The sequence below is a fragment of the Hevea brasiliensis genome, chromosome 1, assembly GCF_030052815.1.
Source record: "Hevea brasiliensis isolate MT/VB/25A 57/8 chromosome 1, ASM3005281v1, whole genome shotgun sequence".
Taxonomy (NCBI): domain Eukaryota; kingdom Viridiplantae; phylum Streptophyta; class Magnoliopsida; order Malpighiales; family Euphorbiaceae; genus Hevea; species Hevea brasiliensis.
Genome location: NC_079493.1, coordinates 123,342,537 through 123,464,432, shown reverse-complemented (window position 1 = coordinate 123,464,432; position 121,896 = coordinate 123,342,537). Strand labels below are relative to the sequence as shown.

Below are 121,896 nucleotides of genomic sequence, written 5' to 3'. Positions count from 1 at the left end.
AGTTTTTTTGGGCTTTATGGGAAGTAAATATGTAGTTGTAGTTGATTTGAATTTGATTGGAGATTAGTTGATTGCTGATTTCATTAACTAACAAGTCAACATGTTTGATAAACTTCAAACATTAGTGACTGATATAATTACAATTGAAATTTTCTTAAATATTTAAATCAAATTATCCTTTTTATAATTTTCTAATTAAAAGCATATATTTTATAAGTATACATACAATTATTTATTAATTAGTATTAATTAAAATAATTATTAATTAAATAAATTAATTATCAAAATTTATGACATCCGATGTATCTCAAGGGAAAATTGGTCAGATATTGAATAATGACCCGTCATCTTTATTATAGACTCGCATACACTGGATTATTATCCTTCGTTTCGTGGTCTATTCAAATTCATTGCCCTTTATTATTCACTCCTTTTTCTTCTCAAAAAATCTGCAAAACGTCTCCCTCCTTCCGTTTTCGCTCTCTCTCTCTCGATCACATCGAATCCTCATTCTTCCTCCCTCTCTTTCTTTCTTTCCTCGTGATCCTTGCTCTTGATCCTTCTCGCTTTCCAGCCCTAAAACGAAAACCTCTACCCCTAACCCTAACGTACCGACCCTAATCCCTCTCCCTCTGTTCTCAAGCCGTAGGCGGTTTATACCAAATTACAGATTAGTTAGCCATATTTAAGGTAAGGATCGTGCCCTTGATTTTTTCTTCATGTTTAATTTTTTTACTTTTTGGTTTCTTATTTTAGGTGTTTTCGAATTTTGGAAAGGCAATTGTGTTAACGGTTCTGAATGTGGGATTGATAAGTTGTAATTGTTTATTCTATGACATTAGTTGCATTTTATCTACCCAAATTGGAAAAATTGATGTCAATGCACGTAGTTTAGTGTTTTCCAGTTCAAACGCTTTCTTTAATGGTTTATTGCTAATGGGTTTTCTTAGTTATTTATGTTTGTTTTGTTATTAATCTTGAACTTTCTGTATGCCTATGATCTTTGTACTCTTAGACACATATGTATGCATTGTCTATTGCTGAGGCCATGATTTTTTGGTTAGGGAGACGTAATCCATTTGTTATGGATTATGCTGTTCATTATTGTTTTTTCTTTGGTTGTAGGTTCTGTAAGTTTCTTCTTGCTTACTCAGTTGTTGATGGTTTGAGCGATAGAGGCATTGCATATACTTGTACTGCAACAGACTTTACTTTGATGTGTATATGTAAGTGGACGTTTGTAGTTATATAATTTATGAATATGCCTTTTTTGTATGTATCTGTTATTGAATCTAAACTTGCATCATGTTCAGTCCATTTTAAGTGATGGAGTTGGGATGTCTCTTGGCATATATATTTATTATGATAACCACAAGCCATTAGCTAGTTGATCTCATAGAAATTGGTTTCTTCTGGTTTCCATTCCTGAGATTTGTTTCTTTTCTAGATGTTAAAACATGTGGCCACATTCTGTATACTGTAGATGTTTAAACACAACTGAATTCGACGAAGCTTTAATTCTAATCCAATTGGCGCCAGCCATCTTAATTCTTTTTGGTCCAGGGAAACATCCATAAAAAGGCTTGGTTCAATGAATTCCTTGTATCAATTATTTTATGATAAAGCATGTTATTAATTTTTTTGGTTGTCAGTCAGCATAATATATTTTTCCATTCAGAATGTATTTTTAGTGTGTTAGGTTAGGATGCAGTCAGTGGTCACTTAGGCTTTTGTGTTTTGGGGAGATGCTTTAAAGATATGTTGAAATTTAGGTTTTAGATTTAAGGGGAAAAAAGCAGAAAATCGAGGCCTGATTGTGAATAGTTGGAGAACACAGCACTGCAGAGAATCTACAGCAACGCAGAAGGAATTATACTGGATGGGGACAAGAAGACAGGATGAAGAATTCCATAGATTAAAAAGTTCCTTGATACTCTTTGTTCTGTTTGGTTTATGAATTAGGATTGACTTGTTAGTTTATGTGGTTGGATGTTCTGGTTAGTGCTAAGCGCTGGAGGTGCATGTGAGCACTGATATGATAATAAACCATTTTACAGAGGTAGCAAAATACATTGATGATGGCTACTGGCATAGTTATTAAAGGCGCGCCTCAGGCTCTAGGCTCACCAGGCTCCAGTCCTAGCGCCTCTACAGGAGAAAGGCGGGCAATATTTACCAGGCCCTCGCCTTATGCGCCTAGGCGTGCGCCTTGTTCTAGGCGCAAGGCTAGAAAGGCGCATCTTTTTTATTTCTAAATTCAGTGAGTACTTCCATTGACAAAAAAAACTACCACCTAACTCAAAATTTGTTAATTTAGAAGTTTTCAAAATTAGTATCGTTGGTGATAACTAGTCACTAAAATCTCATCAAACTAACATACTCAGGATTACAAACCTCTCATATTTTCATTTTCAACACTAATACTCCTTTAGTTCTTAAAGTTGAGGGAAATGATGAAGATATTGATTTTGAAGATGAATATTAAGAGGATGAAGGTGCAGAAAAAATGAAGAAGATATAGTTACTTTATAATTTCTTAGATATAGTTACTTTATAATTTCTTAACTTTAGTTATGAAAGATTAAAAGACTATTAAAGTTTTAATAATTTAGTACTTGAATGTTTATTTGTTATTATTATTTTTAGTTTTATGTTATTTGAAGTTTGATGGAATATTCATATTTATTTTACTTTTATTTTTATTTTTATTTTTTTTGCGCCTCATCTCGCTCAGGCGTGCGCCTTCGCCTTGCGCCTAGACTCCAGGACCCCTTGGCGCCTTAGTGTGCCTTGAGCCTTTAATAACTATGGCTACTAGTGTATCCATGTTAGCGAGACATGTATTTGGCCTTGTACAATTGGTAAATCATGAGTCTTACTCTTATAAAATTTGTGTGATTATGTTTAACATAAAATTCAGATAAAGCAAATATAAACTGGCAATTGCTGGCAATTAATTGTTCTATTTCTTTCTAGCATCTTCTGCACTAGTACATCTCATAATTTGAGCTGAGTACTTTTAGGTTAAAGGGTGCTGCTGCTGTTGAGATGAGTTTACAACAGGGTTCACAGCCCAAATTTTACGCCAATGGAGTTGGTCGTAGAAGAGCTGAAAGAGAAGGGGGGGCAAGATTGGACAATAAGCTGCAATCTGGAAAATCAAATTCGAATAGATCAAGTAATTCAGATCATCTTCTGTACAAATTGTGATAAACTCTACATTAAATTCTTCCTTCCTAACATTTTTGTTTTAGGTGCAGTGGTTGGTGCAAAAGTTGGAGTTTATGAGAGTCCCTCTCGTGATCGACTTGTATATTTGTTAACGTGTCTTATTGGGCATCCTGTTGAAGTCCACCTGAAAAATGGATGCATATGTTCTGGCACATATTATACAACAAATGTTGAAAAGGAATTTGGTATGTTAATATTTTGTTTTTGTTGTTTAAAATAAGGTACTTTGTTTTTTTAATTCTAAACACCCTTTGTAGAGGGTGTGTATTTCTTTCTTTTGTCAGTTTCCTTCGTAACATCTTTGCTTGCCTTTCAGCAATTGTTCTGAAAATGGCTCGCATGACAAAGGATGTTTCTTTTCGAGGGCAGAAGGCAGAAACCCTTAGCAAGGCTCCTTCAAAGTCTTTAATTATACCTGGCAAAGAAGTTGTACAAGTGATAGCAAAGGTTCAGCTACATTTTTTTCTTTTTGCAATTCTCTAGTAACATATTTGGTCTATTCCGGTTCAAGCTGATTCCAAGTTGTAGATTTGGATTTAGACAGGGATTTTTTTTTTTTTGTTTGTGGGGGTGGGGGTGATTATACCATACACTATCTCTTGCTTTTTGATTGTTGGTGATTTAATCAATGGTGCCAGGATGTGTCTGTAACCATGGATGGGATAAATCATGAGCTTCAGTGTGAAAAGCAGCAGGAACTTATGATAGACTCCTTTATATCACAATCCCGCCATGTTGAAGTGGAGAGAGAGCTGGAACCTTGGGTCCCTGATGAAGATGACCGTCAATGCCCTGAATTAGAGAATATATTTGATGGCCCTTGGAATAGGTACCTATAGCAATTTTTTTATATCCCCATATCTATTGGCAATTGTTTTACTGTTTTGAATACATCTCTTCTTGAGATTGATTGCAACTGAAATACTTTTTGCCATTGCTTTCTGGCTGCCTGTAGGTTTGTGATCATGTTCTTCTCTTCATTCCCTATTTGCCATTAACCTGAATTAGAGTACTTATCTGGAATCATTTAATGAGAAATTATACAAATATAGTCTTGGAAGGATGACTAACAATTAAAAACTTTCCTTAAAGGATATCTGCTGCTTAACTGGGTAAGATTCGCAGGGTTTAGTAATTTTTAGCTTGTGTTGCATCTAATTGATTGTCAAATATATATTTGAATGCTTTCATGCTATGTGGTGAAACCAAAGTCATGGGCATTGAGTGTTGGCACACTGACCAGAAGCATGAGTTTTATCTTTGTAATTCGAGTGCAAGAAGCTATAAGGAAGTGGTTTAAGGTATAAGGAGAAGCTGTAACCATATGTATTAGTAAGTGTTTTAAATTGAAGCTTTTGCGAGCTAGAAACAACCTTCCTCCTTTCCTAACCAATCTGTTAAGCAAAATAAATTTGTATATATATGTTTTGTATTCCTTTTTTGTTTTTTCTTTAAAATACTAATTTCTTTACACCATGCTGTATTTTACTGATTTGATAGTTATGGATTATTTCTTTAAGTAGGGGCTGGGATCAATTCGAGACAAATGAAATGCTATTTGGAGTAAAAAGCACCTTTGATGAAGAACTTTATACTACAAAGCTGAAGAGGGGTCCTGATATGAGAGAGTTGGAGAAGGAAGCTACCAGAATAGCAAGAGAAATTGAGGGTGAGGATACACAAGACCTTCATTTAGCTGAGGTGAGCTTATCTCTATGTCCTTTTCATAATCTTTTATGGTATATTGGTTTGTGGAATTTTACTATGTCTTTGTATCAATTTGTTCAATAGGAAAGAGGCATCCACCTTCATGAAAATTTGGATATCGATGAAGAGACCAGATTCTCTTCTGTATATAGAGGTATAGGGATTGATGATAGTGGATATGATGAAACGGAGGATATAATGTTGGATTCCCACAATAATGAAACCTTTGGAGCTACATCTGTTTCTTACACTATCGAGCCTGAAGATTTGACCCATGGGAAAAGTAATGAAGGAGCTCGTGTTTTATCAAGTTCTTCCTTGGTAGGTCCTCTCCCTTATTGTCTATTTGTTGAATTCGAGTGGGAGTTTTTAGCTGCAGAAATTTGTGTTTGTTTCTGATCAATCATGCTTATTGTTAATAATCATGACTCTCGAAGTTCTATTCATGATCTTTATTACCATTCTTTTAGCTTGCACCTTAGTTTCAAATCAAATTCGCTATGTAACTTTTATTATATGCATTGTATATTTATAAGTTCTTTTGAAGATGCCAAGATGGTTCATAGGGTACGGAAAGTACTTTGATCACCTAACTTAGAAGAGGTGAATGGAGTTTCTAGTATCACTACCTCATCCTTCTTGACCTGGAAGTTCTTTAAACTATAGTTAGTGGTTTAAGTCATTTATTTATATTTACGTTTCTCTTTCTTTTATTTTATCTTCCCTCTATTTACAAATCCAAAGCAAACAGGAGGGTAAGCGCTTTGCCATCCCTCCCCTTTGCCAAGCACTTAATTTTGTGTACGTTTCCCTTGCTTTTGCATTCCATAGTTCCCTTTTCCTTCATCCTTTCCAAGATGTTAATAGCTTATCCTGATCTCTGTGTCAATTGTTGTTATTTGGCAATCATAATTATTTTTCTCGGGAAGCTAATGACAGTTGGTATCCAAATGAGCATATAAGAGGAATCTGTGGTAAATGAAGTTAGGAGTGTTCTGCTAGTATCTTGTAGTTGATAATAGTGTACTGAAAAAAGATTCAAATGGAAATGTGGTAGTTGTAGGCTTATTGCTTCTTTAGCACCGTCGTATTACTTCTTTAGCACCGTCGTATTACTTCTTTAGCATCATACTTTTTTAACTATTTAATCATTTGCAGATGAAACCATTATTTGGAAACTGACCTGAGAACTTGTTGCTAGACAGCCAGAAAAAGGCCATTGATACATATTTTTACATCTATTGCATTCTGATAGCTATATCATAGTGGGTCTGTATGACCTGAGTACTGTAGTTTATTTATTCCTTTCCAAGTGACTTTGAGTTATATTGGCACTTGAGCAATAATTTTGTGATTCTTTGCTCGCAGGATGAGGCACAGTGTTCTCAGTCATGTACTGGTGCAGATTGTGATACAGGTTCTTGTGAGTATGCTAGACAGCTGGCATCTGAGATTCCTTTGAAAAGTTTGTCCACCTCAGGGTGTGAAAGCAGGTGCATTTGATATTTGTTTCATTGCTGGATTAATTATTTCTGTACATAATGATAGCATCAGTTGCTTTTTATTCTGTGAGAATGGGTTCTAGGAATATACATTTATTTGTTAATTGTTTTGTAAAATTCCTAAATTTCTTATTTGGTAACTATAGGATCCAAGAGAACCTTCATGGTGAACATGAAGGAAATGACAGCGTGAAGGAGTTTGTAGAAGAGCGAACTGTAAGTCAAGATTCTAATACCTAGGAACATTTTTTTTTTTTTTGGGATGAATCTTGATGGTGCCTGTATCACTATTGTTTGTGTTGTTAACATCAATACCTTTTCAATTTGTTATCGTTTCAAATACAACAGGTTGAGGAGGCTCAATTGCTAACTCGTGAGGGTGAGTGAATTATTCTGTTATGCTTTTATTTTGATTGCCACCATCATGATACATTAAAGTTGGCAATAATTATCTAATGTTTTATGTAATTATTTCCATAGATTCTCAGTCATTGAATGGGAAGAAGGATGGCTCTGATAAAGGGGCACTATCCCCAAATGCAACTGCTTATGCTCCATCTAATGCTTCTTCCAAAAGTTATGAAAAGACAAGCTCTTGTGCTGAACTGTCAGAAGGTTCTCTATCTGTCAAAGGAGCTCGAGAAGTGCAACCTTTAAACTCTCGTGGACGACCTGGCAGTTCTACATCATCAAATTCTGATTGTGTAGGTGCTGTCTCAGTTTCCAATGGTCCTGGGTTATCACCAAGCTCATCAGTGGGTTCGTTATCTTCGGAGAAGTCGACACTAAATCCCCATGCTAAGGTGTGAGAAATTTGAGGTTTAATTTTTTTTTTCTTTTTGTAGTGGTAGCATAAACACAGTTCTTAGACGTAATTTATTACATATAAGACTACACAATACTCTTAGATTAGAATATGAGCTGCTATATTAGGCATCTTTCTCATGGAAGCTAATATATCTGGTTTTTCTTTGTTTGTCTCTACTCTTTTCAAATATGGCTACAGGAATTCAAACTAAATCCCAATGCCAAGAGTTTCACCCCTTCTCAAACTCCTGTTAGGCCTCCGTCGCCAGATGGTTCCTTCTATTTTCAACCTAATGTTCCTTCTCTACCACATATGCATGGCATGCCAATGGGAATTGGAGTAAGCACTAAAATACAACCTTATTACTTGTTTGTTTCCCACTTTGTGTTTTAAGAAATAAAACTATTGAAAGTTGTGGTGATCCTTGCAATTTCTTTTATTTTCCACTTACCTGGTGGTAAATCTTTGGGGTCAACATTACATTATGCTTTGTGTGTGCTCCTTACCAGTGGAATTAACTCTAAGGATACTTCCTTCTATTTGGCATGTCTGTTCTTATGATCACAAATTTCATTACCTTTTACTTAGATGAATGTAGGCATACGATAAATGTTGAGCATTAATCTTTTGTGAAGTTGAATATGATCCTTTCCTGTGAGAATTCTTTCTTGTTGCTTTTATGATCTAATAGTTTGATTAAAGATATCAATTATTTGATCTCCTCTCATCCTAGGCATATTTTAAACTTATCTTCCTCATTTTATTCTGAGGGATAGTGAACCATATAACCTGGCTGTTTGGACTTGGGAGTGCTGATTTAGAAATCTTTCATGGGATTTGATAATCATAGTAGGTGAATGATTCCTATGACACATAAATTTTCATTATTAATTGTGATGTTTGATACTATGTAAAAACCATTTTTTGAATCTGCAGAAGTTCTTTAAGTGGTATTCTTCTTTTGTAACCATCTGCACATAAAGATTCAAACATCTAACTGGGGCATGCTTGGTTAGTTGGACGGATAAAAACACTAGTATTTTCAGTAGGAAGTTTAGTAATGATGTTGTGTACTATTATTTGGGCCCTTGTTTCAGTCCCATTTGTTGCGCACATACCATAAACAATGAAGTTTAGTATGCTAGTTTCAGACAGTTATGTCGATCCATTTTTCCCTCCAAGAACTCATAGTCTTCCAACTTGGATTGAGAAGGGATGATGAGAGTCCTGGCCAGACTACTACATATGCCAGACTACTCCATATGAACTCAAGCATTATTGTCCATTTCATCATGGCAGAATTTCGTTTATTTTTACTTGTGGTTCTGTGGTGTTGTAAATTCTAATAACTTTGTAAGGTATTTTTATTCACTGGTTACTTCTATTTTGCATTTTTCTTTTGGAAGCATTTATGTGCATTTAGTAGATGTGAGAATGTCTTTTTGTTCAAATTGGCTTTTTACAACTGTGACTAACTTGGAGGATTTTGCAGATTGGACCATCATTTACTGGCCATCAGCCAGTTATATTTAATCCACAGGTTGCGGCATTGCAAACACCACAAGCATATTTTCATCCTGGTGGACCCCAGGTATGATATTACTTGAAACTTAAATTGGAGGCCAAAGTTGTAAATATACTAATTTTTTACTTTCATCTGAATGCAGTATGGACAAAATATGCTTCTCGGTCACCCTAGGCAGGTCTTGTACATGCCAAGCTACCAACCTGTGAGTGATTCTGATCTCTCTCGTTTAAATTCAAACCACAAATATTTTTTTGTACATTCTACCTCAAAATTTCAAAATTTGTGAGTACAATAATAAGCTTGATTCATTAACATGATATGATTTTGTGGTTGTGCATCTGAGAAATATTTTTCATAATTATACTCATCATCACATTTTGTTTAGTGCCCAAGGATACCCACCTCAGATTAGTGAAGGATTAATATATTGTAGTAGGTCATATGATGGGGTGGATAATATTTTTATTTTCTTAAACTGTATGGTCTCTATGTGGATTTGAAGAATCAGGATTAAAATTATGTAATTTCATATGGTTTATTTTGTTTTGAAGCAGGAAATGCCATATAAGGGACGAGAGTTTTAGTCATCTGACAACATTCTTGGCAGTTCCACTCTGCTTGCAAGGAATAAACTTCTGAGAGGGTGCTTGGAATAAATTTTCCGGGGATCCAAGCCTGGCAGTACATGAAAGATCTATAGTTCTGGACCCCTATTTGTGCCATGGAGAAGTTGACCAAATCTGGGATATAAATTTTTTTTTTTTTTTCTTCTTCCCTGTATGCTTCATTTATACCATGACTGGCTTGGCTTTCTCAACTTTCTTTCAACTAGTCTTTTTAACAGTGACTATTATATTTTGATAAAGTAGTTTTTGGATCAAATTAAGGTGCAGATGTTTGCTTACTCGCCGCCTCAAGTTTTGACATGACATGGAATATCTGTATTTCGTATTGAAATTAAAAAGAAAAAGTAAAAAAAAAAAAAATCGATTTCTGCATTTGGGTGAAGGCTAATACAAAGGGTGTTTCTTAAATATTTGATCCACGTAAAATTAAATTTATATTAAACGTACCGTATACTAAAACCCACTAAATAAAAGTCGATTGAAGTCGGCGCTATCTGAATTGGAAAGTCATTGTTCATTAATGTTTTGTCCATGGAATCATAGCATGGCAAGCTTCTGTTTCGGCTGTCCTCTTCTCGATGTTTCGTCTTGAAAAGCAATGGAAAGCTGCCGATTATTCTCATATTATTATACATCAAGTGTGTGTGAGGTTCTCTGGCTTAAGTGAGTTTAAATCATTGAAGAAACTATATTGTTAGCAATGTTTCTTAAGTCGATCAGATTCGTTTGTTTTTTTTTTTATTTATTTTTTTTTTAATTTTTTTATTGTGACTAACAACCCATAATATATAATTGATTAAATAAATAAAATATCCAGCTTGACATGACATACCATTGGCCGTCCAATATTGTTTCTTTATCATAATTGCACAATTTAGTGTTCATTAATTAAATATGTTTATCCGTGAAGTTTTTAAAATATTAATATAAATTTAATACCAACGTGATTAGTTGTAGTATATTTTTAAAATTATGCTATTATTTTTTTTTTCAATAATAGAGATTCTTATCATAAATGATGTTATAAAGTAATTAAAATTAAATTGGATTGGCTATATTCTAAATTAAATTTGAGAAAGGTTTATAGCTCATTTTGAAGATTCAGGATAATAATAGATGGGTTATATAAAAGGGAAATAATAGTTTTTTTTAAATAATTCTCAATATAAAATGAATAATATCATAATTTATAATTAATAAAAGTTGAATTTGAAATTTCTACACCTATAAAATTAAAGAAAAATAAATCATGAAACCTTCTAGTCGATAATTTTATAATGCATTTGATTATTAAAGCAATAAAAAAAATTTAATTCTAAATTCAAATAGAAATTAAATTAAAAAAAAACTCACGAATAAAAAAAATACAAGAAAGCAAACACAAATTTTTAATAATAAAAGACAAAGAAGATCAAACGGTCGCCTTAAAAAGAAAAAAAAAAAAAAAAAGAGACTTGACTTGTAGAGTCACACCTTCATTTATGAATCCCATAAATTTTCCATTTAAGACCAATTACCCAAATTGAATTAATTTGTTGAGTTTTTCTTTTTTATATTAAATATATAAATTTTATATATCAAATATAATAAATTAAATTTAAACAAAAATTTTTCTTAATTTATTTTAAAATATCTTGAGATGTTGGTTATCATGCTTTGTCCATTTCGGACACTATACCACATAAAACAAAAATGATAACTTTAAAATTGGTATTTTAGTCAACCAAAAGTAGAAGACTTCTTTCCTTTTAATTTATATATATATATATATATATATATATATATATTAAACTCATGTCTACGTTCAACAAATAAAATACTAATATAATATAAATTTAAATAATACTTAAAAAAAACATAATTTAATTCTAATTTCAAAATTAAGAAAATTAAAATCGTAAGATTTTATCTCTCCACGATTGACTGTCTCAACATGTGGAAATTAATTCTTTCTTGCGCGTCTTCTTAAAAAAAATCTTTTTAATTTTAATTTTAATTTTTTCTCTTTTTAATATAACTTAATTTATATATTAAATAATAAGATATTATTAGCACAGAATAAATATAAAAGTCGTACTTAAAAAATAGAACTATAGGCTTCATTTTAGTCTGTCGATAGATAGATAGATAGATAGATAGGTGGATGGAGAAAGCATGTTTCTTTGAACTTCTAAAATGTTAAGGAAGGTTGTAGGGAAGTAGTGCTGCAGACTGCAGCGTTCTCTCTCTCTCTCTCTCAATGACCTTTGCTTGACTTTCAGCAGATCCTCCGATTTTCCAATCCCATTTCTTCTGTTTTCTTTCTTTCTTAAAAAAGTCAAAATATCCACCTTCTAATTTACCCACCACTCTCTTTCTTTCTTCCCAATCGTATGCCCACCATTCAAGTGCCCTCTTAAATCATCATTTTAATGAATAATTTTCCTAAAAAAAAAATCTCAAATAAATTAATATATTTTCACTCGAGATTAAATAAATTTAAATATTGAATAATAATTTATTTAACTCTTCATTTGATAATAATATCTTTTTAATTTATTTTTATAATTTTAAAACATTAGCATTTCTGTGCAATTTAAAAAAAAAAATCGTACGGTGTAAAAATTTAGGGATTTTTTTTTATAAAAATAAAAAGTATTTTTCTATGAAGAAATAAATAGAAAGAGAAAAGGTGGAGGTGTTTGATTGAGTGTGACATTTCAATGTAAAAAACAAACAACATGGAGCTAAAAGCATTAGAAAAATGAAAAAAAAGGGTATTTATTAAAGATAAAAACAAATAAAATATTAAAAAAAGATAGTGGAATTATGGATAATGCTCCCTTATTATTATAATGATAATGATATTGTTCATGAGGAGAAAAAGCGCTGGATACAGCAGAGGTCATAAGTGAAAATAGATGGGCGGCTAAGGGTATTTAAGAGAAACCAAAAAGTATCTGAAATTTCCACTCCAAATTTAATACAAATATTCATTACTAAACGACAAAAAAACCAAACTGGTTAATTGCTGTATGTATATATATGTGTGTGTGGAGAAGAAAAGATTGTAGCAGGAGAAGGTGGTAGTGGTACTGGTACACCTGAGGGTGAAAAGGAAAGAGAGACAGATTCTCAGGTGCAACCAGAAGCAGGGTTGAGTTTTGGTACCTATAAATGAGCTAGAACAAGGTAGCGAGTGTTTTCTTTTAAGAGAGAGAGAGTGTGAGAGAGAGTGTGAGAGAGAGAGCAGAAGGAGATAATCACAAAACCAAGGCAACATTAATTCCCACTTATTGTTTCTCGGCAACATTAATTCCCACTTATTGTTTCTCTGCACTTTACCAAATCCCAAAAGGTCTCTCTCTCTCTCTCTCTCTCTCTCTCTGCGTGCTTTTCTTGGACTTTGTACTCTTCTCCTTCTGGGTTTTTTATTTTGTTTGATTTTCTATTTTTTTATTCGCTGTATGAGTATAGCTTGTTGGGTACTTCTGTATGGTATTGAGGGTTTGATATCTTGTAGCATTTGAGCCATAAGATGGTGAAGAAGTTGAAAATTGTGGGTTTTGGCAAGAAAAGTCTGTTTTTTAGATAAGCAAGAAAAGTTTGTTATGGGTTATTGGTTTACTTTTATATCACTATTGTTTTGTATTTTTTTTCCAACTTTATTTTTGTTGTCTGTTTTATATTTTACTTTTGGGTTTTGCATGCGTGATATGGGTTCATATTTTAGATGGGAAATTTTGTGTTCGGGTAGCTTTCCTCTGTGGAAGATTGCATTCAACTGTTTGCTCTTTGGTTTGGAGTCTTATGCTTGTGAATGATCAGATTCTTTGTTCATTGTGATATCAAATTATTTCCAAAGAACACTCGATTATCTTCTATAGAGCTTAGTGAACCCTTCATGTTTTTCCCCCAGTTTTTGGGATTTGGGCTTTGCATGACAGGGCTTACTGGCTCAATTTGTGTACTTTCCCCTTTGATTGCGTCAGCGAGTTAGATTTATATGAAATAATTCTCTATCGTGATTGTAACAGTTCAAGTTCTCATTCATGCTCTTCATTTTTAGTTTCCAGTTCTTTGATTTTGTGTGTTGACGGTTCTTTTGCCATTAAATGGAGTCTGGATTTCTGTAATGATTTGGAGCCTAACGAAACATATCAAAAACATGTAAAAATAAGCTATTTTATCTACTTTAATTTGAATAGTGAAACTAGTTGTCTGGGGATGTGCTCAAACATTGCCCATTCTGTGGCTTGCATATTTCTAATGTAAGTAAGCTCATAAGTAGTTACTTAGTGATTCTAAATTATGGCATGGTTATCTGCAGCCTGCGTGCAAATGTAGAGAGGAGTATGTTTTATGGATATATACTAAAAATAGAATGATGGTAGTTAAGGTCACCATCTGGAGGAAAAAAAAGCTAATATTTAATTTCTCATAGAAAAGCATCTGCTCAAAAGAAAAATGCTGTTAGTTATGGTGGTATAAATTCTGTTGCCTGCTCATAAGGAAGCTTCTATAACCACAGATTTACTTGGTTGGGGCAGGGAAACTGGGGATGGGAGAGTGCTAGCATAAAAGTGGTGTATTCTGTTTGAATCTTCGCAGTTACCTTTTTAGGTTACTCTCAAATTTCATCAAATATTCTTGACTGGTCTTTCCTTCCTATCATCTTGACTTCTTTATTTCAATGCTGCAATTTCTTACTGGTGCTTTTTAGAAAGAAAAGTGTTACTGGTTTTCTAACATCATATTATATCAAAATCTTTAATTGGCAGCTTTTACTTGGATTCTTGGTGATCAATAAAGGAAGATAGATTCAACCTCAGGGTCATCGTTCAACATCTGGTGAGTTTATAATTGGAATCTAAGAGTTTGAATTTCAAAAATGCAGTAGCGTAAGAAAGATTCTGGTATCAATTCTGCCCATTTAACATCTCCACACATTATTGGTTGCGAACCATTAGGGATTTCTGCTTTATCAACAGTCCAACAGTCATCTTTATCTGAAGGTTTATGCTTGAAGATGGGGGTTCCACAACAGAATTTTCATGGTACCAAGAAATCAACTTTTCAATTTCAAGACCAGGATTCTTCTTCAACTCAGTCTACTGGTCAATCTTACCCTGAAGTAGCTCGCATGGGAGAAGGTAATGCATGCAAACAAAGCATATTTTCAGCACAATTAGCTTCTTATGTTAGTCTCCTATATTCTTTATTTTGAGAGTTCATGAAGGTTGGCTGCAGTGTGTGGGCTGAACTAAATAAAATTTTCCTCTTTGGTATTGTAAGTTCTTTATTTGGTAGTGCTGAAGGCTCACTGTAATTATTGAGTAAGGTCTCTTCTGGATGTCTGATTCTCGGTAAGTGCATGTTTCTATGGGGTTGGACATTCCAAATAAATGAGATAGATTTTGAAATATGTGTGTTGATTGTTAGTGGTACCACAGCTCTTTGGTTAAGTTTTAAGTTTGTTTTTGCATTATCCCTTTTCCATTTGATTGGTGGAGAAACCCTGTAACTTCTTCACCGTTAGTTTTGGTTTTTAAACTCTATAGCTCTTCTTGTGTAGCTTGGTAATACAGTATGGGAAGATATAATTTAGGAATTTCATTGTAAAATTAGGAAATTTAAGAGTTTTATCATTTAGGAATTTTTATCTTGTTAGGTCTCTTATTTAAGAATTTTATTATTTCATAGTTTATTTTGGTTTAATTTAGAATTTCTTAATTAAGATTGAATTAGGGTTCTAAAATCTTAATGTGATTGTGATTCCTAATTCTATAAATAAGACCTAAGTTTTTCATTATTAGATAAGTTTTGTTATGACAATTTCTATAAGTTTAATAATATCTTGAGAATTTAGTTCTCTTTTCTTCAAGGATTGGTCCTTGATTTTTCTTTGTTTTTGATTCTTTCCCATTGTTTTACATCAATTTTGGTATCGAGCCCAACTTCAATCTAAAGCTTCCGCAAACATTCAAGCCTTCTACCGTCACCTTCTTCACCTCGAAATCCCTTAATTACTGTTTAAAAAAAAATTTACAAAACTAGAAACAAAGTCTCTAAAAGAAACCAAGCAGTACCGATCAGCCTTCTTCTTTACCGGCAACTGGCCGGCAACTAGAACATCCCCACACCACTGCCAGAATACTTGTCGGCCTGTGAGAAGTCCACAGTTGCCCTTCCGGTCGCTAGAAATTGGCCGGAACTCCATATCTGGTCAGAGGTTGGATTTCGGCCTGAATATCAACCTGCTCAAATTTCAGATTTTCTCGGCTATCTGATCCTCCCCAGCCCTTCTCCAGTGGCTAATCTGCCTATCTTTATTGTTAGAACTACTGTTTGACTTCCCAGCTACAAAAATCCATTGGGTCAGATCAAGGAATTTGTTGGATTCTATTTTTTGGATGAAAATTATTCCTAAATTGCTGAAATTTCAGTTTTCTTCAATAAGTTATGCTTCTTTAAATTGAAATCATAATGAGGTTTGATAATGGACAATCGAATGACTTTAATGATTCATGAGTATAGCTAGATGAGTTATGGGATACAATTCAAGGAATACAAACTGAGATTGATGGATATTATGAACAGCTTGATGAAATATCTTATTTGATAGATTAATATGGTAGTCCTAATTATGCTCCTTGTGGTGTATTTGATGAGTATCAAGATATTCAAATAATCTTACAATATAGGGAGAAAGCACTTGAAGAATGTAAGAATGAATATCATGTTCGAAAAACTCATCAACAAGTTAAAAGAACTTGAAGAGTTTGACGCATGAAAAGAAGCGCATATGTTTCAATTGAGAGAGCAGTTGGATACAAGAAAAAGTATTGAAAATATAAAATCACGAAGTCTTGAAAATGCAAGGAAACTACAAAAAGAGCAAGAAAAACAACTTGAAATTGAAGAACAAAAAGAGCAAGTTGAAGATGAAGTTGAAGAAGAGCAACTTCAAATTGAAGAAGAGCAACTTGAAATTGAAGATGATCAAGCTGCAAAGTGGATAATGAAAATTGAAGAATCTAAAGTTTTGGTTGTTGAGCCTTCACCTGTTGAAGAGTCTATTTTAATGCAAAAAGTTAATCAAGTCTCAATTGTTGTTTTAATTGATTTTATTTGCCTAGTTGTTTCCAGGAATATTAAAGAGAGCGCAAACTTCTTCAAATTATTCTTGTTGCTACCATCCACGAAGATCATGTTGTGTGTTCTCCTTGCTTGGTTCTTGATCCTTCAACACTTCAGAACTTGGGGACAAGTTTTTTCTAAACAAGGGAGAATAATGCAGTATGGGAAGATAGAATTTAGAAATTATTTTCATTGTAAAATTAGGAAATTTAAGAGTTTTATTATTTAGGAATTTTTATCTTATTAGGTCTGTTATTTAGTAATTTTATTATTTTCTAGTTTATTTTAGTTTAATTTAGAATTCCTTAATTAGGATTCCTAATTCTATAAATAAGACTTAGGTTTTTCATTACTAGATAAGTTTTGTTATGACAATTTCTATAAGCTTAATAAAATCTTGAGAATTAGTTCTCTTTTCTTGAAGGATTGGTCCTTAATTTTCTGGATTGGTCCTTAATTTTATTTGTTTTTGATTCTTTCCCTTTGTTCTACATCACTTGGACGAATAATTATCTAATTTAGTTGCTCTTGTGATTGTTTAGGATTTAATGGAACTTGTGGAAAGGCTGAGGGAGGTCACACTAAATTAGCACCATCAATGGGAACTCAGGATTTTATCTTCCCTTCACAAGTTGACTACAGCCGGTCCATTGTAAGTTGATGCTTGATTGTGCTTTGTGGTTTGTGAGGATTGGTGGATTCTTATATTATTCTCCCATTTCAGGCTGGCGTTCCCGTCCATTTTGTAGAACCATATTTTGGGGGCTTACTAGCTGCATATGGACAACAGGCAATGGTAAGTGCGTGCACTGTATATTCTGTTGCTTCTCAATACTCTTTCTCAAACCTTATTAATTTTATTTATATATGCTACCTCAATTGGAGTTAAAAACCAAAAAAGAGATTGATCTGAGTGGAAAATCATTCCTATCTTTATGATTCTTCATTGGCCGGATATATGTTTTATAACTGTGCAGTTATGTTATATTTTAACATCCAGGAGCAATTCTATATTTAAGTAGTGCAAAAATTAAGTAAAGGCTAACCCTATACTTATATAAAATTTCAGAAAAGTGAAATTTTGTGGGAGATACTAGAGTAATTATTTCCCATGGTTCTACAAAATGTTACCATAGTTGGAACTCTCACAACCAATTAAATAATCAAATATTTTCTGTTATCAAATATGATCTTGATCCTATTGATAACTGTAAAGGAAATCTATATTCAGGAATGAGGAATATTATGTTAATGTGATGGAAACTTCAAAATCATCTTTCTGTCCCTGTCCGAGTGCACCATTTTTGCTGGAAATGTTTTCTGTCCAAAAAGAGTCCACTTCAACCTTGCACCACCATTTGATTCCCGAGACTCTAGACCATTTTTTTATTTCTGTAGTAGTTTCTCTTGGCATCCATGATTATTTGGCACGTTAAAGCTTTGTGCAAAGAAGCAACGCCGGCCTTAGATATTCTTCTATTCAAAAAAGAGGTCTATGGAGTTTGATGTCATTATATATAACTTATTCATTTTACTTAGCATCTCCTTTAATCTTATTCTATTCTGCTTTTCTTATTTTATTGATCCTTTTAAGTTCGGAAAAGTTTCTTTACTCTCAGCAATCACTTTAAGAAGTTAGATTTTTCAAGGCATTTATGCATAATGATTATACAATACAAGAATAACTGCCTTTTCATTCAGATGATCCAAGTGTGTGATTGATAACTATTAAATTTTACGTGCTTTCAAACTTGTGGATTCTACAATCCCAATCATGGTGTCAGGGATTCTGATTTCCCCACTGAACAATAATGACCTGCAAATTTATTTAAAGCACTCCACTATCATTTTTTACTACTGTGTATTCTTGTTACCTTCTGATGGGATTTCTTTCGATGAAATGGCCTCAGATTCATCATCCTCAGATGTATGGAATGGCTTCTTCTCGGTTGCCACTACCTCTTGAACTTACAAAAGATGAACCCATTTTTGTCAATGCAAAACAGTACAATGCAATTCTCAGGAGGAGACAGTACCGTGCCAAGCTTGAGGCTCAAAACAAACTCGTCAAAATTCGGAAGGTATGTGTTCTGTGATTTTGTCTATCCTGTTAAACTTCTATATTTCTCCCTTGCCATGCCATGGATGGGCACTGTCGTTGTTTGACTGATTAAGCATTATTATTTTGGTGTCACTCTAAAATTTCTGCAGCCATATCTTCATGAATCTCGGCACCTTCATGCACTGAAGAGAGCTAGGGGCTGTGGTGGACGCTTTCTCAATGTGAAAAAGCATGACAAGTCCGATGATGCCACAGGCTCTGCTGAAATTCATTTGGCTGGAAATATGTCAGAATCTGAAGTTCATCTTTATGCATTGAAGAGAGGTAGGAGTTGTGGTGGACATTTTCGCAATGTGAAAAAGCATGACGACTCTGATGATGCCACAGGCTCTGCTGAAATTCATTTGGCTGGAAATATGTCAGAATCTGAAGTTCATCAGCCAGAAAATCACAGAGATGGTGCTTCTGCCACTTCTTGCTCAGACATCACAAGTGCCTCCAACAGTGGCAACATCTTCCAGCAGCCAGAATTCAAGTTCTCTGGATACCCTTCTCACGTTGTTGGGACCATGCAAGGGCGCTGAGTTGGTATGCATGGTGGTGGAAGCCAGCACCGTGCATCTGCCCTCTTGTGCGAGAAGAGGCATACAACCAATCTCGGCAATCCGTGTTCGCCACCAATTAGAAGACAGTTGCTAATATTTCCTTGGGAAGTCATCCTTGGCTCAGTTAATCTGCATTTTGTTTGTTTCGTTGCATGCATGCGTATTCTCCAAAACTGATGATTTGACTCGATGTGTCTACGTTCATGTACTTGTGAATTGAGAAGGTATGCTGGTTGATGACAAATTTAACACATCTAGCACTTGTACTAATTTCTGGGTGAAGCTCTGCATGTTTATCCATTTCATCTTTAGTTCTACAAGTTCTCTACTTGAGGCCTAAAATTTTTTGCCTTTCAGCATGAGAATTAAAAAAAAAAATTAATTAAATTGAAATTTCGGAGAATTCTAATTTCTAAATAGGATTATAAAAGGAGGGTTGAAATTAATATCTTGGTTATAATTTTTTTTCTTTAAATAAATATAATAAGGTCTCTCCTTCAGTTGTTTAATGACTTCATGCCTAACATACTAAATTATTTGTAAGGTTTAATTTTGTTAATAGATTAGTTAGTATAGTTAAATTTTTTAAATATTATTGTATTAATAAAATCGTACTTATATTTAAATTTTAAGTTTAAATAGTTATTTAGTTTATATTTAATAATTATATTCCTTATTAAGTAATAATTTTTTTGAGTGGTAAAAAAATTAATAATCTATAATTTTGTACAAAATTATTTAATTTATAGTAGTATTTTTAATAAATAAATTTAAAAATAGTAATTATTTAATAAATTTAAAAATAATAATTACTTAAACATAAAATTAAAATTTAATGATTATTTTCTAATAAAATAAAATTTTAAAATTAAATTATTTTAAATTAAAAAAATAAACAAAATTAGCAAAGTTAATAAATTGACGATCAATATAAATAATAGTAATTCATCTGCTAACTAAATTAATCTCATAAATTAAATTATTTTTCATATGTATTATAAAAATTAACTTATAATTTATCATATTTATATAAAATTTTTTTTAATCGTTTCATACAAAATTTAACTTGTTATAATATTTTTATACTTAAATAAACATAATTAAGAAATAATTTTAAAAATTTTCATTAAATTATTTAAAAAATTAATTTGAATATTACTAGAGGTAAACTTCCATTTCCAAAATCCATCAAATCTAGGAAATTTTAAATTTGTATTATATTCCCGAGAAATGGGTATTGGATCATCCAGCCAGTTAACCCGACTGACAAACCCATGTTCAAACCCTAACTGAAATTTAAATTCCCAAAATACCCATAAGAAATCCACAAATCCCTTATCATCCTTCATTTGTTCCATCTACAATTGAATTGTATTTCTATAAATCCTTTCACAATCAAAATTGAAATTCTTTTCTTTGTAAAAAAAGTTGTTGACTTTGGTTTTACAGAAATAAAAACAGGAAAAAAAAAAACTGAGCTTTGAAATTTCAATACACAGAGAGAAAAGGGAATGGAGGGAGCAGCAGCAGGAGCTCAGTACAACCCACGAACAGTTGAAGAGGTTTTCAAGGATTTCAAAGGCCGCAGAAGTGGCTTAATTAAAGCCCTTACTACTGGTAAATGCTAGTTCAATTTTCTCTATCTTTTCCTTTTGAACTTGGTGCTTTTCGTTTTACTGGAATTGCACAGTTTTGAAACTCTTCTTCTTCTTCCCTTTTTTTTTTTTTGTTTTTTTTTCTTCTTTTTGGCAATTTTGCTGGGGTTTTCCTTTTTTGAGGCGGGTAGTTTGTTTTCTCGGTTGGTTTTCGTGTTAATTGGCTTAACTGGCGTAATGAATCTGTCTCTCTTACCATGATAATTTTTGTTTAAAAATCGCATTTACTGGTCATAATTTTACTTTGTTTTCAATTTTTCTGGAGAAAATGGAGGATTTTTTTTCTCTGGGTTTTGACGGGAAAATTACGATACAACACAGGAGTCAGAATGGTTGGTTGCTGAGAAAATCTGAGGAATTGGAAATTGGAGAAAAGTGTAAATTTCGTCTAGTTCTTTATGTTGTGTTTTCTGGGAAGTGAAAAACCGCTCTATTAGTGTAGTAATACTGGAGTGAGATTGGTCGCTTGTGGAGGATTCATATTTTTCCCGCTTAAATAAAATCTTCTATTAATTTGAGCTGCATTTCCTTACCAACAAATTATGAAACAAAGTTTCAATATTCCACTTCTAATGAGTCACTGGAGCAAGTGGGCATTTTGTTCATTGAAATTAGGAAATGCATGTTTGTTTTTAGTGTGATATGGTTTTCGATTTTGTTATTGCAGATGTTGAAGTGTTCCATTGGCAATGTGACCCGGGTGAGATAAGATTTTCTTCTTACTTAGAATTATTTAATGTCTTAATCCTAGATAAAATAAAATGATAGAGTAAAGATCATACTGGATTATGTCAAAGCTTAAAGTTGGTTCAAATAAGGAACATTTAATAACTATGCTTATGGTCTTTGTAATTGATCTATGTATGTTGTACATTCAGAGAAGGAAAATCTGTGCTTGTATGGCTTTCCCAATGAGCAATGGGAAGTCAGTTTACCTGCTGAAGAAGTGCCTCCAGAACTTCCTGAGCCTGCACTTGGTATTAACTTTGCAAGAGATGGCATGCAAGAAAAGGACTGGTTATCCTTAGTAGCTGTCCATAGTGATGCATGGCTGCTTTCTGTGGCCTTCTATTTTGGTGCCAGATTTACATTTGATAAAGCTGACAGGTATATTTACTAGTTGAATGATTGTAGATGTGCTGATTTCATGGCTATCAACAATGATAAACTGATTTATTACTTTAGTCTAATTGTGGTTGCTTTTCTGGAAAACCATCTATATCTTCAGTGTGGATAAAACATAAAAAATAAACCAGCTGCCTCATTTTAATGTTTAGTTAAGTTCTATAATGTAGCAGCACGAGACCTTTACATAAGTCATTACAAATCTTCTTGATTGTGATGCAGGAAGCGACTTTTTGATATGATAAATGATGTTCCGACAATATATGAAGTTGTGACTGGTGGTGAAAAGAAACAAGTGAAGGAGAAGTCATCTGTCACCAATCACAGTAGCAACAAATCCAAGTCAAACTCCAAAGTGGTAAAAAAGGCACTCTTCAAAAGATATTCTAATTCTTTGGTTTTATTCCCAAGTGTGTTAAAGTAGCAATTTTTGTGACTAAAGGCCCATCATGCAATTCTGTTTTTCAATTGTAGATTCTTTGATCCACAAATAGCAGCATGGAACAATATTTTGGTTCATTCCTGCGGTCAGGACAAATGCAGTTGAACTGTTTAGCCCTAAAAGGAGCCTTTAACTAGTTAGTATTTTAGTTAAGTAGACAAATAGCTTTAGTCTATGTTTGATGAAATGCTGAAACATGCTTGTTCATTGATTTAGAGTCTTAGACGAATGGTAATTCTTTGACTAGTTCTTGTCAAGCCTCTGTGACAGAGGTCAAGTACTAAACATGATACTTTGGATTTGGAATTTTTGATGATAGCTGTTTTTTATGTGCTTGGATCTTAAGCATCATTGATTTGCTTGCATAACAATTGAATATGAATTTTATAATGGTGGATGTTAATGTCAATTTAAGTATCACTGGCTACTTCATGCTATTGTGCATGTGGTTGGAGATATTGTGGGTCATGATATCTTCCTGAATTGCTTCACCGGGGGAATTTACATTCATTTTAATTGATATTTGTCTCTTAACTGTGCAGAAGTGTGCATTTCTTTTTTCCTATCATTTTCTTTTGTGGGTACCAATCATTGACCTCGGGGTTTTCTTTTCCTAATGATCTCAAAATTAGGCAACTGTTGACATTTGTTCAATGCCTTGGGTTATTCTTATGCTAGATGTCTTAAATAAAGAGAATAAACTGATATTGATTGTTTTCTTTTTTGCTTTCATATGCTTGTGTGGCAAGCAGCGAGAATCTCAGGGAAAGTTTTCAGAAGCATCACAGCCAAAGGATGAAGATGAGGTCTTGGATGAGGAAGATACTGACGAGCATGGGGAGACATTATGTGGTGCATGCGGTGAGAACTATGCAGCTGATGAATTCTGGATTTGCTGCGACATCTGCGAGAGGTGGTTCCATGGCAAGTGTGTGAAGATCACCCCTGCTAGAGCTGAGCATATTAAGCAGTACAAGTGCCCATCCTGCAGTAACAAGAGAGCTCGCCCTTGATATATGGGTGAGGACACTGGTTTTGCCTTTGCAGTCTCTGTTGCTGGAGTCAGCTAATTGGCTTCTTAACCAGTATGTTTCTTGGATCTATTTTATGTGCAGTGTGTTAGCGGCTTAGCGCGGGTAGTACGTGTTTCTATATGAAATTTAACTTTCATTGTAGAAATCGTTTAATGTTCTCGTGCTTTGATGTAAGTGCATCATAGAAATTGTTACGTGTGAATATCTCAAATCAGTGAAAATCCCAAAACACAAAGAGAAGTTACATTGGAAGTTCAAGCCTTTAATATGCCATAGACATCAAAACAAAGCACAGTTTACAAATAGGCAATTCTGTATCTGCCAATGTTCAACATTAACATTTAACATGCGTGCAATTTCTTCTTAAGACATATGACCTCGCATCATGTTGCAGATTGACTAATTTTAATTAAATAAGACCTATTAAATAAGCGATGTAACGAGTCTTAACAAGCTGAAAGAAAGAGAGATATCCTTCTGCGGGACAGGAGACAATGGACCTATTCAACAAACACTCTTGCTAATAGAACAAAGTGCCCTCTTTGTCAGCTGATTGGAAGTGGATTGAGCTTCTGGTTTTGGATTTATTGAGTTTGTGGACCACATTAGTATTACATTTGAACATGCTTTTGATAGATTATTGCAGACAGCAAATTATTTGAAGAGACAACATTGGGTGTTTTCTCACTTCCTATGACAAAACTACAAAGTTAAAGAATCATAGCAAAACCAACTTGAGATTATATAAAACAATAGATGAACATAGTAATAAAAATCTAGCTTAGGTTCAAATCACTTATTAAATAATCAAAAGTTTAGATTCAACCATATTGGAGTGCTTATCAAAGTTTTAATCTTAGAGATTTAAAATCATTAATTATTAATTTATTACCCACCTAATAGTGTTTATCCAAATGCTACCTCCTTTCTCAAATCACAAGTTACTATTTATTAACTTATTTTTAGCCACTAACCTTACCACTTAGAATGCATACAACCTTGATAAGGAGAAAAATAAAATACACTAAAAGAAAGAAGAAGAATTTAAGCACTAGGCACAAGAAAACATGACTAGCATCCAAAAACATCAAAGTTAAAAAAGAAGTATATGCATCTTCATTGGTGGAAGTTTTTTGTTTAGAGATATGTAATGGCATGAAAGTGATTCAGATTATGTCCATACAACCTATGAGTTCACCTAGATTTAATGATGACAAAACAGTACCAATCATCTACAATTAATTTACCTTTAAAGTAAACTGATAATACAGGTTTTATATTATCGATTCTCTTAGAATTGAAGGACAATTAGAATTGTCTTTCTCAACTATCTATTATTTTATTTATATACTTTATACAGAACAAAAATTAAGGATAATATAAAAAATATATATATGTCTTTTCATTTTATAAAGAGGTTTATCTAGCTGAGCGAGACTAATCATTTCCTAGTCTCTGGGAATAGCTTGAAAACCCTAACAGATAGAAAAAGAAACGTATATCTCTATATTAAACTGTGTATAGTGGATGCCCCCAAGCTCGAAATTGGGATGTTACCATGCCGGAGCTTCATTTTTATAAATGTGATGATAACTTACGAGTTAATAAGCTATGATTAATGTAGGTTTAATTCATATGAGAGTTAGATGGTTGAAATTTGAAATTTAAAAAAAAAAATTCTCAATTTCATGCTAGTGAAGGATGAAAGTAACCATGGAGAGAGATCTTGCACAAGAACTGGCTCTGAGGAGGGGAGCTACTCAAAACAGTGTCTGAAAATTAATAACCAAACATTTTAAACTGTGTTTGAACTCTGAAGATTTAAAGGCGTGCAAAAGTGGTGGACCAAGTAATGCAAAAATCCCACTTCCATCATTGAAGTCACCCACCAAAAAAAAAAAGAAAAAGGAGTTTGTCTTCTCCTAACACTCAACAGTAAGAGCCCCTTTAATGGGTGGCTCAGACTAACTCAGAAACAAATTGATATTATGTGTAGACTACCTTAAAGTCTGTGACCATACTAAATTTCCCAGGTTCATTTCGTCCCAAGTCAATAATGTCACTAAATGACCTCCATATGACACTATAACCGGACTAGATCCCCAAGAATTCATTGAAACCTAAAAAAATTTTGATGACTATTGAACTTAGTACAATATCAACTTGCAAAGTATGCTCTGAGAAAACATTGAGACCAGTTCAAACTTCAAAATTTAATTGCTAAACACGGCCTATCTACAGAATAGCTAGTAGATAGCATACATCAGGGACATATTTTAATAGGCTACGATCATGTTATAGCACAATAGGAGGTTAGCTGCATATAGCAACCAAATGCCCAATCGCAATATAATCTTCTGGATTTTAATCAGTTTCGGATTTTTGGTTGGACGCCAACATAAAAGATGTGGACATAGTGGGATGACTAAAAGACTTGATACTGCAAATCTCTATTTGGAAAACTGGCACATTTGAACACGAAATTCTGTTTTCTAATTTTCTTAGAAAATTTTTCTAGAAAACTACTCTGATTTTTAACAAGTAAACAAACCCTATGTAACCCCACCATTAACTAATAACTACAGTTATCCCCAGCAAAACACAATAACCTCCACTGAAAAGCTCACTAACAGCAAGAAGAAATAAAAATGTGATATGGACGCCTAAATTGATATCTCTGATTTGCCTAGAAAACATAATTAGAACTAAAGCATGCAGAGCACTCATGAATTCTACAACTATCTCAGATTCACGAGGTTTCATCCACCGTTGAGACCAAACGCTGTTCTCTTTTCAATCCAAGGAATCTTGAACATTCTGAATTATTCATAATAGCAGCAGAAAATAAAAATTGTTTGGACATATCAACTCTTAGTTATATTGTTGAAATTCATGCCGTAAACAAACCAGAAATTGTTGATGATCAGACTTTGTAACATCAATAAGAAGCAGAGGAAGAACTGTTGATGTAATGAGATTTTTCCTAGATACTTAGAAAAGCTATTTTGGTTTATGTTTATGTCCTCACAGCTGTGTATTTTGTACTGATGTAACAGCTCTTTTGGTTATGTATGGTTGGGCTTAATTTGCTGCCTAATTTGCTGAGAGTTGTTATTTAATTACTGCTGTAGTTGTTAGAGCAGTAGGTGGTGTGTATTGACTGATGTAACTCTCTTTTTGCATATATATAACCTGTAAAATGAACTCTCCATATGAGAGAAGTATTATCTTCAAAAAAACTGGTTCTTTGCAATTTTTTATCTGCTTACTCTGCTCTGTTTTCACTTCCAGAATTGTAACAAGAACAAAATTTTTATGTACAGTGAAAACCTGCATGCACATTCATTGATCATCTTTCTTAGGCAGGGTGGGTAACAAAAAGAAAGATAAGGGAAAAGGGGAGAAACATGGCAAGTTGAGAGCAAGTGGGCAGCATCCGTTTAGACAGATAAAAGAATAAAAACTTCCATTTCTCTTATTTTTTTTTCTTATTATTTTTTCTGCATTCTTTATCATTGCAAAATCTCGTGGTTCTTTGCTGAGAGCCGTTTCAGAAACTCAAAGGTAGTGATCATGGTTGTGGCAGACAGAGACATGGAAGCCCAGCGCGGCCCCAATCCCCTGTAACAAGCCGTCCAACCACCTTCCCTAAGAAGATTTCTAATAGTCTGCCCAATAGTTGGTCCACGCCTCCCATTCTCCTCCCTATCCAAAACTTGCAATCTGGTCTTAATTGTATCAAGTGGCATTGTAATTAAAGCTGAAACACCACCCGCCATGGCTGCACAGACTCCCTGAACTGCCATTACGGTTTTCGAATCCGGTCTCAATGCATTGATCCCACTTTCATTCCCATCTTCATCTTTCTTGTAAAAGCAACACCGCATACCACCCCAAACCGTCCTCTGCACACAGAGTAGGAAGCCCACCAAACCGCGTTTGATGGTGCATATGTCAAAATGGATATCCCAAACCCTCTATACAAGCCCCTGGGTCCATCCGGGCGAACGATTTTCCTAAACGCATCAATCCCATTTGAATATTTACATGTTGACGCATTAGAAACCCAATTCAAACCACCCCCTTGAACCATAAGCCTTTGGCTCACAACATCAATAGGGGTCCAAACAAGTTGAGCTGCCATGGCTGCACTCAACCCAGCAGCGGCATTGGCAATTGCTCCTGCGGTCCCCTCTGGAAACCCTAATCGGATCGTGGCAGTCCCCACGTTACTCTTGGTAAGCTCAAGCACTGCCATGTAGAGTGCTCTAGCCGGAATTGTACCCATCAAGGAAGTCCCAAATCCTCGATACAAAGCTCTAAAACCCTCATGCCTAACGATCCCAAAAGCGGTCTTCACGCACGGAACCTGAGATTGGGCAACTTGTTGCCTGGTTTTTAACACAACCACAGGATAAAGAGTAGCCGATACACCTGAAAAGAGCGCAGCACCAAGGAAGAAGAATTTCCATTTATCGAGCATTTCCCAACCAATATCAGCAGGGATATGAATTTCTTGCTCTGATTCATCTTCAGCCGCGCACAGATTCATCTTTGCCGCTTCCCCAATGTTCACACAAAGTCCTAATCTGTACAAAAAATTTAAAAAAAAAAAACTATACAAAAACAAGAGCTTCCAGTATATGATACAAAACTCCAACGATTACTAACATACAAAATGAAACGAAATTTCTCGAAGTTACTAGGGAAAAGCACAACTTATTCCGAAGAGGAAATCCACCCACACCAAAGCTATGACGCTCAGAGATGCAAAAAAAGCAATACCGTTGAAAGTTGAGTAATAAATGTATGCCTCTGGGTAGGCATAGGCTAGAACAGCAGTTCCAGCTTCACATATATTTGTGTCGCTGCATTTAGGACCACCAGAGTTATTTGCAAAATTTTGCTGCCACACACCACCAGGTGGGTTCATTGCTGCTTGGAAAGTCACGGTTGCAATTACTGTAGCCACTACCATTAATGCACCTCTTGATTCTTCTACATCGTATTGCAAGTGTTTCATGCATTTCCCAAACCATGATTTTGCTTCTGATCTTTTGGTAGAATTTACAGCAGTTTCTGGTGCAATAGATATAATTGCACTAGTTGGTTGCGGTGAAAGATTGCTGTTTAGATTTACTGCTCTTTCAGCACCGGCTTCCATTAAAACACCTCGAATTTCTAGACTTTTGAAGTCCCTTGGACACTGCTCTAACAAATCCAGGGCTGTCAAACCCATTCCATTTAAGTTATTCAGTCTTTCTTTCACTTCAGGTAATGAAAGGAGGTACCTTATAGTCTGCTCAAGGGAAATATATACATAAATCTCTATTACTACTTTAAATTTGAGTGTGTAAAAGAAATTGTTTGTTTATTGATAATAAAAAGCTTAAATTACCTCCAATTGGTTTAGCATGGCGGCTAAATGCAAGATGGTATTGCCATCTTGATTTCTCAAGTTGATAAAATCATCATTAAGCATGGGGACCAATAACTTCAGAGCATCCAAATGGTTATATTTTACACACAGATGCAAGACTCTGTCTCCATCGAGAAGCACTGAAATGGACTCAGAACTTGCACAAACCAATTCTTGAATTGCTTCAACTCTGCCTCTCATGGCAGCTAAGTGGAGAGGAGTTCTACCATCTTGATCACGAGCCAAGCAAACGTCTTTGTCTTGAATTAGCAAAGCTTTGACAATCTGAGTATGGCCCTCAGCAGATGCCAAGTGAAGAGGAAACCTTCTTAACGAGTCACATTCTGAGGCCATTTTAGGACATCTTTCAAGAATAGCTATGGTGAAATCAAGATGGCCAAGCAAAGCTGAAATGTGCAAAGGTGTTTCAGTGAAGTGGGTAAGTGAAACTGCGCAAGGTTGTGATGCAGCCCCTCATTGCTGCTTCATACAACATTGTTGAATCTTCTGTGTACGGCCTAACCTCCATGGTTGTTCTCTCTTCTCTCTCTCCTTGTAAGAAGAAAAAGATTGTTTACACGCAGAAGAAATTGATAAATCTTTACAAATAATTTAAGCCCATCTAATTCTTTAACAATAACTAGCAATAAATTTTCTGTCGCTTTAGTTTCCTGTAAAATGATTAACCATCCAAATCATCTTGGTGAAGTTTTTATTAATCAAGAATACTTAGGAAAATAATTTGTTTTCTTAGTATAACAAATTAAAAGATTAAAAAGAAAGTAAATAATGTCACAAATTATAATTTTTTAATTTAAATAAATTATAATTTTTTAATTCTCATTATTGAATTTTTGAAATGAAAAAAAGGTACACAGAATATCATAATAAACAGTAAATCGTATAGGAACTAACATAAAAAGAAAACATATAAAATTATAATAGCAATTATCAATAAATTTCAACCCTAACCTTTCACCAAGAAATAAGAGAAGAATCCTGCGTACCAAAGAACCAAGAGTGGAGATTTCAGATGTACAGAGTTCTTATTTCTATATTAATGACAAAAAAAAAAAAAAAAAAAAATCTTTGTAAGGCAATTCTGTTTATTATTGTAATGCCAATTGACATGTTTCCTAATAAAGGATCTTCTTATTCCTTTCTTGCACTATGCTGCCATGGGTTTTACTCAAATTATTTCTTTCTTGCACCATGCTGCTATGCTTTATGCCCAAGTTAACTGATTCCTTATATGCTCTCAAATTATAACACTGCCAATCTCCATATCAAAGCTTTTAAATAAATAAATAAATTTAATAAGAAACAAATTAGGAAAGAATTTCCTCAACTTCTCGTATAAATTTAATAAGAAACAAAGTATGAAAGATCAATGAATAAATAGAAGCAAATTGCAAACACTAAAGAAGCCGTATATAACACAGCAAACTCCAAAATGCATTGTTGTGGCTTGAAGTGCAAAAGCATGGCACAAGAATCTTTTAAGTTGGGTACAAAAGCATGGTGTAAGAAAATGCTAAAAAGGGGACAAATGCCATGCTTGGCATAAAAAGAAATTCGCATAGAAAGGCACAATGCAAGATAAAAGAGTGCTAACCTAGAGACAAAAAAAAAAAAAAAGGTGCAAGAAAGTCTACTTGATCCATACAAATGCATGGATAGTGGAAGGAGCCAAACTGACTTATAGCCAACATGGAAGGGAAGAGCCCTATGAATGCATAGACAGTTTTCCAATATCTGCTTCTTGTAAAATATTGGAAAGCACATGCAAACGAAAAGAGTGGACAAAGAAATAAGCATGGAAACGGCAGGTGAAGGGACTGAATGACATCGTTTTGAATGAATGGCGTGGATAAAAGGAGTTGAACAAGGTGGATGTGTGCTGGCAGAGATTTTATTTTTTATTTTTTAGCTGTGGGACACAGAAGGAGGAAGAACACAAGCGTCAAAACAAAAACTTAAGAACATAAAATGGGAACAACAATTTTGCAGTAACATGGTATAAAACAAAGTGAGAATCAGATTTTTCTAACTAAAGAACATAATAAAGTACTGTAAATATTAACATAACAAAATAAAAGTTAAAGATGTAGGGAGAACACAAATATCATTGCAGAAAATAGGGAAAATACAAAAATCAAACATTTTTTTTTTCTTTTCTTCCTATTTTCTTGTGGCTGTGGTGGGCAAGGAAATGCGATTTGGATATTGGATCCATATTACATTTTTATTATTAAAATATAAAGATTGTTTTCATACCATACCTTCTCACAGGTAGTTGAGAATTTCAGTTAATGGGAATCTACCCCCTTGTTTAGAAATTCAAGATTTATTTTTTTAATCAATTTTTATATTTAAATTAAAAGAATTTATTTTTTAATTTAACAAATTATTTAAAAAAATTAAATTAAATTCTTATTTTACAAATAATTTATTCTAAATATCTTGAATGAAGCAATTTTGTTCTCCTAGATTCATTAATTGTTATTTTTGTTTAAAAATTATAAATAAATTAATATTTAATTTAACTTACAAAATTAAAAAAAAAAAACTAATGACTCCATTTATTTATTTTAAAATTTTTATCTGACCAAACAAAAAGCTATACCATCCAAATAATTTTTAAAATATAACAACCACAACACTTAATTATATACCATTCTTTTTCTATCATTTTAAAAAATTAAATTACTAAACATCTTTTATACTTAATTTTAAATAAATTTACTAAATAATCAACTATTTATTTTTAACTTATAAATTAAAAAATTCATTTCAAGTGAAATTAAAAATATATCAATATATATTTGGTTCCTCGTCTACTTCGAGCACAAAATGATGATACTTCTCATTTATGACAAGAACTTTACAGCATCCTCCACCCTTTACACATCAATACACTTAACTTAATCCATAAAACCCACCTCTTTTTCCCAAATAAATACAAAAGATCATGTAATTTTGGTTCCTTGCCCAGCACAATACTCGTCTTCCTAAGAATCTTTTTCTTTCCAGGAATTGTACTGAATGTGCATACTCTAAAATGTAGGCTCTAGCAAGTAACAGGAAAATTGCTGGCCGCAACAAGCTCTTCAATTAAACACAATTTAATCTCTTGAATACTGCATAAGTTCAAACCACTGCAAAAACAAATAAAAAAGATCAAATTTACATTAGTTCAAAACTCCAGCACTCCCTAGTTGTTCTACAAAACAAATTTGTAAAGCAGGAAATTACTAGTCTTTTCTCCTTTCCCTCCGAGTTGCATGTTCTCCTTAGCAAGTGGAGAAAGGGGAAAAGAAAAGCAAAACCTAACCACCTTGAGTGACAATGCCAACTTCAGAAGGGTTAGCGACAACTTGTATTCAAGGGAGTGTTCACTGTTCACATCTTTCAATGTGGTACTTGCAGCTCAAGGCCATTTTGTCATTTTTTTTTCCTGGTCAAAGTACACTACACTTTTTAAGGGAGCAAACAGAATTACCTGTCTCAATAAATCAGCAAGGGTCCTCGGAAATGCCTCAATATTCTTCAATACAATATAATATGGGAAGGGAAAAGAGTCCAGATATTTAGTGAATTTAAGTACTTTTTTTTCACCTTCACCCATAAATGATGCTTCCTGCAATAGATAAATTAGGCGTTACGGGATATTGTTCTTGCCCAGTAAATTTGGATCTATACAACAAAATAAAGTAGTACCATTTGATCCATAATTGATTCCTGTTGGCTATCCAGAAGCAGAAACGCAACCATTCGCTTCTTACTTAAAAAATCCCTAACACAGCGCTTTAATTTCTCCTGTACAAATATAAGTGGCCATTTTTTTCATAAATTACAAGAAACGAACAGCTATGTATTACAATCAACACAAATAACTCCTTTTCACACTTCTTTTTAATCTTTAAAACTTTTCTCTGGTGCATAAAAGGAATGTACCTTTTCATGGAACCGTCCATCCGCAATAATCAAAACAAGCTGTTGTAGTGGGTTCTGTCCAGAAGGGAGTCGTGCTTTTGCAACTGCAGCGTCAAGCATGTTTGCCAGATACTTTAACAGATCAACAACTGGTTCATCGGCAATGGTATTCTCTTGCTTGAATGTCAAACTGGAGATTATCTGCTCCAAAGAAACAATAATATGTTAAGAGAATGTATCTTGTAAAGCACCTTTTGCAAAAAAAAAGGTTAGGGTAATACTCATTTGAAAAGATATTAAATCAGAGAGATGGGAAAATAAATAACAACATACTCTTTTATCTTTCAAACTGAAACCCAAAGACAATTGTCAGAGAACCAACCTTTACCCCAGCCTCCCCAGTAAAAGGCTGATCAAAATCATGCAGCAACTTTATGTTTCCCTTCTTGCCAAAGCTTGCAACAGCCAAATTTCCCATTTCCAGTTGAGACATGGAACGACATACCGTCACCAAAGATTCAATGGCAACATCCCCACAGCAACTCTCAGACATACTTCGGGAATCATCCACAGCAATAACAACTTGGTAGTCACGTTTGTTTGGTCGGGTTCGTCTGAGCCATATTTTATCTTTCCGGTAGTGACTTGCTATGTAAGGAATGACCTATTATCCAGCCAAAGGAGGAAAAAGGAGGCAAAAGAAAAGAAGTCAACTGAAAGTACATTTTAATATTTAGACAAGTTGAGTTATAAACTGCTATACAGTTTACCTTCTTCATGTTGATCCGCTTTCCAGTCTTATAATCTCCTTGAAGCTTGCTTGCTAGAGTGGGTTCCAAAACTAGGCGCAATTGTTCAGCCAACTCCTGTGACAACCTCGTTGTGAGCAACTCATATCTTCTCCAAAGAGCAGTGGCATTACTTTTACTATCAAGGGAAATTTCTCCCAGATCCTGGGCTTTTCCCAGCTCATTGTCATCTACTGAAAGTTTGCTAAGATGATGTATGTCCTCATTCAAGTAAGACTTCTTGACGGAGACTAAACTCCCTGAAAAGGATCCTGGACCACCATCATTATGTCCATAAATTTCTGGGGATTCCTCCTTGTATGGCTTCTCAGAATCAGAGATCTGCATCTGCTCTTCTGTATTATTTTGGAGGATTGCGCCATAATGTTTGAGATGCCCTTCTTCAGAATTGTGCTTATCAATATCCATTTTGGTAACATCATCACTTACTGCTGCAGAATTATCCTCGTCTGGTTTATTACTATCAATATTTGTGTCAATCTGCTCAGAAGTAGCAGGGGCCAATGTTTGAGCTGTCCCCTTTTCAAACTCAGGAACATATCCATATTCATCAGCATTCTTGTCCTCTAGCTCACCAGGTGCCTCTTTGTTGTCTGCCTCAAGATCAACAGACACTTTGACCCTTTCCTTCCATTCATCAAGTGCATCCCCAACATTCCTATAAGGGTTTGGTTGGTTTTTCTGAACATATGAAGATTCCTTCTGTGGGAGTTCTGCTTTTTGTTGATCATCAGTTAATCTTCCATTATTTGATGAGTCATAGACCATCATGTCCATCTCAGAGGTAGGACCAGAAGGTACACTTTTCAGGGGAGCAACGTCATTATAAGCTTCCCTGGTATTAGACATGTTTGCTTCTGGTGCAACATTTCTTGAATCAGATACCTGTGAGTCACCATTTGGTTGTGAAGCAGATGCTGTATTAGGCACATGATTGCTGATTTTGTCATAAATTCCATGTCCAAACACATCTTTCCTTGATGATGTTGAGTTCATGCCTACGTTCTCTTCATCATCCCCACCAGGATCATTTCTTTCGGAAGGTTCTCCCACCTCTTCAGTTTCCACGTCCATCGTTTCATCATCAACAGGATTTGCATTTTCTTTGCCATCCCCATTCTCAGCAGACTCATCATGGTTCTCATTCTCAGCAGACTCACCTTCAGGACTTATCTCTTCTTTGAAATCCAGCTCTTCTCCCTTCATCTCTTCATCGACATCCATATCCTCTTCAGACCTTTGTTTCAATTCATCAATATCTAGTCCAGTTGGATCAGCAAGTGATTCTTCCTTATCCATATGCACATCATCCTTGCTGTCTACTTTATCACCAAGATCATCTTGGTTTCCAACCTCATCAATTTGATTATCAAGCTCCTCAGAGTTAAGCTCCCCAGGTTCTTCATCATCGCTATCAGCAGCAGCAGAATCCTCCTTGGATCTCAGTTCCCTAATGCTTGCATCCCTGTCCCTAACTGGTGGCCCAGATTCATACTTTTCATTTGTGTTATTAGGGTTTTCATCTTCCTCCTTATCCCAAAGCTTCTCATCAATGACTTTACTGTCAGCTCCTGTTTCCCCCATTGCAGACTCCAGTTGCCCATCATCACCATCTTCATCATTCCCCTCCTCAGAGTCCTCACTTACGCTAAATGTATCAGCAGTGAAATCCTGCTCCATCTCAATGCCCTTGTCATTCTTATTGGGAGCTTCACCCAAGGCATCTTGTTCTTCACTTGGCTGTAGTTTCACATAAAAGAATATCATACGCCAATGCATGGAGAAAGCTATAACTAGGAAAAGTTACATTGTTAATGTTCTCAGAAGGCATACCTTTTCAGTAGTTCCAAGAAGTTGATCTTCATCAATCATCTGTTCACTGACATCATTGAGTCCTGAACCTTCACCCATGCCAGTTCCAGTTGCATCTTGAGATCTACCATGACTGGCATCATCTCCCTCATCTTTGGCAGTAATACCAAAACCTTTGGAGAACAGTGAAGCTAAAACGTCCGCAAGAACATGAGTCATTACAGAGACCTGCATACAAAGCCATGAATAGTAACAAATTTCAGATATCTACCATAGAATAACGAGTTAAAGAAAAACAAGCCGAGGAGGGAGGGAACTAGTGAGTGTGATCAACAAGTTACAGTAAACAACTTTATGAGCAACAGACATGGTAGACATCTAGAGACATCAACTTACCATTTTATGCATGGCTAAAAGATCTTGAAGTAAACTATCACCGAAAGTCAATATTAGGGCTGAAAGTGCATGCAGATGCTGAAAACATGCTCCAACACGGAAAGAAATAGGGGAAGTTTCACAGCCAGAACAACTTATCATTTTTTCCTGAGTGAAAACATCAAATAAGATGAGAACGCAACCAATTTAATGCACACACACAAATGACCTGCATAAAAAGGGGATATGAACTTACTGCACAAATTATTGTTTTGAGAAGATTATCATATAACTCCTCTACATTCAAATTTTCCATTGATGATTTGAATAGATATTCCCATGAGGTGATATTCTCTGATGACTCTTCAGACAGGGCATATCCATTACTCAGTGAACACTGTTTTGTCAGCACATTCATTATAATTTGAAATGTATTTTTTAGGGCTCCACCAAACATAGCATCTAGCTCAGAACAATTTTCGGGGGAGGTGGATTTATCAAATGTGCAGGTTGAGTTATTTCCTGATTTTGCCTTGAGAGAAAAGTGAAACTCTTCAGCCAACAACTTGCCCTGAAAATACATTGAGTCAAACAATTATATGTGCATTCATTTTCTGTCCCAATCAAAGTGTACATGCATATCTTTCTACCAGAATCCCGGAAAAATAAATTGGTGAGAAAATTATCCAGAATAATAACAAGATTGATGGGCAATCAGTGCAACCAGAGATTTTCAAAGCTCTAGTTATAAGCCCTAAACATACAAGCAGTACCTTTTCCAATACATCATCTAAACGACCAAGAAGTGCCTCTATGACTGAGCTTCTATTCAAATCTTGCTTGCGAAAATCAATAAGATGCTCCTCAAACTCCTTAATAACTTGAAAGTTTCTATATACTAATTGTTCCATTTTCTTTGAAATGACGAATGGACGCACGGGACCAGTAGATGCATTACCAACACGATGAAGAAGACATTTATCTAAAGATTCCTGTACAAGAGTTTGAACAACTCCAAGACGGCCAACAAGATAGTTATCCAGTGATTCCTGTAAAAGAATTCCCTTAAGAAGAATGCAAGAACTAACATGTTTAAATAAACAAATAACGAACAAGAGTTTTCCACCTTGGATTTCTGCATGACAGGAGTAAATTTTTCAATGAATTGAAGAACATGATTTATTAAAGGCTTGTTACTTTGACAAGACTTAGAATGAGTACTTTCCACTGTTCTGAGCAGTAGCGATTCCTCAACCAACAGAGCAACTAGACCATCAAATAATCCCTGAAATGTTTATGAAAAAAAGTTAGTCCCATGCATGAAGGACTAGCAAGACCTATACAGAACAAATCCAAAGGTGAAAGCATACCTTCTGTTTCCATAAACATTGAAAGACTGCATATTGGTTTGGTGAAATAGAGCACTCATTTCCAGTTCTATTATCAGTACCAGAGCACCTAGAATATAAATTTTCCAAGGCAGATAAACTTTCCCACAAGTACTTCAAATTTTTAGAAAAATTGTAGGCAGCAGCACGTTGGCTTTGTTGTATAACTATTAGATGGTTCAGAAAAGAGACAGACCTACTAGCCTGCATGGGTCAGGAAATGATAATCATATCACACAATCCCTTGAAAAAATAAGCACCTTAACAAGCTCTTGAATATTGGAATAAACAGGCAGCCTACCAAACATAGTAACCACACATGTTCAGGCCTAAAGGTGACATCAATTATTGGCTACTTATTACTTAATAGTTGACAAATATAGTAGAGACAATTGTCTCTCTTGCTAAGGTTATTCATTTGGATGAAACAACAGTCACAAGAACACAACAAAAATTTTCATTGATAACTTGACCAATAAGCATTGGACTCTAGCCTGCACCTATGCCACATGAAGTTATACCTGCTCGTAAGTAATATCTTCATGGGGTTTCAGACATATCCTTTGCAGAAGCTGCACAGATGCCATGCTTTTAAAGTAAAATTCATTAACTGTCTTCCATTCAGCATCCACACTTTCATCAGGCTGACATTGCAATTCACTGGCAGTAGAAGCTCCATAACACAGTCTGTTCTGGGTCAGTAGCAAATGCTCCACATCATATGATGGCTGAATGAACAACCAGTTTGAATTGTTGGATATCTACAAATGTCAATCATCAAAAAGACAATATGTTAAGGTTTATCTTCAACTATAGAAACCCATTTCATAAAAATCACAAAGCAATTTCCTGTCCTCATTACCTTCATAATTTCAAACTTGTGCTTATGCAAACCACTGCTCTCTAACAGCTTTAGAAGTTCAGAGAAAGCCCTTTTCTTCCCCACACTTTTTTCAGTATCTTTCCAGAGATGATCACAATTGATTGTAGCCCTACTTATTTTTTCAAGTGTCTGACACACAGCATTCCATTGTTCCAGTTGTGATATGCATGCAGACTTAGAAGTTAAATATTGCAGCATAATGCTTGTAATGTCTACACAAATTAGAATTAGTTTTAGATACTAACAAATGACAAAGTTTACTTCCATAAATAGAAGTAGAATTATGATGGCAGAAACATTGATAACAAGTAAAAGTTAGAAAACAAAAAATAGCAAACAGATAAACCACCTTCACCTGGAAAGCATAATTTAGAAGTATTGTCAACATGTAAGTTCTGCAAAGTATCATTTACTTTTTCCCTCCAATCAGCGTACCATAAAAGCCTGAACCAGATAAAATATAACAGAAATCAACGCAGAAGCCATTAATTGATGACTGTACGAAAGAAGCACATACAGGATAAACAGTCAACCTGTATTTTTCAGTGAAATGATTTAGAACAGCATTCAACAACCCAACATTCTTATCTGAGATATCATTGAGGGGCCTTGGACCTTCCAGAGATTGAATTTTAAATCCTTTATTTACAGCATCCTGATTAAGAAAAAGCATTGCTGGTTGTTGAAGCACATCCTGTCCAGCCAAAAAAAAAAGAAGTGATCATCACGCATAAAATAAAGAACCATGAAAGTTCTCAAAAAGGAGGGGAAAAAGCGGAGCTGATTTGGCTATGGAAGTATTTCATTTCAAAAAAAATTGTCAATTTAGGGAACAAAATGAAGACAGGCAAAAGCATAAAGAAATTAACAAAATTAGGTGAGAATTTACTGAACTTCGCCTAAGTAGTTTGTGCTTAGTCAGTCCCAAGCCAGGATAAAGGGTTGGAGAAGGTGACAACTAGCGTAAAAATTTCGTCACATCTCATGAGATGGATTCAAATGATATAAACGTTGGGGCATCCTCTACTTAAGACATGCTACATCGGAGCCCGGGGGTAGTGAGAAATATGCAAGGGTGTAGAGCGTTCACCGAAAGCGATGCCGGCGCCCAGGTGTGGTGTTAAATGAGCAAGGGTTCTCACATCATGAACGGGTGTGAGTAAAGAAGTTAGTCCATAGGACAGATAGTAAAACAGAGAGTGGAACAGAACACAAGATAGGCATAGAGAACAATAGAAGATACCATATAAGGAGATCAATTATGAAGGAATATGATAGGAGGAGAATCAGGGTTGGTACTTGGAATGTTGGATCACTTACAGGAAAATTAATGGAACTTGTGGATACTTTGGAAAGGAGAAGGGTGAATATTGCTTGCATTCATGAGACTAAATGGGTAGGAGAGAAAAGCAAGGAAGTGGGTAATTCAGGGTACAAACTGTGATTTACCGGAAAGGAGAGGAACAATAACGAAGTGGGCATAATCATAGACAGGATATTGAAAGATGCTACAATAGTTGTGAAAAGAGTAGGAGATAGAATTATACTAGTAAAGTTAGTACTAGAAGGAGAAACAATAAATGTAGTTAGTGCTTATGCCCCACAACTAGGACTAGATAGTGAAAGTAAACAAAAATTTTGGGAAGATATGAATGATCTAATGCAAAGCATACCGAATGAATGTTTTCATCGGTGGAGATTTGAATGGACATGTAGGAAGTGATAGGCAAGGTTATGAGAATGTTCATGGAGGTTTTAGTTTTGGTAGCCAAAATGAGGAGGGAAAAAGTATCCTGGATTTTGCTATGGCATACGACCTAATACTAGCAAATACATACTTTATAAAAATAGAGTCACATTTAGTGACTTTTAAAAGTGGATAACATAGAAGCCAAATTGACTTCCTCTTAACCAGGAAGACAAATAGAGTTCTATGCAAGGATTGCAAGGTCATTCTAAGAGAGGCTTTAACAAGTCAACATCGGTTAGTGGTCTTGGATGTCAAGTTTAGGAACAATTCAAGTAAGGTTAGAAGAAATAGTGTAGCTTGAACAAAGTGGTGGGAGTTCAAAGGAGTAAAGCAAGTGAAGTTCAAAAATGAGCTTCTCGAGTCCGAAACATGGAAGCTGGATGTGGAGGCCAATGATATGTGGATAAAGATGGCATCAAAGATTAGAGAAGTAGCTAGAAAAGTACTTGGAGAGTCTAAAGGACATAGAGCACCCTTAAAAGAGAGATGGTGGTGGAATGAGAATTGTGGTGAAATAAGGAAGTACAAAAGGCAATGAAGAGAAAGAGGAAATGGTATAAGAAATTACCTAAGTGTGATAATAATGAGGCATATGAACGATACAAGATAGCAAAGAAAGAGGCAAAAAAGACAGTCAGTCAAGCAAGAGCGCAGGCCTTTGAAAAGTTATATGAGAAACTTGGAATTAAAGAAAGGGAGAAAGATATTTATAGATTAGCAAGGAGGAGAGAAAAGAAATGTCAAGATCTCAATCAAGTTAGGTGCATTAAGGATAAAGAAAGAAAAGTATTGGTGAAAGATGAGGACATTAAAGAAAGATGGAGAAATTATTTTGATGATTTCTTTAACAATAGTCAAAGTGGTAATAGCTTGAATATAAACTACAGAGCAATAGAAAAGAATGTGAATTATACTAGAAGGATTAGATCTTTAGAAGTAAAGGAAGCACTTAAGAGAATAAAAGTGGGTAAAGCCTGTGGACCCGATGGAATACCAATTGAAATGTGAAAGTGTTTAGGAGATATAGGAGTGGCATAGTTAATTAAATTGTTTAATAAGATTTTAAACTCAAAGAAAATGCCTGATGAATGGAGGAGTATTTTATTATCTATTTTTAAAAATAAGGGAGACATATAGAGTTGCTCAAACTATAGGGGAATTAAACTCATGAGCCATACTATGAAGTTGTGGGAGAGAGTTGTGGAACATTGACTACGTCATGACATTTCTCTCTCTCCCAATCAATTTGGCTTCATGCCCGGTCGTTTAACTATGGAAGCGATCTTTCTCATTAAAAGCTTGATGGAGAAATATAGAGATGTGAAGAAATATCTACACATGGTTTTTATCGATTTGGAGAAGGCTTATGATAGTGTTCCAAGAGATATCTTATGGAGAGTGTTAGAACAAAAGAGGGTATCTATTAGATACATACAAGTGTTAAAAGATATGTATGAAGGAGGAACTACTATTGTGCACACAGTGGGAGGGGACACGAGAGATTTTCCTATCTCAATTGGATTACACCAAGGTTCAGCTGTAAGCCCTTACCTTTTTACATTAGTTTTAGATGAATTGACGAAACATATACAAGAGAGTATCCCTTGGTGCATGATGTTTGCAGATGATATAGTTCTAATAGATGAGACTCGAGAAGGAGTCAATAGAAAGCTAGAGCTTTGGAGAAGTACTCTAGAGTCAAAGGGTTTGAAGTTAAGTAGAAAGAAGACAGAATACATGCATTGCAAGTTCAATGAAGGCCGAACTGGTGATAGGGAAGGAGTTAGTTTGGATGGAGTGGTACTGCCCCAAAGTAATCACTTTAAATATCTCGGCTCAATCCTTCGAGTAGATAAGGGATGTGAGGAGGATGTTAGTCATAGAATTAAAGTCGGATGGTTGAAGTGGAGAAAGGCCACGGGAGTTTTATCGCAAGATTCCCAATAAGTTGAAAAGAAAATTTTACCGTACAGCCATATGACCGGCCATGTTATATGGTAGTGAGTGTTGGGCACTGAAGGAGTCATAGATGAGTGGTCAAACTAGACTAGATAAAGTCTGTAATGAGAGTATTAGAGAAAAGGTAGGAGTGGTGTTAATTGAGGATAAGTTGAGAGAAGGGAGATTGAGGTGGTTTGGTCATGTGAAGCGTAGACATACGGAGGCTCCAATTAGACAAGTAGAGCACATTAGGTTAGAGGATAGAAAGAAAAGAAAGGGTAGACCTAAACTGACTTGGAGGAGAGTAGTACAACATGACCTAGAAGTATTACACATTTATGAGGATTTAACCCAAAATCGTTTAGAATGGAGAAAGAGAATCCATATAGCCGACCCCAAATTCTCGGGATAAAGGCATAGTTGAGTAGAGTTGAGTATGTGAGAATTTACTGCATCCAATCCAGTATCATTGCCTGATCATTCACATATCATGAATAAATGTTATGAAGTTTCATATCCTTGCAGATTTTTCTGGCACCAAGTCTTTCTCTGAAATCATTTTATAAAGCATTGATGCCAGGATTAGTTTTGCATGAGTAGGTCAAAAAATAAGTTAATTCAACTCCAGCTGCCAACCAAAATATTAGTGGGAGAAAAACCTTGTATTTTCATGTATTACCCTTCCTATAGATGGACATTTTGGCAAATAGAAAATTACTAGAACCCTTATGGCAACAATCAGCCCAATCAATTGACTAGTTTATTAAAACAGAATATCACCATGATATCAATTCAGTACGAATTCAATTGGTTATGTTCAAGTCATTGTTCATTAGGGCCTTCAACAATTCTCACAGAATTATCTTCTATGAGAATTTTGAAAACTTATTCTAAAGTCGCCCAAGAACATTGAAGGGAGCATCATAAGGATGATTCTTTTACTGCTTACAGTGTATTTTTGAATTAGCCTCCTGAGCTTCTGCCGGGTCCTTTTTGAGTTATCAGCAGATAAGAAAGCCTCAGCTCGTTCCCATCGGCATAGCTTCAGCAGTTCTTTCAGTTCCATCTCAATATTCCTTCTATTAGCTTCAATGTGCTCCAAGATTCTGAAGAACATAAAAAAGCACAGTTAGCCAACCAAACCACCTAAAAATTTTAAGAGAATAAAGATATTCAAATACAAAATGACAGAAGAGAAACTCACCTTGGCAAAAGTTGAACATAGTATCCAAACACATTGTACAAAATCTCCAAATTTCTCTCCTGCCAAGGACTATATGATTCATATACAATTAGCACACTTCTAACATGAAAAATAGTCTTGTGATGTAATATGTACGCTAAACTCTGAAAACTAGATATATAACAATCCCGGGTCAATTGCACCAACCGTCCCTCAGCTTAGTTGGTATTTCATTTTAGTCATTGAACTTCAATTTGTTAAAATAAATTTAGTTTTGTTTCAAAAAAAGTCCCTCTAACTCTGTAATAGCAAGTTTTCAGGTTAAAAAAAATTACCATTTTACCTCTCTTTTCCAAAAAGAAAAAAATTTTACTCCTTTTCTGAAAATCACTATTTTACCTCCCTTTTCCAAAAATTACTACTTTACAGCTTCAGCCACCAAACACTAATATTAATGAAATAACATATATTAATAAAATAATATTTTAAAATTTTATTTTTAAAATTTTAGGGTTATAGTGTCCCTCCTTGACTGGATTTACCATTATGGTTTAATTAAATCATTTCCATTAATGTTTAAAAAATAATTTATTTTGCTTTAAAAATAACTAAAGTTGTAATGATAATCCTAGTTAAATTGAGACTTGAATTTAATTGTTTAATTCGAAAATTAATTTTTAAAATTAAAGAGGGTAAGTAAATTAATTGGCACTTGAATTATATTATTTAATTGAAAAAAAAAATAGTGTTCTAAAATTAAAGGGCAAATAGAATTATTTATTTATGAACTCAACTAAAGTTCAATAAAAACTAAAACAAATAGAAAAATATAAATTAATAAATAATTTAATTAATAAATTTCATAAATAATAATTTTATTAAAAATAAAATAATTGTATTGCTAAATAAGTATCAATTAATTTGACTATAAGAATTTGAATGAGAGAGAGAGAGAGAGAGAGAGAGAGAGAAGGGATAAAATGGTAATTTTATTTTTTTTTTGAAAAGAGAGGTAAAATATTAATTTTTCTTTTCTTTTTTTTTTTTTTACTTGAAACCTACCATTGCAAGTCAGGAGGACTTTTTCTTAAACAAAACAAAAATTGAGGAATTTTATTTTAATAAATTGAAGTTAAGGTACTGAAATGAAATAACCGCCTAAGTTGAGGGACGGTTAGTCCAATTAACCCTAACAATCACATATGGGCATTCGATGAAAATGGCACAGAGATCATGATCATAATTTAGGCAGCACCAATTTGAATGGCGAAGAATGACTGACTTTCTTTAGGAGAACATATGAAAAAATAAAATGTCTCTTAAAGCTCCTACCCTAACTTCTACTAAACAAGGGATTGGGGGGAAGATGAAGGATTTACCTTGAATAAGTTTTGAGCCCCAGGCATCTACCAGCAGTAATTTGACCAAGGAAAGCAAAAAGAAGCTGAAGACGTTTTCTAAATTCACCCATGCTTGAAGTGTTAATGAACTCTTCCAAACTGCAAGACTGATGCATGTTAGGCAGAAGCATTCAAGAAGAAAACTAAGAAAAAAAAAAAATTAAAAAAGCAAGTAAAATCCAAATTCATATTTGTATGTCACATGCCTTTCTATTATAGATTGCTCATGTTCAGAAACATCAGCTGCATGGCCATGATGCAAAACTGAGAATAGAGGAAACCACAACTGCAACAAAGAAAACATGGAAAAAAATTAAATGAACAGAAGGAAAGAGGAAGACGATCTAGGTCTAAGGAGATGAACTTCAATCTGATCTCTAAAAGTGCAATAAGATATTCAGGCACAAAATCTAGCTTTTTAAAACCACACTAAATTTTGTTCAGCATGTTCCACAAGCTATCAAAAGCTCAAATTGTTTACCTATTAAAGGCAGAATATTCTGGTTGAACATAAATGAGTTCCATGCATCCCCACTTCAGTTTAATTTTGATATTTATTAATTCTATTTTGATAAATGATTCAATAATTTTAATAAATAATAAATATTTAATTTAATAAAATTAAATAAATAAATAAATTTAATAAACTAATAATAAAAAAATAGATTTAAGCAAAAATACCAAATGGAAATGGATTGCTTATTTTCATTCCCAAGGAAGGGTATATTTTACCAAAATCTTCTTCCCTAATGGTATGGAACGATAGTATCACCAGAGTAGATATACAAATCGCTATAAATACAAGAAAGTCGGGTGGGTGGATTGGCTCAAGTGGAGAGAAAAAGAATGATTGAACTTAAAATCCTTTTTGGGAGATATATCCATTTCCCAGGAGAGAGAAATAAGATACCCAACAAACTATGTTTAGGAAAGCTAGGAAAATGGGAAGAAAGAAAAGGAAGGAAAACTTCACAATATTCCATTTTTTCCCTTTGTTTGAGAGAGGAAGGAAGTGGGAGAAAGAATAATTGGAAGGAATTGCACGTGGGGCCAATAAAAAATTTCCTCCAAACCTGAGTGGAAGATGGGAGTGAAATGAGCAAAATTAGGAACTTAACCATTCTAATTAGGAAGATGAAAGGATAAAATTGTAACTTCGGCCATTATAAAACCATAGTTGTTATAACAAAAGACATCCTAAACAATGAAAAAAATGCTACCACTTACCTTGGAAGCATTGATCTCATACTGATCCTGGACCTCATTAAGCAATGCTGGCCAGGAGTCAAATTCCATCTTTTGCCACGAGCAAACTAGAGCAATAATAGGTGCTAGTTGATCTACGTGAGAGCAAGACAATAATATAAATGAGCAAAATCTAAATTAATACTATCAAAATTAACAAGACATGCATATTGATTATACATACAACAGAAAACAGCTGAATTATGTCTAATGTGAATTGCATACCAGACAAAGAGAACTTGGATCCATTTTCTTCTAATACTTTGGCTCTGTTAAGGAGGAAACGCAATCCTAAAAGAGCCTGAACACAATAAAACATGCTTCAGTTTCCACAAGATAAAGTGATTACTGGGAGCAGCTACATCCCAACAAAACACAAGAATACAGAAGACATCCTTGCAAATAGATAGAATACACAATAGTACTCCAAAAGCAATATTTTCAAACTAAGTTTGATGGTTGTTTGGAAGAGTAGATAAATCCAATAGTGTTAATTTTAAACCTAGATTCTCATGATGATTCCAGGCCTTTGTCATCTTGCACGGGTTGCTTTAAAATTTACTTAAACATGTCAAGTAACCATATTTTCCATTTTTCGCATATCAAATGGAAGTTCAATGTCATTCAAGTAAGGGCTTTTGTTTGGTCAGCAATTTTAACAAAGACTGAATACTGAATCTTTTGCATAAAAGAAAGCTTAACAAGCCCTATCACTCAATTGGCATGTCTATGTTGTATGTATGGTGAATCTCATTCTTACTTGTTTTACACTGTGAGGTGGCATGTGTCGTGGAGCATCAGATACATCCAGAGCTAAATTGGTTTAAATGATGGCAATTTGGAACCCAGAGACAGTAGCCATAGTTCTCTGGAAGTATGCTTTTTCAGTTTTATCGAGTCTAGATGGAGAGAAATGAACACAGCTTTGAGAATAAGGGTTTCAGCTTTAATTTGTCATGGGACAAGATGTCTTAGCTTTTATGTGGGCTTATGCTTCTAGAGCTTTAAATGATCACACTTTCTTAGCTTGTCCTTTACATTCTTGCTTGACTTGTTTGTTTATTTTCATAGGAGGATACCTTATCCTTCACAGTGTACTCTCCATTATTTCTTTCTCAAATAATTTTTTTTTTCATATTAAAAAAATCAAATAGTTGAACTATGTTGGGACCTCTCTCCAGTTCGATCTTCCTTTATGGATTATCCTTTTAGGAGTAATTCCAGATGAACAGGAATATTCAGCTGTGTTTATTACCTTGGCAAGAGGAGTGCTCAAAGGAATATCCAAGAGCAGTTCAACTGTATCTATGATTTTCTGGAGACCAGGGTGATCTTCCCACTCATTCAGAAGGCTAAGAACTCGTTTTTGAAGAGTGACAAGTAACTTTACCATTTTAGCCATCTCAGAAGCATTTGAATCCTATTCAAAGGAAAGAAACAAAGTTAATGGGAAATGCAAGGAAATCTGTAATAAAGAAATGAATTGTTTCTGTCAAAAAAGAGAGAGAGAGAGAGAAATAAACTGTTTCTTAAAAAAAGAAGAAGAAGAAGAAGAAGAAGAAGAAGAAATGAACCTTGTAAAAGTTGTAATTAGTTGATGATTTATGAGATGAAACAAATATCCGTTCATGCTCCAAACAAAGGCGAAGTAAATGCTCTGGCATCAGTTTTGCATCTAAACAAGAAGACACTAGGTCTCCTAAACCTTCATACAAATAACCAGATGCAATTATTAAATGTTATTAATAAGCCCAAAAAAAAAAATAATTTACCATAAAAAGGGCAGAATCTATCAATCACCTTTAATCATCCCTGCACCCAATGAATAAGAGTTGGCAAACAAAAGCAACCTATCTGCCTCAGAGATAGAAAAATTTCCGGGCTGAAAATAAGCCAAATATAAATTAAGGCGCATGGCAAAATTTATATTTGTTGTATGTTGATAGACATAAACATAGACACTCACAAATACAGAAACAACTCTATTTTGTGAGGGGATAACAATAGTATGGCAGCATCAAAAGCAATCAGGTATAGGTAAGCCTCACTTATGAAATCATAGAAGCAGAAACAATCCAAAAGCATTTAGACAAAAATGTTTGTTTAGAAGTTACCCTTTTATATTGGAAACATCTTACATGTAAGGCAAGATTAGTAGAGCCAAATAGTTGGTTGTGTATCTGGATCATGTTGTTCAGTACGCTTTCCTGCATGAGGTTCCATTCCTCCTCCAAGTTTTCATACTCCGTAATAGTTTGTGTCTAAATAAATGAAGAGATTTAAAATGCAAACCCAAAAAAAAAAAAGAAGAAAAAAAAGGCAACTGTGACTGTATTGAAGCATCACCTTTTCCAAACATTCATCTTCAGAAAGCAACTCTTGCCATTCTGAGAAATTTTCATTTGCTAACAACTTGCCAAAAGTTGATATATCAACATCAATAAGATGCTTGATCTCAAAGGCACGAGGCCTGAATTTGTATTGCTGAGTATCGCGGCCTTCTTTGCTTTTCACCTGGACTTTCATATTCATCCACATGCTTGCGAATTCATTGAATATCTTATCTAATATCTGATTCACAAACATACTAAAACATCAAAACCAGCCAATGAAGCAAACTCATTATTCAACTCAATTACTGAAAGAATCTCACCTTGAAAGAAGCATTATCAATCCTTTGTGCATCAGCCACAAAATGCACAACATGGACTAGGAAATTCAAATGAAGAGCAGTTTTGAGTTGCAAGACAGACACCTATTATCATTTCAGGCACAACAGATTATTGAATTCCATCAAAAATAGAACACATGACAGAACAAATGACTGCAATAATTGAACAGAAAAGAGACGACAAACTTGACACCATCATGAAAACGATAAATAAAAGAAACTATAAATTTTAATTGGGGGAAAACATACCCGTCTTTCAGCATTGACATCAGTTGAAATGGAAACCAGCTTTTCCAGCAAATTTATTTCCCGTTCCCAGAAGTTCACAGGACAGTTGATATCATTGGAAGAAATTGATTCAAGTATGTATCCTCTTGGGAATTTCATGAATGAACAAACGGATTCCTGCAACATTCTCATAGTAAGACATCGTGACAACAACAACAACAACAACAACAACCAAAAAGTATGAATAAATTGTGCAACAAAATATAAGGGGAGAAAAAGAAGAAAAATGTATTCTGTAAAGTACCATGACCTGCTCCGTACTAGCCACCTCAATTTTATTCAAATTCTTTTTCCGCAAGGCACCAGAGAGAATCAGCGACAGTCCCAGTTTCATCTCATATACCGCAACTTGAATTGGTTGGGCTATGTCAATGTATTCCTTATATTCATCTGATAATTGTTTAATAAAACAACAGGCTGTTTCCTAAGAAACCCAGATGTCAAGAAAAGTAAAGACAAGTGAGCCTCCTCCAACGGCATGCATCATATCAAATGTGTATAACAAAGTATACCTGCCAGTTACAGACTTGATCAAGAACTAGTTGCAACTCCATGACTTCAATTTTACTCACCAAGTCCACCACAAAAATAACAAGTTTAAGGAACTCCTTGCATTCTTTTCTTAGTGCATTAAATTTTAATGGATTGCCGCGAAACACCATCTGAAGATAATAAAACCATATAGGCAATTAGGCATCAGAAATAACTGATGTTTGCAGCTCTCACAAGCAATGACAAAAAAATTACTGAAAAGATTAAGGATAAGTAGCAGCAAAGACTTGATTGAATAATTGAACAATTCCATAAGTTGACAATACTAATTCTGTGAACCATCATAAACCAGCCTATCTTTGTTGAAGCATGAGTCAAACAGATGGAAGAGCATGTTGATAAAATGAACGTAATTGAAATCAGAACGTTTGATGTATGCAAATAAAGCAATGAACCAAAAACAAAACAAACGAGCATTTCTGCAGCAAAGTATACATGTACATGACATCAACAACATTAACTTGAGAGGCAGCCAAAAATTGAGATAGTTTCTCCATGCAGCAGATTCGATCAATATAAGAGACATAGAGATCATGGAGATAAAAGTAATGAAAACAAAAGCACTAAAAAATAAAAATTACTAATTATGGAAAATTCTAATTAGCCCTGAACAAAGCTGAAAGCAAGAATCAAAGGAGTGAATCCTGCTAGTTTGAGAATGAGGTTTGTGACTGAATTTAGTAGTAAATCATAAATTCTGAATCAATTTTTGTGATACAGCTGTAAAATATATTTCCCTATAATGATTATTGTTCATAAACAATAAGGTTGTTTGAGGCAGCAACAAAGATTTTTTTCCCCAGGGTCCATGAGTTATTTTGGGCTTTTGGCCCGTTATTTTGCACTGTCATAGATTTATATTTTTCCATCAACAATTCATAAAGTAAGAATGCAAAAGTTTGAGAACTTATCTGTCTGCAGTTTTGAATAACTTAATTATCTCCATGACTTACAAAAATAACCAATCTAAAGCGACAATAGACAATTAACCAATCATCTTTAATAAAAGTTAAGGAATTTAAAACAATGAGGAAAAGTTCATGATGAATTTGATAACGAATTGAGCTAATTAAGCACTGATAACGCTCAAATACAGGAATTAATAAAAAGAAGTATAAATTTCTAGACCTTTCTTCGAAGCTTTTTTTGCACAGCTTGCAGCATCTGTAATGCTTTAACTCTCTTTTCATCAGCCTCTCTAGAAGAGAACCATCCTGATAGATAGTCACATTCTTGTCGAACCTACAAAGAGCTATGCAAAATAAGTTAACATATTCCAGTAAGAAAGCCTGACAGAAGAAAGCCAACTTAAGGGGTATGCACAATAAGTGCAAGTCACTGCCAGAAATTGAGATGCGCAATTCAATGCCATAACGCATAACCCTAAGTAGAACTGGTTCAACCACGGTTTGAAAGTTGAAACCATTTGATTTCTCATTGCCACATGAAAACCATTGCATGAAGCATCAGCCAGAACTGATACTGCAGCTCAAAAACCATATGCACAAAACACTGAACAAGACATACACAAATAAATGTAAAGAACACAACCTTAATTTCAAGCTCAAGTAATGAAATCTTCTCCTCTAGTTGCGAGTGCTTGTAAGAGTATTTCATAGCAGGATCCATATCATGACAACTATGCAAGAGACTGAAGCGCAACCCTCCAATCCGTAACCATGCATAACCAATGTTCAAATGAAAGTCTACAAAAAGAAGAAAAATTTTGAAGAAGTAAAGAAAATATTAAAAAAAAAAACTTCACATTGAATAAACTATATAATATGAATGAAAAGATGACTAATAAACTGATACTCACCAGTGGAAGAGCAACAAACATAAAGTTCCCTAAGCAGTGGCTCAATAAACAGATGAAACACGGAGTTCAAACTTTGGTCACTTGAAGATGCAATAAGCACACTCAAATTTTGCACCTCATCTTGCTGTCACCACAAAAATATATCATCCAAATTCTAGAGATGACATATACAAGAAACTTGATTTGTACATAAAATGTTAACAAACTAAAATAACAAAAACGGTTGAGTCACAAAATGTTCATAAAACAAGTGAAAAAGAAGGAGAAGCCTCAAAAACATGTAAAAATCAATAACTTTCGATTATTGGTAAGGAGAAAAAAGAAAATTCGACGAAAGTTACAAAAGCATACCGTAATTATGTTCTTTTGGAAGGAGCAGAAGATGGCACTGATTGCAGAAAATTTATCAGCATCAAATACTCTTTTATGTGCATGTATAATCTGGAAATAGCATAATATCAATCTCTAGTTGCCAAGCTAAAATAAACAAAAATCAAATTGTCACAGAAAATAAGCTACCTGTTGGAAGAGAGAGCGAGCAACAGATAACAGAATACTGAGTAAGTTTGCGCCTGTTGGAGGACTTTGCCAAATATTGTTTGAAGCAACTTTAAGTTTCAAAGAATGTGCAAAATAATCCTTAATAGGACATGAACCTTGCCTGAACTCCAAAGATAGAAAGTGGAGTCAGAACTATGGTAGGCCAAAAAAAGGACTTCATAAGTTATTTTCATCACAAATACTATCAATATTAAAAACATACAATTATGTAGCTAAAGCTTGGTTAGTTTCACCAAAAATAATTTTCCATGGAAGTTGGAACATATTTTCCATGCAAAACATTTTTTGAGAGAGCCAAAAATACTTCACCATTTGGTTAGGAAATATTTTATAGCACTTGGAGTACATTGGAACATTTAATTTTATTTCAACAACCCCCATCTGCATATTGTTTCATTTGTGGTTCTGTAAAAAGGGGTAAGTTGTGGTGGTCACCAGTGTAGTGATAGGCAGGAAAATGCATGAGTATAAGCCGTTTATTTACTGATTTCCTCACTCCTCAAAAGAGTTTGTGGAAGTGAAAAAAATTTCTTCTTTTGAAAGTTGAAATAGAAAAGTCATTTTCCTTCACAAAAATAACCCCTCAGTGTTCCCCTGTACTAAGACATTTTCAGTTGACCACTTTTCTTATGTGCCCCAAGCACTAGAATGTGGACCAGAAAATATTTAAGTGCGACAAATGAAACCTAAAATATTTATAAATAATTTCCATTTCTTCCTCATATTATCTCCAGACAAGGAAGGAGATGATGCCAAATTACTCTTAAAGTAGGAAACTGTGATTAAAGTAGTGGAGCCACAACATAAAGACAGTCAAATTATTTTAATTTTTCAAGCTGACAACATGATACACTATGACAATTCCTAGAGAACTAGACAAGAAAATGGTACACTTTTTTAATCCCCGAGTCCCAGACCAAATACACAAAATAAAGGAAATTGTAGTAATCAATGTGGTAGAAGTAATTAATCTTACACAATATGGATGACAGATGCCGCTTTCACTGGCTTGGCAAGCATAGCTGGTACAGGAATATCATAACCACCCATCTTTAAGGAGTTCTGCATGCCAATCAGCAGTCAAAACATGATCCTACCAGCCGTATAAAGTATAAACACATAATAAATCCAATCAACTCAAGATATACCTCAAAAAAAACAGGGTAATGGTTCCACAAAGACAAATGCCACCAAAACCACATCTCAAGAACATAACTTGCAATTTTTGCATTCACTGAAAAGTAAAGCAGAAAAAGGAATATGAGCTTATAAAAAGGATAAGGAACCTACATATATATATATATATATATATATATATAGAGAGAGAGAGAGAGAGAGAGAGAGAGAGAGAGAGAGAGGATAAGAAATCTTCCCTAAAAGAAAAAGTTAAGGCAAAAATAAATGGCACTAAACATAAAAGGAAACAAGCTTTGCTAATTAAAGGGAAATATATATGCAAGGGATTGCACTAGCCTGCATCCACGGATGCCCATGCTTCAAGTGTCCATAAAATTTTTTGATGTGGTATAAAATTTTGAGGAGGTCTTCCTGATAAAGTCAATGAGAATTTTAAGGCAGATTCCAGCATGTTAGATACACCACCAAGCGCCTGCCATCAGAAGAGGCAAAAGGAGCAGTAATTAAGTTGTATAAAAGTCATGACCAGTGTAATTTGTACATGAGAAAATTTTCAAAAGAATAAACATCATGATGGAAATGTAAATCTCATGTAAACTAAAGAAACAGACATATATAGCCAATTCTAAACATTCATCTATTTAAACACTCAAATAATCAGAGATAAAAACACTTGTGGCATAAGAACTATGAGCAAAAACATCAACTAGCAATCAACAGATTGGCCAACATGCAGGATTTCTTTGTCATGAAATGCAAGCTAGCTCTTGTAAAGTATTTCATAGCTGCTAAAATAACAATCAATAACAAGTTCAGATACATCTACAAAAATTCAGATATGTCTATAAGCCCGATACACTACAGCTGGAACATCATTGGCTAGCATCATAAGCTCAGTACTTTTCTAAAGCCCAAATAGATATCAAATTTGATAATTTATCTCAAACAAGCTAGATGTAGGTTATTTTTAGCACATTGCAGAAACTTCAAATTTAGTTTATTTGCTTCCCATGAACATGCAAAGGACAATATTTAAACACAATTCTATTAGCGTAAATATCCACATCGGAGATTTTCAGTATGACTGAAGTGTGATTCTAACGCTCAAACATCTAGCCCATTTTTTATTCCGTGTCACCAGCATATGGAAAGAAATGTTGGTTTTTGGTAAATTTCCCTAAAGTAATCATACTTCAATCTAAACCAGCTAATAAAGAAATTCGGACACCCACTAAATAAACCACCTAGAAAAGAGTAACAGCTTTGTTCTTACCTGCTGTAATCCTCGGGGATCAACCAAAACAATTGTCGAAAGGTTTTGAAGCAATTCCATGTCCAGGAAAAAACTTGTGCTGTCAATTAATGGAAGAGCCTCTTGCCAACTAGTGAAGCCAGACTTCAAGCACAATATTTCAGGTAAAAAAATACAACAAGAAGCTGAATTTCTCTCAAAAACAGTAAGCTCATCAGACTCTAACTTCGCCCTTAATTTCTGCTTCTCATATCCAAATCTTTCCAAAAGCATCTGAAAGGCTCAAATCCAATCACCTTAAGTTTGAGATCATAGAAAGTAATCCAACACATTTCACAATATGGTAGGTTACAAAGCACTAACCTGATGCATATCCTCCAACTGCTGATTAACTTTGACATCATCTTCATCAGATTTACTGGTAATATACAATGACATGCAAATACCTGCAGAGAAAAACACATCAGCAAAATCAGACATACAGATAAATGAAACAAGTATACTACAGAAAAGACATATAAACAAATGAACTCCTGTAAAGTAACTTCAAAGCCAAATTTGATGTCAATATATAACTGACTACATCAAACTGCAGGTCACAAATAAAGTAAAACCTCTTAACACAGTTATCCCACTCCTTAAATTCATTGAAATGGGAGCTAAAGCTGCTTCCTAAATTTCCTAATCTTCTACAGGTCTTTTTTTGTTTCAAATGTACTACTATAAATCTTAGCTCCTCCTGTTAATTGGTTTGTGGTTTACACTTTGCTTCCATCTAAACCAATTTTAAACCCATGGCACGCTCCATCTATTCAAAGCATAACTATAAATGAGTAATCTCATGTTTCCTGCAAATCTTTATTTGGCCTTTTACAACTCTTATAAGTAACGAGCAACCTCTTTCTAGATGCTTTCTCTCTTGATTTTACAGCATTCTCAACAATTATGATTCTCATTAAATATTATAAGTTTATAACAAATTAAAAAGTTTTAAGAGATTGCAACAATTTAAATCCTTAATTCCACATCAGTCAACCAAAATTTCCTTCTAACTATAAGACTCCACTCACCAAAAAAATTACATACTAACATTTATGAAGACAGCAAGACACACTAGATATTTGACTCAATGAGTTACCAGAAATCCAGTTTAGTGGACAAGCAAGTCTGGTGGGAAGGAGAGGAGAGGTAATATGCATTTTGAGATTTTCAAAATCAATCAACAAATTAACAGAGTAATCATATACATCACATTTAACAAACTACTAAGTAAGGCTAAACCAAATTATCCAACTGAAATGAGTTAGTGAGTTATTTAGTTAATTTTTCAAATTCATTGTAGTACATACATCTAAACCCTCACAACCCACAATACAAGAATATGGCTTATAGGCTTTTATAACCCAAATCTTAAGGTCAACTCAGTAGCGCCATTTGCTTTTGCTTCAAAAATGCCCAATTAAATTTCATAAATAAATAAACCAACTGAACCCAATTATATAAACTTGGTTCAGCTAATTCAGTAGTTGGAATAATTCAGTACCAGACAAATTTTTAGAAACTAAACAAGCAAATAAACCAAATGCTCAGCCCAATACAATAAGTGATGTCACTTTAGTTGTAGGACAGCAGTATGATAAGTTGTTTTGCACAATTTAAAAGTACGAATGTGTATCAATCACCTTAAAACTCAATATTGACAGTAAGGTTACGTTTGGTAAAGCGTAATATAATACAACATAATCAATTATGCAATGCAATCAAAGTTACAATGTAATGTAATGTAATTGTTATTATATTATTCTGTTTGGTTGCAAAATAAAAATATAAGTAGCGTAATGCAATGATAATTTTTATTTTAATATTAATTTATTTATAACGTTAATAATAAATTGTAACGGTTGCAATGATTGATAGTCAAATGGTAGTGGGGGCTAAGTGGTGGCGGCGGCAACAACAGTAGCTCGATGGTGGTGGTGGTGACAAGATTAGGTAGTGGTGGTGGTATAGGTGACAATAACTAAGTGGTGATAACGGTGGTCAAGTGATGGTGATAGCGATGGTGATAACAGGATGATGATGGTGATGGTGATGGTGATGGTGATGGTGATGGTGACAAAGCAGGAGTAGTGGTAGTATTAGCAGTGATAACCGAGTAGTGGCGGTGGTGATAGTACTAACAATAAATAAAAAATCAAAATAAGTAATCATGATTACATTTATTTTTGTATATAACGACCATTACGTTACTTTAAGTATGATAAATTATGTTACATGGTAGTGAGTGTTGGGCACTGAAAGAGTTGTATGCGTCTAAGATAAGAGTTGCAGAGATGAGAATGTTAAGGTGGATGAGTGGCCATACTAGACTAGATAAAGTCCATAATGAAAGTATTAGAGAAAAGGTAGGAGTGGTGTCAGTTGAAGATAAGTTGAGAGAATGGAGATTGAGATGGTTTGGTCATGTGAAGCGTGGTCATACGGAGGCTCCAGTTAGACAAGTAGAGCACATTAGGTTAGAGGATAGAAAGAAAAAAAGGGGTAGACCTAAATTGACTTGGAGGAGAGTGGTACAACATGACCTAGAAGCATTACACATTTCTGAGGATTTAACCCAAAATCGTTTAGAGTGGAGAAAATGAGTCCATATAGCCGATCCCAAATCTTTGGGATAAAGGCTTAGTTGAGTTGAGTTGAGTTAATTTCTTTTTATGTTACCAAAAAACATAATCAAATATGCAATACAATAGCGATTACATTACAACTTTGATTACGATGTACCAAACATAGCCTAAATATATAGTAGTCCTGTGAGTATGGAATCCAAACACAATGTTAGACGAGTAAATTCATGAAAGCGAGTAAAAATTTTACCTTGCACTGCAAGAGAGCGAAGTTCAGGATCAGAAGATGCAACTAACTCAATGAGCTCATCATCCACTGTCTCATAGAACATTTAAGGTAAGTTAGATAAAAGTAGGTTTAATAAAACCATTAAAAGTGAGGAAAATATAAGAATCTGAGAATCAACTGTGCTATACCCTGCTTATATGGATTTTTATGTGTTGGCCAGATTAGCTCACACAGCTCTAAAAGGTGTTGCTGCTTATGATACAGTTTATCAGAGGAAGGTAATATTGGGTGACCACCATGAATCCATAGCAAGGACTGCCGTGATCCCAGATGAAATTCTTTATCTAGATGCTTACTTCCCATCTATAACAAAAGATAAAAATATTAGTTCACAGTAAAGGGATGATGACAAGAATTAATGTAAGCTTACCATTAAAACATTTTCCACAGCTCCCGGACAGAAATCGTGCAATTTTGAAACATCCTTTGCTATAGAATGCCAAGACAACAGCAGTTGCTCGAAATTGGATGAGACAAAAGCATTCCAAAACACCATGTGATCATCAAGAAGCTTTGAATATAATTTAATCAGCACATCATATGATGGAGATGTAACCAGCATATTAAGGATTTCTTTCTCTAACCCTTGCAAAGACTCCAGTACTCGTTTGAAACGCTGAGCTTCATAGCCATAGTCATGCCCAACCTGAGCATTCCACTGTTGATAAGAAATTCTTAGAAGGCCTACAGTGTTAATAGCATTAGAGAGAAGTTCACACAATCTATTTGACTTGTCATTTGAAGGACTTAAATCAACCAAGTCTAGTGAAAGCAATGGTACTGGCCGCAAGTTCAAATCTACTTGGTGAAGAGATCCAAGCTCATGGTGGCAGTGAAAAATACACTTCCAAATAGGATGCTCAAATTCCTGCTTGAGCAAATTTTCATAAGTATGAAAAAAGTGGCCATGTTCTAGTTTAGAGCTAAGCCAGTTAAACCAAAGAAGATATAGTTTATAATCAATCTCAGTAGCCTGTTCAATTGTCCAGTTGGAAGCAAAAAAGAGCATCTTCTTGGTCAACTTCAGGTCAAACTCTACATTCCTATGCGAGCTAGAAATTATCCAACTTGAAGCTGTAGGAAACATGAATTGATGTATCCTCTTCGAATCAATCAAATAATCCCCCACATGGCTACTAGTAGATAAAACTTGGTCTAAGCAAACTTTATTCCATGATACACCCAATTCATATTGAGACATAAGATAGCCCAAATACATGCAGTTCTGTTTGACAGATGCTTCCTTCGAGTAAAAAACATAATCCCTCAACTTCAATGGCATTGGCCATCCACCAGGCAAATACAAAGATAATTCAACTGGCAAATCACATTCTGAAAGTGCTGTCATTGATAAGAAAGCGAACTTGGCATGATTAATAATATCCCATCCCACAGCCTCACCTAAGGAAGATAGATAAGTATGCTCCCAACTTATTTGAAGACTCCAGACAGGCTGGCTTCCATTTAGAAGAAGCTGCTGGAATAACTTAATCCAGCGTGCAAGCTCGAGATATGTAATTTGAACATTGAAGCGTAGCCCTTCATTCCTAGCATAGACATGAGCTTTGGCCATTGACTCAACTAATTTACCAACAGGAACACCAGATATAACAAGAAATCTTTTCACATCCTTTAATTCAAACTCTGCACTTTTTCCCTCATTGAGCAGCCAATGTGGTTGCATCATAAATATTTCAACTCCTCTATTTCGCATTGCTCGAGATACTTCACCATAACTTGGATTAATTGTGAGGAACATTCGAAAGTTGGGGTGTGGATGGAGAACCACTGGGCTTCCATCAACAATCCCACATTCATTAACTGTAATTGATCCACTCGGCTCCACCAAAGAATTGATTCTATCAAGAACCTAAAGCAAAAAGAAAAGGTAGCAGGTAAAAAGGATGTAAACAAAAATCACAACAAATATTTAAAAATGCATAAGTACATCAAATACCGTGGGATTACAAAGGTTTGCATTCTCCAGAAGAACCCATTCACCATTTTCTATAGCCTTTACAAGTAATCCAGCAACCCATTCAAACTTCGCTGAAAACTTCCTTCTTTGTAGATATCCTTGCAACTTTGAAATGGTCACAACAGTGTTATCCAGTTTATTTCTTGACCAAGAAACAGGTAAACCATTGTTTACCACATCCAACTTTAATTGCTCAATAATCTCAACTAACAAATTAAGAGAATTGGCAACACTCTGCCAGTTCTCTAAAATGTTGGAAGTTGAGAAGAAACTAGAATCCATACAAGATAAGAAAGCAAGCCATTTGGTGATTACATCCTTCCTTTCACAGAATGTAACCATTGAAAACTCCAACAATAAGCTGCAATACTCTGAAACATAGCACTCAACTTGAGCACAAATGGACCTAAAGTTGCGGTAAGCATCATATTGCTCGAAGCATCCAAGTAATTCAGATATATCAGTTGCAGATGAAAGGTTTAGCTCATTTAGTACATTGCCAGTGAGCTCAGCCAATAATCTTATCAAAGAAGTCTTGCCAGATGACGGTGGACCAACCAAGATGCACAACCACTGATGCTGTACACAACGCAAGGCAGCTTCCAAGCTATGGCGAATATTAGGCATAATAGTCAACTGACTACTCTTAAGCTTAGATGGCCGGAAACTGTTTCTTTTAACAGCAGTATTTCCCACGATTAAGTATTTAGAATTAAGCTGTACTCGAGGGTAAGGATTTATCGATGGCTTGATCCCAAAGACTTCTTCATACAGCTGTAGAACTTCCTTCCGATCAGTAGGAGTACGCATTCTTTGAACATAAATAATGTCAAGAAAGCAATCAATTTTCAACTTATCTGGAGCACCTGAATTTAACATTAACAGATTAGAAAAACAACATGACAGGGTCAGCAATACAACATGGAAAACAACATCTTAAATGCAGACAAGAGATGTATAGATAAAACCTTGAATGATCTCGCATGAGCGAATCACATCACGCAAATTAAACTCCCACGGGGATCCATCTTGAGCAAACTTGTGATGTAGCATGGTATCTTCATGTAATCTTTTATTGAAAAAAATTAGCTTTGAAAGCACAGGCCTCGGGATTGAGGGATAAAGGGAGCTAGAGATGAATAAGTAATCATCCTCAACTAGTTCATCTATGTACACCTGAAAAAGCAATATGTGAACAAACAGTTAAGGTATGTTCAATTCCTATCAATTTTTTCAAATGCTATACTTGTAGCTGAAACAAGAATGTTAATAATGTTACTAAAACCAACCTTGGTGAAACGGTTTAAAAAGGATCTTGGAAGGCCTTTTCTGCCACCACCTTGAGAAAAAGGATTTTGACAAGCAAAGACTCTGAAAGATGATGGACATTTAAAAGTAAGGCCAAGCTCTGGAATGAAGACCTCAGCACGATGATCCAGAATAGCATTCAAACCCTGATAAATATAAACTTTCGTAAAAAATAATTTGCATTGACAGGAAACATCATGGAGCATAAGAAACAGAGGGAAAAAAAAAAATAGAACGGTTCATTTTAATGCCTCTAAGACAGATTGTGGAGCAAGATTAAGTTCATCCAGCAAAACCCAACAACCCTCCTTTAAAGCCTGCAAAAGAGAAATTTAAAAAGAAAAATTATATTTTCCCACAAAATTAACAAGACAAAGAATTCTAATTGAGAAATTCTGACCTGCAGCAGGATTCCATCAGACCATGCAAATTTCATTCCTTCATCACTCTCAACAGGTAAGTCTGACCCCAGCAAATCCATTAAGTCAGTCTGTATCACAAACAAAGACAAATTATTTCCACCTGATTTTATATGTAAAGGACAAACAAGGAGATAATGCAGAATCACTGACCTGCTCAGATAAGTTTATTCGTACAACCTTATGCCCTGAATACTTTCCCAAGGCAATAATCAAACTTGTTTTACCAACACCTGGACTGCCTTCCAATAGTACTACAAAACATACAAAATTTCAAGAAGATAAATATACCAAAATATCAAATAACAGGGATATGAAGTTATGGATACAGTGGATCCACCCCCACCCCCCAGCGAGAGAGAGAGAGAGAGAGAGAGAGAGAGAGAGAGAGAGAGAGAGAGAGAGAGACACGCAAAAATTCTTTTTTGTTTTTTCAGTTGGTTTGAAGGTCAGGAGAAGAAAGAATGATCAGGATGCAAGATGTACCTGGCTTTGGGAGTTGCATAGCGCGCAATACTCGCAATGCATTTCTTCGTGTGGTTGGTGCCAAAAATTCAAAACCACTAGTCTCACAATTTTCAGAACCTATAGACACAACCCATTAGTAAAAATACAAGCAACTGCTATAGAAACATCCAAAAAATGATTGAAGATTGAGCATATTTGAAATTAGGGCATGTTCAAGAAGAAAAAATATTGGCAATCTATTAAAGATCGCCATATTTTTTATGAAGCTCTATAAATTGCCACTTTCCTTAAAAATGGTATAAATGAGTATGCAATTACTTATGTTCGACTAAAAAGACAACATTTGATTCATAAACTGACCTTTTTCAATATAAAATGGACAGATACCAAAGACTGTATCACAAAGCATGTCATCACTACAAGAAATATCTGCAGTTGTTCCAAGATCACCCCAGCCGTAATTTTCTATAGTTGAAAGTTTAAGTAGTGTGGTGTTGTCTACCTGTAACATCAAAACCAAGGATTAGTTACAACCTGCCATAGACAATCATACAACAAAAATGAGTAATACAAGACAAATGAAGCCCAAATGGTACATCTTAAAAAACCAAACTAATGCTTGTTTTGAAATGAAAAGACAAATTGAATTACTGTTTAATACATTCCACATAACAAAGCAACTTGAAGTGTTGAGGCTCCACCAGTACCATTACATAGCTGCATATCAAGGAATTGCCTCTAGCCAATATCCAGAGATATGTTGCCCAGATTTTTTTTTTTTTTCAATAGATACCTCATACACCAAACTGTTTATAAATTGTAAAATTCCTTGATTTCTAAATAAACATTAAACATAGCTTAGCAAAATGCCAATAATATCCTAATTGCATTCCCATAAAAAATTTTGTTAAAATATTAGTAAATTCCAATTGGTATCTTAAAGTTTCTAATTTGCTAATAGACCTCAAATTTTATCATTAAAATGTCCGCAACTCTTCTGGATTTCCTTCAATCCAAGTACCATTGAATCAGACAAGTTAAATTTGGCTTTAAGATTTATTAAAAATACATAATGAAAAATTCTTTATATGCATAAGACCTAGACAGCAGGCCAGTCTAAATAACCAAACGTTTACCTATGAACAAAGAAAATTGATAAAGGCAGAAAATGGGAACAAAAAACAGCAAATGATCATCAGCAGTTCAGCACTACATCATCACTATAGTTGATAATGAAAATAGCAGAGCATTTGTTTCTGCTCCAAAACAAGAAAGCATGTATGTGTGTGTGCAACATGCGAACATGTTTATGTGTGTGTGAGTCTGAGTGCATGTATAACCACCTCAAGCTGCTTTACAAGAAAAGACAGGCATTTCTCCCTTAATAGGGCAGCATCCTCTCTGGAAACACCAGTCCCTGGAAAGCACACACAAAGGAAACATTGTAAGAGATTCGAAAAAGAAAGGGGCTAATAGAAATAGCATAACATATCATTCCGTTCCCAAGTGCACTGCCACTGTTTAACTGCAAAGATTATGCAAATTGTTATACTTGGAAGATAAGAAGTGCAATTTTAAATCTAAAGAAGACACTGCTACAGTTGTTCAAGAGAAATTCAATTGCAAATGCTCTGCAGTACTTGTTTGTCATTCCAGTCAACATTTGGCATCAGCAGTGTGACTAAAGAATAGAAAGGCAATAAATAATTGAAGAAAACAGGTACAAACCATAGACAATAAAAAAAAAAAAGAAGACTCCAATATAGCTCAAGCAAAAATGCCCAATAGAAACAAGAATAACAATCATTGTTCAAGACAGCAAATCACAGCAATACATAAAATCAAAACAACAATGAACAAATTCAAAGCCTACTTGTGATTGTACATTCTCTCCAGACTTAAGAATAAAGAAATTGGCATCAAACTTGATTTAAACATGAAGCAAGAATTACCTAAACTTAAGCCATCAAGCAAAACAAGAAAAAGCCCATGGAAGAATGCATAATCAGGTCCTAAACTTCCTTCAGTCATGTTAATAAACTCAATCCAAGATAGGAGATCTCTCACAGTAAGCACTCTCCCTGCTTGTAACTGGTTGAACCACTGCATTGGAAGAAAATATCAGAAAAATAAATCAGATAGATTGAAAGGAACATATAAAAAAAGGGATGGCAGCAGGTTGAGTTTCAGCATAACCATACAGGCATACCCAACCCATCATCTTTATGCCTTTAGGGTTCAGGGCTGCAGGGTAAGACAGTAGCTTGGAAATTTTAGTAATCAGGGGCATTTAAGTAATTCTACAATATTGGTCATGGGCTGGTCTACAGCGTCTTGAGTTCTAATGTTAATCTACTTAACTGAGTCTTGACATTTGGGCCCTCATAAGCGTAGTTATTAGTTCTAATTTTGCATTTGGAGTTGACCATTTTAAGTTCTAACGAACTGAAGTTGCTATGAAGTTTATGTTCAAGAATGCCCTTCTCAAAGAACAGCTGCTAGTGCTACATATGGATTAGAGAACGAGGAGGAACAGCTAAGGCAAAAAGGGAACTACATAGTTGAAGTTAAGACATCCATTAGACAATGGTGGATGATATATTCCTAAATATGTGTAGTAACATGGCTAATGGCATGCCCCCTTTGTTTTCTAGCTTTCTAGTTCCTTATTTTTTGGCTTGCATAACTTGAGATCTCCTGCTGAGGAGGACAATCTTAGTGAATAGATGCTTTCCTTGCACATTTCATGTACAGACATTGAAAAATGTAATAATAAATTTTCACATGTACAGTTTCCAAGACACCAAATTAAACAAAAATCACATATTTGAAAATTGTTCATGCAAAATTGTTGAGTGCTGATTCTGCTTACAATTCTGAACCAGTACACAACATTGTTAAGCAATATTGCTCCTGCAAAATCTTAAACAACTTAAAATCCACAACAAATAACAAGAAGAAGAAGCAGCAACAAAGATTTAAAACAGAACCAACCTGCCAGAAATTTATCATAGCATCCACAATGTATGAGAATTCCGGATTGGAAAACCTGTGGATAAAAAAATTGGACAAAGAATCAACCAAAGATTTGTGCATCATATCTACATATATTAGCTCAGTGGTCAATTTTTTCAAACAGGCATACCTCTTAGAAGCAATATGTCTAAGTTCATCCAGATCACTAACAGGAGAAACCCATATCTCAGTAAACCGATTACGAAGAGCTGGAGATAATTCCTTCTTACCATAATCACCTCCAGGATTCATAGTTGCAAGCACTAAAAAGTTTTCATGAGCTGTTATCTCTTCCATAAGAGACCCTCCTTTCTCTGCCAAAGACTGCAAAAGAAGACAGGCAATATAAACACTTAACAGCTCAAAATAACATGTTAATTTTAGATCCAATCACAGGGCAAAAAGTGACAGATACAAAGCATTAAACATGATGTAAAATTATATGCCTTGCAAAATAATTCCCGTAAGGAATTTAAAATCCAAAGAAAATTATCTAATCTAATAATAAAGATAACTATTAAGATAAAGGCAATCATAATATCTCGGATGGTGAAGAATTAACGTAGGAACAAATTTCTCCTGTCACTCAACAGCAACTAAAAGGTTTTGACAATGTCATTAGAAAATTATGCAGCAAGTCACATAAACAGGGTTCCTTCTGAGATAACCCACCAGTTTTCTTTCTGGCTCCAAAATGCTGTTCAATCTTTCTAGCACACTATCATCAGCCAAGGAAATTTCATCAACGAGAAACAGATCACCAGCTTTCATGGCTTGCACAAGAGGCCCATCTTGCCACATAAATATTGTCTGCCACTTCTGATGCAGCTGACTAAGGTTCAACTTCATCTCCTCAAGAGTATCAACATCTTTTGCAGTGACATCAGGACATGAAACCTGACCTTGTCTATAACTCGTTATTATCGCAGCAAGATGATCCAGAGTGGAAGAAGCCTGACCGATATCAGGAGAAATTTCCTGCATATAAGGAATACACAAGTTACATAACTACTCTCAAAGAATTTACCAAAAAATATACTATATTAAGAATATAGCATGATTGGCAAAATTCTCACCAAGAGCTCAGGAAAGTGACCATAAGCCTTTGACAGCATCAGCTTTTCTATTATATATTTGAATTCTGATGTCAGTCTTGATCTCTCTCGGATAGGATAAAACCCCTGTTAAAAACACTTCATCAAATACATTTCAATTTTCAAAAGGGACTACAATAGCCAATACTCAAAAAGAACACATGCAACAAGAAGCTAAAAGAATATAGAAGTAAACAAACCCCAAGGAAATCAGATGTTTCAGAGTATTGATGGCAATTCAAAATGTGCAATTTTGAAGCCAGTGCAGTACTCAATAATTGACAGACAGTTGTCTTCCCACCACCAGTTTCACCAACAAGTAGTACAGGCTCACGTAACTCATAGCAAAGCTTGACAAGAAAAAACAATCTCCTCATACTTTTGGTCAAGATAATGCTGCAACAACCACAACAGTGAGGAAACATACAACAGTGAGGAAACATACAACAGTGAGGAAACATACTGCCAAAGAAAAAAAAAACAAAAACAAAAACCTCCACCAACAGAATTGAATTCGTACTTTCCAAGACTCTCAGAGTCCATTCCAACTGAATCCTGAACAAATTAGCAGAAGAAAAGCAAAAAAATGTAAGACTGAATGAAGTCATTCAGGTTATACAGCCCATCGAGAAAAGTAATAACTACCAAGGAAGCAATAACTAGAACACACTAACACAAAGTAGTTTGTAACAAATAGTTCAGAACACTTGGAATATGTCACTTATTTGTGAATACACATCATACTTTCTTGTAATGATTACCAAAGAACATCATTCACCCCAATCATGCATCATATTAGTATATGCCTTCATAACACTAAGCTTGTAATGGCATACATGACCAGAACTTTTAACCATTTGCCATACTTACTGTGTAACTCTGGTCATATATTGTTCATGCATTGATCAACAAGAGCCATCACTTTTTAGCACAAAATAAGTGCACTGCTCAGAAAAAAAAAATGCATTTTTAGGACAAAGACTTATGATCTTCACCATTAATTGATATAGATGATGCACACCATTAACAGAAAATAGTCACAAATGCCTATATCATTCATAAGTTACTACCACAGATCAATTAGCAACTTAATAGATTTATATATGCTACCTGCATGTATACAACTTTCCCAGACTATCACAAGTTTCTTTTTGTTCCAAACCAGTCACAAATCACAAAATCACCAACTGTAAAGCACAAGCATCTATAACTCAAAGCGAAAAGGCAAGATACCTTATACAAGTTATCTTTTAAAATTTTGACACGGAGATGTTTTTCCAGAACTTCTTGAACCACACGTTTCTCTCCCTCATCTCGGAGCCTATCTGCCAGAAGATAGTAACCATATTCTGCCATTACTTCTTTAGAATCTCCAAATGTTTTCAAACGATTAGCCCAACGAAACAAATCCCTTGGAGTTATGAATCCATGTTTTCCAGCAAATACTTTGCTCCTCTGCCTGTGCAACTGCAACTCCTTCATGACTTCAACCATAATCTTGGCGCGGCTTCCAGGGATTTTACACCTTTTCTCTATTATTGTGCTCAACTCATAATCTGGAATTTCATCCACATGAACCTCCACAAAACGATTGCGAAAAGCTCGAGAAAGCATTTTACGCCCACCATAGAAAGTAGGTGGATTTTGAGTAGCAAAAAGCATAAAATTTGGATGTGCACGTACAGTCTCACGCAATTCAGGCACGAAAAGTTCCCTATTATCATCTAACAAACGATTTAATGCTTCCAGCACATCAGAGGGGGCAAGATTTAGCTCATCCAGAACAATCCAATAACCATTTCGAACAGCTTTAACCAATACACCTTCATGAAAAATGAGCTTTCCATGAGCATCAGATGAGTAAGAACCTAAATATTCCTGCAGATCAGTGTGTTCATGGTTGTTTATCCGCACAAATTCATGACCAGTTCTTGCAGCAAGATACTGAACAAGGCTAGTTTTTCCACTAGAAGTCGGCCCCTGTAACAGAACAGGATATCTCTTGATAAAAACAGCACGCGCCAAGTTCTCAAGTTGCTTCATAACACTCTTTGTCAAAACATAATTCTCCAAGAAATCATCAGAACTGGAGTCCTTTTTAACTCGTAAGTATGCATCAAAAGTTACTGGTGAAGGTTTATTACCCCCTAACAACTTATGCCCAATCATCTTTTTCATAATCTTGGCACTGGGTCTGTCCAACATGGTAAGAAAAAACATACGGAAGCCATCATAAACTGCCTTTTGAAATCCAAATTTTACCTTCGCCTCCCTGGCATACTCTAGTGCACGGTATAAAGACCTTAAACTGTATTGAGGCTTCTGATTAGCCCCATCTTGCAGCTTTTCTTCAGAGTTCACTTTGGCTGTTTCATAAAAATTAATTATTCTTTGTTCTAGTTTCACATTTGATCGGGTCTCCTCCATAAACTTGTTAACAAATAATTTCAGATCTTCTTTATCCAACACGTCATCAACAAAGTACTCTGTAAACCTGCCCCGCAAAGAATATGGCAAGTCTCTTTTTCCAGCATCAGTTGCAGGATTCATGCAGGCAAATATACGGAAACTAGGATGTCTAGGTATGTGGCTGACATCCCCTCTTTCAGCTAAACAGAGTGACCCATAGTCTCCTTCAAGTACACCATTAATTCTCTGCAAGGTCTCAGTAGGAGCTAAATTCACCTCATCCAGCAAAATCCAATCACCATTTCTAAGCGCAGTTACAAAGGCCCCCTCAACAAATGAAAATAGCATTCCAGAAGAAGCCCCAATTTGCGCATGGCCAGTTTCAAGTTTCACACAGAAATTCTCCCAAGCTCTGCGCATATCTTCATCATCCAAAGGTTTTTTTCGCTTCTTCCCAGATCCAGATCTTTCTATTTGTACTTTCTTTTGGAAATTATCCACATACTTCTTAAATGCATTCAATAGCATCGTCCAGTTCTTATTTCTTAGTTGCTTTTGTAAGTAGGCAAAAAGTTTATCATTTTCCTGGAATCAGCATATCACAGAAGAAGTAATTATCTAAGCAAATTTGTGGTAAACAAGCAAATTATAGTTCCAAAAATGAATCATACCTTAACAGAGAAAGTCTTAGAAAAGAGACTCTCAAACTCCTTATAAAGGAGAACACAGATAGATTGTGGATCTATGGGCTTAAATCCTCCTAATAAATCAGCAATGTCACTCTGTTGACTTAAATTCTGGAAAAGAAAACAAATGTACATCAGACATATCAAGTAACAGGATTCAACAGTCACCTAAAGATGCATCTTTTCAAGCTACATGCACTTAAGCACAACCACACAAATATATGGAGAGAGAGAGAGAAAGAGAGATCCTACGTCCATACCAAAACAGTAAGCTTCTGACCAACCATTTTAGCCAGATTCTGTACAAGTGTAGTTTTCCCAGTTCCAGTTTCACCAACCAAAAGAACAGGCTCATTGTACTTAACAGAGCAAGATATTCTCTCAAGTACATGCAGAGAACTACGCATCTGAACAAGTCTCTCTTGGCCATGCAACTGAAAGAATCATATGTAACTATTAATAAAGAAACAGAGAACAATATAAACTATGCTAAGATAATTTAAAATGATTCCACCAACCGAAGTTTCTGTGCGTTGAAGGGTAACTCGCCCAATTCTTAGTTCTGCAAGAAAACCCTGCAGATCAAATTTTACCCGAATAAGAAATGGAAGCACCACAAAAAGTCAGGTCATCCATAGCATCTAAAACAATAGGCACCTGAATTTCAGGTTTATAAGGATATAGAATTCCCGCCTCAGAGAGTGTAACTGTCCACAACTTTGCAATCTCTGTCATAATTGTCAAGCGAGTCTCAGTTGATGCAGAAAATGCAGCAAATATGTCTACAGCCTGAAACGAGAAGCCAATATCTTGTGAATTGTAAACAAAAAAGTCAACTTGAACAGAGTCTGCAGCTCGCTCTATCCATTTAAATAACTCTATCTCTCTCTCTCTCTCTCTCTCTCTCTTACACACACACACACACTCTAGACAGAGAGAGAGAGAGTAATAAAGAGGCAGGACACCTGGGACAAAATCAGACCTCGTGATAGATACAATGACACTGATAAGCTGTCAACACATCCCCCATGGAGCTAAAGCCTAAACCTGCTATCCGCTTGCACCATTTAAGGAGATCCCTGCCACAAGGATCCAAAAGCTACAGTTACAAAAGTTTGGATGATTTCACACACAACGCATGCTTTAAGCACCAATCAATTACCTTAATGAGAATCTGTTCAGCGATCCATTGAGAGTGGAATCTCCAGGCTGAAATCCCAAAATATGGCGCCGAGCGACAGAGTTAACTCTTCCGAATGTTTCTGAAACAACAAAAGGATTTCTAGGCAGTGATATTTAATCTGAAACCATAAATTAGTGACATCAAATTATGCCCCACCTATAAGTTTCCCAGCAAGAGGCTCCAAATTCGGATACCATGCTTTTACTATAATTTGCAAGTCATCACAATTTGGTAGCCCAATCATCACTCTCCTCCAAACGGTGCTAAGTAAATTTCCACCTACAACCAAAAGAAAATAGCTCTCTGATTCAGCCACTCTACTGTTTCCATTAATATCTGACATAAGGTCCAACAGGCATAACCAGCTTAAGAACCTAAAACTACAATTGTAGCAATAGAAGAAATTAATTTCCAAACCTTCTGTATTACACAGGACATCAATCCTTGAAGTAGAAATGGTGGAAAACAGCCGGAAGCTTTCTGCTACTCTTATTTCCTGAAAAGTCAGAGATCCTCAATCATTATTCAAAAACACCTTTAAAAGAGGAACACAGAGAGAGAGAGAGAGAGAGAGAGAGAGAGATCAAAAATACCTTTAAAAGAGGAACACACACACACACACACACAGAGCAAACCGGATACTGAATAAAATGCATGTGCACGTGTACGAGCAGACAAGGAAACTACTACTCTTCTTTTACAAAAAAAAATGCAATGAAATGTGTGCACGTGTACAATCAGACAAGGAAACAACTACTTTTCTTTTACAAAAAAAAAATGCAATGAAATGTCCACATGGTACCCATGTGAGCTAATAAAATTTCATTCAGCTTTTGAATTTAACCCTACTACAGAATTACATGAGTTTAAAATGCCTTAAATAAAAAAATAAAATTAAAAATACAATATTTACCTCCCCATGACTTGTCACAAAGAAGCTTGCACCTTCCAGTAAAGGTAATAAGATTGAATGAACGTCCGATGGTGCTTTGTCAATGTCTTCAAATACAACCCAATATCCATTCAGAACAGCCTGTGGAAAATAGAATGTTAACAATGTTACAAATAAGTGAAAGGGAATATTAACAATCAAATAAACCAAAATCTTTGAAATCAAAATTATAAAGCATACAAACCTGGATAAGTGACCCAGGTTGCCATCTAAATTCACCAGGTTGCTCACCACATACGTAAGTCCCAATCAACGTTTTGCCATCAATTTGTTCATCCATGTGAATAGAGAGAACTGTTTTTTTTTTTTAATACAACAATATGAAAGAAATAACCATCAGGAAACAATTCACAAAATTAAAGAACATTTTTTTTTTGGGGAATGGGAAGAGCAGGACATAAGTTAATTAATTCATAGGTCATAAATCTTCCAACAGTGATATGCAAAAAGAACCAAAAACTAACTAGTTAGGTTGGGCTATAAATGAAGCCTCTTCCTCCATCATTCTCTGTCAAAGTAACAATATTGTGGAAGTCAACTAAGGTATGTACAAACTAACTATTTTCAGCTGCTTTTAATTTCTGCTACAGTCATTTCTGGTATTAATTTTATACTTGTCCCTTATGCTCAAATAAAGCCACGCTTTTATACTAACAAACTCATAAGATCAAAACACCTTACAATACCAAACCTCAGCATCTCTTCAGCCAGGTCTCTATCAGCTTCCATGAATGTATCCTGGTTCGCATTTCCCACCACAATCATTTTATGATTTTAATTCCAAATGCTTCAACATATCAAGCTCACTTGACCCTTGGAAATTTATTTAACAAGATTGTTCTACTATTTTGCATCAATAAAAAAAAGATTTCTAGTGGTTCCCAAATTCATTTTTGGAAATATGTGTTTGAAGTAGATACACAAATTTTATAACTTCTCCTCATTTTCAGTCCATGGGATTTCTAAATTTTGGATATAAAGTTCTACCTTTTAATTTTTGATATTTTATTTAGCAATATTAGTAATAAAAAATATTTCTTTCATTGCCCAAAATTCTGGATTTTATCATTATTCGATGCATACAGATAAAAAGAATTTGGACTCTGGACAGTAGTACAAATCCTCCAAGCCTATGTTGGCATTATTAGAACTAACCTTTAGTTAGCCACGCTTTAAAGACTAAGATCCCTAAAAGTTTAAGGCTTGTGTGTTATGCGCGAAGAATGTGGTGACACTCTCTCTTTCTCATGGTTTCCACTGTTTTTTTTTTCATCAATACTTGGAATAGGCAAACTTAAGAACACTCATCTTGTTCTGATATAACAAAAGGCGAACAGCTCTTGCATATAGTTCTAATATTCAAAGTAGCATTTAAACAAAATTACTGATGCTTTATTACATCACAAAAAACTAGAAATACCAAGTATACCATTTTAACATGGGCATTAGAAAGATTATAAGATGTTCATTATGTTAAAGTTAATAAAAGTAGCATCAAACTAAAAATTATATCAACAGTTTCTGATTAAAATACATAATATCTTTTTGAACATTTGTCATAAAATGTAACTTTTTCAATTTCTTTGCTACCTATTTTCTTGTGGATGAATATTGCTCACCTCTTCCCCATCATAATTTTTCATGTGATTTGTTAGCAAAAAAAATAAAAATTATAGTGTTGAAACTTGCATGCAATTCAAAATTGTAATCCCGTAAATTCCTAAAGAGATTTAAAGGCATCTACGAAAGTGTTTAAAAACCACAAGTAGGAAAGTTTGCTAGAATGAAACTGTCTCTTAAAATGGATCTCTAACCCTAATAATTTAAAATACCTTGGTTCCCATAATCCTGAACCAACTTGCTAATGAGAGCAGTTTTCCCAGCACCAGCAGGGCCATACAGAAGAACAGGCCACCTTTGACTCACTGCTAAGAGTACCATATCAAAACTTTTCTTCACTGTAGATGTCATTACAAATGGATTGCCTCCTGATTTATCATTCCTAAATCACAAGAAGGATCACTATCAAAAAGAGAAGCGTGAAGATCCATATTAAATGAATAGGTTCCAAAAAACAATTTTCAGGTGACATTGACTAAAATAGTCCCAATGATTGGGAACTTGGGGGTGTGGGACTAAAAAATAAATGTGTCAACATCCATCAAATTTCAAATGATAAGATGATGATTATGATCAATTACAACAAGAATAGTTATTGTGTTCTCCAGTTTGATAACACCTACCAGTTAACCAATCTACGACTCTTAATCACTGGCTCAATTTTATGAATCTGTGATGAAACCAGTGAATAATGGTCACAAGAACTTGGAAAGTTTTGTTGGCTGAAATCAACTCCTCCATTGATAGAACCCAATATTGTGTGTTCAGATGATTCAACATACAAGCCAGCCTTCTCCATAGCTACATCTTGACAGAACTCTTCCCAGCTAAAATAGCAAAAGTATGGTAGTATTATAAGGACAGACACTACTAAAATCATTTAAAAAGTTACTTTCTTCAACAGAACTCACAAAACATACCGCAATAAACATGACGCTGCTTCTTCAGCTCCAACACCAAAATTTTCAATTGCTTTGTCACTCATTTTCAAAGAGATGGACAGTATTTGTATTCCACACCATCTTATGTCTGAGATCTCCTCATCTTGAGCACCATGGCTCATATCAAGATTGAGAGTTACCTTTACAAGCTCTAGAAAACAGGACCAATCCCATCTTACAGAGAAAAATTCCGGTTCCAGAAGTAGGAAGCGGTAAGATACTTGTGAAGCAAGTAAGCAATCACTTATTACCTGTTAGAACAGAAACATAACCTTAACTACAGTTGTCAAATCATGAACTGAAATCCTAAGTTTATGAATATGAAATCAAATCATAAGATTCAATACAAGTTCTCATAATCAATTTGAAATGACAGATAGTTGTACACAACTAACATATAATAGGACAATGATACATCAACAGATGCTGGAAAACTATGTGACCAATTGGGAAGGCAGTTGCTAGTAGGGTAGCTGGTATGGAACTGTGGATCCCTGTCCAACTATGGTCTGTTTTTTTCAAAGCTACATCACATATGCAATTAGGCAAATGATAAAACATATTCGCAAACTAATTTGATGATCAAAACATTTGAAATTCATCTTACATACAATACAGACATACACTAAGGACTTGTTTGGTTCATGGAATGGAATAAAGTAAAAATGGAATAGCTATTATAGTAATAGCATAGCAATTCTTCACTTATATTTTTTAATTTACCTTATACTAATTTAAAAAATATTCGCTCTAAATAATAATTATTTTACATTTTCAAATTTAATGAAAAATTGAAATTACAAAATTATTATTCCATGGAATGATATTCCACATTCAAATTCTAGGAATAGCTATTCAACATGGAATAGCTATATTATTCCTTCCCCTATGCCATGCCATTCTGCAAACCATGCAAAGCCTAAAAGACATATGCAATTCATTTCTCAATGGAGACTTCTGTACTCTTGAGTTTCACAATGCACCAATTCAATAAAACTTTATGCTCCATAAACTACAACATTTGTATGCTCTGTATATTATATTTGAAAAACTGCAAGATTTTCTCAATCACTTTTATAATATTACAAATACAAACCAAAAAATGAAATAAAACACTACAACTAGACCGCTAGAGTCATATTAAACTCTATTTTGCTTACGAACAGCTTTTGCAGTGCCTTTTCCTTTGGAGAGAAAAGGAAGATAAAGAAAGGCCAGGAGGGGAAAAATATAACCAGGAATTGAGGAACTAGGAAGAAATGAAATAATAAATGGAATGATTAAAGGATATTGGAAATTATAGGGAAAAAAAAGGGAAAAAATTCATCTAGTCAATCACAAAATTAAATAACATCATAAGATTCAAAACACAAATCATCAATTTCATCTCTGATTTTCATAAAATTTCGATTTGTATGCTCAATTCAAATCACTTGGTGCTTGAAAATCTAATCATACAAAAGGATTCGTACAACTATTCCACAACCCAAAGCGAAACATATAATGAACTACATATGAGAAGATAATCTACAAATTCTTACTTATAATAAAAATTAAAACCACTTTATAAGCCACAATTTTAGTCGAAAAAATAAGAAGGCCTACACCTTTATCACCAAATGCCAGGGTCAAAAATAAAAATTACTTATTGAGACTTGAAATATGAGTGTTCAACTCTCTAATATTTGGAGGTGCAACAACTTGACAGTTTTTTGGATATTAATTTGTAATGCCACACAGAATACAATGTCCTCAAAGGTCAAAAATAAAACAATATAAACGTTATTTACAACTCAACTTTAAACTTTTAATATGATTGTGTCTATGATGGCTTCATTTCCCAACAAAAAAGTTCCATTAGTTCAAAGGAGGAAAAGAAATAGCACATCACCCACCTCCCAAGAAAAAGAAAGAAAAAATAGAAAAAAAAAGGAGTCTAAATTTATAAAACAGGAGATCAAGTATAAGAAACTAGATCTAATCACAGATGGAAACATAGAAGCATATTATGAGTTACAGGTGCACAAGAAAGTGTGCAATCATAATTAGAGAAAAAAAGAATCATTATAGAACTTTTATTCAGAAAATGAATCCACAGGTAATTAAAATAAAAATTAAATAATCCAACAACATTAGAAATCAAAAAATTACCTCAAACTGCTCAGGAACTATTTTTTTCCTCCAAACGCGTTCGAAGGGAGGTGATGCAAATTTGAAGTAAGCAGATACAGACCTATACCAAGTAAACAGGCATATGTTTCATGTAGAATAAAAAATAGCCAGTAAATTTAATTTGAAATAGCATCACCATGTTGGTAACCATGTCACACACTTGTTCTATAATGCCTTTCCATGAATTAATATAAACATAATGCAGGAAAGTATAATTGAAGTAAATAGTATAAATAATTGAAAGTAAATAGTATAATCAGTTTACCCCAATAAAGAATGATCCAAATCAACAGCACGGCATAAAGCTAGACAAGCAAACTCGTGAAGCATCAAACCCCTCCCACTTTGATTGTAATGGTCAATAAAATAAGCATCTTCTCCATTAACAAGCTCTCTTGGATCCACCACAGTGCCATCCAGGTTGGAATTCAGATTGCACTGGCCTAACAAAGACACAGCTTCATCTATGATCTTTCGAGCTAGTGGTCTGAGACACCCAATCAAGGGGATTGTATAATTTGGGTTCACAAATAGTTCTGCTACTGAATTTATAACTTCTTCTTCTGTCACCATGTGTCCCTGCACAACCCATGTTCAAAGAGGAATATTTGAATTAAAAAAAAAAATACCATAAATAAACAGTCTCAATTCATTTGATTTTGTCATGTCCATTTGGGGTAGAATCAATTATTAGCATCAAAAAGTTGTCAAACCAAAAAAACATAGTTCCTAATTAACTTGGGCAAACGATAGAAAACCAGAAACAGTAGCTACCATAGTGCCTGTTGAAGATCAATTTAAGCGTTTAGATTTCCAACAAACTAACAAGCATAAAGAAAACCTAATCATTACATATAAAGCCTAGATTGTATTCCATACAAAAAAAGAAGTGCATTGGACTTATCATTCTCTTGTTTCTCTCAAACAAAGAATATGACATAAGTTGCTAAACAGCCACCTTCTTTTCAAGATAACTGAGCTTCCGAGTTCTAGCAAGCTCTGGGCATCGTGAAAGGAACCTCTTGACTGCAGATTCAAGACTGAAACTTCCATCCATTGCCATCTGATAAAAATCTTAAATACGTCTGTATATCAATATATACACTTAACAGTTGTAGGTGTCAAAATTATACTAATAAATGTGGGCGTCAAAATTGAAATTAAGATGTGTGTGCTAAAGCATATATGGTGTATATTATCTCTCTGACACTGACAACAAAAGGATATACAATCCTGAAGCAATTCCCTTTAAGCTAGGCAAACCTGCACAACCAAGAAGTGTTAAAACAAAAACAATCTACAAGCGAAACAAGAAAAAAGAATCCTTTAAAATTTTAATTACAAAATAATAAAAAAGCAGCTTAGCTCAGAAAGCTGGGAAAGTGAAAGACAAAACGAAAATTAATACTGAAAATTTAAGAAATATCGACAATAGTTCCATAAACCCAGAAAAAAAAAATATTACATATTAGTAAATTTTATTCGGGTTTTAGAAAAAAGCAAGAGAATGATGATAATTCCAATAGAGAAGAAAGAGAGAGAGAGAGAGAGAGAGAGAGAGAGAAAACAGAGAAGAAGAAAAAAAATGGGCTTTGAGTAGTGAAACCAAAAAGAATAGAATAAAAGAACTTTACCCAACTCCCAATTGATAAGAGTTGTTCTCGACTCTCCCCCTCTCCCTCTGTCTCTCGCTTGCTATTGCTGAAGCTTATGCTCGTTATGTTTAGGGTTTAAGGGTTTAGCGGGTGCGGGTGGGTGGAGTATTTATACGCATCTTCTTGCCCTGCACTTGGCTTTTTGCTACTCAACTGAAACGGTACCGTCGATACCCCATACTGTCACACAGATAGTTTCATTCCGTGACACGTCATGTCAAATTTTATTTTTAAATTAATATAAAAATAATTTCTTCACAAATTTTTTTTATAAAATTTTGACTCTGTTAGCTTTTATATAAACACCCCCCTTATTTTACCAGGATTTAGCTATTTGATAAATATAAAAATAATAATATCTTTTTTCTTTAAACTAAAATATGTTAAAAATAAAAGAGATAATATTTTAATTAATCTCAAAATGTGTTATTGATCAAGTTTTTATTAATAAAATTCATTTGATTTAAATATAATTATTCCTATTAAAAAAGAAATTTTAGATATTTTTTCATATTTGAAATTTAGATTCTCAAATAAATTTCAAAAAATTTTATTTAATTATTTCTCAGGCAAACCCTTAAATAGCCAAATTTTAACGAATAATTTGACTTAATAATGTTGATTGAATTTTAATATAATTATTAAAATTTAACTTATCATAATAAAATTACTATTAAAACTTTTTTGAAATAAATTATTTTAAGAAATAATTAAATTCTCATACGTTTAATTTTTTTTAAATGAAAATTTTTAAATTAAAAAATAGATTCTTTTATTATAAATATAAAAATTAAATTAAAATAAAAAAAAATCAATCTAACAACTCTTTTTAGCTTTTATAATTTGTTTTATTTTTTTAATATTTTATAGGTATCCCATTCCAACGAATTAAGTTTTTATTTAAATGTAAAAAAAAGAAAGGAAATAAATAAATAATAAAAAATAAAAGGAAATTATCACTTTTTCATATTTAAAAGTGAAAGAAATAAATTAAAAAAAATAATATTTATTTTATATTTATTACTTTTTTTAATTTAAAGGGAAAATAAATTACTTAAGAAAAAAAAATACTTGATTGAAGAAAATTTCAAATATATTTTTATTTGTTTATATTAACTTTCACATAATTTATAAAATTTAGGGTAAAATGATAAATTAAAAAAATAAGATTATTTTTTTTCTTTTAATTTTTTTAAAATAAAAAAAATATATAAACTTTATTTTTCTCCCTCATCATTTTTCGTTCATTCTCAAATAAAAAAATATAAAAAATATAAAATAAAAATTATTTTCCTTTCTTTATTCCCCTTCCTCTCCCCGTTATGCATCCCGTTGTTTATGAAATTAATTAATTTTACTGGAATCCCTCAGATCTTGGTCAATTACGCTGTTCCCGGTCCTCGCTACTCACGCCTCACCAACCAAGCCTCTTCTCACTAGAGCTTCCTCTCTCAAACTCTCCAATGGCCGCATCTTCGCTTCTTCAATCTCCATATCTCGCCTCTAAAACCAGAACCACACCCTCTCGCTATGTTAAACCCACTCCTCATTTCCTCTCCATCAAAGCCTCCACCTTTGATAATCCTTCTAAATCTACAGCTCCATCTCCAACCACCAGCGCCCCCACTACCTACAAAGGTTGCAACATCCGCGAAGAGGCCCGCCGCCACAGCCTTACTCACCCACAACCCGACAACAACTTCTCCGCCAAATACGTCCCCTTCAATGCCGGACCCACTTGCTCAGAATCATACTCCCTTGATGAGATCGTTTACCGTTCTCAGTCCGGTGGCCTCCTCGACGTTCAACATGACATCTCCGCCCTCAAGGCCTTCCCGGGTTCTTACTGGCGTGCACTCTTCGATTCCCGGGTTGGGAAGACCACTTGGCCGTACGGATCCGGAGTTTGGTCTAAGAAGGAGTGGGTTTTGCCTGAGATATCTAGCGATGATATTGTTAGCGCCTTTGAAGGGAACTCGAATCTGTTTTGGGCGGAGAGATATGGGAAGCAGTTTTTGAACATGAACGATTTGTGGGTCAAGCATTGTGGGATCAGCCATACTGGGAGCTTTAAAGATTTGGGTATGACGGTACTGGTCAGCCAAGTGAACAGGTTGCGAAAAATGAACAAACCAGTGGTTGGAGTTGGCTGCGCTTCCACTGGTGACACCTCCGCCGCACTATCTGCTTACTGTGCTTCTGCGGGTATTCCTTCTATTGTTTTTCTACCAGCAAATAAGATTTCCATGGCCCAACTAGTGCAGCCCATTGCCAATGGGGCTTTTGTTTTGAGTATTGATACTGATTTTGATGGGTGCATGCAGTTAATAAGGGAGGTTACTGCTGAGTTGCCTATTTATTTAGCAAATTCACTTAATAGTTTGAGGCTGGAGGGTCAGAAAACTGCTGCAATTGAGATTTTACAGCAGTTTGATTGGGAAGTGCCTGAGTGGGTTATTGTTCCAGGAGGTAATTTGGGTAATATATATGCCTTTTATAAAGGGTTTCATATGTGTAAAGAGTTGGGGCTTGTGGATAGGATTCCTAGGCTAGTTTGTGCACAAGCTGCAAATGCAAATCCCCTGTATTTGTATTATAAGTCAGGATGGAAAGAGTTTAAACCTGTTAAAGCAAATAGCACATTTGCATCAGCTATTCAGATTGGTGATCCCGTTTCAATTGACAGAGCTGTTTATGCATTACAAAATTCAAATGGGATTGTTGAGGAGGCTACTGAGGAGGAGCTAATGGATGCAATGGCGCAAGCAGATTCTACTGGGATGTTTATATGTCCACATACAGGGGTGGCATTGACAGCATTGATTAAGCTCAGGAATAGTGGGGTTATAGGGCCTACTGATCGGACAGTGGTTGTGAGTACTGCTCATGGGTTAAAGTTTACTCAGAGTAAGATTGATTATCACTCTAGTGATATTAAGGATATGGCTTGTAGGATTGCTAATCCACCTGTGAGTGTTAAGGCTGATTTTGGGTCAGTTATGGATGTTTTGAGGAAGTATTTGTTGAGTAAAGAATCGAAATATTAGGTTGATCATTGTTAGTTTTGCTTATGCAGCTCTAGCTCTAGCTCATTGTTGTTTCTGTATGGTCACTGTTGTTGTCATTTAAGGATTTTTGTTATTGGTGGTTCTAGATAGGATGTCAATTTCTCTTTTTTAATAGTTTTTAAAGAAGAGAAACCATATGGTCAGGTAGCCATTTTTGGATGGGTCCTCATCATTTGGACTTAATAAAATTTTCTTTTTAGCTCGAAATATTTATTTACTATATCTCTTGTTTTATGTTTTTGCTGTATGCTATGCATGCTTGCATTATTGAAAATGTATTGGTAGGAGGAAAAATGAATGTTGCTGGTTTAGAAAAGAGCATTCTAACTTGATAATTATTAGAATGATTAGTGGAAGTAGCAGTTTATCAATTGCCAGAGAAAGGATTGGTACAATTTGTTGTTCACCTCTATACTATTTTCCTTGTTGTTTTAACAGCTGACAAGGTCTCCTGCAGAGGACGGTGCTAGATTGTAAAATATAGCTTGTGTAGAAGAGGGGTTCACAGACAGGTACTAGACCTTTATACAAGGGTGCTTTATGTGTGTGCTTGCAAATGTAGCCTTGATGGTGTTTGATTGAGGAACATTGGTTAAAGCACAGGCTAGCTGCAAGCACCATTATTGGCTTCTCTATTGCTACTGGCATTATCATACAATACCATCTTTGAAAAGAAGCTGTCCTCTCCATTCTGTGGCAAGCCTTTTCTCCATTTTTCAACTGTTATTAATGTTTCTCCACTTTCTGTGCTATTCATGGACATTGGCGTTTGGCAAAGCCTCTAGACCCATCAAATCATTCCCCGTTTGCTCCAAAGTACAAAACATGCTTTCGCCTGCCAAAGTTTGTGGCAAACACAAGTTCCTCACTATCCTGGAATTCAAATAATCTTGATTAGCAAACTGATTTCCTTCCACCTTGATCAATGTTTTGGATCAAAGACCAATAGACAGAATCCTTCACTGATTCATTGTGTTTCTTCCCATTTAGAATCAAATCTTACATTCTAATGGCTTTTGTTTGGGTGCTTGCATTAAGGGATGATTCAATGATGAAATGCTGAGGGAGAGAAATCAGAAGGAAGGCGTGTACTTATTCAACATTAATTTATAGCTGATGGCATACTTGTGACACTAGTTTAATGTCCTGCAAGTGTGATTAGGGCAGATCCTATTTGCAATTGTGGAACATTTCTATGTCGAATGTTGCCTGTTCATACAATTTGTACCATAAGATCAAATTCTATCTTGCAATTCTCTCACATCCCATTGGCAGAATTACCAGTTGCATTATCATTCCAACTCAATGTTCAAGGCAACCCCATGGCCGCAAGGAGTTCAAAACCAGGACTCTAAAATATTCAGGTGGCAAACAAAAAGATAAGCTTCCCTTAATGGAGATGTTAAAGCTAGCTACCCTTCCTAAATATCTCAAAGGTCGATATCCTACAGGCTTCACTGTGTGTCATGGAAGAGAAGAGAAGAGAAGAGAAAGCATGGAACAGAAACAGAACACTGAACAATTCCAAGGCCAAACAATGTTAGATTACCAAAATTTTCTGTTCCTCAACGTTATCTTCACCTTAAACCTGACATCTCTCTGCACTTTTAGTAATATTTATTATTATTATTAGTTATTAGTTTTCTACTGATATGATTAACTTGATCAGGCAGTTCTGCAGCAAATGAAAAAGCTGATGAAGTGGAATAATTTTTTTGCCAGTCTTTTGAATCCTTCCATTGCTATGAATTTGAAGCAAAGCATAGAGAAAGTAAGAATCAAGGCAAGATGGATTAAGCATAAAGCAAGAAAATTCCCTTCAGGAACCAGTCAAACAACTAGGCCTGATGTCTCCTACAGACACTCTGGAAAATACTAGTAATTTATTCCTGAGCCAATGTGTATGAAGTTATCTATGTTATTATGTGTATTAGAATGCCTTTTGCTATGGCAGCTTGATTAACCATGATGAATTAACATAAAATATTACAGCCTGGTGGTGGTGTTATTTGAAAATGCAAGTTAGTTGAGTCAGACCAATGAATCAAACTAATTATAAATTCATATCCAACTAAAATATTATATAATCTTCTTACATTGTGCATAATGAGGCATGTATAACATGTCTTGAATTTATGATATCAACTTCATATCATTAAATATAACATATTTCAATGGGTATGAATATGTAAACACATTACATGGCCATTAAGAAGCATGTGTCACTGCACAACAATAATTTATTTATAGATTTCAATTCATACTCTCATGCCTAAAGTGCAAAAATTGCCTGAAATTGCATCCATAAGGTCTCATTATCATTTCCATCAACAAACATCACAATCAAAATCCCCACTAAAGAATAAAAGATAAATGCACTTGGATTACTCTATGAACAAAATTTATCAATAAAATAAAATAAAATAAAAACCAATATGATTCCTTCATGTTTAATTTTTATAAGAATTTCCATATTCCTAATCTATAATTTAATTTCATCATTGTGACAGATCTCAATCAACTCAAATAAACATTTCCTCAATAAAAAAAAATAATTAAATAATTAAAAAAAATATCTATCTTGGGCGTTCTCCTTCAACTGTATCAGGGCTTGGCCCAAGATTTGACCTTCCCTTCACAGAATTAATCTTCTCCAGCTTCAAACCAGCTCTGAACCTTTCGATGAAGTTCTCAGCTTTTGTGTTCACGTCAGGACTTGGACAGAACAATGCCGTTCTTGAATCGCCACCGAATTCTTTTCTTGCCATTGGACTCGATTCCTTATCTGATGGGTCCTCACTATCCAAATCTGGAGATCCACTTCGCGAACTGTTAAAACTTGCCACTCTAACATAGTCGCCATCGCGCACAAACTTCCACGACTTTATTTTGAAAGGCGGCGGCGGAGGTGGAGGCGGGATTGGAATCAAGGGTGATGCATTGCCGCTTTCGTCATTCTCTTCCACTCTGCTGGAGTTTCCTGTCTTAACCATTTTGGGAGCTTGATGGGATGTGAACGCTGCCACTTGAGTGGTGTTGGTTCTTGATGCACGCGATTCTAGTGATGGTGTGACTTTTTGAGATACGATTTTTGACACACGGGTGCGAGAGGATGAAGTAACTGGTGGAGGCGGCGGCGGGGGTGGTGGTGGAACTGATTGGACTTTCTTGAATTTGCCTTTTTTGGAAGAGAAAAGATTTTTGAAGAAATGGGGTGGTGGAGGTGGCGGCGGCGGTGGAGGCGGCGGTGGGGATGGTGATGGTATGAAAGGTACAGATGAAGGATGATGAGGGTCGAATAAGCTCTCAAGATTTTCAACACTCTTTTGTCTCTGCTTCTTTTTCCTTCTTCTCAGTGGAGTCAAGAGATCTTTACCTCTCCTCTTCTCATTCCTGCTGAAAACCGGTGGCGGTGGAGGTGGAGGTGGAGGCGGAGGCGGGGCTGGATAAGTTGATGATATGTAGGATTTCTCAACTTCCAAACCCTTCTCTTCTCTCTTTTCATGCCCCAGATCTTGATACGTTCTCTTCACCTTTCTTCTCATAGCCTTAGGTGGTGGCAGCTGCGGAGAAAGTGGTGGAGCTGGCGGTGACCGCGGTTGAGTAGGAGGAGACGGAGGTGGTGGGGTGTAAACAACTTCCTTTACAGTACTATCAACAGCTATATCTTTAGTAACAAGATCTTCTTCTTGTTCTTCTTTTGCCTGATACTGCTGTTGTGGGCGATGATCTTGGAGCTGATCCGATGAGCTTGAAAACCTGTAGTTATGAAGATGGGTATCATCATAAAATCGCCACCTTTCATCGTTGGTCAGCCACAAGGATTCTTGCCGGAGATCTGGGTATGAACTGAAGCTCCTTAACCTAGTCAAGCTATTATAAGGCGCCACCGCCGGCCGATCATGATTCTGATCATACCATCTATGAGCAGGTGTTGATGGACATGATCTCTGCACATCTCGTTGTACACTTGATATGCTGTGATAGCTTGGACTTTCAGAGTTGCTATTATTGTTGTTATTTTTACCAAGAAATCCACAAATTATAGCAAAGAAGACAAGAACAAAATTAAGGTAATCCCAGCTTTTCTTGATCAAATGTGGTCTAAAAATCCGGGAAGTGAAAGAAATAAATGAAGGGACAACAATGAACACAAAAACAAAAGCTATGACAAGTAAGATTATGAGAAGGACACCAGAGTTGAGGAAGATAGAAAAGGCTTGGCTGCGGAGGCGGCTGCGGCGGCGATCGGTGGCTTGAAGCCAGAAGGGTGATGGCGTGTCTTCCTCGTCTTCCATTATTTTGAGGTTTTGCTTTTTGATAGAAGAAAGAGGATGGGGAGAGCTTTTGCAAGACACATAAAAGTAATGCTTTTGATTTATGCCTTTTGAGAAGTTTTCTTGGTATAAGGACTTGCTTTGTATGCTTTGCTTGCTTTAATGTATTTTATATATACATATGTAGAGGTGGAGTGTAATGATTATTTATACAATAATAATTTAAATAATGTTGTTTATTTTTTAATTTTATTTTTTTTAATATATAAGTAAAGGGTAGAGTGTTTTCATAACTTTCTCTAAGAAAATGAATTGATATGTATATATTTTTTAGGTGAGAAAATAAATATTAAAATATATTTTTTAAAAATTTATATATAAGAAAAATTTTATTAGTATTAAATGATTATATATTTTTTAAATAATATTGAGTATTTAATTTTTGTGAATTGAAAAATTTTTCACAGAATAGTGGGCGTGAGATGTTGGCTGTCACTGCAGCAATGACAGCGAAAACAAGCCATGCACATATGCAGCTGTACATGGAGACCATTAAAGAAAGTAATTTAGTCAACAATGATATTACATGAATTTTGAATAATATGTTAATGAATTTTGAATTTAGGGAATATCCATATTTCGTTTATTGAATAATTCACAAATTAATAAATATTGATTTTTTTTAAAGCAAATTAAAAATGACGTAATTAATTAAATATATGAATAATGAGAGAATCCTATGAAGAAGACCAACAAAATCCCTACCTCATTGAAAATATATATATATATGTATGAAAATTCATGATAATTGATTATATAAGTTGTTCACATGGATAATCAAACACACACTAAATATTAATAATGGGATCCAAACTTATTTAAGGATCTAATGATTGTGTTTGTCTCTTTTATGTGTTTACACGATACAAACATTGGTGCTCTCAATATATTCTTCAAAAAAAATTCAAAGCCAAACTTCAAAGCCGCAATAATAATTATTATTATTAATTTATTATAATAAAAATAATAATTATAAAATTTAATGAGATTTAGCAATTATATTTTTTTTTAGTATTTGAAATATTTAAAAAAATAAATTAATAAAAAATATTTTTAGGATTAAAGAAAAAATTAAATTATTTTTTTTTAAATTAACTTATTAAAGTGTGAAAATATTTATTCATATATAGCATAAAAATTTTATTTGATAATATTAATTATTATAATAGCTATAAATTATTTTATTAATTATCAAATATTTTATTAGTTATTATCTGTTACATATTAATTATTAGTGGTTAGTTATTTATATAACTTTTAAAATAAAAATATTTAATAAAAATAATTATTGGATTAGTTATTTTGTTGATTATAATTAAAATATTTTTTTAACTTTTAAAAGTTTAGAGTGATAATTTTTATGAATCATTCTTTTAATCTCTAAATACTAATATAAAAATTATATCACATAACAATATAAATAATAAAAAATATTTTAATTATAATTAAAATATTAAATGTCATTTGAAAAATTGCTTAAAGGCAGAATAATAATTTAATAATATAATTAAATATTAAAAATATAAAAATATTTTTTTATATATAAATTATTTTTTGTAAATATCGGAGGCTTAATATTAAATTAATTATCGCCGAATTTGGTCAAAGTCATAAATAACGCGTGACACAAGATTAACTAAGCAAAATATTGTTAGGTGACGCCCTTATAACAAAACTTGATGGCCACACCACGAAAGCAAAGGACAGTATAGTGGCTACAATCATATCTAGAATTTTTTATACCAAAAACGCGTCTTGATTTGTTTAAAGTCTTTATCAGACTATTTAGTTTTTATTATTTTTTTTTTTAATTTTATATTCTTTACCCCTGAAATTTAAAAGCACAATTAGAAACAAATTGTTTCTTGCTTCTGGAGCACGTATTCAACTCCTTAGCATACACTTCAACAATGCCATTCCTTCAAGGGATTCAAAATGAGACACAGATTGTGAGCGAAGCTGGTTTTGCTTTGCAGTTTACAAGAAAAAGCTCATTTTTTTGTTGCTGATTTCTTGCAATGCTTATTTGGTTTTTGTCTGTTTCAAACTTTTACAACTCGCTCACAGGCAATGGCCAACTATTTCACACTGTCTTTCCCTGCTGGAATGGTAAGATGAGAACGGGAGGTTATATATACATATATATGATGCAAAATGAGAAATTCTCAACATTTTCTTTCACGAGGAATTTCTAAATTAGCAGGCTACACACTGACTTCTTAATAAAGGACTTTCCATCACTAAAATGACTCGAGCCTTGAGACTTGTTCCCGAATAATATTCCAACAGTCTAACAGATGGTGTCCAAAGTTTTTCTAATAAAAATAGTTTCTTCCTTGCAAGATTTCAATTTGCCATGCATATTGATTTCATAACACATCATACAGTAGTAGTAATACCTACAGAGCTCGGGCTTCAGTTCAATCTGCATCCTGATTTAGTAAAACATCATGAGATAGTAAATTAGCACCAACAGAGCTTATGGGATAAGTCTATGGGAGTATTAGCACTGTAAATTTGGAAACCTTGCCCGCAGTTCCGGCCGATGTGCCAGTTTTATCACCATTCTGGCTATTCATGTGAAAAAACAAGGCGTTTAAAAACAATATATTTGCATCTTGATGTCAAATGTAACTCGCAGCAGTAGCTGCCGTTGATGCATCTGCAGAACCATGATGTGCTCAACGTTTTTGTATCCAGATGAGGACCACAAGTGCCATTTCATCAAATTGAGAATTATGACAATAAAGAATCAATTACTCAACTTCATTTGCTACACATTAATTTATATATTTCCCATTAAATGGATATTTAACAAATTTTTTTTCTCCCTTAAAAGTTCACTGTTTTATGCACAAGACTGAAGAAGTATTCAGTAAATGCTACAGGCTTCACATATTTAGAACCTTGGTATCACCGATGCTCTTTCTTCTTTTCATTGGAACTAATGAATGAAAGTCGTACCCACATAGCGTCGGTTTCGTAGCCATTGCTTATATGAAACTGTGGTGGCAAGGACTACAACAAACTACAACAAAATAACGAGTAGGGCAATCACTGCAGCTATTGTGCATAGCGTAGCCTGCAACAGTTAATTAACATCTGGAATCAATGAAAGATGATAGAAGGCAGATATAGGGAATATAAATTCTTCATAATTATGTCCAAATAGAGAATTTATATCATAAGGTGTGACAAAATTTTTACGCTAATTGCCACCTACCGCAACCTTCTTCATTTATCTAGGCTTGGGACCCGCTAAGCACAAACTACGAAGGCTCCAGTTCGACAAGTAGAGCACATTAGGTTAGAGAATAGAAAGAAAAGAAAGGGTAGACCTAAACTAACTTGGAGGAGAGTAGTACAACATGACCTAGAAGCATTACACATTTCTGAGGATTTAATCCAAAATCGTTTAGAGTGAAGAAAAAGAATCCATATAGCCGACTTCAAATTTTTGAGATAAAGGATTAGTTGAGTTGAGTTGAGTTGAGTTAAGTTATGTCCAAATAGAGAACTTGCTAAAATTTTCAGGAGCAACAACTACACAACTCTAATGAGGCTTCCAATCTCCCAACAAGAAATATTTCTCCAGAGAATAGTGCTCCAGTCAGGAATTCAAAGAGTAGAATCTGTAATTGCAAAATATGCGCCCTCAACTAAGGAAACCAATTTTCAACTATTGAATTGTTGTCCTAGTTTGATAAGAAATAGCCAGTCAAGCATCTGTGTATCCTGCAGGCATATGATATCCACAATGTCTTCCAGCCAGCATATTACAAAGTAACCTCAAGTTCAGCTAAGGATTTCAAAGGGGGTTGGACCAAGTCCAGATTGAATTTTTAATGGTTGAGGAAGTATGGGAGGGGAGAGTGAAGGAGGAGACAATGTTCTTTTTCCCCTAAACAGGTTTCAGAATTTGACATTGGCACTGAGCTGTTAGTTTCAAATATGATCTAATTTCAAAATATTCTATCTTGTCTAAACAATTTTAAAATTCTTACTATAATTTCTTTCACATCACATTGATGTTGACATAATTTCATAATATATACAAAAATGCAAGAATAGCAAGAGAATTTTTTTTATAGCTGTTATAACAACTTGGGAAATGAAAAGGGAAAGAACATTAACCATTAATACTCACAGCTATTGTGCAGGCAGCTAGCCCTGATCGTTCTCTTGGATCCTTATGGTAGTATCTCCCAAAGTAGAGAATTGTTGCAAAGTACCAAATCAATGGGCACACAAATCCAAGCAAGAGACTGGAAAAGGGGGCATATCCATGAGAGAGGAAGTAAGGGAGAAAGATACAACCCAAAGTAAGTAGGCACAGAAAAACTCACGAAAACCATCCAATTCCGCAGCCGAAACAAGGAAGGGGTTTGTCAAACAGTCCCAACTGAGGTTCCTCAGCATCATTAATCAGAATATACTCGCCTTGCTTATCGTCCACAGCATTAGTTGAGTGCCCTGTGTTCACCAAAACACCTTAAGCAACATTGTATCGATAAATTAGCTGAAAGGACATTTCATAAGATCTTTAGAAAAACAAGTAATGAGCATCTTGAATCTCATTCACCCACTAAAAAAGTTATTACTTTAATACCAACTATAGAGCCATTCCCAGCACAATCATAGGATTGAATGATAGTTATAAATGGAGTTCAATTTTTGCAGTTCAACCAACAGTCATGTGAGATTTAGGTTAATACATGGGAACATTGTGGAACTGTAACCAAGCAAACAATATCAGGTTATCAGTGCTGACCTATAGACCTGAGTCAGGAAAATAAAGAAATTCAGAATCAGGACGTCCTTCCACTGACAAGATGAATTTTATTTCAATCCAATTAAGTACTCACTAATGTTGTCATAATAGTTAGTCAACTGACTAAATCATTGATGTTGGTTGAGAATGCAGCTCTTTTGTTAGATATCATATTCACTATACAGATAAAAGAAAATAAATAATAAAAAACCTTAGATTTAAAAAGAAGCTTGGTATGCCTAAATTAAGAAGCCATGTACAAAAAAAAAAAAATAATAATAAAAAAAAAAACTCAAAATGTCCAAATTTGACAAAAGACCACTAAAACTTACAACCCATTGCTTTGAATTCTACATAAACATCTCATTTCTAGGATTCCATTTCCACTCAACACTACTTTTTCTCCCACAACAAAACTTTGGGCAATGCCCCAATATATTATACATTGCAAAGTGGAGAAAATGATCAGCACAAAAGTTAGAGTACCCTGATCCATTCGTTCCAGAAATGTATTAGAAAGTTAGTGTCCGCAATTTCCTCCCTGCCTCTAACAAATCTGCAAGATAAAATATGTTGGCTATTAAGACATCAAAAAATTTAAGCCTGTGCCATGAAGATTCCATCAATAGGCAAACTTGCACTTCTAAATCAAGAGTCTAGAAAAAAATTATATCATGTTCGAAACAAAATAAGTTTGAGCTCTGATAAAAGACAGCACACTCCTATAAAAAGTAGTCACTAAAAGAAAATAAGGTAAGTCACCTGATGTAGAACAAGAAGAACACAAGAACCAAGAGAAATGAATTCTCAAGATTCAAAGGAAGAGAAACGAATTCTCTAGAGAAATGAATTCTCAAAACTTTTTTAAATTCGCAATAATAATATCATAATAAGCTCTCATAATAAAATACCTAGACATAGGTATTTATAGTGTATTAACTAATCCTAATTGAAACTAATCAGGAATACTAAACCTAAACAAACTACGAATAATGAAAAACTCAAACTAGTAAAATAAAACAAATCCTACCTATAAAATTCTATACCTAATAGAATTTCTTAAATAATAAATTCTAAACCTCCTAATTAATAGAATCCTAAATTAAATCTTCTTTCAACACTGCATCAACATACCACAAAGCAAAGGAGAGAAAAATGATAGCAAAATAAATAAAAGAAATGGATTTCACCAAGTTGGTTAAATCAGGTTCAACTTCCTCAAAATACAACACAGGAGAACAAAAGTTAAATCAGTAAGATTTAGGAAAAAGGAAAGAAGAAAATTTTCTTATATGTAGGCAATATAAACATGCTTCTTGAGAAAATTAACTTGAGAATCAATCCAAGTACCTAACCAAACCCCCCAACATCTATGGATGCCACATTCACATTACTTGGAAGTAAAGGGAATGTCCCAACCAATAAAATTGAATTATATTAGATTATGCATGCTACTAACAAAGAATTCCAATAAAAACCCGTGAAATAATTCGTTTTGTTGCAAATAGTTTAAGCAAATGATAGCACAGATAGAAGTAAAAATAATCAGACACAAGAGTTTCTTTCAATAATTGTAAACCCCCTTACATCAGGGAAAATGCAGCAACAGCCACCAAAGCTATGACAAATATGAGCTTCCAAAGTAGTTTATTTTGGCTGAAATTTCTAAAGGACAAAGAAATTTTAACATGCAACAGTACAAGCCTAACAATAAAGAAATGAAGAATTAACGAAATTCCACATAAAATCTTTCCAATTTACAAACTACACTACACAGCAACGAAAACAAATTGCAAAAAAGAAAAAAGGGAAAGAAACCCAATATTCTAGCAAATGGAATCCCAGAAAACCTATCAAGAAGCGTTATACGTAAAGGAGAAAGCTACTCGAATACACACCGCCCCAAAAAAAAAAAAAAAAAAAAAAACCCTTTCTTTCCGCTTGAACCTACAGAACAAAAATGAGAAATCTTTTACATTGATTGCCCTAAAACACGAGTTACCTATATATTTCAGTAAAGAATCATATATCCCTCAAATCCCATAAAGAGATTCACCATGCAAGAGCAAAAAAGAGACAACAACTTACATTAATAAGAAATAGTGAAATTCGCAGAAGAGAAATACAGACGACGATGAAAAGAAGAAAAAGAAGCAAGCTTGCAGCTTTCTAGAGTTCTGTTGCGAAGTTGTTTTCTTAATTTCTTTATTATTTTACTTGGTGGTGAAAATAGGGGCGTTTCGGTATCTCATCAGTCATCATCTCCATCAATGAAATGTAATTACCTGAACAAGAGAGAGAGAGAGAGAAAGAGAGAGAGAGAGAGAGAGAGAGAGTATAGTGTCATACTAGACTACTGTTTCATTTCGAGTGAGCGTGCGAAATAGACTGGGAGTTAGGACTCGAAGATTTGATATTATCAAGGAAGGATAATAATAATAATAATAATAATAATAACAACGCATATTTAAATGAATTTTGATGCTTCAAATTTATTTGTTTGACATTATAACTTTTTAAATGTATTAGTTAAAAATTAAATTCAACATTATTATAAAAATTTATTTTCTTTTTGCAATACAAAATATATATTTAATTATTTGATTATTAATTTAATGATATATTAATATATATTTTATACAATAAAAAATTTAATAAATTAAATAATAATTAATAAGTTAAAAGAAAAAAAAAATATATATATATATACATTTTTTTTCTCAGAAAAACATAAATTTTTTAAAACTCTAAAATCAATAAAAACCCATCAAATTTTTATTGACTTTGTACTAATAAAATAAAATAAATTTTGTAAAACATTATATAAAAGTAGAAATAGAAAATTTTCCCAGCAAAAATAACATCTTCCCTTGTTTGGGTTGATGGGCTGGGCCTCATAGAAACACAACCCAGAAGCTCCAGTGAGTGATTATTTTTCTATGCCCCTCTCAGCCTTACTCTGTTAGTTTTTTTTTTTCTTAAGGGAGGATATAGAAACATATATGAGACTAAAAATAGTTTATGTTTTATTGATTGTAGAGATATTTATATAATGACATATTTTTTTTAATAATTTGCTAAAAATTATAAAATTTAAATTTAAACATATAACAGAAAATTTAAGTACTTATTTGAAATTGTTATTTTTAGAACTCTATGGCAAAGTATATAAAGTTCCAGGCAAAAGGCCCCTTTTTTTTTAACTGCCTCTATTGTTTCTGTATTGCAAATAATTTGTTACGACAATAGACTCTAATGTGGCTTTGGTTGTAACCATAGATACTCAGACTGGAACCAAAAGTTCAAGGATTAGATACTGCTGATGAGAAGCCTTCAGTTTTGGAAAATGAGGAGGTTTCTGGAGAAAACAACGCAGATAAGATAATGACACTTAGTTTAGAGAGAACTGTAATCCAGGTATGCTTACTCTCTTCTGAAATATATGTTTCCATTCAGTTGCATGTCCTCCTTAAGGTGGGTTTTATTGAATTTGAATCCTATCAAAGATCTCCTCTTATCTAAGCCCTCTGTAAAATTTGAATCCACATATCCGACAACTGAATCATTCATCTTGGCCTTATCAAATATTAGACCAACATTTGTAGTATCCTTCAAATACCTCAGAATCTATTTCACTGCCTGCCAATGCTCTTTTCCAAGACACGTCATGTATTTACTCACAACACTAACTGCATATATAATATCAGGTTTGGTGCAAACCATAGCATGCATGATGCTACCAGCAACACTCGAATAAGGAACATTAGACATATGCTCCATCTCCTCATCTGTTTTTAGTGACATGTCTCCAGATAACTTGAAATGAGTAGCAAATGGAACGGTCACAGGCTTAGCATTATTCATGTTGAAATGCTTAAGCACTTTTCTCAATATATGCATGTTGAGACAAGAAAAGCTTCCCAACACTTCTATCCCTAGTAATTTCCATTCCTAATATCTTCTTTGCAGCACTTAGATCCTTCATCTCAAACTCATTACTCAACTGCTTTTTCAGAATGTTAATTTATGACATACTTTTAGCAACAGTAAGCATGTCATCCATATACAATGGCAAATAGATTTAGAAATCATCTGAAAGCTTCTTATGATACACACAACTATCATATAAACTAGGAATAAAGCCATTACGAATCATAAATATATCAAATCTTTTATACCATTGCCTAGGGGACTGTTTCAAACCATATAAAGACTTATTGAACAAGCAAATATGGTTTTCCATACTTAGAGTGACAAATCCCTCAGGCTGACTCATATAAATTTTCTCCTCCAGCTCATCATGCAAAAATGTTGTTTCAACATTTAGTTGCTCAAGCTCTAGACCATGAAGAGCAACCATAGCAAGTAAGACCCTGATAGAACTGTGTTTTATAAGTGGAGAAAATACTTCATTAAAGTCAATTTTCTCCCTCTGAGTAAAGCCTTTTGCTATCAATAGTGCCTTATGTCGAGGTGTTTCAACCTCTGGAGTACCTTCCTTTTTCTTGAACACCCATTTGCAGTCTACTACTTTCTGTCCCTTAGGCAATGTTACAAGCTCCCAAGTCTAATTCTTGTGAAGAAATTCAATTTTTTCACTCATAGCACCGACCAATTGATCTACATCTGAACAAAAAATAGCTTCTCTATAATTGTTGGATTCATGCGCATCAACTGTCTCAACAACTGACAAGATAAATGCAACTAGATTTGCATATGTATATCTCTGCGAGGGTCTAATCTGTCTTCTCTCTCTACCAGTTGCAATGCTATATGATTCCTGTTATTGTTGCTTAGGTGCATCCTCTTGTTGATCAGGATCTTGCACCTCATCTTCTGAATCACTGGAATGAACTGCTCAAGTATCAATGTCAAGCTCCACTTGTTCTCTAACACCGTGATCTGATTCTACTATTGACTTCTCGCTCTGACTATCTAATGAAGTAGATTCATTGAATGTCACATCCCTACTGATAATTAATCTTGGAAACTTTGGATTATTGCACCACAACCTGTAGCCTTTCACTCCAGATGTATACCCTAAAATATGCATTTTCTTGCCTTTAGCTCAAGAGTATAAGCAGGGCAACCAAACACTCTCAGTTAAGAGTAATCAGTAAGTGAACCGGATCAAATCTCAAAAGGAGTTTCGCACTCAATAGTTGTAGATGGAGATCTATTAACCAAAAAATAGACTGTATTAATTGCTTCAGCTCATAAATTCTCTCCCAGTTCTGAATGTAAGAGCATACTTCTTACTTTGTCATAATGCATTTTGTTCATGCGTTCTACAATACCATTTTGTTGTGGTGTCCTTACACAAGTGCGGTGTCTCTCTATACCTTCATTGCTGCAGAATGCATCGAACTCATGATTGCAAAATTCTAACATGTTATCAGTTCTAAGACGCTTGACTTTCTTTTTTGTCTACTTCTCAATTATCGTCTTTCACTTTATGAAGGTTAAAAATGCCTCATCTTTATTTTTCAAAAAATACACCCACACCATCCGAGAGTAATCGTCAATCAAAGTCATAAAATACCAAGCACCGCTCTTAAAAAGGATTTTGTTAGGACCCCATAGATCTGAGTGGATATAATCCACCGTTCCTCTGGTCTTGCATACTGCCTTTTTATCGAACTTCACCTTAGTCTATTTGCCAAATACATAGTGTTCACAAAAGTCCATAGATTTTATTTTTTGCTCATCTAATAAATCCTACTTGCTCAACATAAATAACCCCCTTTCACTCATATGACAAAGATGCAAATGCCACGATTGAGTCTGATTCTGATTATTGCTTTTGGATGCTACTGTAGCTTCCCCTAAAACTGTACTACTTCGAAGAAAATATAATCTTGAAATCGTATTGCCCTAAAGAAAATATAATCCTAAAACCAAACTGTTTTTTATGAGTACCATAGAACCCTTACACACTTTGAGAACTCTATTTTCTGCATGGTATCTGAATCCATGAGAGTCAAGTGTTCCAAGAGAAATCAGGTTTCTCTTTAGTCTTAGAACATGCCAACACTCTATAGTTCTGACAATGCCATCAAACATCCACAATCTGATATTATTAATTCCTTCCATAGATAATGCACAATCATTGCCCAAAAATACCTTACTATTCATTTGTTTGTAAGTGAAAAATCAATTTCTGTGTGGACAGATGTTATAAGTAGCACTAGTATCAAGAATTCAGAAATTTTGTCCATGATCTGAACTCACGGATAAAATTTCCTTAGCACTATCATCAACATTAGAATCAATAAAACTGTCAACCACATTCACAGAACTTTCTGTTTACTTTTCCTTTTTATTTTTCAACTTGAGACAGTCTCTCCTTTAGTGACCTTGCTCCCCGCACTCAAAACAGTTAGTCTTTTTCATTCTTTACTTAGATCGAGCCTTAGATTCTTTCTGCTGGAAGAACCCTCCTTTAAATGTGTTATTCCTCTGCTCGCCAAACCTTCCCCCTCAAATCTTTCTCTATTATCTGAAAAAAAAATTTTCAACTCCTTTGATTTTAGAGAATTATTAACATCGTCTAGTGAAATACTGTCTTTTCCATACAACAGAGTATCAACAAAAGTCTCATAGGAGGCTGGCAAGGAACATAACACAAGAAGGGCCTGATCTTCACTATCAATATCAATTTCAATATTTTTCAAGTCCATAATGATTGAATTAAATTTATCCATATATTCTTTAATAGGTGTACCTTCGCTCATTCTCAGATTATAAAGCTTTTTTTTTTTAGATACAGGCAGTTGGTTAGTGATTTGGCAGAGTACAACTCCTCCAATTTTTTTCATACCGCAGAGGTTGAACTTTCACCAGCAATCTCGCTTAGGACATTATCAGTTATGCTCATGAAAATCGCACTCAAGGCTCTCTCCTTCATATCAACCTTCTCTGCCTCTTTCATACCGTCTGGAAAGTTATCCTCGATTACCTTCCATAGACCTTGTAGGATTAAGGATGATTTGATTTTAATCTTCCACAGACTGAAACTTGATCTACCATTAAACTTCTCTATCTCATACTTCGTTGAAGACGATGCCATCTATAAATCCTAGGTTTTGCGCACAAAGCTCTAATACCAGTTGTTATAATAGGCACGCAAATCTAAGGTACACATAAATCACACAATCACACAGTATAGATAAGAGAAGAAGAATAACACAAGATTTAACGTGGTTCAACTGTAAGGTTTACGTCTATGGGCAAGATAAGAGAAAAAGTTTCACTGTGATAAAAAGAGCAAGATACAATTACTCAGAACTCTCAAACCCTAACTCTAGTATGTTTCATGAATATCTCACAACTCTGCCACAAAAGGCAAAATATTATAATATTTATATTGGTCCATATAGCAGGGGTGTTGCCCCCACACCCCCAAGAAGATCAATGGTGGGCTTTGGGCCCAAGCCTATCGGTCTATGCCCTCTGCTACCACTACAGATCTCACTTTTTATCTCAATTGGGTCGCGGTGCAAAACTTTCAGGTTGGATCGCAATTCAAGTTCATAAAAACATATCCAAAATTCAAGCCACAAAATATAACCGTTGAATTATGTAATGTTCCAGTATTAAAAAACACAAGCTCTAAAAATAGGGAGATGATCCTGAATCTCAAAGAGATTTGGATAAGAAAATTGATCATGTTGTAGTTAACAAGGAGGCTCTTGAAAGTGCTAGCGCCCATATTGCTCGAAATATTCCACCTCTTATGCTCTTCTGCCTCTATCCTCAGGAGGCTTACCTTTTGAACAGAATTACTCTTACTGGGGAGGGGATTTCCTTGAAGATGTTTATAAGATTTTGCAAATAGGGGCAGAAGTAGTAAGCAATTCTTACCCAACTTTTGTTCACAATAGAATCCACAAATTACTGGAAATTTAAGTAAGAGTGTCCTGTGTTATAAGTTGCCAACATCTTAATGGAATCACGCTTTTAACTACTATTAAGCTATACTGTTTGAATTGGAAGTAGTTTGAAAACTTTTAATGAGTATGGAAATTTCATACTAAATCATTAACTTACATGATGTACTATATAAAGATTCATTAGCAAATTCCCAAATATTTGAACTGCCATAAGTTGGTGGTGGAATTTTTCCTTGTTGAATTTATGATGTAAGTTCCCAATGAGTTGCCATTCTTGCTAATTAGTTGTCAATTTTTCTCTCCTTGGTCAATTATTGCATTGTAACCTTATTTGTGCATGCACTCTTGTGCAATGAGTGCTACTTAGCTCCATCTTTTAACATTTTGCTATGTGTTTTCCCTTGTTAAGCCATGTTGGGGGGAGTAGGGAGAGGATTTAGCTTTAAATTTCTTTCATTCAACCAAGGCAGATGCTGATGCAAATTACAGAATATTCCGATTATGTCACGACCCAACCTATGGGCTGGAGCGGCACTAGGACCTGGGCCAGCCTAAAGCCCCCAAGGCCCATAGTAAGCCTAACTATTCCTCAACTTAACTCTAAGGCCCATTTGAGCCTAATTTCAAGAATTCAACTTGACAGAGTTTGGCCATAAAATGAACATTTTAACGGAGAGTTTTTTACTCACTCGATCTATAAACACTATATATAATCAATTGGGGAGCTCAACTCACCCTCCACATACTCATAATAACATAAAGTCAAATGGGAGCTCAGCTCCCTCATTCAGTCCAACATACATGCATATAATAAATTTACAGGTCCAACATGGCAAATTATATTACAGACCCGAATCAAATAAATATTTCTAACACATGCAAAAATTCTAGGAGTTTACATAATTACACAAACATTAATAAACGACCTGCGAAGAGGAAAAGCAGGTTAACCATAATAATAATCCTCCTGTAGCTTGGAAAAATAATGAACAGGAGTGAGCGTTCAACTCAAAGAGTAAAATATCAATTTTAACTATAATCTCTATAACTATCTAAAACTAATGTACCCTGTAGAGTGAAATGCAACATCGTCAATATTTTCACGTCATAACAGCAAAAAGGTAATCTGGAGCACTCACACACCAGATAAGGTCAAGCAATACATATATAGGAGCTGATTCCCTATACAGCCCTCTCAATCCAACCTGTGCCAGTGAAGAACTCAAGCCAGACTTTCGCTTAATAAACCAAATTGGGGCCCCAGCAAAGAACTCAAGCCGTGTCGACCCCAAAGGACCAGGTCCCAGTGAACATCTCAAGCTGTGTCTACCCGTCCTGTCCATAGCCAACACTATACCACACGCATGCCAACTCACGCACACTGCTCCAAATTACCACAATAACATTCATGGCACTTTAACAATTATGAATGCAACATAAAACGTGCTTAGTGTTAAACTATATAAATACATATTTATAAGCTATGTGTGGGCATGCTTAAACATATAATAATATCGAAATTACAATTAAAATTAATATTTTACTCACAGACTCAACCGAAGTCACTGTGGCGGCTGGGCGGAGGAGGAAGGCTGTCCCGGCTCACCTAACAATTTTATTACAATCATTTAATAAATTTAACTCAATACAAACTAAGACAAAGACCAAAGATGTTCTAAGTCGTGCCGAAAATCCGGCAGAGTCTCCCCTATATCTAGGACCTACCCAACCTGTAAAAGGGCTTAAAACGCACTTCTATATCACAATCCATACATCCACAACTCAATCATATCACACAGCCCCTCCTGGGCTCATCCAAATAGTCATCAATCACAATATGTAAAATTACAGTTTAGTCCTTATAATTGACTCTTCTTGCAAAAACTACCCAAATAAGCTATAAAAATTCTAAAAATTTGCCTCGCGGTCCTTAGCAATATTACTAAGCTAATGCAAAAAGAATCATAATTTTCTGAGCTATCACGAATATTTTATGGATTTTTAATCCCATTCAAGTACTAGAAAATTAAGAAAAAGTAAGGTTTGGGTTTACCTATGCCGATTCCGATCTCGGGAACGGGTTCGGAACATCTGACAATGGTGGGGTAGCCAAAATCTCAACCCAATTCTGAGACTTTTTCTGTAGCCTGTCTGTCTGGCCGGAAATTCAAAGACCGGGGCAACTGTCGAATTTCCACGAATTGAAGGTACCTACACGAAGCCCACAACACGAGGGTTAGTATATAATTTTTACAAAATTTTCTCAACTGTTGGTAGCCTGCTCGCAGGTCTATCTTGGAAAAGAATCTAGCTCGTTGGAGCTAATCAAACAGATCATCAATCCGAGGAAGTGGATACTTGTTCTTCACAGTCACCCTGTTCAGTTGTCTATAGTCAATGCACAACCTCAATGACCCATCTTTCTTTCTCACAAATAGAATAGGAGCGCCCCAAGTTGAAGTGCTCGGACGTATGAAACCCTTGTCCAAAAGCTCCTGTAGTTGCTCCTTTAACTCTTTCAATTCTGCTGGTGCCATCCTGTAAGGCGGCATTGATATGAGGTTTGTACCCGGAACAACATTAATGCAGAACTCTATTTCCCTTCCTAGTGGCAACCCTGAAAGCTCCTCAGGGAAGACATCCATGAATTCTCTGACAACGGGAACATTTTCCATGTTAACACCTTCTACAGATGTATCTCTCACCAATGCCAAATACCCTTGACATCCACGCCTCAACATTTTTCTAGTACTAATTGTTGATACTAAACTATATGGAGCCACGCTCCTGTCACCATCAAAGCTAAACTCTTCCACACCAGGTATGTGGAAATACACCTTTTTGTTCCTGCAGTCTAAAGTGGCATAATGAGTTGCCAACCAATCCATTCTCAAGATTACATCGAAATTTATTACTGGTAGAGGAACTAAGTTTGTTGGGAGGATCTTTCCATCCACTACTACTAGGCTACCTAGAAAAACTATATCTACATCTATGTTGTCACTAAGTGGGGTAGCTACAGACAAAGGGCATTCTAAAGTTGTAGGGTTCCTACCCAATCTCATGGCAAACACTGGGGAGACAAAGGAGTGCGTAGCACCCGGATCTATCAAAACACGAGCCTCATAGGAATAGACTAGAAGAATACCTGCCACAATTGCATTGGAAGCCTGAGCATCCTGGTAGGTCAGGATGAAAACCCGAGCTTGACCCCTACCCTGCATTGTAGAACCCTGATATTGACTTCTACTTCCTGATCTGCCTCTAAATCCATGTCCCCCTTGTCCTCGGCCCTGTTGGCCACTGAACTGACTGCTTGCCATACTGGAAGCACTAGGATAAAATTGACGAGGAACATCTGCAACAGAACCCTGTGATCCCATCTGTGGTTCGCTGAACACGGGGCATTCCCTAGCAAAGTGACCTGGTTGGCCACACCTGAAGCATACTCCTGGACCCATCAGAAAAGGTCCTAAATGTCCTCTTCCACATTGTGCGTAAGGTGCCAAGGAGGATCTGAACTGCACCAGAACTATCAGATCTCGAATCGTGACCATTCTTTGGATCCGCGTGCCTCGTCCAATCCTCGAGATTTGCGTCTAAAACCACTCCTGTTGTTCCTACTTTTTTCTCTGTAATTACTTTGGCCTCCGCTATCCGGAGTACCCATGTGGGGAACACCTGAAGAACCCTCTGCTCTATTTTTCTTTGCTCTTCCACTGTCATCTCCGGTGTAACTAATCTTAATCTGTCAGGCTCGATCAACTACCACATCAAAAGACTGATCAGACATCATGGCCAGGTTTGCATACCTCCTGTCTAGCCCCTTTAGGAACCTTTTCACCTTCATACTTTCTGTAACCACTACTGTAGGGGCATATCTACTCAGTTTCAAAAATTCTGTAGCATATTCATCTACAGACCTGCCATTCTGCCATAAGGCCTCAAAGGCCCACTGCTTTTAATCTCTGAAACTTTCTTGTACAAATCTGTTGATAAACAGTTCCACAAACTGGGTTTATGATAAACCTTCCATTCAAGGTAATATGTAGTTATTCATCCATTGTCTAGGCAAAGGCCCCATGACATGCTACACACACTCTATAAGTCTCCTGTCAGTTAATTGCAACTCCATCCCTGCCTGTTTGCAGGAATCCAAAAACTGATAGGCATCGTCTGACACATCATAAGTACCCGACACCAATTTCTTGAAATTAATTATCTGTTTGTAAGGTTCTCCCCTTAGGGTGGTGGACTGCTGCTGTTGGGGAGGGTGGACCATTATCGATGGTTCTCTGCAAACTAGCTAGAGTAGCTGCCATTGGGTCCATGGGATCCGGGGCCACAAAAGACTATTCCTGAACTAGTGGTGACTGCTCTTCTACTTGAGCAGCTCTAGGCCTCCTACCCCACCTTCTCGGGGCAGGCGCCTCATCCTGTGCAGACACCTTGTCAGGCACATCTGGTTCTGGTGCAGTGGCAGCTCTCCTGCTTCTACACATTTTCCTGAAATTTAGTAGCATTAGCCCACAAAATTTCAAAACTGTATATTACACAGCTCTATAGACTCATAGTTACACACAATATATGAAGCAGAAACTAGAAGCAAAGATGACAATGCAAGACAAATGTGGACCCTATTTTCTGCATGTGACTCCTATTAGACTCTTCCCAACACTTTAGACAATTTTTCCCTATGAATCTGGAGCCTAAACTCTGATACCACATTTGTCACGACTCAACCTATGGGTCAGACCGGCACTAGGACCTGGGCCAGCCTAAAGCCCTCAAGGCCCGTAGTAAGCCTAACTATTTCTCAACCCAACTCTAAGGCCCATTTAAGCCCAATTTCAAGAATTCAACCGGACAGAGTCAGGCCATAAAATAGACCTTTTAACGGGGAGTTTTTTACTCACCCAACCTGTAAACACAATATATAATCAATTGGGGAGCTCAACTTACCCTCCACATACTCATAATAACATAAAGTCAAATGGAAGCTCAGCTCCCTCATCCAGTCAAACGTACAAGCATATAATAAGTTTACAGGTCCAACATGGCAAATTATATTATAGACCCAAATCAAATAAATATTTCTAACACATGCGAAAATTTTAGGAGTTTACAGAATTACACAAATATTAATAAACGACCTGCGAAGAAGAAAAGCAGGTTAACCACAACAATAATCCTCCTGTAGCCTGAAAAAATAATGAACAGGAGTGAGCGTTCGACTCAGAGAGTAAAATATCAATTTTAACCATAATCTCTATAACTATCTAAAACTAATGCACCTTGTAAAGTGAAATGCAACATCGTCAATATTTTCACGTCATAATAGTAAAAAGGTAATATGGAGCACTCACACACCCAATAAGGTCAAACAATACATATATGGGAGCTGATCTCCTATACAACCCACTTAATCCAACCTGTGCCAGCTAAGAACTCAAGCCGGACTTTCGCTTAATAAACCAAATCGGGGTCCCAGCGAAGAACTCAAGCCATGTCTACCCCGAAGGACCGGGTCCCAGCGAAGATCTCAAGCCGTGTCTACCCGTCCTGTCCATAGCCAACACCATACCACACGCTCACCAACTCACGCACACTGCTCCAAATTACCACAACAACATCCATGACACTTTAACAATTATGAATGCAACATAAAACGTGCCTAGTGTTTAACTACATAAATATATATTTATAAGTGATGCATGGACATGCTTGAACATATAATAATATCGAAATTACAATTAAAATTAATATTTTACTCACAGATTCAACCGAAGTCACTATGACGGCTGGGCGGACGAGGAAGGCTGTTCCGGCTCACCTGATAATTTTATTGTAATCATTTAATAAATTTGACTCAACACAAACTAAGAAAAAGACCAAAGATGTCCTAAGTCGTGCCGAAAATCCGACAGAGTCTCCCCTATATCTAGAACCTACCCAACCTGCAAAAGGGCTTAAAACGCACTTCTATATCACAAACCATACATCCACAACTCAATTACATCACCCAGCCCCTCCTAGGCCCATCCAAACAGTCATCAATCACAATATGTAAAATTACAGTTTAGTCCTTATAATTGACCCTTTTTGCAAAAACTATACAAATAAGCTCTAAAAATTCTAAAACTTTGCCCCGCGGTCCTTAGCAATATTACTAAGCTAATTCAAAAAGAATCATAATTTTCTGAGCTACTACTAATATTTTATGAATTTTTAATCCCATTCAAGCACTAGAAAATTAAGAAAAAGTAAGGTTCGGGTTTACCTATGCCGATTCCGATCTCGGGAACGCGTTCGGAACATTTGACAACGGTGGGGTAACCAAAATCTGGACCCAATTCCGAGACTTTTTCCATATCCTGTCTGTTTGGCCGAAAATTCACAGACTGGGGCAACTATCGAATTTCTGTGAATTGAAGGTACCTACACGAAGCCCACAACATGGGAGTTAGTATATAATTTTTACAAAATTTTATAAGTTCATTTAATGCTCGGAAAAACACTACGAAGTTTCGTGGGACCCACCGAAAAATAGTATCGAAAAATTATGAAATTTATGTTGCCGCGAAGCTCTCGACGAGTGAAGCGCTCTGGTGCTCTCGGTTTTCTCGTGGGGTTCACGGTTTGCTAGAAATCTAGCCCAAAATTCGAAATGGGTTAAAATTTCCCGGACAAAAATTGAGCAAACCGCTCAATGGATTTTGGTGTTCTTGGTGTCTATGGAAAGCTCTCAAGGTGTAGATGGTGTTTAACACAAGACTCGGCTCAATCGGTAGCCGGATCAGCCGGGAAGGCGAGGCGTCGCGCTGCACGTCGCGTGACTTTGCGCGCGTTTTCCCGACATTTCAGGCAGCAGCCGGTGATGGGGAAGCACTGGGGCGGCGCGCCGGCGAGGTGGGGAGGCTAAGGCGTTGGCTGGCCGGCGTGGGGAGGAGGGGGGAGAGAGAAAATGGGAGAGAAAGGAAGAGAGACGGGACGCTCGCGGGGAAGAAAGAAAAGGAAGAAAGAGGCTGGTTCGATTTGGTCGGTCCGATCCGGACCGATTCAAGATACAAAATTATAAATTTTTACTCTGTCTTGGGACTGAAAACGAGGCCCAAAAATTTCAAAAAAAATTCTAGAAAACTCAGAAAAATTCGTAGAGTCCAAATATATTTTTAGTTTTGCCACGTGGTCTTTAAATTAATTTTTAAAAATCATCAAAGTTTTATATTTTGAAAAATCAAACCCGATTTCTAAAATCCAAAAAATTTCAAATAATTTCCTAAAATTTAAATAAAATAAAATATTAATATTTACCTAAAAAATAATAAATTTAAAAATTTAGTGTGTTACACATTATCAATTACTAGGTGTCCTTTTATTTTTAGTAATTTTATTGATGGAAATGAAGTAATTCATATTTGCATTATGCTATTATTTGTAGGATGAAGTGGAGAAGAAGACACTTTCTCGCATTTTCTTTCTCTTACATTACTATCTTATAAAGCTTAAAGATCTACATTCTTTGGATGGTGCATCCTCAGCAAAGAGCCACAGATTTCCAAGCTTTCTTCGCTAGAAATTCATGGAGATGTTTACTTCAGAATCAAGAAGACTGCCAGTTGAGAAAAATGATCTTCTCATTAGTTATGTCCTAGTGCTAACTCTATATGGTGATGATTTCCGGACTAATCCGACAGATATTGCCAAAGATTTGAAATTTAGTCCTGTCAACTTAAGAGTGCATTTTGATAATTTGGGGTGCTATACGTGAAAAAACAAGTTATTGGGGTGCTATATATATATTTGTCCGACAGCATGGGAAGCTGAAGCTCCCAGCATGTGGGGAAAATGGGATAGACAAAGACAAAGTTGTAAGTTGTGTGGGTTCAGGAAAAGTTTCAGGTTTATAGATAAATTTTGTCTACCCCATTATGTGTCGGCAAAGGTTTGTTCTGACCATTATTGGTTCAAAGATATTATTATGCATTTTTACCTGTAATATAAAACCAAGTTTTGATTCAATTCCCTTACTAGTGGTGTGAGAAATCCTGGATGTGGGAGAATAATCTTCTTTATATTTGAAAATTAAGTTATATGATGACTTCTAGCGTTGGCAAAACATTGGCTAAGAATGCTCATATTTCCTAATTGCAGGATAAGTGAAGAACAAGAAGCTCTGTTGCATTCTCTTGCATTACTCATGAAGTTTAAAGATCTGAATTGTAGCCACGGTGCTTCCGTTAAGAACCGGCATTATTCGACATAATTTTTTTTTTCTGACGTTTACTCCAGAATCAAGAAACCTGCCGCCTGAAAAAAATGATCATCTCATCAGTTATGCCTTAGTTCTCACTCTATAACTTCAAACAGATATTGCCAAGGATCTGAAAGTGAAACTTATTGACGAAAGGACTCATTTTCAAAAACTGGGTTGCAAGGTCGCTCGAGGAAACAATATTACCTTTATTCCTCTTGAATTTCCACCTTTGGGGAAGAGGTTAGATCAAAACTCATTATTTTTGTCACTGAAATTATCTGACATCAAGTATTCCAAGGTTCTGCAGAGGTTCCAATTGCGTGGAAAATATATAATTAAAAGTTTTGCTTATACTACGAAATTATTCTGATGCATTTCCTCTTCAAGCAGTGTTAAGGATTCTGAAATTTAGCTTGGGATGTCAAAAACTAAAAAAAAAGATAGAAGCAGGAAGGTTATTGCTGCAAAGCAAGTCAAGCAAAGGATGCATATACATGGGCACCCATTGATGTCCAAGTAGTATAAACACCTGCATTGTTCAAGCCATCGCCATAATTTGGAGAGCTACTACACAAAACTCAATATCGAAAGAGAGACATCATATTGGTAAGGCAAAGGGATGATCTACAAAATTGAACACTGTAAATCTCCCCTACCTGCAAGCTCAAATTTATGTAACTATTAGATAGTTTTGGCACAGTGGATATCAAAAACACAGGCAATGTGACATTCGGATCCACTTGCTATAGTACACACTAGTTTCTATTCTTGTACACACACATTAAGCCCACGAGAAAAAGGAATGGACTGAGCTATGTATTCATTAGATGCACTTTCTCTAATATATAGGTATATAGAGTTAAGCTAGATGATAATTCAACCTTGATTAAGATTTGCTCTTGAACTTCCTTTGAGCTTTCAAGTCCACCACTATCACTGAGATATTATCCTTGCTTCCTTTTTGCAGCGCGAGCATTGAAAGGTACTCAGCTGCTGCTTGAGATGCCGGATCAATTTCTTTGCCCCTTTCATCCAGAGATGTAACTCCATTCTTTTTGTGCCAGAGCAAAATCTTCTTTCGAGCCACTTCACAGGCTTCATCATCTGTCATGACATCCCACAAGCCATCACTTGCTAAAATAAGGCATTCGTCATCTCTAGCTCGAGGAATAAACATGACTTCTGGGTCAGGAATAATCCACGGTTTCAAATATCTATCACCTGTTAGATACAAAAGAGGAAGCAAGTAAAAGCAAATGTCAGTGCTGAACACCTTCGATGGATTTAAAAATATGGTTAATTATGAAGCTACAGCGTCATTGCAAAAATTCCTGTAAAAAATGGGTATACATGTGTTCAGACAAGGCACGTCAATATAACATAAAAAGCAATAATCCAGATTTTTACTTTGTTTTCATTTGTTCACTTTGCATTTTGGTGTCTTAATCAGCAAGATCAATAGTTGTAGAAGCAAGCTGCACAATACAAAGTTGCTTCAACGTGAACAGAATTAACATTTGAGCCAAAAATGGAGGGCGCCTACCAATTGACCTAGACATAGCAAGAACACCACAAACACGATGTCCATTCCACGGAATCACCTTGCCTCCAGAAGCTTCAATCCTTGCATATTCATCTTCTCTGTTTGGCTGGAAAACATAAAAGTAAATATATAAATAATAATAAGAAAAAGAAAATGATATTAAAATATGTACGCAGACGCATTCAAAATGATGTAAAAGCACAAGCCTTACTTTATGATCAACAGACAATGCCATTGACTCTTTTCCACGATAAAGCACTGCTCTTGAATCACCACAGTTTGCAACTATGATATGGGATGAACATACCAAGGCAACCACAGCAGTAGATCCAACTGTTTCTGGTGCCAACGGCTCAAAAGCAGCATCAGAAGCGTCAACATGGCCTTCAATGGTGCTTCTGGTACCTTTTCCTCCAATCTCTTCATCAACGTTAAGAAAGCATCTAGTGAAGGCTTTTTCCCACTGCACCTGCTGGTGTACTTCCATGCTCGCATCAGTTAAATCATTTTTAACATTTGCAATCTCTTCAGCCAAGGCCCAATGGATTCGGTCACGACAGTAGTTAGCAACCTGCAGGAGATCCCTCCAAATTATGCTTGCAATTACATATCAACAAACTGTGCACAATACTGACCATGTGAAGATGGAAACCATTTATGCTTTGAATATATACAAACAAAGTCCTGAGTTTTCCTTTGATTATTTGGAAAACAAATAAGGCTGCAGATTGAGATGGAGAAGCCCATGTTGTAAGTAACAATAAGTTACAAATTCAAATGCTTTGTTAGAAATAGTTACAACTTCAATGAAACACTTGGAATCAATATGCAAATCATTATGTTACATCATCAAACAAAACTCATGCCCAATCCATAAATTTCTCAATTTAGCACTCTTACATTGCTATCAATGAATTGCAATGCAAATACAGTATATACTATATGACGAGAATAATAAATATCTAGCTATATATATGTACCTGAGTGCCCCCATGGCCATCATAAACACCATAAAAATGACTCGTTAGATCGGTCAAACTCTCACTTAATCCATCAACAAAACGGTCACCAATAAGCATCTTGATAGGAATTTTTACAAACCGAGGGATAGCTGTAACAGCGTCTTCCATTTCTGGTCTTCTGCCACAAATTGATACAGAACCCCAAAGGGGTATGCAATCAAGTTCAAACACACTCCGTGTAGTTCCTTTGCTGAGATTCTTCTCACTGGGCAACTTAAGAACCACTGCAGATGCCCTTAAATCAGAGCCATCAGAGATATCAGCATTTGAGCTCACTGCTGCAATAAGAAGTTTTGCCGTAGGCACCTGCACCTCATTTGATGACTCCACAATTATAGCCTTAGCAATAATTTGGCTATCTTCAATCCCAACAGATTTTGGCAAGCTTATTTCAGATCCTGCTTCCAATGCCAACAATTGCTCAGTCATTATTCCATTATTGTCTTCCGCAACTGACAATACTTCATCTTCATCACTTTCCTGAATCACATCAGTTGGAACTGATATGTTTCCATTTTCTGGCAATATTTTCAGTGAATCAGTTACTTGAACACCACCATCTTCTGGTGCAGACAAGGTGGCAAAGTCCTCCTCATTCTTAGTGTCGCTAGAACTTCCACAGCATGCAGTAACAGCCTCATCGGATACCACCCTAGCAGGATCAGACAACAAGCTCACAGTGTCTGTTACTAGCTTTCGTCGCGTAATTTCCACATGGGTTGCAATACCTGAACTATCACACATAGAATTGCCTAAACTAAGCGTCATTGCAACCGCTGGGGACATCTCTTCCATCAATTCCACTCTCTGTGTCCAATTAACAGTTCTAACTATCTCTAACTTTCTTCACACAATCCACCAATTTTCATCCTCCTCATTCCCTTTCACCAAAAAAACTTGAGGTAAAGCTTGCAGGTTCTAACAATTCTCCTTCCATCATATGACATCACAATGACCCACCGATATTTTTTCATCAAGGAGATATACAGAAACACAATCTATCTCCAAGGTCAAATCGAAGATACGCAAGCAGTTGAGCACAAGCAGAATGGAAAACAAGTTATCAGATCTGGTGAGCAACAGTGGATCTAACGTTCTAATTATCAGATATTTCAAGTCTTCGCAGGTAGTTTGAGTTATCCTTAAAACTCCAGAACTTATCAAATTCTTTTCACCTTTTTCCAGAAAGTAACCCAAATCCTATCCCCACCACCTACCTTTAAGTACATAAACCACAAATGAAAAACAAGAATACTAAAATCTTCATCTTTAAACCCAATAATAGAAAGCAGGAACAGTCATGAGAAACAACCTTGGAAAAGGTAAAACCAACACCAGAAAATCACAAGAAAATCCTAAAAAGTTGAAACCTTTTCACCTAAAACTTGTGTTTCCTGGATCTAAGGCAACCCCATCTGAGGCTCTCTTGAATTGAGGATCTTTTATTCCATGTATATGCAGAGAAAAAAGAGAAAGAAAAGCAGGACAATATCTGGGTATGGTAGACCCTCAAACAATTAATGGAAAGAAGAAAAAATCACAGCTACTCAAAAAATAATTCTTGTAGGGTGAAGCTTACCCGTTTGAAACAGAAGAGACTTAAAAGAGACCAAGAACCTGAAAATATGGCAAGTTAGCCTCTTTTTCCAAAATTTTTCTGGGCAAGGAGGCTTGAAAGAGAGAGAAAAAAAAAAAAGAAAACATGCTGCAGAAGAGAGAGAATATAAGTGGGAAAAAAATGGTGCATTTATTTTTTTATCATGAACTCCTAAAAGGACACGTACACCTGCAATTATCTTACATCATTTAAGGGTGTCTGTGAGAAGATGCATAGGTTAGGACAAGCTTACATGAGGACAACTACCCATGAATTTTTCATAGGCCTAACTTTGAGGAAAGACACGTGTCCACACCACTGAAACGTTACTGTCCAAGCAATAATGCTTCTGTAGCCATGTGGCTCTAACTGCTTAAAATATTAAAATCTGTAGTAGATCTTCTTCTACTACCCCTATCTTCTTAAAAGGTTATTTCTTTTTTAATTTTTTTATCAAGATATTAATATTAGTAATTTTTATTTTTTTTATACAAAAATTATTGACTGAATAATAAAATAGCCAAAAACAATCATCTCTTAACAATTTTCGTAGTAAAACTTTTTATTAAGATAATAATAATAATAATTATTATTATTGTTATTATTATTAATATATTATATAATAATGAACAAGTTTCTCTTAATAATTTTTACTATAAAATTAATAAATTTACAAAAAATTTAAATTTAAAATTTTTCAACTTATAAAATTTTTTAACTTAAAAAAAATCCTTTAATTTTTAATACTCCCTCCTATCTTATAAAAATTACTTAAAAATATAATTAATACAATTAAAATAATAAATTTTATTTAATTTTATTTAATATACCTTACATTCAATTACCCCATTACATATTAATAATTTATGTTATTAAACTATTTGTGAAATTAATATATATTTTACTTTAAATAGGAATATATTATTAAATAAATAAATTACTATTTAAAAATGTAGTCTACAACTTAAGTCAAATGAAAATAAAATCTTTTTTATATTTATGTCATGTAGAGAGTAAAATAAAAAAATAAAAAAAATAGATAACTATTAAGAGGGAGAAATCATTATTCTTTATAAAGCAAGTTTTCATAAAGACTAATACGAAAAATTATAAGAAATAGAGTTTCAAGATGAAACTTATTTGCTGGTATTCTTGAGAACATTAGAGAGATTTTGAAAATTCAAAGAGTAATAATTTGATTAAATTTAGTTTATTTTTTTTATTTGTTTAATATAAAAAAATAATTTTTAGCGTTTTTAGAATTATTTTATTATGTTGAACCAATTAGATTAATTAAAATAATTATAAATAAAAATAACTTCCATTATCACATATTTTAAGTATTTCACATTTATCACATTGAGAATGACTTAATTAATTAATTAATACTCATTTATATATACCTAAAACTCATATATTTATCCAATAATTATGAATTTTAAAATATTATTGTATATGCCTAATCTATTGACAAAATGAGCTTAAAAAAGTTCATTCAAATTTTATTTAATTGTTTATGTTTTTCAAACTTCATAATAATTTATTAATTTCAGTTAAAATCAAATTAAAAAAAAAAAAAATCCTAACTCTAGTGCTTGCTAAAAGGTGCAAAACAAGCAAATGTCAAATTACCTTGTCATAAATATGATATTCTTTACCATATTTAGTAAAATTTGCAACAAATAAGCAACCAACGCTCAGAAATTTAGCTTGGCGACCTGCGCCTACGGCAGTACCACCACGGGTGGATACCGGTGAGATAGTAAAATGCACCCATTAATTAGCTTTCTTTGCAATATTTGAACTTGAACTTTTATTAAACCCTGCATTCTCTTACTCTTCCTGCCTTCGTGCTACTACTTTTTATTATAAATAGCTTGTATCATAGATAGTATAAAGAGAAAAAATTCATATATTGTTAAAATATAAGAAAGTAAAGGAATAATAAGACTAAAATATGTATAGAATTATATATATATATATATATATAATTTAATATATATTATTTTATTATGGCATTTGTCATATATATGTGTGAAATAAAATAATTATCATATTATAATTTTCTTAAATAAATTATGAACAGATATGTTTATTAATAAGTAGATATATCTATTAATAAACAGACATGTGAATTCTATACAAACAGTTATACGTGTCTGTTAATAAATAGACATGTCTATTCTATACAAAAAGTCATAACTATTTATATAGGTGTCTGTTAATAAACAGATATGTCTATACAAACAATCATAACTATTTGCATAGGTATCTTTTAATAAAATGACATGTTTATTCTATACAAACAGTCACAACTATTTATATAGGTGTCTTTTAATAAACAAATATGTCTATTACACAAACAGTTGTATCTATTAGAGATAAACAGATGTGTATATCTAGAAAATATGCCATGACTTTTCATTCTTTATAAATATGGATAAATTTTTCAATCCAAATATATACTACTTCTACTTCTTCTTTTTTTCTTCTAGTCTCTCTAAATTTGGTTCGTATAAAGAGTTCTTAAGGGAAATCTTCAGGAGTTGCTGTCTGCAGATTTCAGGCTTTGTTATATCCTGGAGGTATATTATCATAACCTTGCAGCAATCTAGTGGGGGCAATTAATACCTTAAGATAGTGATTCATCACGCCTCAAAGCCTATTCTACACCCACTGCCTCAACACTTTTTACGTAGGGACAAGTTATTTTCTGTGCATGTATATCCATCTCAGAGATGACTTTTCTCCAATCAAAGATGAAGGCTGATGAAGATCATCATGGGATGACAGCCATTGCCATTAATGGAGATAAGAACAGCCGATGTGCTATCAAATGGGCTGTGGACAATCTTATTAATGGAAATAACTCTTATTGCTTCCTTGTTTATGTTCAATGCAAGACTTTGCATATGGGTAAGAATACCTTTTTTCTTTTTTTTTTTTTGTTTTTCTTTTTAAATTATCCTATCATCAGTTACCATGATCATCATTCTTGCTGGAAATCATGTTCAAATGATCTTAGTCTTGTTTGGGATGATAATGTGGGATTAATTTGCACACAAGGAGGTATTAAATTGCATATAAATATGAACACTATTTGGATTTTAGATTTGCAGTGATATTTATTTTATGGAAAGTTTAGGAAAATATTGCATTAAATTATTACAAATTCTTATGAAAATTTTGAGAGTTTTTTATAAGTTTCAAAAAGCTATCCATTATGAAAATGTTAGCTTTTCATTTATCTGCAAGTAGCATGCATTTTCACTTGAGAGTATTAGATGCCAATATATTGAGATTATCTATTCATCTTTCAGAATGTTTGATTTCTATTATTTTGGATGTTCCAGGGGAGAATTTGGGTAATTTATCTAAGGAAGGTCGCCCACCAATTGAGCAAGAATTGCAGCAGTTCTTCCTTCTCTACAGAAGATTTTGTGCCCGAAGAGGGGTGAGTAATTGAATTTTTGGATGATTTTTCCTTAAAACCATAGTATGTTTTCTTGAATTATCACTGATAAGGGAAGAAGTCATGGCTGCTATTACTACTAGAAATGGGATTTGTATATTATCTACCCTCAATTTATTTAAATTTTATGAATTGGGAATGCAGTTAGTTCAAGAGAAATTATTAGGTACACCCTGCACCTCAAATATAAGAGCTTTGGATGTCCTATTTTAGGTTGAAACTGCTTGTGAGAAATTTAGGAAAGACATTAGGCAAGGTTTGAAAATTCTGTATAATTATATATTGTTGTTTTCATCATATTGGATATAGATACGTAAATCATGTGTTCTTTCTTCTTCTCTTCTTTATATTATGATTGTGCGATTATGTGTGCAAACAAAAACCTTACCTTACTTCAATGCATACCCTCAAATACTCGTGTTTTTCTTACTTTAGGAAATTTAAGAATGCAGACGTTCTTTCTACTTTACTCAAAACTATACCACAATCATGTGCCGTGTATATCATATCAAAAGGAAAAGTTCAGAATTCCCAGTTAGCAAGTCAACCTCATCATGCACATTCAACTGGTTCCGCAAATTCAATTGGTTCTTTATGTTCTTCCCTGCAAAATCAATCACCTTCTCCTCCTAGTGGTAGTAATGCCAATGATGCATCTACAACCAAGCAACAAAATTATTGGAAAGTATCTTGCCTTCCAATAGAACGCTTGAAATCTAACAAATCATCATCTTCACAGTAAGTTCTGCAACACTACATAATTTTATATTTTCTTTGGTAAGTATTATATATGTAGCTAATATTTAAACTACAAAACATTCTGATTTATTGTATGCAGAAATAGTTTATGTGAAAGTCAGAAGAGTGAAGGTTCTAGTAGAATATCTTCATGTGATACCCCTCACCCGACTACAGTGTAACTGAGTAAGGCATATCACACTCGGTGCCAGAACATCTTAACTTATTACATTTCTTATTATTCACAGTTATTGTATTAATTTGGGTCAATTTATTTACCGGAGAAACTGACGGAGTTTCCCCTAATTTATTAATATTTTGACGAGTTTCCACCTCATTGAAAAACAATTTTATAAATATTTGCATTCTCATATTCTCATTCAAATCATCAATTTAATCTCACTCATATAAATACATATGAAATTCCAAATCATCTCCATACATACACAATTCAAATATGAAATTTAAAACTTTATTAATTTACACCATGTGCAAATTTAATATACAAATATATATTTCACAATAATTACATAAGTGTCTGATTCACATTACAAAATGGAAGTCTAATTATAAATTACAAATTATAAAATACAAAATTACTAATGAAGCCTAATGGTCCTACCCAAAACATTGCACGGATGAGGGATATTGGACACAATGCAGATCTGACTCTTACCCAGTCTGAGGTCTGTTAGGCTTTCTCCCTGTATCTCCAGTATCTACACGTGGCAAAAAGCGACGCGCTAAGCAATACAGCTTTGTGGTGCCAATGAAATATAAAAATAAACTAAAATAAATAAATACAAGAAATTATTCTGTTAATTTATCCACACTAAAATTTTTTATAATTGCTTGTAATATCCTTAATTTTATGACTTTTATGTTTATTTCATGGTTACAAATTCTTAAGACTTATTTTCATTGCCCAAGTAATCTATACTAATTGACAGGACTAGATAAACGGGTAAACTGGCACTGGGTATCAAGTCCTCAGGCCGTCACACCATCGGTCACAAAGTGTCTCCAGGTATGTAACAAAATGGCTAACAAGCTATAATAATCATCGGGCATAAAGCCAATTGAATCAAGAGTATTGGCCAAAAGCCATAACATCACTAAATGACACAAAAAGCCATAAATCATGAAATGGCATAAAGCCATAGGCAGTACTACAATCAAAACCCTATTGGCATGCCAACCTATCCAAACCAATCATACTAGGCATATTAGGGCATATCACAAAGTTAATTGTTTAATTCTTTGCATATAAGATTTGATAGTTACTATTTACCCTAATATTCATATATAAATATTGACTTTTTCATACATAATAGATATGTTAGTTCTAATTACACCAAAATCCCACATTTTGGATTTTACACTTGTTGGCATTAATTGCCAATCTCAATTCAATGTTTATTGGAAGTTATTTCAAATTTTTAGATTTCATGGCCAATGTTTACTATTCCATTGGATCAATCTACTGTAAGAATCTGGCTAAACTTTCTTCATGAAAGTTGTTCCTTGATGTATATTCTTTAATTCTCTTTTTGAATCACTCTATTTGGAGTTTTGTAGCTTAAGTTATGACATTTTTACCATAACTGGCCGGATTGGTTCATTGCCCAGAATTTCAAGACAAAATTAGTTCTGGTAGTTTTGGTACCCTAATTTTGGCTAGAAATTTCAATTAGTTATGGTCAGAATTTGAGTTTCTGTTCTTCATAAAAATTGTTCTATATTGTCTAAGCTTTCCATGGGTTTAAAAATCAGGTCATTTGGACCTTTTTACACAGAGTTATGGCCATATGAACAAACACTGTTCACATGATCAAGGTTTTAAATTTCACCTCCAATTAGCTTTACACCAATTGGAGTTATACAACTCGAGTTATAGCTGCCCAAACACACTGGACTCAAGTCCAAAATTTCTAGTAATAAGGCAACTCATGCATTTGTCAATTTAATTCACCAATCTATTTCAAATCACTACAAATTCTCATCAAATGGTCAATAGGTGACCTTAAATACTTTAATTATTCAATTATGCATCATATTACAAAACTCCCAATTATCCCCAAACCCTAATTCACTATCTCACCCAATTCATGCAATTCTATTGAACATCCATTCCCATTCATGTATAAGCACTCATCATCATCCATAAACATACCTAAACTCATCAAACACATCAAACCACACACACACCAAGGGCTGCAGAAATTTGGGTCTTGGTTTTTGTCGCAAGGGTTTTGCGGTCGCCGGACGATTCTCACCGAAGTGGAAAAAGTGAGGAGTCGCCACTTTAATTTTGAGGGAAATTAAAGAAAACCATTAGAAAAAATTAAAAAACCACTTCGAAAATAGAGATTCTAGGTTCGGGGTCCGTATACAGGTGAGGAAAGTATTAGGCACCCCACCTCATCCCTCAACGAGGGTAAGTAGATTTAATGTTGTGCTCTTTATAAATTGAAATTGATAATTTGGGGCTAGAATGATGATGTTAGTTCTTTGTACGAATAAAAGGAATGTTTGATATTTCACTATTTCGGATTGCCCAAGAACACGAGTACATGAGATGACCCTTCAGTGAATAGGTGTTGTGTAATAGGTATTTAAGGAGGTTAATATGAATACTAATTGTGATATTCTCAGGAGGAATTTTTATCCTATAAATATGAGTGCCTTGAGAAGGACTCTCCATCGGGCCTCAACCTAATATTCGGGATACTTTGGGAAGAACTCTCCCGCCTATCCCTTGGTGTATTAAGAATTTAATTTGAGAGCTTGGATAAGAACTCTCCCCCCAATCTCTTAGTATATTTTAATTTGAATTTAAGCTAAGAGAATTCGGGTAAGAACTCTCTCCCGATCTCTTAATGTATTCTGTTAAAATTTAAGCGAAGGATTTCGGGTAAGAACTCTCCCCCGATTTCTATATATTTTATTAAGATTTTGGCTGAGAATTCGGGTAAGAACTCTCTTCTAATCTCTTATTGTATTGAGTTAAAAATTAGGCTGAGTTAGGGTAAGAACTCTCCCCCGATCTCTTAATACATTGCGTTAAAAATTAAGCTGAGTTTGGGAAAGAACTCTCCCCCAATCTCTTAATATATTGTGTTAAAAATTAACCTGAGTTCGGGTGAACTCTCCTCGGATCTCTTAATATATTACGTTGAAAATTAGGCTGAGTCCGGGTAAGAACTCTCCCTTGATCTCTTAATATATTGCGTTAAAAATTAGGCTAAGTTCGGGTAAGAACTCTCCCCTGATCTCTTAATATATTGATAAGAACGGCGTTTTATAAGAACTTTGAACTAGGGATTGAAGGAACGGAAGTGTGAAAAACACAAGTTTATATCATTGAATTCAAAAATTTTCACCTAGGGGTGAATGCATCATGCAAGATTTATTTTTATCTATTTGATTTCAATGATAAACAACATATTAAAACTCTTTTAATATGTTTTTGGATCTGTATTTGCCATTTAAGATTTTAAAATTAATCAAATTAATTTTAAAACCCTAGATTAAATCAAGAACGATTACACTAACCTCTTGATACACTGCAGCGTGTCAGCGCCTTTGAGATTCGTCTTCAGGACACCAGATGTTGTCCCTCTAGCTTGTCCACACCAAGAACACCTATGGCAGCCCTTGAACAGCTTCTAAAGCCTTTTCTATTAATTAGAAATTCAAGTTCTGCCTTTTGAGAGATTAGAGATGTAAACAAGACACTAGAAACAATTTCTAGTGTTCTTAATTCAAGAGATTGATGGCTAATCTCTTTGAATTGATGAGAGATAAAGAAGAATAGAGGGAGGGCTGCAAAATGGCGTGACCAAGGAGTGTGGCTGCTGGTTGTCTTTTATTTTCTCATAACAACACTTAAATAGCTAGGTTAACACATTAAACCCTTGCCACATGTCACCCTTTGATTAGCTCTAGGTTTAAGTGACCCAATCACATTGTGCCAAGTGTCAAACCTATATTTAATCTTGATTTTAATCATCTTACATGATTAAAAAACATTTGGCAAGCTTATGTGTTATGCCATGTGTCACCATCTCATGGTGCCACGTGTCACACTGCAAAATGACCAAAATACCCCTGTGTCTTAATTTTGAGTTCTCAACCCAAAATAATTATTTTTCTTCTTCTAATTAACTTATATCAAATATAAATTAATTAATTAATCTCTATTAATTAATTTCTCATTAATTAAATTCATATTTAAACACTTTAAATATAAATTTAACTTATATTATACATCCAATAATCTAGATTTGGTTTCAAGTCATGTTAGGGACTTTGTAAACTAATTGCAAACCAAACCTATTTAATTAATCAATTAAACTCTTTAATTAATTAATTAAATCATATTTAATTATGTGATAACTTGTGTATGTGTGTGACTTACTAGGCTCATCACTAATTGGCAATGAGACATGATATCAACTCTTAATACCATCAGAACTCTTTCTTACCATAAATGATTTCTCTAAATCATTTTATGAACCTCATAGACCATGGTTAACACCTAGCATAGCATGCCATGGCCACCCAATTAGTAATAAGGTGTACCTTAAATGAACCTATAATCATATGTTACCATGCACTAGAATCTCTCTGTTACAAAATCCCAACTCAAGCTGGAGTCATGGTTTTTGTCAAACTCCATTTGCTATGAATATTATGTTCTTTTTTAATTCCAGTTCTTGATTAAAAAGATTTTCTCATCAGAAACTCTTTTCTGAATAAATCTATCTGTCCTGGCCAGGAACTTGAAACATCAAGAACAATTAAATGAACATAGGATTTTATCTCTATTTACTTAGAGGAACAGATTCCATCTTGATCAACACCTACCTCCATATATAACTAGTAGGAGCCAACACATGCCCATATACCCATACACAGTATAAGTATGAAAGCAGTATCAAACTCAAACTAACTATATACAAGATAACTGTGCTATCTCAGGTCTAACGATTATATGCACTGATATGATTTATGACAAAACATTGACAAGAGTAAACTCCATGTGCTTGTCATAAGTGTCACTGGTTCGGCCTACTTATCATTTATAAGTGCCTATCATGTTTGTTATATAGCATGAGACTCACCATTTCATCTTATTTATATCTCATATAAATAACTTTGGAACAAACATGAATACAATCTTTCTGGATAAGTCATGTCCTTATTATGAAGTATTCTCGATTGTGAACCTATTTGTGATACTTCGTGCTAGAAATATTGTCACTCATATTCTTAACAACTTAAGAATAATATTTCTAACAAAATATCAATGGACCTTTTCTATTACACATAAATATATTATGTAAACGGAAAAGTGGAAATGCCTTTTATTAATAAAAATATGTACAAGATACATACTAAATGATATGCTCTAGGGCATACTACTAACAATCTCCCACTAGCACTAGAGCCATTCATTACAATATCTTAGACCTATCTTCTCAAGATGTCTGTCTAACTGAGTCTGTGACATAGGCTTAGTGAATGGATCAGCTGGATTTTCAGCTGATGCTATTTTCTGCATGGCTACATCGCCTCGCCTAACTATTTCTCTGATAATGTGGTAGCGCCTTTCTATGTGTTTGGATTTCTGGTGAGACCTTGGTTCCTTAGCTCAGATGATCGCTCCATTATTGTCACGGTAGTGGAACCGTTGACTCAATGGAAGGAACTCTGTAAGTTCTCACACGAACTTCTTTATCCAACGACTTCCTTTGCAGATCTCGATGCAAAGAATATACTCGACCTGTAGTGGAATCTGCAATCGTGCTCGCTTGGAACTCTTCCAACTGACTGCACCTCCATTACAAATGAACACATATCCAGAGGTAGACTTTCTATCATCGATATCTGATTGGAAATCAGAATTAGTATAACCATCCAATTGCAAGTCTCCACCTCCATAAATCAAGAATAAATCCTTAGTTCTTCTCAAGTACTTAAGAATATTCTTGACAGCTATCCAGTGTTCCAAACCTGGATTGGATTGATACCTGCTAGTCAAACTAACAGCATATGCGATATCCGGCCTAGTACACAATATTGCATACATTAAACTTCCAATAGCCGAAGCATATGGAATCCTGGCCATCTTATCTCTTTCTTCAGGTGTCTTTGGAGACATCTCTTTAGAAAGATGGATACCATGTCTCACTGATAACAATCCTCTCTTGGAATCAAGCATGTTAAACCTCTTTAACACCTTTTCCAAGTATAGACTTTGGGATAAACCAATTATTCTTTTCACTCTATCTCTATAGATGCGAATCCCAAGAATATAGGTTGCCTCCCCTAAGTCTTTCATGGAGAATGTATTTGACAACCATACCTTTATAGTCGTCAACATACCTGTGTCATTACCCATCAACAGTATGTCATCCACATATAAGACAAGGAAAGTGATAGCACTGTCACTAACCTTCTTATATACACATGGCTCATTCTCATTTTTTATAAAACCAATGGATTTAATGGCTTCATTAAAACGGATGTTCTAACTCCTCGAAGCTTGTTTCAACCCATAAATGGATCGCTTTAGCTTGCATACCTTGGAACCATCTTGGGATTCAAATCCCCTAGGTTGTTCCATGAAAATGTTTTCTTCAATGTATCCATTGAGAAAAGCTGTTTTGACATCCATCTGCCAAATCTCATAATCATAGTATGCAGCTATTGCTAATAAAATCCTAATTGATTTAAGCATGGCAACAGGCGAGAAAGTCTCCTCATAGTCGATTCCTTGCCTTTGGCGAAACCCTTTCGCTACTAGCCTTGCCTTATAGGTCTCTACCTTTCCATCAGAACCAATTTTCTTCTTGAAAACTCATTTGTTCCCTATAGGTATAATACCTTCAGGTGGGTCAACAAGATCCCAAACTTGATTCTTATACATGGAATCAATCTCGGATTTCATAGCTTCAATCCATTTTGAAGAGTTTATATCTGATATAGCTTCTTCATAGGTAAGTGGATCATCTCCATGATCTACTTCTTCATGAGTATACAACTCTTGTTCTTCTTCATGAAGAAAACCATATCTCACTGGTGGGTGAGATACCCTGGTTGTTCTACGAGAAACAGCTATAGATGTTTCATCAATGGGTATTAGTTGACTAGATGAATCTATATCCATTTGATCTGTTGGTTGGTCAGAATTCTCCAATTCTAACTCTATTTGCATTCCTTTGCCTCCTTCTTGAACAAACTGTTGTTCAAGAAATGTGGCATCTCTACTTATCACAACCTTTTGTGAAGTAGGCAAATAAAAATAATATCCAAAACTATCTTTTGGATATCCAACAAATCCTATTCAGAATATACAAAGCTGATTCTAATGCAAATTCCCAAAAGAAGATTGGCATATCAGTATAGCTCATCATACTACGTACCATATCCAATAGGGTACGATTTCTCCTTTCAGATACACCATTCAGCTGTGGCGTTCCTGGAGGAGTCAGCTGAGAAACAATGCTATGCTCTCTCAAGTATTCATCAAATTCAGTACTTAAATATTCACCTCCACGATCTAATCGAAGAGCTTTAATATTCTTTCCTGTTTGATTTTCTACTTCAGATTTAAATTCTTTGAACTTTTCAAAAGATTCATGTTTGTATTTCATCAAATACAAATACCCAAACCTTGATTTATCATCAGTAAAGGTAATAAAATAATGAAAACCCCCTCTAGCCATTTCTTTAAATGGACCACATACATCACTATGTATTAGCTCCAAAATATTTTCAGCTCTTAGCCCTTGTCCAACAAAGGGTGATCTAGTCATTTTACCCTGAAGGCAAGATTCACAAGTTGGAGTAGGCTCAGAGCCCAATGAGGATAGAATCCCCATTTTCTCCAATTTTGCAATCCTATCTTCTGCAATATGACATAATCTTAAGTGCCAAATATATTTTGAACTTGAGTTGGTTTTCACCATGGCATTGCATTCTTTTAGATCACTTGCATTCAATTTGTGTTTATCATTATTATCCAAATAATAAAGACCATCATTCATATAACCCAAACCAACATATTTATTTCCAAAATAAATATTGCAAACATCATCAGTGAACTGAAATTCATAGCCATTTCTAGTCAAACTAGATATAGAAATGATGTTCTTAATAAAGATCAGTACATATAAAATATTATCCAAACACAAAACATGTCCAAACATGTAAAAGATTTAGATCCTATGGCTAAAGCTTCAACAGTTGAGCCATTGCCAATCCGACTCTAATATCTTGAGAACGCAAGTCGCCATCGCTTGCTAGTTCCCGCATATCATTAGAAATGTGAGAACCGGCACCGATATCTAAAACCCAAGTGTAGATGAACTATGAGTATCATCGAATCTAAATAACAAGATATGGACATACCTTCCGAAGGTGTATCCTTCTTGTCCTTCGAGAAGCAAGATACTCAGGCGTTCTTTTTCCAAGTGCCCATCCTTTTGGCGTGGAAACACTTTCCTTTGCCTCC

The 121,896-nt window shown here is 34.8% G+C and overlaps 9 protein-coding genes and 2 pseudogenes across 27 annotated transcripts; 5 read left to right on the top strand and 6 right to left on the bottom strand.

Moving 5' to 3' along the window:
* Positions 1-414: 414 nt before the first annotated feature.
* On the top strand, positions 415-9,593 carry LOC110641534 (polyadenylate-binding protein-interacting protein 3). Of its 10 annotated transcripts, none has more exons than XM_021793304.2 (17): positions 425-690; positions 1,126-1,226; positions 2,735-2,861; positions 3,024-3,178; positions 3,261-3,416; positions 3,548-3,678; positions 3,870-4,060; positions 4,752-4,932; positions 5,023-5,259; positions 6,307-6,431; positions 6,587-6,656; positions 6,789-6,819; positions 6,921-7,243; positions 7,447-7,587; positions 8,741-8,839; positions 8,916-8,978; positions 9,328-9,593. In XM_021793304.2, the coding sequence occupies exons 3-17, from the start codon at positions 2,839-2,841 to the stop codon at positions 9,358-9,360; spliced, it is 1,959 nt and encodes a 652-aa protein (XP_021648996.2). In that variant the 5' UTR covers positions 425-690; positions 1,126-1,226; positions 2,735-2,838; the 3' UTR covers positions 9,361-9,593. The 10 variants fall into 10 exon arrangements, with proteins under 10 accessions (XP_058006882.1, XP_058006879.1, XP_021648998.2 ...); XM_021793305.2 differs by having other exon boundaries at positions 426-690; positions 4,755-4,932; XM_058150900.1 differs by having other exon boundaries at positions 426-690; positions 9,331-9,593.
* A 2,835-nt stretch (positions 9,594-12,428) lies between these two features.
* LOC110641538 (nuclear transcription factor Y subunit A-6) lies at positions 12,429-19,488 on the top strand. Of its 3 annotated transcripts, XM_058150863.1 has the most exons (7): positions 12,429-12,739; positions 14,194-14,232; positions 14,352-14,534; positions 17,064-17,173; positions 17,246-17,317; positions 18,432-18,602; positions 18,733-19,488. In XM_058150863.1, the coding sequence occupies exons 3-7, from the start codon at positions 14,411-14,413 to the stop codon at positions 19,165-19,167; spliced, it is 912 nt and encodes a 303-aa protein (XP_058006846.1). In that variant the 5' UTR covers positions 12,429-12,739; positions 14,194-14,232; positions 14,352-14,410; the 3' UTR covers positions 19,168-19,488. The 3 variants fall into 3 exon arrangements, with proteins under 3 accessions (XP_058006846.1, XP_021649007.2, XP_058006841.1); XM_021793315.2 differs by lacking the exon at positions 14,194-14,232 and having other exon boundaries at positions 14,279-14,534; XM_058150858.1 differs by lacking the exons at positions 12,429-12,739; positions 14,194-14,232 and adding an exon at positions 12,746-12,950 and having other exon boundaries at positions 14,397-14,534.
* Positions 19,489-20,545: 1,057 nt separating this feature from the next.
* Positions 20,546-23,696, top strand: LOC110641545 (PHD finger protein ALFIN-LIKE 3). Of its 2 annotated transcripts, none has more exons than XM_021793325.2 (5): positions 20,546-20,805; positions 21,511-21,543; positions 21,722-21,950; positions 22,191-22,335; positions 23,163-23,696. In XM_021793325.2, the coding sequence occupies exons 1-5, from the start codon at positions 20,700-20,702 to the stop codon at positions 23,421-23,423; spliced, it is 774 nt and encodes a 257-aa protein (XP_021649017.1). In that variant the 5' UTR covers positions 20,546-20,699; the 3' UTR covers positions 23,424-23,696. The 2 variants fall into 2 exon arrangements, with proteins under 2 accessions (XP_021649017.1, XP_021649018.1); XM_021793326.2 differs by having other exon boundaries at positions 20,559-20,805; positions 22,191-22,326.
* Positions 23,697-26,916: 3,220 nt separating this feature from the next.
* On the bottom strand, positions 26,917-28,151 carry LOC131182175 (uncharacterized; annotated as a pseudogene).
* On the bottom strand, positions 28,061-29,592 carry LOC110641532 (ankyrin repeat-containing protein BDA1). Its single transcript, XM_021793295.2, is given in 4 exon segments — positions 28,061-28,191; positions 28,194-28,743; positions 28,843-29,314; positions 29,316-29,592. Coding segments are annotated over 4 exon segments (1,230 nt in total). The 5' UTR covers positions 29,393-29,592.
* Positions 29,593-31,704: 2,112 nt separating this feature from the next.
* LOC110641539 (midasin) lies at positions 31,705-76,771 on the bottom strand. Of its 6 annotated transcripts, XM_058150833.1 has the most exons (79): positions 76,658-76,761; positions 76,238-76,286; positions 75,982-76,086; positions 75,289-75,602; positions 75,003-75,084; positions 72,831-73,102; positions 72,534-72,737; positions 72,123-72,292; positions 70,475-70,584; positions 70,252-70,371; positions 69,756-69,834; positions 69,495-69,617; positions 69,318-69,417; positions 69,138-69,234; positions 68,813-68,944; positions 68,674-68,730; positions 68,416-68,589; positions 68,141-68,266; positions 66,294-68,054; positions 65,581-65,615; positions 65,261-65,456; positions 65,043-65,147; positions 64,639-64,944; positions 64,097-64,290; positions 63,946-64,000; positions 62,904-63,054; positions 62,295-62,368; positions 61,312-61,453; positions 60,970-61,068; positions 60,637-60,737; positions 60,465-60,554; positions 60,316-60,381; positions 60,046-60,210; positions 59,725-59,932; positions 58,736-59,622; positions 57,149-58,648; positions 56,907-57,081; positions 56,740-56,805; positions 54,229-54,311; positions 53,887-54,138; positions 52,950-53,085; positions 52,625-52,710; positions 52,453-52,538; positions 51,435-51,576; positions 51,267-51,356; positions 50,916-51,039; positions 50,648-50,802; positions 50,225-50,338; positions 49,057-49,206; positions 48,789-48,968; positions 48,506-48,661; positions 48,239-48,340; positions 47,932-48,156; positions 47,724-47,846; positions 47,386-47,467; positions 47,160-47,290; positions 46,841-47,005; positions 45,811-45,886; positions 45,568-45,680; positions 44,547-44,626; positions 44,320-44,439; positions 42,962-43,030; positions 42,707-42,863; positions 38,600-38,760; positions 38,416-38,510; positions 38,046-38,278; positions 37,705-37,944; positions 37,166-37,387; positions 36,922-37,080; positions 36,569-36,844; positions 36,052-36,366; positions 35,817-35,963; positions 35,442-35,648; positions 33,570-35,348; positions 33,182-33,463; positions 32,821-33,000; positions 32,584-32,682; positions 32,366-32,503; positions 31,705-32,021 (listed from the first exon to the last, which is right to left on the bottom strand). In XM_058150833.1, exons 3-79 carry the CDS (start codon positions 76,084-76,086, stop codon positions 31,989-31,991), a joined length of 16,404 nt encoding a protein of 5,467 aa, XP_058006816.1. In that variant the 5' UTR covers positions 76,238-76,286; positions 76,658-76,761; the 3' UTR covers positions 31,705-31,988. The 6 variants fall into 6 exon arrangements, with proteins under 6 accessions (XP_058006816.1, XP_021649008.2, XP_021649009.2 ...); XM_021793316.2 differs by having other exon boundaries at positions 75,982-76,286; positions 76,658-76,771; XM_021793317.2 differs by having other exon boundaries at positions 38,422-38,510; positions 75,982-76,286; positions 76,658-76,771.
* A 1,293-nt stretch (positions 76,772-78,064) lies between these two features.
* Positions 78,065-79,953, top strand: LOC110641540 (threonine synthase, chloroplastic). The gene has a single exon (XM_021793320.2). It carries the CDS (start codon positions 78,142-78,144, stop codon positions 79,723-79,725), a length of 1,584 nt encoding a protein of 527 aa, XP_021649012.2. The 5' UTR covers positions 78,065-78,141; the 3' UTR covers positions 79,726-79,953.
* Positions 79,954-82,130: 2,177 nt separating this feature from the next.
* Positions 82,131-84,180, bottom strand: LOC110641542 (uncharacterized). Its single transcript, XM_021793321.2, has one exon. It carries the CDS (start codon positions 84,042-84,044, stop codon positions 82,323-82,325), a length of 1,722 nt encoding a protein of 573 aa, XP_021649013.2. The 5' UTR covers positions 84,045-84,180; the 3' UTR covers positions 82,131-82,322.
* Positions 84,181-86,852: 2,672 nt separating this feature from the next.
* Positions 86,853-91,222, bottom strand: LOC110641543 (60S ribosomal protein L18a-like protein). Its single transcript, XM_021793322.2, has 5 exons — positions 90,943-91,222; positions 89,341-89,410; positions 88,430-88,556; positions 88,231-88,348; positions 86,853-87,165 (listed from the first exon to the last, which is right to left on the bottom strand). Exons 2-5 carry the CDS (start codon positions 89,348-89,350, stop codon positions 87,112-87,114), a joined length of 309 nt encoding a protein of 102 aa, XP_021649014.2. The 5' UTR covers positions 89,351-89,410; positions 90,943-91,222; the 3' UTR covers positions 86,853-87,111.
* Positions 91,223-92,010: 788 nt separating this feature from the next.
* On the top strand, positions 92,011-105,523 carry LOC110641523 (uncharacterized; annotated as a pseudogene).
* An 81-nt stretch (positions 105,524-105,604) lies between these two features.
* On the bottom strand, positions 105,605-109,316 carry LOC110641533 (protein phosphatase 2C 16). 2 transcript variants are annotated; one of them, XM_021793297.2, is made up of 4 exons: positions 107,527-109,307; positions 106,758-107,117; positions 106,547-106,652; positions 105,605-106,224 (listed from the first exon to the last, which is right to left on the bottom strand). In XM_021793297.2, the coding sequence occupies exons 1-4, from the start codon at positions 108,361-108,363 to the stop codon at positions 105,890-105,892; spliced, it is 1,638 nt and encodes a 545-aa protein (XP_021648989.2). In that variant the 5' UTR covers positions 108,364-109,307; the 3' UTR covers positions 105,605-105,889. The 2 variants fall into 2 exon arrangements, with proteins under 2 accessions (XP_021648989.2, XP_021648991.2); XM_021793299.2 differs by having other exon boundaries at positions 106,085-106,224; positions 106,411-106,652; positions 107,527-109,316.
* Positions 109,317-121,896: the final 12,580 nt, after the last annotated feature.

Excerpts from the sequence above, each read along its gene's own strand:
- LOC110641539 (XM_021793316.2), bottom strand. The coding sequence starts at position 76,086 with ATGGCAATGGATGGAAGTTTCAGTCTTGAATCTGCAGTCAAGAGGTTC. Across the intron at positions 52,539-52,624 it reads ATTACCCTGTTTTTTTTGAG|AACTCCTTAAAGATGGGTGG; the intron begins GTATATCTTGAG and ends ATTGGCATGCAG. Across the intron at positions 45,681-45,810 it reads ATCCAAGTTCTCTTTGTCTG|ATCAACTAGCACCTATTATT; the intron begins GTATGCAATTCA and ends GCTCTCACGTAG.
- LOC110641543 (XM_021793322.2), bottom strand. Across the intron at positions 88,349-88,429 it reads TGCGGAATTGGATGGTTTTC|TCTCTTGCTTGGATTTGTGT; the intron begins GTGAGTTTTTCT and ends CCCCTTTTCCAG. Across the intron at positions 87,166-88,230 it reads TAGCTGCCTGCACAATAGCT|GCTACGCTATGCACAATAGC; the intron begins GTGAGTATTAAT and ends TAACTGTTGCAG.
- LOC110641540 (XM_021793320.2), top strand. The coding sequence starts at position 78,142 with ATGGCCGCATCTTCGCTTCTTCAATCTCCATATCTCGCCTCTAAAACC.
- LOC110641545 (XM_021793325.2), top strand. The coding sequence starts at position 20,700 with ATGGAGGGAGCAGCAGCAGGAGCTCAGTACAACCCACGAACAGTTGAA. Across the intron at positions 20,806-21,510 it reads AATTAAAGCCCTTACTACTG|ATGTTGAAGTGTTCCATTGG; the intron begins GTAAATGCTAGT and ends TTGTTATTGCAG. Across the intron at positions 22,336-23,162 it reads ACTCCAAAGTGGTAAAAAAG|CGAGAATCTCAGGGAAAGTT; the intron begins GCACTCTTCAAA and ends TGTGGCAAGCAG.
- LOC110641538 (XM_058150858.1), top strand. The coding sequence starts at position 12,920 with ATGGTGAAGAAGTTGAAAATTGTGGGTTTTG. Across the intron at positions 17,174-17,245 it reads TTGACTACAGCCGGTCCATT|GCTGGCGTTCCCGTCCATTT; the intron begins GTAAGTTGATGC and ends CTCCCATTTCAG. Across the intron at positions 18,603-18,732 it reads AACTCGTCAAAATTCGGAAG|CCATATCTTCATGAATCTCG; the intron begins GTATGTGTTCTG and ends AAATTTCTGCAG.
- LOC110641534 (XM_021793300.2), top strand. The coding sequence starts at position 2,839 with ATGTATTTGGCCTTGTACAATTG. Across the intron at positions 3,679-3,869 it reads TTGTACAAGTGATAGCAAAG|GATGTGTCTGTAACCATGGA; the intron begins GTTCAGCTACAT and ends CAATGGTGCCAG. Across the intron at positions 6,432-6,586 it reads ACCTCAGGGTGTGAAAGCAG|GATCCAAGAGAACCTTCATG; the intron begins GTGCATTTGATA and ends TGGTAACTATAG.
- LOC110641542 (XM_021793321.2), bottom strand. The coding sequence starts at position 84,044 with ATGGAAGACGAGGAAGACACGCCATCACCCTTCTGGCTTCAAGCCACC.
- LOC110641533 (XM_021793297.2), bottom strand. The coding sequence starts at position 108,363 with ATGGAAGAGATGTCCCCAGCGGTTGCAATGACGCTTAGTTTAGGCAAT. Across the intron at positions 107,118-107,526 it reads ATGGCCATGGGGGCACTCAG|GTTGCTAACTACTGTCGTGA; the intron begins GTACATATATAT and ends GATCTCCTGCAG. Across the intron at positions 106,225-106,546 it reads TGCTATGTCTAGGTCAATTG|GTGATAGATATTTGAAACCG; the intron begins GTAGGCGCCCTC and ends TGTATCTAACAG.